A 135,465-nucleotide genomic window follows, 5' to 3' on the forward strand; every position below is an offset into this window, starting at 1 on the left:
ATATGATTATCATTTTATGTGTCATCCACTACCACTATCTTTTTTTCCCCCAAAAAAATGTTTCATTGTTCAGATGACATAGAAAGCCACTTTGGGGTCAACCTTTTGGGTTGAAGCTTTAGTATTTGAGTCTTGGGGGTCGACCTTTTGGGGTAGCTTTAGTATTTGAGTGAGGGAAAGAAAGATATGGAAAGCATTATTCAAGAAGATTTTAATGCCATTTTTGTTAGTGGGGATAGGTAAGAAGCATGACCAACTAACAACCTTCTCCACCTCATCCACTTCCTATATACATTGGTATTGAACCCACTATACATGGATCCATGAACTTGCCCTCCATTTCTTCATCAACTTCACCTAATATGCAGGGACCATGTTATACTCTGTCTCGAGATAATTGTCTCTAAATTTTTTATTAATATATAGATAAATACTTTAATTTAGACCTCTTAATTTTAATTTCTTTTGATTTTTCTTTCTATTTTTCTATCGTTAATTACATTTTTCTTTCTTGAACTGGTATATGTTCCTGCTAATACAAGACCCTAAATCTGAAAGGCAATGCCTGTAGTTTATTCGTTTTATGGAACCCTCAAATCCGAGGATTTTCCTTCCCTCATTTCTACGATAGCTTTGATAATTCGTATATTTATACCGTACTCGTATATTGTTTTCAAGAATCCTAGAGCTAGTTCATGCATTGCTCCTAGAGACAAGCAAAGGGATTAGTCAGAAGGGGGTCAAAGAAGAAAGATTTTGATTGGGAAAGAGAAACAAAAGTGGCTTTAGAAGAGGTTTAATAAGCTCTTAACTATGTTCACATTGCCCCCCATCCCCCTGTTTTAGGCATGGCCTGGCCCATTTCAAGCTGTCCTCCTCCATGATATTGCACCCCCACCTTTTTTTTGTTCACTGCATTTTCCCCATTTTCTCTTTTTATTTCTCATTATACAGAATTAAACATGGCAATAAAATAAAGCAATTAGAAATCTTTATATACCAAATAATTTATCTTTATATTTTATGTGTCATTATACTTTGAGTTTAGGGTTTTTTCCCACATGTATTAGCCAAATCATTATGGTTTCATCGCATCTAATCTTTATTGTTTCATGGGACATATCCTCTGAAATGTTGGTGCCCCAAAGGATTAGGACATTCGGATTTCATACCGAAAAATAGGATTTTTATAGCAACCTGTTCCAAGCTAGTATTTGTTATCTTTTTGGTTTTATATGCCATGGATGATCCACAATATAAATGAAACTCACCAATAATGATTAATTTAATTTTTCTTAATGAATGTTCCTAACACCCTCTAATACACAAAACTTAGCATAGACATTTTGAGAACATAATATCAGATCTGTTGAGGGGTTTTCTAACTGTCCAATGAACAATATATAGTGAATATATATATGTATAAATGTATGTAACGTAAACATTTTCAATTTTGCATATAAATGGTTGTACTTTGGGTTCTAAAGAAATTAGGTATAGGTATGAACGAACAAGTGGAGAAGGAATTCCATCATTAAGAGTCGAAGACACACAACATGTCTTGCTTTTATGTTTCACCCGTTGTTTCTTCTAAATATGTCAAAGGTTATATGTCTATGCAAGGTGTGGGGTTTTCAAGTCTCAAAGACTAAAATAGTATTTTATCCATACACAAAAGAAATGCCAAATCAAGAACGAAATGGCAAATCAAGAACGAAAGGGCGTGGAAATATTAATATCCGATGTTTAAAATCGTCTTATTTTACTAGCATGTCAGTTAAAGTGGTAAGCAGCTTGATATCATTCAAACAGATTTGGAGTTCGAGTATTTTATGTACGCAGAAAATATCAGCTTGGAGACTCACCTGCCAAAATAAATATATTTAATTGAACCGAACGATGCAGCTGATTGAATTGATGGGAGAAAATACTGAAAGTCATACTAATTTGATTTTCCTTAATCTTGTTTATTTTAATAAAATGGGACAATTGGATGCATGAAAACTATTGTTCCTATCATTTTGTTCGTTTGTCGGGATTTCTTGAACAATTAACCAATGTCTAAAATGTAAGTGAAGTCTGTTCTGAAAGGAACTGATTATGATTGCTCGACCTAAGCACTTACATTTGTTAAGTTTAATGCCCAAAAGCCCATTTTTCTTTCTCTTTTTAACTACTTATACCTTTATATGAGTATTAGAAACTTTAAATCTAAGGGTAAACTACTAGTATAATACTCCTTTTATTTTATTTTGATCATCTACCTTTTTTTATAAAAAAAACAATACTTAACATTCTGTTTTGGTTTAATTTTAGTTATCAACCGTTAAAAAATTAACAGACCTACTGATGTAGCACTTTTAAAAAAATTCCAATGATAACGGGAAATTAATTTATGATGACACGTCAGTATTACAATTAATTTTTAAACGGCGGATGAACAAAATAAAATCAAAATTAAACATTAGATATGATTTTAAAAAATAGTTAGATGGTTAAAACATAATAAAAATGATAATTGAGATATTAAACGTGTAATTTACCCTAAATTTTAATTTGACACTTTAAATAGATTCAATCACAAAAAATAATTTAACGAGGTCCATTTTTCAAAAAAAAAACTAGAATTAAAATGAAGTACATTTGTGCATAACTTCATCTTCAAATAACTCATCAAGTGGCTTAAATGTATAAAGGTTTTGGGTTTAAACAGTTACGTCTGTAGGGTATATGTACTTTATCAATCAATAAAAAAAATTAAACAAATACTATCTTATAATCAACCAGAATATTAAAAAGAAAAAAAACCTTAATCTCCGAAATTACAAGAAGTCAATTTCGCTCAAAATCATATTTGTAATTAACTAATTCATTGTAAATATAGAGAATTTCATTGTAATCATCATATGTAGAAATTAAGTCAAAGAGGACCATGTTGATGATGATGAGTTAAGCAAGATGCCCCTCCAACATTTCCTTCTCTCATCAATCTTTCCAACTGATCTTTTGCCCCCTGTGCTTTTTTCCTCTGCAAATTCCCATTCATTTCAACCAAACAATGTGACATTAAAATTTGCATATAAAGAAAGTACTATATCTATTTACAAGTGTAAATGAGACGGACTTAAACGAATAAAACAGTATTCCTGGTTGTTTATTTATTTATAAAATTATTCGTGTTCGGTTTATTTGGTATTAGTGAACATGTTTGTTTATTACTAGGGAACTAACAATATATTTTTATCTTTTTATTTGCGAGCTAAAGAAAAATGGTAAAATTACACTATTAATCCTTGATTTTTTAGGTTTCACAGTTTGAACTTCAAAATTTATTCTATGTTCAATTTAGATCCTACCATCATCAATATTTAAAATGTAAAAAAAGAAAAAGAAAAGGAGAATCGGGTAAACAAGCTTATAAACGAGTTGATAACGAGCTTTCAAACGAGTTCACTAAAATAATGTCTCTATTCATATTCGTCCGTTTATTAAATGAACATAAAAGTTTTGTTCATCCTAGTTTATTTAGTTTAATAAACGAGCGCTATACGAACGATTCACGAACAATTCATCGAACATTTTGTTCATTTACACCCTATATATACTTTCTAACTATACCTGCAATCTTTCCATGGCATCCGAGTCTGAGTTGAAGTCATAGTAAGTGCTTGCCGCTGTTAGCTTCATTGAAAGAAACTGTAAAATTTTCAATAACAGTCACATTCATGCATGCTTGCATCATACATAGGAAACAGGTGAATGGGTAATTGTTCTTTCAACTGACCTCAACTTGGTTCTGCAAGGACTGCACATAACTGATTATCTCATCTAACATGACTGCCATACCCATGGTCTGCAAATAATCAAACACATGGGAAAATTTCTATGTGATTTTTTGGGGGCTAATTTTAACGAATTTATACAATGATTTACCTTGTAGCATCCTGGGACAATATCTTGCAAGCATCTTAGTCTCTCATTGATTTTCCCTCTTCTAACCTGATTGATGAAAACAAAAGAAAACATCATTTTCAATTGGTTAGAATGGTTGAATCAATCAAAGTTCAATTTTTTTTTTTTTTTTTGAAAAATGCAGATATTTCCATTTTCTTTCTCGAGAAAATTTACCCTTTCTGCCAAACTATGGCTGTCAGTAGCTTCACCTCTTCTGGCCCTGACATGAACCACATCTTTTGGTTTATTTTCTTCCTTTTCATTGTTTTTTGCTCTTTTCCCTCTCCCAGAATTCTTCATAATAACAAAACCCAGATCGAAAATGAAGTAAAAATTGAAAAACAAAATGGGAAAAATATATGGAATATAAACATATATATTTACATTTCTTCTATCGGTCCAACTTTCTAAAGGTTGTGGATATGATGAATTCCCAGAACTACTTTCTGACACATCCAATGGTTTTCTCTTGTTGCTTTCATGGAATTCGTTTTTAGCAGCGACAATGGGTGCTGGCTGAGAAACTGGGAATGCTGCAGTTAAACCCTGATTGATATCATGGAAAAAACCAGGCGGATTTTCTCTGCAGTGAATTTCAGCACCTTGGTTGCCGAAGAAGCTTTCATTGGAGAAGGGGAAGAAGGTTTGGAGATTCAAGGCAGCTGAATTGTCTATGACACCTTGGTTTAGCACACCACAGAGTGATGACTCCATGGCTGTAGGATCAATATCCAAGAAAGAAAATGGTTGTTTAAAATTCTGCAAATCTGATGTGAAGTCAGCCATATAGAATTATGGGAGTCTTTTTTTCTTCTTCTTCTCTTTCCAAATGGGTGTTTGGATGATGAGAAAATGTGACTTTGTGTATATTTATAGTGGGACGATCAATATATCGTTGTTCGACATGCATGTAAAAAAAATCTTCTTTTCTTGAACTCTTTCAAGTTTTTCTGGTAAATTATTAATGAATTATATAGAAATAAGGGTAAACTATACAAATGGTATCCTGATTAAATGATGTTGTTTTTTTGAGTTCACAAGTATTAAAAAATATAAAATAGTTCCTGATCATAAGCCATTATTTTGTCGAGTCCCTTGACTATTAAAATTTACAAAATGATATCAACTACTCATATATTTCAAATTTGACTTTTTCATTAAAAAATTAACTATCTATGAGTTGTACGTCAACCTACTAGCTGGGATAAAATCATATTTAATGTTGTTTATCGACACTGTCGTTGCTTTCAAGCAATGACTCGATGACGTAATATTTCAAGCATTAGCTCGATGAGATAATATAAATGAAGAGTTCATCCATAAAATGCATCTCAAATAATTATGGGATCAGATTTTATAATATCACAGTCAACAAGTTAACGTCCAGCTCAAACGACCAACATTTTTTATTGAAAAATGATGAGTTTGAAACGTATGAATAGTTGAGTGACCATTTTGTAACTTTTAATAGTTGATAGACTTAAAAAATAGTGTCCTATAGTCAGGGGACCATTTCTGTACTTTACCCAATTTTTAAAAGTTATAAAATAATTATTAAATATCTTAAATTATTATAAAATTATCATTGAGACTGTATAATAAGTGTTAAAATACGATAATTTAATATATATTTTTATAACACTGCAACTGTATAATAAGTGTTAAAATATGGTAATTTAATATATAATTTTATAACAGTTGGATAAACTTTGAAGATTATTTTGTAATAGTTTAATGAATACAATGATAATTTGTAGTTTTTGAAATTTTAGTGAGTAAAGTAATCATTTGAAATTAGTCTAACGACCTGAAGTGTAATTTACTCTTTACTAAAGAATGAAACTGAGTGGGCGCGTGGCGGGGAAGTTTGTCTACTGTCTATTACTCTTAGGCTGGGTCCCATGTCTCAGGAGAGATACCCAATAATAAAATGGGTCCATGAATAAGTTTTTGGCCCACTTTAATTTTTTGGATTTTTCACTTAATTGCTTTAATAAAAAAATAATAGTACATTGAATTTTAATTAGTTTGTTATAATTTTTGTCACAATATTTTTTTAAAAAATAAAATCGAGTTTGGTTAAATGTTTAATATCCTCTCTTTTTTTAAAAAAAAAATATAGCGTTAGAGACAAAAATTAATTTAATTTATTGATATAATTATTTTTTAAAGTGAAATCAAATTTTAGCATCTCTAATTTCTTCATGTATCATTATCTCAATATTGCTATCACATACAAAATAACATATAATTTAATGGAATTTTCTTTTTATTTCCGTGTAACGGAATATGATATTTGGTCCATATAGAGTGGTTGATTTATATTAATTTATTCTTTGTTATAATTATTAAATATTGTGGGGGGCTTATCATCAGCACCACAAACAATGCTATCATTGCTTCAATAAGTGAATTTGGACATAAAATGGGTGCATCATAAGTATTTTCTTTAGTGGCTACAAAGATGTGAATCTTTGATCAACTATACATTGCAACCATCCAAGTATTCCTAACATCTACTTTTTCAATTATTTTAATTAAAAAATTCAATAAATCTCAATTTGAGGATGCACTCATCACTTGGAAATGCCCATCATTTCCTATGTACCATGTTAAATATATATTTTCATAAGTTGGGTGTTCCTTTGTTTGATATATCTTACATGATTGATCCAGGTATAGATAGCTTATAAGGGGATAGAGTCAGGATTTTAGTTTAAGGGAGGCAAAGTATAATTAATAATAGAAATGGTGGACAAAATCAAAATAAATCAAAATTTAAAGGCCTAGATAGGTAATTATCCTTATATTTTTTAATGGTAAAAAAAGGTTGGGGGGAGTGGCCCCCCAAAAGCATACATGACTTCTTCCCTGAGCTTATATTAACAATAATATAATTTTACAATTATTTTAGCTTTTAATTTACATTTTTAGAAAGAATAAATATAAATTTTATTATTTTAGAAGGTTAAAATGTAATTTGATTATGGAATAACTTAAAATTCATTACTTGTAAAGAGATTAATTCATAATTTTGTCAAATTAGAGGGTCATGACTCTTACCAAACCCTAGATTCACCTATCGTGTTGGGTCAATTGTTTAGGTACTCCATGTATTTTAATGCATTCGAGGAAATTGTTTGCATTAAATCAGTGATCTCAATGATAACGGAAATGTCACTCAACGAACTATTCCAATAGTAGCAAAATTTATTTAGTCAAGTTATGTGTATGGAAAGTGTTCAACTGGAACATGAAAACGTGACTGAATTTGTCCTAGTTACTCTTCGGGACAGAGTGGAAGAAGGGAAGAGATTCTCGAACGAGGAAAATGACCCAATGAATTCGAAAGAATTGAACGAGGAGCCGTATGAGGTGAAAATCTCATGTACGGTTCTGTAGAGTGGCAGTAAGGGTGACTTATCTGTCAATTTTTCCACTATCACCCCCAAAAAACCAAACTCTGCCTTACGTAAAGTTGCCAGAGTACGATTAACCTCTGGGTTTGAAATCACTGCTTATATACCTGGTATTGGCCATAATTTACAAGAACATTATGTAGTCTTAGTAAGAGGGGGAAGGGTTAAGGATTTACCCGGTGTGAGATATCACATTGTTCGAGGAACCCTAGATGTTGTCGGAGTAAAGGATCGTCAACAAGGGTGTTCTAGTAAACATTCTACAACTATTGTATAAAATTCTTAACTCAATAAATTGACTGACTAAATTAGTTGTCAACTATTGTATAGAATTCTTAACTCGTAAATAAATATAGATAAATTTGTGTAGTATTCGAATTGAAGTAAAAGAAAAATAAAAACAAATTAACTCAATGCATGAGAGATGTGTGTTTGGTAAGTGGGCAAAAGCATTCAAGTTTAATTTCTACTAAGGGCATAAATTGCTAGGCTTCCTTAACAAACCAAGATATAGTGGTATGATTTTATAGACTATAGCCTACAAAAATAGGTGTTGAAAGATTTCATTTTGTGAAAATGAAGCCCTTTGCCCAAATTTGGATATAGTTTGAAATATTGGTAGGTAGTAGGATTTGGTGCCTATTCAATAAAGGATTTCCCGTTACATATTGAATTTTAGGCACCATTTGGTCCCTGGAAAAGGGTTTGTCTTGACTTGGGAAGAAGATGATTAATTTTAGTACCAATTCATTGGGAATTGGAAGTATAAGTACACGTTTGTTTCAAGTTACGAGGTACATTAACCTTTAGAATCTTCGCACTATTGTTTAGTAGAAAATAGAAAGGAGAGAGAGAGGGGTAAATTACTTTTACCATCACAGGTAATTGTTTTTAAATAATTGTTCTATTAAGGGTTAAAATATGTAAATTGTGAATAGTATAAATTAGCATCCTTATAATGTATCTCTATGGTTCTTTATTTGGATTAGTTGATAAATAGATTAAATATCAATAATTTTTTAATATAAGTAATTAGTTTTATTAAAAAAGAGAAAATATATAGATTTATAATAAAAATTTACAACCATAATTGTAAATTAAACAAATGATAAGGATATTTTTGGGTAAACTATGCCAATAATCCACTTTATTTTCAGTCTCATCGATTATGGTTATTGATTTTTTAATTAGATGCATTTGATCACTTACGTTATCGATTCATTCGATTTAAGTACCTTCGCCGTTAATTCTCTTCAACCCTTGACATAAGTATTACATGGCAAGGAAAATATTTAAAAAAAATCCACGTCCCACTTCAATTCTTCTTCTATTTCTTCTTTCTTCTTCTGTATCTTTTTCTTCTTCTAATTTCTTCTTCTTCATCTTTTTCTTCTTACATTCTCTTTCAAGTAAATCCTGCTCCCTAAAATCCCGGTGGCGCCGGTGTTAGGCGTCGCCAACAACCATCGGCCACCACCCTCCACGTGCTCTTCTTCTTCTTCTTCTTCTTCTTCTTCACCACATTAAACCACACATGACCAGTGAAGTGTTGGCCATTGCTTCAACTCTTCCTTTATCTACCAATGCTGGCAGATCTTGTTCGGCCACTCAAGAATTGACTGCCAAACAGTTGGAAAATCTGCTGCCACAATGTAATTCTGGTATTTGTTGCTTGAAGAAAACTAAACACGTAATGTTTTCTGAAACTCACTTAGAGTAAACTTTGCATGAATTTGATTCCTTGATGGTTTGAGTTGTAAACCCGAACCAAAAAACATAGATGCTTTAAAGGGTCTTGACACCCTTGCCAACCTAGCTATCTTGGGAGAGGGTGATGCTCTCCCTGCTTCAACTCAGGTCACCGCAAAGCACCCCCGGCATAGACTTGGGTGCTCATGTATCGTATGCATTCAACCCCCAAGTGGGAAAGGCCCCAAACACAAGCAAACATGCTTGAAAAGTTTGTGAAATAGTGAAGAGACGATTCCGCACCCTCATGCTGCGACGTTAGAAGAAACAGTCACGGAAAGAAGCTGAAACCACTGGCAAGCAGCAGTAAACTTCGTTGGCTGATAAATTAGGGGATGGTGACCCTCCACCTTGCACAAATACAGTAATACTATGCCATGGACTCCATTATTTTGATTTTTGAAGAAGAAGAGGACACCCACATGCCAACTCGCCACGTGGTTTTTTTATTTTATTATTTTTTAATTGTCTACTCATACTTCTGTTAATGGGTTAACGGAATCTAACGGCTGAAGCACCTAAACTGGGGGGACCGATAATGTAAGGGACCAAGGGCGCTTAATTAAAAAACCAGTGACCAAAGTCGGTCAGACCGAAAACAAAGAGGACTATTGGTATAGTTTACTCGATATTTTTCTATAACTACTAACACAAGAAACTAGTCACTTAAGATCATACAAGGACTATATAAGAAAAAAATTAAAAACTTAACCAAAATAACTCGAATGAAACATAGATATGAAAATATCTTATTGCATCAATAAATAAATGAACCATAAAAAGGGATCAAGCTACTGAAAGATAACCGACAAAACACAAATCAGAGTCGAGTGACGTGAGAAAACTATCGACGAATGTAAATCACTTATCCAAATATAATCCGAGAGTCCAAAATATGGAAGATTAATATAGTAATAAATAAATAATATATTGATCAATAGTGGTAATGTCAAATCCAATTTAAAAAAAATAAATGAAAATAAAGGTCATACGATCGAAATGTGTCATATAGATAAAGAAAAATGTGCTAGCAGAATATATCATAAAAACAGATTTATTAAAAAAAAATTAAAGATATGATACAAGAAAATAAAGAAATAAAACAAGAAATATTGATATCAACGACAAACATTAAGGCTGATATTACCCCTTATCAGCCAAATCTGAAGAAAAGTTAAATGGTATTTTGGTTTAAAAAATTAAATAATAAATTTCAGATAGCAATAGTTAAAAAATGATTATATAAAATATAGGGTAAAATATTGAATTTATATAATACATTTATTACTGTAGTTTGGAAAAAAATCACTTATTCCTTTTTAGTTTAAAAAATCACATAAAACTAAAAACGGAATAAAAATAAAACATTGAAATTATACATAAATATTAATAAAATCTAACAAAATGTAAAAATATTCATTACTAAAATATTTTTTCAAGATATATTCACATTCAATCTACCAAAATAGAATAGAGTGACGTTTGGTTCGCTTGAATGTTTATGATAGAATTGAAATCTGTGAAGGAATTGGAATCTGTCAGGAATTGGAATCCAATTACATATTCTGTTTGGTTCGCAGACATGTCAGATGAATTTGATTTCAGTAATGTAAAATGACAGAATTGCCCTTCTTATTTTTTTGCTTTATTTTAGTTTGTTTTACAACTTACATGTAATAATATATTATAAAAAATTAAAAAATATTAAATTTTCATTTTATTGATTAATTATTCATTTCAATAAATTATAAAAATCATGCTAATAAACATCATAAATTAAAATCATCGCAATCAAAATATGTTAATAAGTTACCAAAAGATAGAGCAATATTTCGATACATTCTAACCGGAGTATGTTAATTAGTTACAAAAAAATATACCAAAAACTATTTTTATTCAATATATGAATTAGAAACCCCACCTGACACGACACAAAATAATAAAAAATAATATCACACTTAAAAAAACTGACCCGAGTCGAACAAAATAAAGTTTCACCCGACCCAAAATAATAAAAAAATATTTTTATTCAATAAAAACAATGACTTAATTGAAAAAAAAATATATTGAGGGGTATTATTGTAATTGTTCCTAAATATATAAGGTAAAATTATATATATTTTCGGGTCGGGTATTTTTCACCCTAAACCCGAACTCGACCCGACCTGAATATCACACTTAAAAAAAACGACCCGACCCGACCAAAATAAAGTTTCACCCGACCCGACCCGAATATATGAATTAGAAACCTGACCCGACCCGAAATAATAAAAAAATATTTTTATTCAATATATGAATAAATTACCAAAAGATTGATGAGGGTAGTATGATCAAATTTCAATTCCATCCAAGAAGGGAATTGAATTCCATCCATTCTTGGATGGAATTGAATTCTATCCATTTTTTGATGGAATTCACTTTCCCCTCATTTGATGGAAAGTTGAAGCCATGAGAGATTCCAATTCCCTTTGAAAACTTGAATCAAATATGTGAAAGTGGTGGAATTGAATTCTAATTTCCCCAATTCTAAGGGATTTCATCCAACCAAACGCCTAAAAGAGTAAGAATGAGAGTCATTAATATCTAAATATAAAATGATAGATCTGAATTTTATTGTTTTCATAAACTAAATACATATAACAAATAATTTCTTCTTCTGCTCTGTTCTATTTAAATTGTCTTCATTGATTTTTTAGTTAAATTTATTCAACTTCGGCTTATTATTATTTAAAATTTATTATTTACAAAAATATTAAAAAATATATTTTTAAAAAAATTCAATCAAATTTTGATATATATTTTAATAAAATTTATATTTTTAAAATATTTAAAATAATTATTGTCAAAATTTAAAAATTTAAAATTTAAAAAGTTAATAAAGATAAATTCAAAAGGACGGAGGTAGTATTAATTTTTTAAAATAAAATTTTGTTCGTATGCTATTGAAATGTTCAAATTGTACTAATTACGTAATATATTATTTAACAATGCTTTTTTCTAATAGAATTGTTTAACAATGTTGAAATTATAAAATTTTTAATCAATAAATAAATGACATCAATTTTAAATGAGATGTTCATCTCTGTTGTATTTAATAGTGTGGTCGCTTGATTCATAGAATATAAAATTATATTTAAGAACAAGATTACTATAATGTAACATTAATTAATATACTATGTGAATAATTTTTTTACAGAAAGTCGTTAATTTTATTTAAAATGAAAAATATTCAGAATTATAATAAAGATTACAAGTATGACCGTAAACATAAACTAAATTATAATAAGACATTTTTTTATAACCATTGACACAAAAATTAGCCACCTAGACCACACAAGAACCAAAAAAGAAAGATTAAAAAAATCTAACTAATGCTCGAACAAAATAAAGATACGAATAAATCTGACTGCATCGGAAAACAAACTACAAAAAGGGGTGAAGCTACTGAAGACCGCCGACAAATCGTAAATCAGAGTCAAGTGACGTGAGAAAACTATCAACGAACACAAAATGCGTATCCAAATCAATCCGAGGGTCCAAAGTAGGGAATATCAACATGATAATAAATAAACGCCATCTTGATCAGTTGTGACGATGTCAAATCCAATATTGAGAAAAAAAAGATAAACGAAAACAACGGCAAAAAAATCATAGGCTACCAAAAGACAGAGATAAAAATGTCTTAAAGGCAGAGATAAACGTGCCATAAAGGCACAGAACATGTTAAAAAGACATAAATATTCTTATTAAAAACCTAAAAAAAAGACAACTGACATGCGGCAACCAACATCAAAACCGATGCTGCCACCGGTTAAACAAAATAAAAAAAAGTTGGATTGATCAATAAAATTGTCACAAATTGTAAAGAATAAAAAAAAGAAAGAGAGAGGAGGATGAATAAAACGGTTAGGGTTTGTTAAAATAACTAAAATAAGAAGGTTTATATTATTATGAATATTATATTATCTTGTTTGATTTATTTGATAAGAATGTAAGTGTCCTTACAGTTTTAATATACATTTTCGGTAATATTAATATTTTTTTAATATTTTCAATAAAATATTACCTAAAACATTACCCAAATTATTATTTCTGGTAAAACGTTATCTAATACATTATTTTTTCTACTGAAAATGTTAATATTAGGTGTTACCTAAAATAATGTATTAGGTAATATTAACATAATCAATAAAAAATATATTAGGTAACGTTTTACCAGAAATAACAATTTGGGTAATGTTTTAAGTAACGCTTTTCCGCAAATGTTAAAAAAATATTAATATATTCGATAGCATTTTTTCTTAACAGTATATTAAGACTGTCGTACCTTAGTCATCCCCACATAGAGCCTCCTTTCAACTCTCCTGTGCTTCTTTAAGGTAAAGCTTTTCTTTTTTCCTGTGAATTTTTATTGTTCCTATTAAGGTTTCTCCCACATCTAAAAATGAGTGGTAGGGCTGTTACATTTTTCTATTACTGTTGTCTGTTTGTTTGCTGAGAAAAAAATGTAGTAAAGGAGAAAAGGAATGCTGTTATGATCTGATTTATACATTTTACATCAACAATTTCATTTCATTACTGGACTCTCGATCAAACAATGAGTTTTATGTTTCGTCCATCTTAGCCAGCTGTTGTATGATTCTTTTTCTCTCATTTTGTATTTCTTTCGTTTTGCTGTGAAATGTTGTAAAGATTTAAAAACTATTGAAATTATTTTTGCGATGTTTTGGTGTTAATTAGTGCTATAAACTACTAAAAATCAATTCAATCGATTAAACTTCCGTGTGTTTTACAAGGAATATAGTGAAGTAGTACCAATGGCCGTTGGTTGTTGAGTAGGATGTTGACTTTTATTTATTTATTTTCCCTGCTAAAATGCTTTCAATTTAAGAGCAATTTCTTATTTGTTTTTGTATGATATAGACTTTATTGAGAACTTTACGAAATAGTAAACATGTTATTCAATTTTGCATCCGGTGCATGATTTTAGTCATAAATTGAACCATGGTATGAAAAGCTGGATCATAGTTTCATTAAGTGTTTAAGTGAAAAGTACTTGGGAATTTAAATGCCAACTTCAATCCTATTTCTAATTATGATATATTGTTTGAAATTTCCCATTCACAATGAAGATCTTGAAGATGTATACCGCAAGGAAGAAGATCCTCAAGGATAAGGATGTTGTTGAACCAACAGAGTTTGAGGAATCAGTTGCACAGGTTTTAATATTTTCTAATGCTTGTTGCACTTCAAAAGTTTACTGAAATGGTGCAATCATGAGTGCGATTTAATTTTGGATGCATATTTGTAACAGGCATTCTTTGATTTGGGGAATACCAGCCAGGATCTGAAAAGTGACCTCAATGATCTCTACATTAATTCAGCAATGCAAGTATTGCTTTATCAAGATTCATAGATTGTAAAGTGACGTGCGTATTTCTTCTTCAAATGGATGGTTTAATCTTTTCATGTGCAGCCAAATCGATGTATCTGGGGGCCGGAAAGCTGTTGTTTTCCATGTCCCCTACCGGTTGAGGAAAGCTTTTCGCAAGGTTCATGTTAAGCTCGAGGGAACTTGAAAAGAAGTTCAGTGGCAAGGTGAGAAATTCTCCTTCAAAGCTCTCTTTGAATGAAATATGGGTTAGGTCTACTTACAATTCATTTTAAGTACATCATCGTTTAGTATTTATTTGCATGCTTTGTATAAGATGCTATTGTCGGTTGAATTGTTCTTTCCAGACTTATACATTGCAGTTTCCCTAGAAACAAGAGAATGTGGATCATGTTTTTATGTCATAAATTGCAATGTCTTCGTTTCTGGTTTACCTATTTAACTTGGTTTGTGTATATGCGATAGGATGTTATTCTTATTGCCACCCGGAGGATATTGAGGCCTCCAAAGAAAGGTTCTGCTGTTCAGAGGCCTCGCAGCCGCACATTGACTGCCGTACATGAGGCAATGCTTGAGGATATTGTTTTGCCTGCTGAGATTGTCGGGAAATGCTTGAGGATTTTTTTTTGAAAGATGGTACTTTGTATTACAAACGATTACAAAGCAAACCACCTCGAGAACCTCATTAAAAAAAAAACCCTAATCCTAAATGAGGAAAAAGAGTGTGCCTTGAGGTGGTAGAGGTGGTAAGATTCAATAACCACAAAGCTGAACAACACACATATCCAAACCCAGCCCTACTACAAACCCTTCCAAGAAATTCGACACAAACAAACTACTAAAAAGAACTTAGAACTAAAACGTGATCGGACACTGACTGCATATCCAAAGTAACGATCCAACACCTCAAACACAACATCAAACAATGGAACATCGTGCATCACCCCCTTCAACAGCCCACAAAAGTAGTGATAATAAGAACAAAAAAGACAACATAGACTAAGCTGAAACAAACACTGGGATATATCCGAACAGCAGCAGAAAACTGATGCACCAACCCACTATAACATATCATTCTTCAGTCTTCAATCGGGCCCATCAAACGCAACACCTATGGACATAAATTTGAATCTTCAATTATTAAAATTTTCTCACATTGCTTGTACGAAACCACTGAAGTTTGAGAGGGAACAGAGTTGAAGTTTCCTATAGAGTGGGCATGTTGCGGCAGCAAAAGAGGAACAAAACCTGCATACTGTCCTTCAGATTGCAAATCAATAGAAAAAGCAAAAATGCTATACCCCGCTGTCCAAGCACCATCCACAAGCAGACAAAAGTTCGATTCCCCATCCAGTTACCCATACCTCCACGAGAAGAGACCCACATCTAATAAACCAGCTGCAATATGAACCATGAGGATAACCACATGCACCAAAAACTGCTGCCCACGTTCCACTAACAATAATAATTTTCTGACTTAATCGCCTTGAAACTACACCTCCCCCATACCAAAATTCTCGGAACCAGTATCTGCTGCAAATGCCTCTACGAATCCATAAGCTACCACCATAACAACAGCGACTGCAAACCACACTCCGCGACCACGGATCCAACAATGACAGTACAAAACTCTCAATGATGCTGATCTTGAAACACCGCCTTTCGAAGCAGAGAATACATCACCCTCTGCCTCACCCACACAAAACAATGTCGCCGCATCATTTTCTATCACCAACCTACTAGAAAAGATCTCCCTCGCAGAAATACCTCGATCGACCGCACCCCTTCTATAAGCTAGACACAATTGTTGCCATCACCAAACAATAGCACACGAACAAACTCAGCAGAACACCAAGACAAGAGACAAGATAACACTCACCAATGCACATACCACTGGTCCACCACCACCAACCAATCAAAAAATGGAGAATAGAAAAAACCCCAGAAAACGGCTTGTCAACTGATAAAACTCAAGCCACAGAACACCAGAAAAACAATAGAAACAATCTACTAAAAACCTAATACTAAAATACTAATAAACAAAACTACTCTAGCTCCACTTTAAACCACTAAACCTCAAAATACAAGACCAAAGCCAAAAACCCTCCACAACCCCTAGCAGACACTCACCAAACTCAGTCAAATCTTGGGACACTAGATCCTAGAGCTCAACACTCGCAGAATCAATAACCTTGACGAAAACGACCCTAGAGCCTACTCGACTTCTCTTCATAGAACAGAACATACATAGAACCTCACCATCGACCCACAATCTGCCAATAGCCAACCCAAAGAAAATAGTTTGGGATAAAATCCCCAAACAACGAAGCAGATAATGAAAAAATACCTTAAACACTCTCACACGAACTTTAAATTGCAATCGAACAAGAGACTGGTTCACTATGACATTTGCACAAACAGCTTGCAAGCAGTGTTAACAATCCTAAGCTGACTCTCGAAACTGGCTAGAAACCCACATAGAACCAAAGCTTTGAAACAAAAAACATAAGCAAACCAAATCTCAAACTTGAACACGCAATCACTAGGAACAGGAATAAACTCACGCTAGAGGAGAAAGAACCAATCTCACCAAGCAAGAAGCGGACACCCAAAACAGTCGAGAAGCAAACTAGGGGATGGAAGCCAAAATGAACTCTAATCCTCGAAAACAGCAAAGCTTGTCCGATCAAACCCTTGTTCAAAAATCACAACAAAGAAAACAATGATACTGTGTTGGGCTTTGGAGATCTTGAGAGAATCGGTCGCAGGAGAGCATGAAACAACAAGGACTGAGGTGATGGAGGCGACAACCACCTCGCAAAAGAGGCAGCCACCGCCTCCTTAGATGAAGATTTTACTTTCGGTTTTGGGGGAGGGGAAACGAATGTGCAACTGTGGATAACCCAATCCTATCCCACTCAACGGAAATTACTTTGTGTTTCTTTTCTTTTTTAAATTTGCTTGAGGATTTAGTTTGATTGAAGTTTAAACTCAAATTCAATTTAAACTTAAATTTAATTTAAGCTCAAATTCAAATTTTAATTTGAATGCTAACGACGTACAAGCCTTATATTATATATTTTTTTTAAAAATAATTTACTTTTAAATTTTAATATATCTTTTTCTAGTTGTTTGTGAATTTTTTGAGTGGAATATTATATAGTTAGTTCGTTAAGAACTAGAGTTGAGTTTAAACTTGACTAGAGTCTATTTAATTTCAGTATTAATCAAATTTTGATTGAATCAAACTCGAATAATTCGTAATTTGTCATGTAACATTTGCAGCCCTAATAACAACAACCAGGCCAAAAGCTAGAGAGAGAAGTGGCAGCAAAGAAAACCCTAAAACAAACTCAGCATCAACCTGGATAAAGCATGACGGCAAGCAAGAAGACCATATAAACGACCTGTAACAACAAAAACACAAAACCAAAATAATATATATGCAAACAAAAACCCATGCATGGCATATTCAGGTGCCATGTAACCACTGCATGCAATGGGAGGGTTTACTCACGTTATTCTTTCTTAGCTAACAACAAAATTAGAACAGATAAAACTTGAAAGAAAATTAGCCTAATAAACTTAAAGATGCAATTACATTTATATAAGAATATGACTGAAAAATGAGCAAATAAACTACTCACTTAGTGCCAGAAATCCTAAATGTATTTACATGAGTGTCATTCACGGGAAAGAGGCTTGCCAAGCCAAAATCAGAGATTTTGGGGATCCAACAGTATTACTGGTTTTGATGTCTATACGGATGATCCTTTCATTCGCCTCTTCATGAAGATATAGAAGACCTCTTGCAATGCCCGAAATAATCTTGAATCGTGTTGCCCAATCCAAAGAAGTAAACTTGCTCTTATCTGAGACTTTTAATTGCAATAATAAGTCTTAATTTACCAAACAAATGATGAGACTTAGAGTTCATGAGTTTATCTAGCAAAAGAAGTGAATGCCACGTATAAAAGGGTTCTTACCAAAGAGAAAGTAATCAAGGCTTTTATTTGGCAAATACTCATAAACATCTTCTCAGATCATTCGGCACAGCACCCCAACAACATCGCTAAGTTCTTGTTCTGGGTTTTCAGTAAAAGTTTCTGTTGAATAATCGGGTAAAGAAAACGAAAATAACACAAGAATTTTAACGAGGTTCAACAATGTGCTTACGTCCTCGGTGCCTTAGGCGGCGCTAGATTTTTCATTCAAATATATCATAGGTTTTGGTTACATCTCCTTTATAATAAATAAACTCTGCTACATATTTTCAAAAATAACCCTGTACCGTATTGCGGGGTCTATGCACCCCCAACCCACATAATCGTAACCCCCACTACGAGTCTTTCTTTGTAAGGACAGATGATGTTCGCTCTACTCCATCCTCTATCCTCTTTACCGATATATTTATGAGTCATACCTAACAAATATCCACCTTGGCAAATATCCCGCCCCATGGGAAACATTCAATGTGGGTTGGGTTACCTTACTTCTTTAATAACTCGAAACACTCAACAAGTCCAAGCAATGCATGAACTTGTCTGTCGTAACTGGCTTGGTGAACATATCAACGGATTTCTCAACAGTATGTACCTTCTAAAACAAAATCTCTCCAGATACAACCAACTCTCTGATCTTGTGAAACCTTACATTAGCACGATATACCTGATTCTTAGCCAAGTGAATAGTACTTTGATTGTCACAAAGCAACTGAACTCCATCTTGCTGAACACCCAAACACTTCACTAAATCAGTAAGCCATAAAGCTTCTTTTGCAGCTTCAGTCGCTGCCATGTATTCAACTTCAGTTGTAGATAATGCCACAACAGATTGAATAGTAGACTTCCAACAAATAGGCCCTCCACCCAGAGTAAAGACATACCCTGTCATAGATCTTCTATTATCCAAATCACCCGTATAGTCTGAATCCACATATCCTACAACCAAAGGATTATCCCGCTGACTACCAAAAACAATTCCACGTCCCACAATACCCTTTAAGTACCTAAAGATCCACTTGACTGCTTCCCAATGTTGCTTACCAGGTTTAGACATGTACTTACAAACTTGACTAACATCATGAGCTAAATCAGGACGAGTACATACCATTGCATACATCAAGCAACCAACAACATTAAAATACAGAACATTTGCCATATCTTCAGCTTTCTTATCTTTCTTAGGGCACTGTTCTGATGAAAGCTTATAGTGATTCACCAATGGAGTGCTCACTGATTTTGAGCTGCTCATCGCAAACCTTTCTAACATTTTCTCAACATAACCCCGTTGAGATAGCCACAGTTTCCTTGAGTCTCTGTCCCTGTAAATTTCCATTCCAAGAATTTTCTTTGCAGAGCCTAAATCTTTCATATCAAATTCCTGACTCAATAAAGTTTTTAAACCGATAACATCATTCATGTTCTTCGCAACAATTAACATATCATCAACATACAATAACAGAAAAATAAAGAACCATCATCAAGGCTCTTAACATAGACACAACAGTCATACTCACATCGCTTGTAGCCAATCTTGATCATATATGAGTCAAACCATTTGTATCATTGTATCGGAGACTGTTTCAACCCGTACAAAGATTTCTTTAATCTGCAAACTAAATGCTCGTTTTCAGGTTGAGTGAAACCTTCAGGCTGCTGCATGTAGATCTGCTCCTCTAAATCACCATGCAAAAAAGTAGTTTTAACATCCATCTGCTCTAAATGCAAATCCCAACTAGCCACCAATGCAAGTACTGCTCAGATTGAAGTGTGCCTGACCACAGGAGAAAAAAATTTAATCATAATCAACTATTTTCTGCTGTGAAAAACCCTTTGCTACCAAATGAGCCTTGAACTTCTCATATTTTTTTCTGTTACTGTTGGTTTCTTCTTATACACCCATTTACAACCAATAGGGTTTTTACCCTCAGGAAGGAGAACTAACTCCCATGTACGATTGTGATTCAAAGACTCCATCTCCTCAACTATGATAGCCATCCACTTGTCGTTTTCCTGACTAGTAACAGCACCATGAAAAGTAATTGGATCATCACTGCTAACAGTAAGTGTAAAATAGACCAAGTCTTCAAAACTCAATATGTTCGGAGGCTTTATATTCGTCCGTCTCACCCTGTCTCTAGTGAGACTATAATCCTACAAATCAACCGTAGCGGAACCACCAGCATTCGGTTGAGAAGTTTCTGTTTTCTCAACTGGAAACTGCTCGAAATCCACCACAGTTGTGTCTTTCTGCTGCTGCAACATGGGTTGTTTATCAAAAACAACATCTCCACTGATCATAATTTTCTTCGCAAATGGGTCCTAGAACTTGAATCCTTTGACATCTGTCTTGTAACCTATAAAATGCACTCCTTCGATTTTGCATCAAGTTTGGATCTCTCATCAGCAGGTACATGCACATATGCAAGACAACTAAAAATCCATAAGTGATCAAAAGTAACATCATGACCAGTCCATACCTCTTCTGTAACTTTCCCAACCAATGATGCCCTTGGCGATCTATTGATAAGATAACATGACATGTTAACAGCCTTAGCCCAGAAGTGTTTGGGAAGCCCCGCATTCAACGTCAAACATCTGGCTCTTTCATTCAACGACCTGTTCATCCGTTCCGCAACACCATTCTGTTGTGGTGTCTTGCGCACTGTAAAATGCCTCTTAATTCCATGCTCCTTACAGAAGTTTAGAAATTGTGAATCTGTGTACTCCGTTCCATTGTCATACCGCAAACACTTGATTTTTCATCCTGTTTGGTTTTCTACCTCAGCTTTCCACCGCTTAAACTTCTCAAAAATGTCAGACTTCTATTTCAAAAAATACACCCAAACTTTCCGTGGAAAAATGTAAATAAAAGTAACATAATATCTAGATCCACCCAAAGACGATATCGTGGAAGGCCCCCATACATCATAATGCACATAATCAAGAATTCCTTCAGTTGTGTGTTTCCCAGTTTTGAAACAAACTTTAATCTGTTTACCAAGAACACAATACTTGCACAAATCGAGCTTACAACTTTTAATACCAAGCGACAAATTTCTTTTATGTAATTCATCCATACCATGTTCACTAAGATGAGCTAGACGCATATGCCACAATTTGGTAGTATCATCACTGGACTCAACATAATGAACTCCACCTACAACGGTACTCCCTAACAATCTGTAAATATTCCCTGCAATCATCTTTCCTTTCATCACAGTCAAATCTCATTTAACAATCCAAATGGTTTCCCTATCCTCATCAGCCTTAGGGATAAAACCATTCTTGTGCAAAGTGCCCAAAGAAATCAAATTCTTCTTCAAATCTGAGATGTGTCGAACACCACACAACGTCCAAACAGAATCATCATACATCTTAATTCTGACATCACCAATACCAACAATATTGTAACATCGATCATCACCCATATAAACAGAACTAGAATTAACCGACCTGTATGTCGAAAACCATTACCTATTTGGCGAGATACGATAAGAACATCCAGAATCAAGAATCCAAGCATCCGTCAATTGAGTCGTTGAAATAGAGAGCATATCACCCTCACTGCAATTAGAATTGTCATCCTCTACCACATTCACATACTTGGATGAGTCATCACGCTTCTCATCAGTCTGTTTTTTCAGCTTCGGACATTCTTGCTTCATATGTTCCGCCTCCTTGCACTTGTAACAGTGAAGCCGGCTTTGTAGGTCGCAAAGCCTTTAGGATTCCTTGCTGCGCCAACAGATCCTTCACCCTTGTTTGCCATAATCCGAAGTTACCATGACCATCGAATTTAGCTCCTGACATCTGATACCAATTGTTGAATAATCGGGTAAAGAAAACGAAAAGAACACAAGAATTTTAACGAGGTTCAGCAATGTGCTTACGTCATCGGTGCCCTAGGAGGCGCTAGATTTTTCATTCAAATATATCATAGGTTTTGGTTACATCTCCTTTATAATAAATAAACATTGATACATATTTACAAAATAACCTATTACCGTACTGCGGGGGCGCAACCCACATAATCATAACCCCCCACTATGAGACTTTCTTTATAAGGACAGATGAATGTTCGCTGCGTTCGCTTCTCTACGCTCCACTCCATCCTCTATCCTCTTTACCGGTATATTTATGAGTCATACCTAACAGTTTCACCTCATTAATGTTTCAGTCCATGTCTCGAATCCAATGCAAGTTTCTTGACAGCTATTTCTTGACCATCTGGCATCAAACCCTAGAAGATATAAGCTGAAATGAGAATAATTCACAACAGTTTCCAATCATTAACATTCCCTCTCAACCCCAAGCAAAAAAAGTAAGATGGCACAGATAATAAACAAATATAAAAACTAGATCTCTTTGACTGAAGGCATCATAAGGATGAAGCCATAAAGGAAGGGCTAACTAAAGTTAATCTCTTTAATTATATTGTCTCTTGAAGATATAGGGGACATTGTTGGATCGATGACAGTTCAAGTCTTCAAGAGAGTAAACATGTGAGGTAATGGGAAACCAAAAAAAGAGGCATTGTAGTATAGAGCTTCCCACACACAACATAACATTCCATCAATGAATCCGCATAAAGTTGCTCACAAAAGCAACGAGGGATCACTAAATAAAAATGAGTAAGCAACAATAGATGGATGCAGTAATACATTCAAGATTAAATTCTTCATTGGATTGCAAAAACACGATTTGCTCTAATTTAGTTTCATTCTATTCTAGACCATAAGCTCAAGCTCCCACTTAATAGACGCTGCATAAAGATTGTTGGTAATGCAAAGAATCCCAAAGTAAGTAGGAACCGTTCGGCTTGATATATCCAGTTCGGTTGGTGTGTATATATTTTAGACACAGTTCTAACAGTAGTATATTTTCGACCTCGATTCCATCTTTCTGAGAAGAACATTATCAACTGATTTTCACTTCGATATTCGGGTGTACGAATAAAGGAGTGTGTTAACCTTGGGGGCGACATCTATTTCAACGATTATACCCATCAAGACAGATTTACTTCTAAAGCAGTGATTTATACCACAACACAATTAAGCTCCGTTTTAATTTGTTTCTCTTTACTTTTATAGTTAATGTTACTATTTGTTTTGCAGTAATTTTATTTTTCCATCAAAGATCACATGGTTATGATTAGGGCCAAATTCCAATCTTCACAGTCATGGAAACAAATAATTGACTGCTCATTGTACATTGGAATGTCATATAAGTGGCAGAAGCCTAAGAAATTTTCCAGTACGAGAGCATTTAGTTGGGTAGGTAACTCACGAGGTATTGTTTGAGTTTTACCCTGCGCGATAGCTATGACCAGATGCTCCTTAAAAGCTCTCTTACACTATCAAAAACTTTGTTACATAAAGAGATACTAGGGCTACATCTTTGATCTTTCTCAACAAACAAATGCTCAAATCCCAGATTCAGAAAAAAAGATAGAAACAACCTTTGTGATTATAGTAATTCTAGCCACCAACTCAATGCAAGTTTGTGCACTAAACTTTTTATAATTAATGATCCCTTGGCATATGCTGGGCAGCCTATAGACATTGGGATCATCAAATGCTTTTGATTCAGTATTACAACAATATTACTTTAGAACAATAAACCAAACATAACCACCAAGCCAAGTAAAATTGGGGCTAGGGGACATCATTTGCAGTATAACTTAAGTCGAGAAGGGTTATCTGCCAACCAAAGACCTTCGAGTTCGACTACGCTCAGCTCCAAGGCATATTATTTGCAGTACAACTTAAGTCTAGAGGGGTTGTCTGCCAACAGAATACCTTCGAGTTCGATTACACTCAGCTCAGAGGCAAACCAAGTTTAGTTCAAGGCAAAAAGGGCTATATGTCAAAAAATTGTCAAGTTCAATTCCAATCAGCTCGATGACACTTCAATCACACTACTGTCCGGCTGCAATCGAGGTTTTCAAGTCGAGAAGAAGATCTGGGTTAACCATGCCTTACTGACAAGAAACTGTTTTCCGGCATCATAGCTTAAGTCGAGAAAAGCTATTTGTCAACGAAGACATTTCTGAGTTCGATTCCGTTCAACTCAAAGGCCTATTAGCCATATGGTGGAGTCAAGGAACCATTTTCAAGTCAAATGTTTGAACCAAGGTCTTTAAACCGAGAAGAAGACCGACGTTGACTACAATTTGGCAATGAGATCCAAATTATGAATTGCGGCTTCAATTCCATTTCGAGATGGACCTGACTTCGCAACTAAGGATCCATCCACAACTCAATTCAACAGAGAGTTAATTGAAATATCAGAATCAATTTTCAACTCCACCGAACGAAATTTGTGTCCATTTGTCTTTGTCCTATTTTTCGTTCCACGAAAAAGGACAAAGAGGGGTAGCTGTAGACACCAAATTTCATCTCATTATAATATTTAATATAAAGCATATTATATATATTATGTGTTATATTATTTATTTATTATTTCATTACATGTTTCAGGTCCAATAAAGGACCATTACGAGACCAAAATATCAAACGGCCCAATGGTGCTCCATTGCCCAGCAAGTGGCCCAACAAGACAAGTGAACCAGAAACCCTAACGCCCCACGCCTCTCCTCGTTTTTCCTGGCAACATGCATCGTGAGTGTGTGGGTCTCTAACCCCGAATCATCCGACGCAAGGACCTCGCGAGCATCACCAACAAACCCTCGTCAACAACTAAATCCCGATGATCTCGGGATTTAGTGGAAACAAACTCTTCCGGTGAAGCTTATAAATACCTGCAAAATGAAGAACAAAAGGAGGGGACGGACAGTACAGTAAACCAAGGGGGGATCCCGATTACTCTGGTTTTTCAGGGGAAAATTAGCAATAAAAATATAGAGAATTTTCACACGAAATACATACTGAAATTTGAGAGAAATACGAAAGGAAATATACGATTTATACACAAAATATACAGAAAAATCAGGGAAAACCATACGAAAAGGAAGGGAAACCAGAGAGATTTATCAAGGGTGTTCGAGCGCCTCGTCGGAGCTTTCTTTCATCGTCAGGGTCGGTTTGGTTCTGTCGGGGTTGGGTTTCTGTCCGGTTCAGGAGAGGCTTTGGTCTCGATTAAAGGGAGCTTGGCGTTGGAGTCTCAACAGTGAGAAGGCAAATAATTTACATTGAGAAGAAAACAGAGGAATGAGCTTAGAGAAGAGTGGCCGTAGAAGGTGAGGTTGTGTAAAAATATTAATTTGTTTTTAAAAGCATAATAATGCTTGCCACCAAAGCACCACTGTTTGGCATTTAGTGGATCTCTCTCTCTCTTTCACGTGAAGCCTTCAATGTATCAGGAATATGTGCATTTTTAGTTAGGGGTTAATTATCGTTTAAGTCCTCCATGTTCTTGTTTGTTTCATTTATTTATTTATTATTTTATTATTTATTTTTCTTTCTCACTTTTTATTTCGTTTTTTATTTCTTCTTTAACGTGTTTTGTATTTTTTTTTACTTTATTATTTTATAAAAAAATTATTTGATTATTTGATTATTATTATTTTTCTTTTGCTAACTTTATTTATCTTTATTTATCTATTTTCTTTAATTTTATTATTATTATACTAACATTTTTTCCTTTCTGTTTTTTATTTATTGTTATTTTATTTATTTCATCTAACATATTTTTCAGTAGTAATTCCAATCGATCAAAAGTAAGTAACTCGAATCAGATCTTTGAATTTTAATTTAAATTTTTAACTTTTCGCATTTAAAGACAACCGACAAATTAATTGGTACCGAAAGGACAGTTCAAGGGTGCTAATCCTTCCTTGACCGTAACCGACTCCCGAGCCCGACATATTTCTGGTGAAACGAAGATCAGGTAAGATGGTGTCCGACCCACCTAAATTCGTTTTAAAGTGGTCGGTGGCGACTCCAACCCACTCATTTCAAGTCGAAGCCCAAGTTTGGGCCCAACCGAAAGACGGTCGCGACACAACCAACTCTCTGATCTTGTGAAACCTTACATTAGCACGATATACCTGATTCTTAGCCAAGTGAATAGTACTTTGATTGTCACAAAGCAACTGAACTCCACCTTGCTGAACACCCAAACCCTTCACTAAACCAATAAGCCATAAAGCTTCTTTTGCAGCTTCAGTCAATGCCATGTATTCAACTTCAGTTGTAGATAATGCCACAACAGATTGAATAGTAGACTTCCAACAAATAGGCCCTCCACCCAGAGTAAAGACATACCTTGTCATAGATCTTCTATTATCCAAATCACTCGCATAGTCTAAATCTACATATCCTACAACTAAAGGATTATCCCGCTGACTACCAAAAATAATTCTATGTCCCACAATACCCTTTAAGTACCTAAAGATCCACTTGACTGTTTCCCAATGTTGCTTACCAGGTTTAGACATATACTTACAAACTTGACTAACATCATGAGCTAAATCAAGACGAGTACATACCATTGCATACATCAAGCAACCAACAACATTAAAATACATAACATTTGCCATATCTTCAGCTTTCTTATCTGTCTTAGGGCACTGTTCTGATGAAAGCTTATAGTGATTCACCAATAGAGTGCTCACTGGTTTTGCGTTGCTCATCGCAAACCTTTCTAGCATTTTCTCAACATAACCCCGTTGAGATAGCCACAGTTTCCTTGAGTCTCTGTCCATGAAAAGTTCCATTCCAAAAATTTTCTTTGCAGCGCCTAAATCTTTCATATCAAATTCCTGAATCAATAAAGTTTTTAAACCGATAACATCATTCATGTTCTTCGTAACAATTAACATATCATCAACATACAGTAACAAAAAAAATAAAAGAACCATCATCAAGGCTCTTAACATAGACACAACAGTCATACTCACATCGCTTGTAGTCAATCTTGATCATATATGAGTCAAACCATTTGTACCATTGTATCGGAGACTGTTTCAACTCGTACAAAGATTTCTTCAATCTACAAACTAAATGCTCTTTTTCAGGTTGAGTGAAACCTTCAGGCTACTGCATGTAGACCTGCTCTTGTAAATCACCATACAAAAAAGCAGTTTTAACATCCATCTGCTCTAAATACAAATCCCAACTAGCCACCAATGCAATTACTGCTCGGATTGAAGTGTGCCTGACCACAGGAGAAAAAAAATTTCATCATAATCAACTCTTTTCTGCTGTGAAAAACCCTTTTCTACCAAACGAGCCTTGAACTTCTCCTCTCTTTTTTTTTTTCTGTTACTGCTGGTTTCTTCTTATACACCCATTTACAACCAATAGGCTTTTTACCCTCAGGAAGGAGAACTAACTCCCATGTACGATTGTGATTCAAAGACTCCATCTCCTCAACTATGGTAGCCATCCACTTGTCGTTTTCCTGACTAGTAACAACACCATGAAAAGTAATTGGATCATCACTGCTAACAGTAAGTGTAAAATAGACCAAGTCTTCAAAACTCAATATGTTCGGAGGCTTTATATTTGTCCGTCTCACCCTGTCTCTGGTGAGACTATAATCCTACAAATCAACCGTAACGGAACCACCAGCAGTCAGTTGAGAAGTTTTTGTTTTCTCAACTGGAAACTGCTCGAAATCCACTACTGTCGTGTCTTTCTTCTGCTGCAACATGGATTGTTCATCAAAAAAAAACATCTCCACTGATCATAATTTTCTTCGCAACTGGATCCTAGAACTTGAATCCTTTGACATCTGTCTTGTAACCTATAAAAATGCACTCCTTCGATTTTGCATCAAGTTTGGATCTCTCATCAGCAGGTATATGCACATAAGCAAGACAACCAAAAATCTGTAAGTGATCAAAAGTAACATCATGACCAGTCCATACCTCTTCTGTAACTTTCCCAGCCAATGATTCCCTTGGCGATCTATTGATAAGATAACATGTCATGTTAACAGCCTTAGCCCAGAAGTGTTTGGGAAGCCCCGCATTTAACGTCAAACATCTGGCTCTTTCATTCAACGACCTGTTCATCCGTTCCGCAACACCATTCTGTTGTGGTGTCTTGCACACTGTAAAATGCCTCTTAATCCCATGCTCCTTACAGAAGTTTAGAAATTGTGAATCTGTGTACTCCGTTCCATTGTCAGACCGCAAACACTTGATTTTTGGTCCTGTTTGGTTTTCTATCTCAGTTTTCCACCGCTTGAACTTCTCAAAAACGTCATACTTATGTTTCAAAAAATGCACCCAAACTTTCCGTGAAAAATCGTAAATAAAAGTAACATAATAACTAGTTCCACCCAAAGACGATATCGTGGAAGGCCCCCATACATCATAATGCACATAATCAAGAATTCCTTCAGTTGTGTGCTTCCCAGTTTTGAAACAAACTTTAGTCTGTTTACCAAGAACATAATACTTGCAAAAATAGAACTTACAACTTTTAATACCAAGCGACAGATTTCTTTTATGTAATTCATCCATACCACGTTCACTAAGATGAGCAAGACGCATATGCCACAATTTGGTAGTATCATCACTGGACTCAACATAATGAACTCCACCTACAACGGTACTCCCTAACAATCTGTAAATATTCCCTGCAATCATCTTTCCTATTATCACAGTCAAATCTCATTTAACAATCCGAATGGTTTCCCTATCCTCATCAGCCTTAGGGATAAAACCATTTTTGTGCAAAGTGCCCAAAGAAATCAAATTCTTCTTCAAATCTGAGATGTGTCGAACACCACACAACGTCCAAACAGAATCATCATACATCTTAATTCTGACATCACCAATACCAACAATATTGTAAAATCGATCATCACATAAATAAACAGAACCAGAATTAACCGACATGTATGTCGAAAACCATTACCAATTTGGCGAGATACGATAAGAACATCCAGAATCAAGAATCCAAGCATCCGTCAATTGAGTCGTTGAAATAGAGATCATATCACCCTCACTGCAATCAGAATTGTCATCCTCGACCACATTCACATACTTGGATGAGTCATCACGCTTCTCATCAGTTTGTTTTTTCAGCTTCGGACAGTCTTGCTTCATATGTTCCGCCTCCTTGCACTTGTAACAGTGAAGCCGACTTTGTAGGTCGCAAAGCCTTCAGGATTCCTTGCTGCGCCAACAGATCCTTCACCCTTGTTTGCCATAATCTGAAGTTACCATGACCATCAAATTTCGTAACTTCGAATTTAGCTCCTGACATCTGATACCAATTGTTGAATAATCGGGTAAAGAAAATGAAAAGAACACAAGAATTTTAACGAGGTTCAACAATGTGCTTACGTCCTCGGTGCCCTAGGAGGCGCTAGATTTTTCATTCGAATATATCATAGGTTTTGGTTACATCTCCTTTATAATAAATAAACTCTGATACATATTTACAAAAATAACCTATTACCGTATTGTGGGGGCGCAACCCACATAATCATAACCCCCACTACGAGACTGTCTTTATAAGGACAGATGATGTTCGCTGCGTTCGCTTCGCTGCGTTCGCTTCGCTACGCTCCGATCCATCCTCTATCCTCTTTACCGATATATTTATGAGTCATACCTAACAGTTTCACCTCATTAATGTTTCAGTCCCTGTCTCGAATCCAATGCAAGTTTCTTGACAGCTATTTCTTGACCATCTGGCATCAAACCCTGGAAAATATAAGCTGAAATGAGAATAATTCACAACAGTTTCCAATCATTAACATTCCCTCTCAACCCCAAGCAAAAAAAGTAAGATGGCACAGATAATAAACAAATATAAAAACTAGATCTCTTTGACTGAAGGCATCATAAGGATGAAGCCATAAAGGAAGGGCTAACTAAAGTTAATCTCTTTAATTATATTGTCTCTTGAAGATTTAGGGGACATTGTTGGATCGATGACAGTTCAAGTCTTCAAGAGAGTAAACAGGTAAGGTAATGGGAAACCAAATACAGAGGCATTGTAGTATAGAGCTTCCCACACACAACATAACATTCCGTCAATGAATCCGCATAAAGTTGCTCACAAAAGCAACGAGGGATCACTAAATAAAAATGAGTAAGCAATAATAGATGGATGCAGTAATACATTCAAGATTAAATTCTTCATTGGATTGCAAAAACACGATTTGCTCTAATTTAGTTTCATTCTATTCTAGACCATAAGCTCAAGCTCCCACTTAATAGACGCTGCATAAAGATTGTTGGTAATGCAAAGAATCCCAAAGTAAGTAGGAACCGTTCGGCTTGATATATCCAGTTCGGTTGGTGTGTATTTATTTTAGACACAGTTCTAACAGTAGTATATTTTCGACCTCGATTCCATCTTTCTGAGAAGAACAATATCAACTGATTTTCACTTCGATATTCGGGTGTACGAATAAAGGAGTGTGTTAACCTTGGGGCGACATCTATTTCAACGATTATACCCATCAAGACAGATTTACTTCTAAAGCAGTAATTTATACCACAACACAATTAAGCTCCGTTTTAATTTGTTTCTCTTTACTTTTATAGTTAATGTTACTATTTGTTTTGCAGTAATTTTATTTTTCCATCAAAGATCACATGGTTATGATTAGGGCCAAATTCCAATCTTCGCAGTCATGGAAACAAATAATTGACTGCTCATTGTACATTGGAATGTCATATAAGTGGAAGAAGCCTAAGAAATTTTCCAGTATGAGAGCATTTAGTTGGGTAGGTATTGTCTGAGTTTTACCCTGCGCGATAGCTATGACCAGATGCTCCTTAAAAGCTCTATTACACTATCAATAACTTTGTTACATAAAGAGATACTAGGGCTACATCTTTGATCTTTCTCAACAAACAAATGCTCAAATCCCAGATTCAGAAAAAAAGATAGAAACAGCCTTTGTGATTATAGTAATTCTAGCCACCAACTCAATGCAAATTTGTGCGCTAAACTTTTTATAATTAATGATCCCTTGGCATATGCTGGGCAGCCTATAGACATTGGGATCATCAAATGCTTTTGATTCAGTATTACAACAATATTACTTTAGAACAATAAACCAAACATAACCACCAAGCCAAGTAAAATTGGGGCTAGGGGAATCAATCTAGGGGTGGAGGGAAGTTTAGCACAAACCTAACCACTAAGCCAAGTCCAAACATTGGTTTAAGCTAGACAACACCCTGTATAAAATTGTATCTTTGTGTATAAATATTTAACTTAAATTAATAATATTTTATATATCTTTAAAAGTATATTTTATTTTCATCTTAACTTATTAAATATATTTTATTATTAACTTAATTTGAGATTGTTTTATTATTTTTTTAATTTAAAAATATATATTATTATTATTAGCTTAAATATATATTTTATTCTTATTTTAATTTAAACAAATATTTTATTCTTATTTTAATTTGAAAATATTTTATTTTTATTTTAAATTTTAAAATATATTTTATTTTATCTTAATTTACAAATATTTTAAAATTTTTAATTTTTTAAAATATTTTAAAATTTTACCCATAAATAAATAACAATGACCAAATATGTAATTATACCAAATATTTTAACTGCCACATCAACTTTTTCGTTAAATATTGAAGGCAAATGACTTTATTGAAGGCTAAAAAATAATTGAATGATTTGATTGAAAAAATTTCAAAAATGGTTGTCAAAATGAAAAGGGACCATAGTTAGGTGGTACTGGTATAGGGTATATTTTAAATAATTTATCTTTACATTTTTAACTAATTTATAATTATACGTTGAGCTTCTAGAATTTTAAAATTTTATAAATTAAATTAATGGTGTTCATCGTTAGTGGTGCTCATCGAGCGTTGTAGAATCTTTCTAAAAATAATATCTATTTGCCATTTATTTCATTCACCATAAAAATAATAGTAAATGTTATATATTGAAATTATGATTAATCATGGTAAAATGTATTTATTTAATATTGTTTTTCCATTGTATTTTACTATTAGATAATCTTATAAATTTATTTATTTTGTATTTTGATAGTTTTAATTTTTTACATTTCATTTTAGTTTTTGAAATAACAATAATAAGAAAATTACCCGATTTTCTAATAAGTTTTTATTCTGACGAACCTCATTTAAGACCTGACAACACAGCAACTAAATAGGGATACATTCTAATACTGCCAATGCAGCTTCCTTCTATTCTTCATGCTTTGTTGTTATTTTCTTCACTTTAGGGTACCTTAATCAATTTTACTTGAGATGCAAGTTATCAATTGTCTTTCATTTGCACTATTGCCCTGTCAGTGGTCACTAATATCATAGGCAAATTTAATATATAGCATTATCTTGAGTACCCTTAAATTTTAAACTTATGGTAATTGACCTTTTTTCGAGACATATATATATATATATATATAACTTTTTTTCTTTTTATTTCAGGTGGTGGTTCTAACTTGAATAGAAAGCTGCTCATCGGTACTATAATCCCCTGAGGATTTCCTCAAAGAAAAGCTTTCTATTATGCTTTCTATTATGCTTTAGAAGAAACATCTCGTGCATTACTACAGCTACATTTCTCAGGAAAGTCACAAACAAAGATCAAGATCTTGAGGATTTCCTCAGAAACAATGGAATCCTAACTCCTAAAAGATACAGTTATTCACAGGTGAAGAAGATGACGGATTCATTCTAAGAAAAGCTGCGAAAAGGAGGTTATGGAAGTGTTTGCAAAGGGAAGTTACCCGACAACCATCTTGTTGCCGTCAAAGTGCTCAGTACTTCCAAAGGAAACGGCCAAGAGTTCATCAATGAAGTTGCTAGCATCAGTCGAACGCAGGGATTTAAATAGCGTTCGCGGCCGCGCCGCGTTTATCGCAGTTGCGGACATAACAGATGTCATCGCAATCATTACGGATGTCGCGGTCGTGAATTTTCTTAAAGTTCTCACTACTTATCCTAAACCATAATAATTATAATTTTAAAGAGTCATTTTAATGATTTTTAGCATGTTTTCTAAACGAAAATAACATATATAAACATTATAAATACATTATTATTTAAAAGAAATAAGACTATAAACATAGGAAAAACTCAAAAAAATAAAATAGATAAAAATAAATTACCCGTTATTATTCACTTACCAAAATCAACATATTATAACTTAAAACTTATAAAATTAAAAATAACCCATTATTTATTTTAATAAAACCTATAACATAAGTAAAAAAATATCAAATCCAAAAAATAATTAACTTATTAGGTCTGTTTTGGTCCAAACCCAAAACATTAAAAGTAAAAAATTAATTAACTTGTTATTGGGCCTATTTTGGTCCAAACCTAAAACATTAAAAGTAAAAAATAATTATTTAAAACATAAAATATAACTAAAAAATTATTAAATCCCTTCTTCTTCTTCTGTATCGTGCATGAGAGAGAGGGGAGACAGAAACGCAGAGCAAATATTGTGAAAACTAGAGATTTTTTTGGGTTAAAATCCGTCCATTTCCTTCTTTATTTTTTTCATGTTTTAAAATTTTCTTTGCATGCTAACTTGATTCCTACCAAAAATACCCAAAAAACCTTACTTTGCTGCTGCATGTTACACCAAAAGAAAAGCAAGAAGAAAGATAAAATAATCAGCTACTTCTCCTCAAAGTGAGACTTTTTTCTAATTTTGAGTTTGGACAATGAAATTTGAGAGAAAATCTGAACTTTTATTTTGAGTTTGGTGTTGACTTGGTGTAATGGAAAATAACGGGAATAACAGGTCGTTACAACCGCGATCGGTCGTCACCCGTTAAATAGCGGCCGTTATCGGCAGTTATTGTTGTGATTCATGCGTCACATCGTTTCTTTGAGCAAAATCAGTTTCGGATGGCGGCTCTACCGTGAAATAGCGACCGCAATAGCATTTTTGTTCCGCTATTTGAAACACTGGTCGAACGTAATCGCGTTAATATCGTCACCCTCTTAGGGTTTTGTTTGAAGGGTGGGAAAAGAGCGTTGATTTACGAGTTCATGTCGAATGGATCTCTAGAAAAATTCATCTACGGAATGATATCCGATGACGATGGTCGGGTCTTGACAGTGGAAGACTTGTATCAAATCACGATCGAAATAGCTCGGGGACTTGAATATCTACACCTCGGCTGCAACACTCGCATCCTGCATTTCGATATAAAGCCTCATAACATTCTTTTAGACCATGAATTTCATCTGAAGATCTCCGATTTCGGGCTTGCGAAACTATGTCGCGGGACATATACTGTCGTATCAATGATAGAAGCTAGGGGAACGATCGGTTACATTGCTCCGGAAGTGTTTTGTAGGAACATCGGAAGCATTTCTCATAAATCAGATGTGTATAGCTATGGGATGATGATTCTCGAGATGGCTAGAGGAAGAAAGAACCTTGATGTTGGGGTACATGAGAAGAGTGAGATATATTTTCCACATTGGATTCATCAGATTCTTGAGCAAGGCAATATTGAGCCGGAATTGCTTGGTCTTTTGAATGAAGAATAAATGGAGATTGCAAGGAAGATGATAATAGTTGGTTTGTGGTGCATACAAACTAATCCCAATGATAGGCCTTACATAAGTAAGGTCTAAGAAATGTTAGAAAGCAAAAAAGCCTTGCAAATTCCACCAAAGCCATAGTGAATCGAGTGGTGTTGGGTTACGATCATATCATCATTATGTTATTTTCTGTTGGAAGTGTAGGTGGGTACTCGATAATTTATATTGCTCGAACTATTATTGATACGAGGAAAAATACGTTTCAACAATGTTACCCCAATATTACAATACTACAACACTAGCTGCGGCTAGTTTACAAACATAACCTCACTATTCTATGCTTTGCTAAGCTTCACCCTCTCTCCAAAATAGCTTTGTTAAGCTATCTCTTATTTCAAATTTTCTAAGCTTTCATTCATTCTTATTTTTCATCACATTTTTTACTTGTATTTCATTCATATATTGCATATACTTATAAGATAATAAACCGATGTATAGTTGGTTCTACATCCTTCATGTCGCCTTGAATTTTCTTGTCGTGGTTTGTTTTTCCTTTTCATGTTTGCCTTGGTTTGTATACTTAATAGCTAAGCATGTTGCCTCCATTATTATCCAAGTGTGGCTGCCGACACTAATATAATTAATAATTAAACATGCACTTTACTACCGACGATATGCCCCGTTTTCATGCATATGTTAATAAGCATGATTGCTACCACCTTGCAATTTTAATAGCTTTACCACCTTTTGACTTTTCAAACTTTATTGTAGGTTCTACACAATTCTTTCCTTATCAAGTTTGCTTTCTAACATTTTCTAGTATTTCAATACAATGCAACTGGTTTGGGTATAGGGTATAAGGTCATTTAATATGAGTACTTGTACGTTCGTATACTCAATTGATGTGATCAACTGTCAATTAATATTTTTTCTAACATATCACGTAAACTTGTTTGAAATCATGTCAAAGGATCATAATTTTTCTATATCTGAGTATATTCTTTTGTGATCTCAACTGCGAAAGAGTTCTTCAGAGGTCATATTACAGAAATATGAATATGAATCATATTAAAAAATGGCAAGTGACCAAACCACATTATGTATATATTATGCCTACATGCACATATATATAAGATAATAATTATTGATTATCCTACATTTAAATGGTTGTTCCTTTTTCCCATATGTATGGGGTAAGGGGAGGTAAGATAGTAGGCTACCCCCAACACCAAGTTGAGAGTAGCTTCCGTAAGAGACCTAATATATATATATATATATATATATATATATGGAAATAACTACACTATATGCATAGGTTACGCACGCTTATATGTAAATGTGTATATATGTACAGAATTATCAATCAAGGTTAGAAGATGCGCCTAAATATGGAAGCAACGTATGGGGACCAAAATAAGAACATAGAAAAATTAGAAGTTCGAGATGGAAAGAAAGAAACTTTGATTCAGTGACTAAAATGCAAAACTACTCTAGATTTTGGGGGACTATAAGTGAATTAATCCCTAAATTTTAACTATATAAAACATTTTTTTGTTAGCGTTTATTTGAACCCTAATTTGAAAAAACCCTACCCCTTCTATATAATGGAGGCAACATGCTTAGCTATTAAGCATACAAACCAAGGCAAACATGAAAAGGAAAAACAAACTTGACATCCTCATGGTGACATTTGTCCACCATATTCTAGCTTTTCCTCTAAGTAAAGACACATCTCCATCCAGCTTCTCCACTTCAAAGCAGTGGAGACCATCTAACATGATTTTCAAATCATTTAGCGAAAGATCCGCCACAACCGGACCTTCTTCGACTTATCCCTTAAATTCAGGAGCTCATAATCCTCTCAACTCCTTTACTACATTTACTCTGGGAGTTGATAGAACATGAGGTTGGAAACGTATCAATACCGCATCTAACATTCTAAAGAACACATCTTGATCAACTACATGCACTCTAGAAGGTGTATGTTCTTCACCTTGCCTGGCCAGGACAGGTGAATTACTACTCTCAATGGACCGATTATCTCCCGCTTCACTTCGAGAATTATCATGTCTGGACATCTATTAAGAATAAACATATCATTCTATTAGCAAAACAACATACTCATTACTATACCAGATCAGAAATTTTCACATTTATGTTGGCAAGTACACATATAAAGACAGTCTAGACTATGGTTTATACCTAGAATCGGCTAAATCATAGCTCTGATACCATTAAATGTAACACCCCCAACTTGTACCTGACTCGGATACGAGTCCGAGATGTCACATTGACTTTGTAAAATAACATTCTTACAAAATAATAAAACATTAGACTTATATTAAGAAAATACAATAATATACTATTGAATTATGTTTCATTATAACAAATTTAAGGTAAAAAAAATTTATGAATTGTACTATACGGTATGAATACAATAATATTCTTACAGTACAATAAACAGTGTTACAGTGTACTAATGCATTGCTACAATGTACCGATGCACAAAAACATCGAATATAAATTGTGTATCGATGCACTGCTACAATGTACCGATGCACTGCTACAATAACTTCAGCTCAACTTATATAAAACTCATAAAAATTTAAGTTTTCTTTACTATAAAGTTACCATTTACATAAATACGTTTAAAACATTACCAAACTCAATCAGAGCATGCATACTTAATTTAACAACTTTGTTTACATGTCAATCTATTTATCACATAATAATACATACTATTTAAGTTTCTTCTGATCTGGTAGTTGTAGAAGTAATGATGTCCCAGCTGTCTAACCTTGCTTGTTTATCTTCTCTGATTCTACGTGTGAAACACTCACACGCTAAGTCATCGACTTAGTGAGGCATAATAATAATAACAATGAAATATAATAAGATAAAGTGTAATTAAATCATATATGTAATCCATGTGAGCTGCATAACAATGTATCTTACCAATAATCTTATCAAATTAACCATCATGAATTCGTATTAATAAGTTCACTAGCCCATGATACCATACTGAGAACCTGAGGTATGTGAGTACTGTGAGGTTGTGCACTATGCTATCACCACAGCTCATATAAATTGCACCGAGTGTCGCGTAGAATTGCACCGTAATGCCGTATAAAATTGTCCATAAGGACCACATAGAAATTCCTTAAGAATCATATACATATACCAAGGATCAAGTAGGTGTCTCAAAAGACCTCATACATGTTCCAAAGAATACATATATGTCCCGAAGGACCACGTAGAATTTTTCCGAAGGACCGCGTATACCCTCTACTCTTGGCATACCAACTATACCCATAGTTCTCATCTACATAACATGGGCTTTCACAATTCACATAGTTTATATCTCGTAGACATGTAAATTCTTACCTTTATCACATAGCTCGTGTAACTTTTCAAACATATTCACTTAGAACATTGTCACATAATGCATATAATATGAATTCATGTTATGTATCATAATATGGAATGTAATCATGTATCAAGATATTACATCTAGACTTATCACAAGTCTATAACTGAATATATTATTATATTCATGCTATGCATATGCACTCACCTATATTTCCCTGCATTAACCTCGATCAATCTTACTTGTCACTTGTTCCGAAATTCGTTTAGGCTCTGTATATACATAAATATAATTTTCAAGATGATTATCAAAAGCCTAAACCTTATATTTCGATGCTATTAACTTAAATTAATTTAATAAGCCAAATTCCTAATTTCCTTTAGGAGTGTACCGATGCACTGTGGGTGTATCGGTACTCAAATTAGGTTTGAAATTCCCATACATCGATACACCCCTTAATGTATCGATGCACATTCAAAATTGGTCATAGTGCATCGGTACCCATTCATAGTGTACCGATGCACCCTGCCCAGACTTTTTCACCCAAAAATTCATCAACTCTTCACTAAATTTCCTCATATAAAACTCTTTTCATATCACTAAACTCAACTAAAACCATTTTAACTAGCTTTTATCATTCTAACACTTTATTATCTCCCATATATCATTCAGATTCTTAAAACTAAGAATCTTACTAAATTTTTCATGTAATCCAAATTTATTTCTAACACTTATAACTTCTTATTCACACTTATGACAAGTCAAATTCAACTTCTAAATTCATTTATACATCCTTATTCAAATTATCACTTATCTACTTCTTAGCTTTAATCCTTCATAACTTACAAATCTTTGAGTTTCTATGACCTTTTTCATCTCCATTATGTTTCCTAAATCTTCCTTAATCAAAAGCATACTTTAATCTTAAGGATTAACCAAAAGAAATCCAACTTACCTTGGCTTGGGTGCTTCACGTTGGAGAAGAAGAAGATGAAGAAGAAATATCTGGAAACATTGTTTCCCAAAATATGCTCCACATGGGTATTAAAATACCCACTAATTATTATTTAATTATTTTCTTTATTTAATAACCCATTTTCCCTTTGACTCTTTCTTCATTTACTAAAATGTCCTATATAAAATATTTCAATTAATTCATTCATCTTTTTAATTTATCCAATCTGGTCACTAAATTTTTAAAATTTCACACTTTGGTCACTAAACCGGTATTGATGATGTTACATATACAATATGTAGTTTACTTTAAACAAAAAATATATATTCATATAACTTTGTTTTATTTTTGGTTAGGCTTCTCCCCCAATGATTGCTTACCACTCTTAGTTTTCTTTCCACCAGAGTTTAACACGTGTCACCCTTTGATTGGTGAAAATTAAATATATTAAATTAAAATAAATTAAATCCTTCAATCAAGTGATTACACGTGTCATGATATTTGGTATTAGTAACACATGTCATGATCTAATTCGAAGATTAAATTTATTTTTAATTTGATTAATTTAGGATCAAACTAAGATAATATATAAGTAACAGTGACCAAATGTGTAATTATACCAATTTTATTAACTGCCACATCAGCACTGTCGTTAAATGTTAACGACAAGTATCCTAATTGAATGCATTTAAATAGTTGGGTGGCCTGATTGACAAGAATTCAAAAATGGTGGTCAAAATGAAAATAAGCTATAATTGGGTGGTTTCTAGTATAATTTACCCTTATTTATATTTGGGTCAAACATGCTAAATGGGGTTATATTTTTCTGATAGAGTTGCTTTATGTGTCAATAAATATAGGATTAATTATATCTATTTAGTCACCTATCTATTACTTAATTTTTGTTTTGGTTAATAAATTATTAAATTTTTTAAAATTATATTTAACGTTATGTTTTAATCACATAATAAGAAGTTAACAGTGATGATGGTTTGTCATTTTATGGTAAATGTCATGTTTAGCATTGAAAATTAATTAAAAGGAATGTCATTCAAGCATCACTATTAGTTTTTTTATGACGGTTGATCAAAATATAATATTAGCTATGATTTTGAAACAAAATATTTGGGTAACCAAAACGTAAACTAAATAACAGACGAGTGATCAGATAAATAGTTTACCCATAAATTTATCATATTTTGAATTTTAGTAGTCAATTTTTTTAATTTAACATTATTATGTTAAATATATATATTAGTGTTCAAAATGTGGAGACATCATTCAAAGCTTCCGTAGAAGAGTCCAAGCGCTGATGTGAAGGTAAATTTTTTGTATAAAGTCAGCTGGTTGGTGAGAACTTGGTTGCAATAAACCTTCAAGAACCTTCTCTCTAGTGAAATGGTAGTAGTATATTACAGTATTTGTTGTCCTTTCATGGAAAATAGAGTTCTTGGAAATGTGTAAAGTACTTTGATTTTCACAATACGATGAAACTGGTTTGAGTTTTTGAACCAGCAATTCTTCTTAGAGTTTGATGAACCAGTTGACTTCTTGCGCGGATTGAACCAGCAATTTTATATAATCGAAAAAGGTTTAAGAACTAACGTTGATCTAGGAGGACGATATATTAAACCTTCAAAGATTATGAGCTTGAATTTTAATATTTGTAAATGAAACAAATTAAATTAAGAAAATCATTCTCGTAATAAATATTGCAAAACATGATTTAGAATAGTCAATTAATAGATGGTAGTTAAAAAAAATAAAAATAAAAGAAATAGGTTAAGGAAATCAGAATGAAGAGATGAAATTTCAAGTTGCGTCTTCTACCAACCATGGTGCAAGTCAAAAGTCATGAGCTGTTCCTGTCAGCTCTTCCTTTTGTCTTCCATGGAAATTTCTAAACAAGCTACGTAATCTTCATATTTATTTATTCAGTCAAATGGAACAGTCCAATTTATTTACATTTTAATCCTTGAAAGATTACATAATTTTCCAAAATTTTATATATCTTCCCCTCTCCTGTTCCACTCACAACTTCAAAAAATGCATCACCTCTCCACTTTCTTGTCAATCAGTTTACTGTTATTCGCCCAGCTCCCAATATCATACGCCCAAAATGCAACAGGTATTATGCAGTGTTATGAAAGTTTCCGTTGTGGAAACATATCGCACTTCGTGTGCAAATCCTTAGTGTGGATAGCTAAGGTAGTGGACGTAGACTTTGGTTGAGAAAGTCGAACCACTCTAAATCGTTGTGCAAATCTTTTAAATTTTCTGCAAAAGCTTCCACCGAAATTTTTATTGCCAATTCACCCCCTTCTTGGCCGATTCCGTCGATCGATTAACTCAACACTACCTAAGAACGTAATCGAAGTACGTAGTTTCTTAGGTCTTGCAAGCTATTATCATCACTTCGTAAAGGGCTTTTCGATGATAGTCGCCTCGATGATAAAGTTGTTTTAGAAAGGTGTACCATTTGTGTAGGGTGAGAAACAACAGTATAGTTTCGAGCAATTGAAGACCTTATTGACCTAAGCCGCAGTCTTAACCCAGTCTACGTCGGGAAAAGAGTTTATCATATATAGTGATGCTTCGTTAAACAGTTTGGAATGTGTTTCGATACAATATGGAAAGATAGTAGTGTATGCATCTCGTCAGCTCAAGCCTCACGAGCGGAATTACTCCACCCATGATTTAGACCTTGCAACAATTGTTTTAGCGTTCAAGATTTGGAGGCATTACTTGTTTGGGTAAAAATGGAATATCTTCACAGATCACAAAAGTTTAAAGTATTTGCTTACCCAGAATGAGTTAAACTTGAGGCAATGTAGGTGGGTGGAATTGCTTAAAGATTATGACTATGTTATCGATTATCACCTTGAAAAAGTGAACGTTGTGGCTGATGCGCTCAGCGGAAAGTCAATGTCAGAGATTAGAGCCTTGTTAGCACGCCTGAGTATATCCAGAGATGAAGGCTTATTAGCCGAACTTAAAGTAGAACCCGAGCTAGTGAGTGAAGTCAAGAAACTTCAAAGTTCTGATAGTCGTGTAAGAGCTCACATGGAGTAAGTCCACCGAGGTGAGGCCCCAGGGTTCGAAATGCGAGATAGTAACGTATTGTATTTTAGAGGTTAATTATGTGTGCATGATGTTAAGCAGTTGGGTAGAAATATCCTTCATGAAGCCCATTGTAGTCCATTTTCTGTCCATCTAGGTAGCAATAAGATGTAACAAGAGTTTCGACCGTTGTAATTTTGGCCAGGAATGAAAAGAGAGGTTTCTGAGTTTTTAGCAAAGTGATTGGTGTGCCAACATGTTAAGGTGGAACATCATGCTCCCTCAGGGTTACTCCAGCTGATTCAGATATCGTAGTGGAAATAGGATCAAGTAACTATGGATTTCGTGATGGGATTACCGATGATGAGACGTAAGCATGCTGATATGTGGGTGATAGTAGATTGGTTGACCAAGTATGCTCACTTTTTACCAGTTAGAATGGACTTTACCTTTGAGAGTCTAGCATAACTCTATATTCGCAAGATAGTGAGGTTGTATGGAGTCCTGACTTCAATTATCTCAGATAGAGACACTAGATTCACTTCTCAATTTTGGGAAGCTCTTCACAGTTCCCTAGGTACCAAGCTTCATTTCAGCACCACATTTCACCTTCAGATAGACGGTCAGTCAGAGCACGTTATTATTATGGATATGCTTAGGTGTATTATTATGCTTAGGTGTATTATTATGGATATGCTTAGGTGTATTATTATGGATCTTGAGGGTAGTTGGGAAGATCACCTACCATTGGTGGAGTTCGCGTATAACAACAGTTAACAGTCGAGCATACAGACGCTCTGTATGGACGCAAATGTAGAACTGCTCTTTGCTGGACTGAGGTTAGTGAATGGAAAATAGTGGGACCATATCTGATCCGAGATACTGAAGAAAATGCCAAGGTAATTCATAGCAGGCTTAGCGATGCTTCAAATAGTTAGAGATCATATGCAGATATGAAATAGAAGGAAATCGAGTTCAAAGTAGGAGACAAGGTATTCCTTAAGGTGTCCCCATGAAAGAAAATACTTTGGTTTGGACACAAAGAAAAATTAACTCCTCGTTTCATTAGTCCTTATGAGGTACTTGAGAGAGTAGGGTCGGTCACTTATCATTCATCCTTACCCCCAGAGCTAGATCGCATTCATAATGTGTTTCATGTGTCCATGCTTAGAAGATATCGTTCTGACCCATCTCATGTCTTATCCTTAGAGCAAGTTAAGTTAACCCCCGATATGTCTTATGAGGATGAACCGATTAGAATCCTAGCCAGAGAAGTGAAAGAGTTGAGAAACAATAAGATTCCTTTAGTAAAAGTACATTGGATAAATCACGGGGTCAAGGAAGCTACTTAGGAAACAGATGAATATATGAAGCTCTAGTACCCGCATATTTTCTATCTAGGTAAATTTCGAGGATAAAATTTCTTGTTATAAGGGGAGAATTGTAACACCTTGAAACTCAGGTTAGTAGTTTGGGTCAGCCCGAGACCCAAAGTTTGAGCTAAATTGACCTTACAGTATAATGGACCAAGTTTGTTGTTTTTGGGCTTGAATTAGAGCCCAAGAGTTTTTGGTTTGTTATGGGTGTTGTGTAAATTAGAAATTTGGGGACTAAAAGTGTAGTTTACCCATGGTTAATTTTGAAAGGTGAAAACCCTCCCATATATTATGTTTTTACGTTAACCACTCCCTCTTATCGTCTCACCAAATGCTCTTCTTCTTTATTCCATAATTTATTTCTTCCATCTTCCATTTCAAGTGAGAGTTCAAGCATTTCAAGTATAGTGTGGGGAAACTAAGGTGATAATGTCAATATTCATCCTCCAAGCTTTGTTTTAAGTTCTATTTCATTAGTTTTTATGCATATAACCAAAAATGGGTCTTGAGAGATTTGTGGGAATCCATGGATTCTAGTTAGGTTTTGAGTTATAGGGAGTTTTTTTAGATGTTATTCAACCCCTAGATGGATTAGTAATATATTTTCTCATTTTGTTTAGTGAATGAGATAGGAGAAAGCTTAAGAGCTAAAGGAAAAGAAAAGTTGAATCTTAAGTGGGTTGAGAAAGTTTCTAGCCATCCAAGGAGTCAGGTATTAGCTTTACAAGTCTTCTAAACTCTTAGTGAGTCACTAGAAGTTCAAGATAGTTTAAATTTTGAGTTGAGCATGATAAGCATTTTCATGGTAAAATTCTTGTTTTAGAGTTATAAATGTGTTTAAAGCCTCTATTATGACTCTTGTTGATCAAATAAAATTTTAAGCATGTTTGGGGACCTCACTAAGGTCTTTGGGATTGAAAAATATAGTTGTTCATACTTGTTTTATGACTTATGCATGTAGAGTATCGGTACTATAGGGATAATATCGATACTTGTTCTTTGTTTCTAGGTAAAATCGTGTTTTTTGGGTAGGAGCATCGAAACTCTTTTAAGAGTTTTGAAACTTTGGGTCATAGTTTCGAAACTCCCAGAAAATTTCGAAACTGGGCAGAACAAAATGTTTAAAAGTATCAATACTCTAGGGCTAGTATCGTTACTTTCAATATGTTTTGGGCAAAAATAACATTTTTTAAGAGAATTAGACTCGAGGTACCCCCACACGTCATTTTATCATCAAATAAGACTTCAAGTGAGAATATTAATGATATTAATTTTATACTTAGAAACAAGATCAACTAGGATGACATAAAAATAGTCTTGGATGATGCTCGGGAAACGATTAGGACACCCGAGTTCCTTAGAAAATACTAGCATTATCAAAAATATAGATTTAGTCCAGATATACCCTTAGGTAGTGTGCGAGGCACTTAAAGCTAACTAGCTTGGGTGCAAGGTCCGACACTCAAGGAGTGGGCTAGTCGAGGGGGTTGACCGATGCAGAGATTTCGGGCAACCAACCTTGGTAGACTAGAGGAGTGTGTGCACTCTGAGATACAAAACCCTGAGCCGCACCATGATGTCTACCATAGAGTAGAGAGTACAATATATGAGTATACTCACTATTACAATCATCAGTTAGCTTTAGCATGACATGGACACTTTAGTATGACTTAGTTGTTAGTGTGGCACTGAGTTAGTTAGCTCAACGTTTGGAATTTGTTTCCTTATGCAGGTTAGTCGAAGAGTAGTTCGAGGACTTTTTGATAACAGTGATTCAGGCCCATATAGTGCAAAGTACGTCTCGAGTGTCATAAATCAATATTGATAATGCCATGAATTATTTGTTAGTTCGTACATTGATAATCATTTATTAAATATTCAATTACATTTATTAGTTTAACGTGTTATATATAGAAACGTTATTATATTATTAGTTGGTGTAAGCGTATTATAATCTTTATTGTATCATAATTCTCAAAATTGGCGGTTCCGCATTGCACGTGATCACGTGTTCATGCGTGCGAAGGAAATACACGTTAGAGAATAAAGGTTTGTTTATTACCACCCATCCAAACAAATGTGAATTGTAGATGCCGAGTAGAGCTCGAGTAGTGTTGAGCTCGACTCGACTCGAAAACTCGCGAGCTTAAAATTTTTAAGCTCGGCTCGAACTAGAAATCTTGAACTGAAGCTCGTGAGCAGCTCGAAATGAAGAAAAAAATTCTTAAACTTAACTCGATTGAATCCTCAAACTCGAACTTGAACCTTAAATACATGAAAATCTTACTGTATTTTAAAAAAAATCAATACATAAATGTTAATATTATTAATAATTTATTTTTAAAAAAATAAAATCTTAATATATTATGTTTTCGAGCTTCTCACGAGCTTTTCGAGTCGAATATCAAGTAGCTCGTTTCGGCTCGTTAAGAACTCGAGTCGAGTCCATTCGATCCGAGTATTTATCGAGCCTTGATCGAGTCGATCTCGAGTATCTCGCGATCTATCTCATCTCATTTACAGCCATAGTAGATACATTGAATTCTCGTCAATACTCGCCTATTAAATTATAACTTAAAATCTAAGCGTGAGAATAAATAATCAGGAATTTTTAAATATAAAATAGTTGTTAACAATAAATATCAACTTTATATAATACCGTTCCTCACTGAACTTTATTTTCTCTCTTGGTTTGCTCACCGTATTTTTAATTTTTCAAATTTGTTTACTGAACTTTACAGATTGAATCGTTTTGCTCACTCTGTCGTTATCTCTCTAACGTTGTGATGACATGTCATTTTTATTATTATTATTATTATTTAATCATAAATTACATTGTTCCTCCCTGAACTTTACTCACTCTCCTATTTTGCTCACCCTACTATAAAATAAAAATATAAGGTGGTTGGATGTCATTGTCGACCACCGTTAACCGTCGTTGACGGTGGTTGTTCAGTCTCAAAATTCATATGTCGGTTCGTCTTGACCTCCTGAATCTGAATCTGGTGGTTGTTTCACCAGAAAGATGTCCCAAAATATGTGATTCTCTACTGAAATATTTTAGCTTCCTCACTATCAATCTCCAATTCGTGGACTTAGAAGCAAGTTCCGACAAAATGGAGGTTGGATTCAGACTCAAGGTGTCGAGACGAAGCAACCTATGAAATTTGGGACCAAACGACCACCATCTACAGCAGTCGGCGGTGGCCGGCGGTGGCATCTGGTGACCTTATGTTTTTATTTTATAGTTGGGTGAGCAAAATATGAGAGAGAGTAAAGTTCAGTGAGGAATGACGTAATTTAATGCTATATATGTTCAATTATTTATATTAAATAATAATAAAAAATGACAAATCATCACGCCATTAAAAAGTTAATGACATAGTAAGCAAAATGATTCAATATGTAAAATTCAGTGAGCAAATTAGAAAAATTGAAAGTACAGTGAGCAAAATAGGAGAGAGAGTAAAGTTTAGTGCTGAACAGTATAATTTACCTAATAGGTTTAGGAGCCAATTAATTGTTGGTCTAATGGACGAGACACTAAATTTCATAGATAAGGTCAAAAGATCGAATCTTGATGTTTGTGAATAGAGCAACCTATGTTTGGATGGTTGTCTCTATTATGGGCCTCTTCAAAACTTGATCTAAAACTATTACTTTTGTTCCGTTTTGTTACTCAAATTGTTACTTTTGTTCTGATAGTTGAAAGGATAAACTACACATATAGTACTTAAATTATTTCTTTTGTACCATTTTGATATAAAACTTGATTTTTTTTTCAAAATCATACCTAACATTTAGTTTAGGTTTCATTTCGGTACTCATGTCGTTAAAAACTTAACGGTTACGTTGACGTGTCACCATAAAATAATGACACATCAACAATTCTGTTAATTTTTTTACGGCGGGTAACCAATTAAAACCTAAACTAAATGTTAGGTATGATTTTGAAAAAGAAATAAAATTTGGGTACTAAAACAGAAAAACAATAACTTAGGTACTACATATGTAGTCTACCCAAAACGGTTTAATCTGAATGAAAGAGATGAAATTTCAACGTAACTTCCCCAGGCATTGCGTTTTCTACCAACCATGGAGCAAGTCAAAAGTCATCAGCTGTTCCTGTCAGATCTTCCTTTTGTCTTCCATGGAAATTTCTAAACAAGCTACGTAATCTTCATATTTATTTATTCGGTCAAATGGAACAGTCCAATTTATTTACATTTTAATCCTTGAAAGATTACATAATTTTCCAAAATTTTATATATCTTCCCCTCTCCTGTTCCACTCACAACTTCAAAAAATGCATCTCCTCTCCACTTTCTTGTCAATCAGTTTACTGTTCTTCGCCCAGCTCCCAATATCATACGCCCAAAATGCAACAGGTATTATGCAGTGTTGTGAAAGTTTCCGTTGTGGAAACATGTCGCGCTTCGTCTTCCCATTTTGGAAGGAGGGTAGCCCCGGAATCTGTCACAACGAAGGCTTTGAGTTGACCAAATGCGATGAGGAAGACGACGAGCCCGTCATAAGAATCGGTGCCGATGAATTCCGATTGATTTCCGTCGATCAACCCGGTTATAGAATGACAATCGCTAGAGACGATCTGTGGGAAGGAATTTGTCCTTCGCCTCGCATCCATAACATAACTCTGGGATACCCCTTTTCATTCCCTCCAACAAACCGAAACCTTACTTTCTTTTACGATTGCGACGAATCGGTAGTACCAAGCGATGGGGTTCGATTCCCGTGCACCCAAGGGTCAAATTCTTTCTATGCGGATGATTTAGTAGATAGGGGTTCTTATGAACGGTTTAGCCGCTCTTGTCACGGCGGAGTTATCCAAGTTCAGATTAATCGGACAAATTTTCAACAACTCAATAGAGAAGGGCCGGAAATTTTGGGATCTGGGAGATGGAGACTGGGATTTGACGTGGAGTATAATTTTCCCGAAATTTTCTGTGGGAAATGCAACAGCCACAAAGGTCTGTGCGATAACGTGAGTTCACCTCGATACCCAGTCTGCAAAAAGCCAGGTACGCACAATCTCTCAAAGCTCCATTCTACATTGTTCAACTCAAAAATGGTAGCCTGTCATCGGGTCAAACCACGTATCTTCTAACCACGCGTTGTTGTAGCTCTTTGTGGATAGATTACGAATATGAATAGTGCTAATCAATAGTATTATTTGTTTATATATTTTATTTCTTTTCATATTGTTTGGTTAAATTTTTAATCATTTATCGTATATTATATTTTTGTTATTCAGAAATTAACTTTAAGAAAAATATCCCTTTAATGTAATTAGTTTATTTTGAATAAGAAATAAGTATAATGATAATAGTTTAACTTCAAAAATAGTACCTTATTTTTTCGTGTTGCGAATGAACCAAAACTTAAAATAAGATTACCACAGTTGTCAACCTAAAATGTTACAAAAGAAAATATACAACCAAAAAAAATTGACATTTTAAGGTGTATCAACTAAAAATGTTATGTTTCTTTTATAACATTTTCGGTCGTATATTTTCCTAGCCTTAAATTAGGGTTGTCTTTCCTTAGACTCTTCTTTAGGGGTCATTGACATTCCACATTAATCCTAGGTCATGGTATAAATTATATACTTGTTATGCTAATTCTATGTCTAAGAATAAAGTATTAGCACTAACTAAGCTATCCTAATGGTCAAGGGAATAGTTGTTATTCTAAGAGATTTCAAGTTCGAACACCAAAGATTACAGGGTAAACATCTTAGATTAATAAAAAGAACAAATTATTAATTTGCAATGAGCCAAGAAATCCTAATTTCACTTTATAGTAGTATTTTTTTTACTTTATAGTAGTCTTAGAGATGAATGTGATGATTTGTTTGAATTGATCATAAATATAAAAATAAAAATAATAATGAGATTGAATATTGAAGTCGTGATTAAAATTAATAATAGAATATATATTTATATTGGTAAGGTGAATTGTGGTGAGATAAAAAATAATCATTAAAAAAATTTAATCAAAATTTGTATATGTAATTAAAATTTCTTATTAAAATCATATTTATATTAATTAATTAAATTATTATATTTTTATTATAAATATATATATATAAAACGAATTTGAATTTTACTAACATTTGTGGGATGAGGTCTTCTGTCTTATTCGTCCTCATTCGACCTCTTGGGCTTGTACTTCGGACCATTATAGGCCTGGCAGCACTAATACCATAAAAATAAGGCTTTATTGATAAATCAGGTCATACTACTTGTATGTATCATTCTAATTATTTTATTAGTTAATTAATTTAAATTAAATATTATAGATATTTATGATGGAGACAATTTTTCTAGTCTAGTTTATTTTATTTATAATGTCGAAATTTAAATTTTTAATCTTATTTTAAAATCTAATACTTTACCTCACTAAATCAACGAATATTTAATCATTTAAGCTGATTTATGTGGGCGTAAATCTGTAATTTTTTTTTATAAAAAAAGGTTTTTAAAGGAAAGTGCAGTTCAGCTTCTATTGAATAGTTAATTTAGGCACACAGAGGTTGGTGATAATAAAAAACAAAGATAAAGAATTCATGTGAAATTTTGAATTTGGACTTGGTCATGGACCAATTCTCTGTTGCAGGTGAATTAGCGTTTAGATTTAGACATTTGAAACTTAAGCCGCTATCATCTTCTACCAGTATCTTTCACCAGCCACCTGCCTTCCTTTCCCTTTCTCTCAATCCCATGGAAATTTCTACTCCCTACTTTTCTTTGAAACTATAGATATTACCTTGTAAAGGATACTGTTAAAAGCATGGATGATGTGGGAATTTAAGAAGTTATATTAAAATTTTTAAGGGGTGTGAAGTTATAAAATCTTAGGTGCTGTGAAATTAGATAATTAATAAAAATTACAACGAATTTAAAATTCTTAGAGGGTGCGACCGCATCCCAGCACTCCTTGGGTCCATCCTAGTTAGAAGTGATCCTTAGAAATAGCTGATTCATAAATACTTTCCATGGCCATTAATGGTATCAGTTTTTCTTCTTTTCACACCTAGCTTTCTTATGGCCAATAACAGAAAAGCTTTTGGTCTTAACATGACCAATCGTTTTGACGTTTAGTTCCATGGAGGGGCCACCTCAAAAACATTTCCTGGTGTTTCACCAGCAGCTTCCATTAATGTCCAGCTTTTGAATCCGTCAATTCCTCACAATTCACAAAGCAGCCTTGAATAATAACAAACATTTCCCCCTTAATTCTTCCCAATTTTCTTCTCTATAATCTTCAAGTTTCTTACTTAGGTTGACAAATCTGAAGAACCAATGCCTTAGACCCATCGTTTCCCACGTCGAGTGGAAATAGAGAGGCGTGGCTGATCCTTTCTTTCACTGTTCAACCACCAAGACATTTCTGTTTTTATATTAATTTCAACTTATTCCACACCATTTTGCAATGGGTAGGTACATTTCTTTTTTTCCATGTCAAATAAGATTTCACTTACATAAATTAGTTACGTATAAAAAAGATTTATACGTATGGATATAAATAAAATTTTAAGATGCGCGCAATTAATAAAATAAGTAATTACATTAAAAATTAAATTTTAAGATGAGTATTTGTTCATCCTCAAGTCTCAGTAGATGTCACTACTTTCACTTAATTATAAAGAGCAGTTTAATCTATTTTTAAAAAAAATATATTGTTATATTATTTTTATTATTGAACGAATTATATTTATCGCGATTGCATACGTAATAAATATATTTGTAGCGGGTTTCATGCATAGGTTGGCTTCCATTGAAGCAATTAAAAGGGTAGGAGCCACCGAATCATTTGAAAAAACAATAGTTTATTGGCCCATAGAGTTCACTTAAATGGATGCATGAGATCAGGCAAACCTACACCATTGATCTGAATGTAGTATAGTCAATCTAGGTAGGAAGTTGTACACTAAACAGCAATATCTTTGCCTTCACTTTAATAATTGTTTTGTTTTTGTTTTCCTTTTCGAAATCCGATCACACTTGATTCAAAAATTAAAAGCTCAAATACCATTTCTAGTTCATAATATCCCTTCTTGCTTTCTCCTCAAATGGATCCACAAAAGCTGATAAATTTTAGATCATTTCCCTATGTAATGATCATCTTCTTGATCACCTTAGCAATGGCACCCGGAACCATGTCCGCCGACTCACACTTCGAAGCTTGTATGCCTCGAAGCTGTGGTAACGGTCCCGATATAAGCTACCCTTTTTGGATTTTCAAAGAACAAGAATCGTTCTGCGGCTATCCGAACTTCGAGATCACCTGCAAAGAGAAAGATCCTATACTCAAAATTTCTGAGGAAACTTACATCATCAGAGATATATTTTACAACAACAATTCATTGCTTGTTGTCAATTCTGTTGTTCATGAGGATCATTGTCCGACTCCCTGGAAAAATGTTAGTCTCGATCGAACTCCGTTTAGCCTTAGTCCTGATAATGTCAATCTTTCCATTTTATACTACTGTGAGGGGCAACCGACGTACCATACATATCCAGTAAGTTGTGCTAGCAATACTTCATTCCATTCCTTCGCTGTTTTCCACAAAGAAGCTTTGGAGAATACTAATTACTCGATCGAGTCATGCCAAACTCTGATCGAATCCCCCGTGTACGTCAACGACGGTGTTAGTTTCGTTAGCTTATTACGAATGAATTATACCGACGTTTTGAAGTTGGGGTTCGTTTTGAACTGGATTGCACATAGTTGCAGCAACTGTAAGAGAAGTGGAGGCCGCTGCGGTTTCGGTAATACTGATGAATTCGTTTGCTTTTGCTCGGACGGACCTCATCCTAAGACCTGCAACGACGGTAACTGCATAGGGCATACATTCTAACTCTACCAATTCTTCCTTCCATGACTTCTTCATATTTTTTTTTTGTTATTTTTTTCATTTTAGCTTTCCTGAATCGGTTTTACTCGAGAGGCAAGTTATCAGTTATCTTTCATTTGCACTATTGTTTCGGCAGTTTCCATTCACTTCATAGGCAAGTTATCAATTGTCTTTCATTTGCAATATCGCCCTGGCAGTGGTCACTAATATCATAGGCAAGTTTAATATATAGCATTATCTTGAGTACTCTTAAATTTTAAACTGATGGTAATTGACCTTTTTTTCTTTTTATTTCAGGTGGTGGTTCTAACTTGAATAGAAAGCTGCTCATCGGTACTATAATCCCCTGATTCTACGCTGTTTCATTGTTAGAAACGTCATTCATTGCCTCATAGTACATATATATTTTTTAAACACTTCATACTTTCAAATGAAAATTTATGTATTTAACCGCTCAATTCTCAATTTTAGTTTCGTTTTGTTAATTAATTATTCTTTTTTTAAAAAAAATTATCTCCATCATTATATTTTACTTTTATTTTAATCGACCGCCATGAAAAGAAATTAAGAGAACTACTCGCGTACATTTTTATATGACAGGCATTGTTAGTGCAGCAAGTGGTCTACTGATCAGTGGTATCATCCTTGTATGTTTTAGAAGAAATATCTCGTGCATTACAACAGCTAAATTTCTGAGGAAATTCACAAACAAAGATCAAGATCTTGAGGCTTTCCTGAGAAACAATGGAACCCTGACTCCTAAAAGATACAGTTATTCAGAAGTGAAGAAGATGACGGGTTCATTCAAAGAAGAGCTCGGAAGAGGAGGTTATGGAAGTGTTTACAAAGGGAAGTTACCCGACAACCATCTTGTTGCCGTCAAAGTGCTCAATACCTCGAAAGGAAACGGCCAAGAGTTCATCAATGAAGTTGCTAGCATCAGTCGAACGTCTCACGTTAATATCGTCACCCTCTTAGGGTTTTGTTTGGAGGGTGGGAAAAGAGCGTTGATTTATGAGTTCATGTCGAATGGATCTCTAGAAAAATTCATCTACGGAATGACATCCGGCGACGATGGTCGGGTCTTGACAGTGGAAGAATTGTATCGAATCGCGATCGGAATTGCTCGGGGACTTGAATACTTGCACCTCGGCTGCAACACTCGCATCCTGCATTTCGACATAAAGCCTCATAACATTCTTTTAGACCATGAATTCCATCCGAAGATCTCCGATTTCGGGCTTGCGAAACTATGTCACGGGACGGATAGTGTCGTATCGATGATAGAAGCTAGGGGAACGATCGGTTACATTGCTCCCGAAGTGTTTTGTAGGAACATCGGAAGCGTTTCTCATAAATCGGATGTGTATAGCTATGGGATGATGATTCTTGAGATGGCTGGAGGAAGAAAGAACCTTGATGTTGGGGTACATGAGACGAGTGAGATATATTTTCCACATTGGATTCATCAGAATCTTGAGCAAGGCAATATTGAGCCGGAATTACTTGGTCTTTTGAATGAAGAAGAAACGGAAATTGCAAGGAAGATGATAATAGTTGGCTTGTGGTGCATACAAACTAATCCCAAGGATAGGCCTATTATAAGTAAGGTCAAAGAAATGTTAGAAAGCAAAGAAGCCTTGCAAATTCCACCAAAGCCATAGTGGATAGAGAGGTGTTGGGTTGCGATCATATCATCATTCTGTTATTTTCTAGTGTTTCAACACAATGCAACTGGTTTGGGTATAGGGTATAAAGTCATTTAATATGACTACTTGTACGTTCGTATACCCAATTGACGTGATCAATTGTCAATTAATATTTTTTCTAACATATCACGTAAACTTGTTAGGAATTATGTCAAGGATCATGATTTTTCTATATCTGAGAATATTCTTTTGTGATCTCAACTACGAAAGAGTTCTTCGGAGGTCATATTACAGAAATATGAATATGAATCATATTAAAAAATGGCAGGTGACCAAACCACATTATGTATATATTACGCATACATGCACATATATATATAAGATAATAATTATTGCATATCCTACATTTAATATATATATATATATGGAAATAACTACACTATATGCATAGGTTACGCAGGCATATATGTAAATGTGTATATGTGTACAGAATTATCAATCAAGGTTAGAAGATGCGCCTAAATATGGAAGCAACGTATGGGGACCAAAGTAAGAGCATAGAAAAATTACAAGCTCGATATGGAAAGAAAGAAACTTTGATTCAGCGACTAAAATGCAAAACTACTCTAGATTTCTGGGGACCATAAGTGAATTAATCCCTAAATTTCTACTATATAAACCACTTTTTTCGTTTGAGTCCATTTGAACCCTAATTTGAAAAAAAGCCCCACCCCTTCTATTTTTCTCTCAATCCTCTCTAACTCTCTCACCGGCGCCGCTCACAAAATTCATAGCAACCTAATGGCCCGTCGTAGATATGCATAATCTCTCGCTCCGACCACCACCGAAGGTGGCCGAAAAACTCAAACTTATCGCAAATAGAATCTAAATGCTTTCGTTTTCCTTTCTAAACTCATACCCGAGACCAAAACAACCAAACTAAACTCCTAAAGTCCCTAAATCTCAACAAAATCTTCGGTTTCAGATCTCCGACGACCACCAGGCGACGGTTGCTATCCGTCTTCAATCGAGACCTTCTCCGATGAACCCAGTTCCGACGAGGAACTCAACGGACTTTCTAAGGTAAACCACTAACTTTTCCTTACTCCATTTTCTTTAACTCAACCCCCCCCCAAACACACACAAAATGCAAAAAATGGAACACGAAATAAAAAACAAGTTAAAAAATACCTCAAACGATTTTATTGCTTCTTTGAAATTATGTGGATTGTTCTGTTTCTATTACTTTTGGATATGGAAAAATCCTATTTTCTTCTTTACATATTTTCCCGGATGGGGGTTATAACCACCTTTGATTTTTTTTTTTTACAAAAACCTAATTTTATACTTGCTCTTCTGACCTTCATAAGTTCCTACACACAGTGATTGGCGAGGTTTTTACGTGCAGACCTTCCACGCATGAGTCTCCTTGTTCGGGAAAGTGAGGCATTAAATGCCTCGGATTTGGCGAGATTTGGTTCGGTGGCTTCACCTTGATAGTGGCTTTGACGATTGGCGCGGCTGGAAGTGAGATGGACTTAGTCGGCGACGACTGGAATAAAGCTTGGCGGCGGCAGTAATTGTGATGATCTCTATGATGAGTGGTGGCTAACCCTAAAATTAGGGATAGAATTGGACACAAAAAGTTAAGGTCGTGGGCTTCGTTTATGTTAGAGGTAGCAAACGGGTTATTTGATTGGGTTCGGTTTGAGTTTTTTTATTTATATTTAATTCGAGTTAGGTATGTTTATTTTAGATTTTGATTTTATTTGGGTCTATTTTAAGTTTAGTCGGGTCAGGTAGATCTTTCATTTTAGATTTTGATTTATTTGGGTTTATAGTAAGTTGGGTCCACTTGGTGTATTAGGTAAAGTCAATATCAAATAGATTGATTTTTAGTCGATCAAGATTCTCAAGTCGGATCAATATTTAATCAATTATTTTTTATTTGGGTTAACATTGGATCTTTAATTCAATTCAAGTTACGTTGGATTAGGAATGGTAACAGGCGGGTTTTGTTTGCCCTGTCCCTGAACCTGAAATGAATCCTCAATCCGATTCTTGACGGGTTTTTTATCGGGGCGTTTTGTCGGGGATTTATTTTTGTCTCGTCCTTGAACCTGACCCGAAATATTATATCTGAATTCAAAAATATTATATATATAATTAATATAAAAAATGTAAAATATTATATATATAATCGGAGCGGGTTAGGGCGGAGATATCTTCTCCTGAACTCGAACTCGAAATTTTTTTTGAAAAAATTCCCGATACTCGACCTGACTCGATATTATTTTATCCGACCCGAATTTGATTAGGTTTCTCGTCGGGTTCGGGCCATTCTGTCATCCCTAGGTTGGATATAAATCAAATCAATTATATATTAAATTATTGATATATTTTTGTAAAAATGTCTTTTTTTTTAAATATTATCAGTCAATTTCATTCAAAAACAATTATTTTTTAAATTATAATTTAATTCAAGCTAACATTAAGATATGTTAGATTTTTATGATATTTTTTTATTGATATGGATTAAAAAATTTATGGTACGGTTTATTTGATTAAAAAATAAATTTTTTAATTATAAACTTTATTATCTATTAAAATTTTAAATTAATACTTAACGTTTAATTACAAATATAATATTTTTATTAAATTTAAAAGTAATAATAATATATTTTTTATGTTTGAATAAATATTATTCTAAGTATATTTATAAATGATATTATTTTATTATATCATCAATAATATTTTAATTTTAAATTAAAAATAAAAATATATATCTTTATATTGTAAAAATAACTACGATTCTCATATACAAAAGAATTAAAATAATTTGTAAATTAATTTAGAAGTTTCAGAAAGTTATTTTAGTAGTTACAAAGCAAAATATTATATCAATAAAGAATTACATCATATGTCTCAAAATTATGACTCATTTCAAATTAGTCGTTAAACTTTTAATTATCTCATTTTCATCCTTAAACTATGATTCTTATTCTAATGTAATCCTTAAACTTTTGAATATTTGAAATTTATCCCCAAACTATTAATCTCATTCTTAATTGATCCTTAAACTTTTAGATTTTCAATTTCATCCCCAAACTCCTCCAAATATGTAATCCATTTCAACCATAGTTTAACCTAATTTTTTTTCAAACATATAATAATATAATTTGCCTAATGATTTTATTAACATGAGATATGATTGGTATACACGAATAATTTATGATAAACTTGAAATATTCAAAAAGTCTGGAGACCAATTTAGGATAAAGATAATAGCTTGGGGATGAAAATAAAGTGTTTAAAAGTTTAAGGACTAATTTAAAATAGTAATAGTTTAATGATGAAATTGAAATGTTTAAGAGTTTAGGGATTAATTTGAAATGAGGGTCATAGACTGGGGACATATGATGCAATTAATTGATTAATAATTCATAATTTGATTTAAATAAATATAAAACCAATTTAGTAAGTTGTTTTAGTTTTTTTTATACATTTTAACACAATTATCAGGTTAAAATTGGGTCAATGTTCAATTCAGATCGGGTTTGAATAAATTAAATTTGGGTTATTTTCGGTTTGATTTGCTTTCGGTTCGGGTGGCTTTCGATTTGGCTAAAATTTGGGTCAGTTTCGATTCAGTTCGGGTTACTTTCTATCCAGATAAAATTCAGGACGATTTCGATTTGATTCAGTTTTCTAAGGTTTCGAGTCAAATTTAGATCATCATGTTTGAGTCTATTTCGGGTCTCGGTTCGGGTCAAGTTTACTAAGTCTACTTTGTGTATATAAATAAATACATTTAATAATTGTCGACACCGTTTTTCGCTCGGGTGGGGAGAAAAACCAGCGCGACTTAGGTTTTGTGAAATGTTGGGAGTCGCCACCAACTATTTTAAGTTGCAATTTGAACACCATAAAAATCAGATAATTTAATAAAATATTTTTATTTTTATCAAAAATACCAAATTTAGAGTCTGTAAAAACCAAAAAACATGTTCGGGAGTCGGTTACGCATGGGGAAGGGTTAGTACCCCACAGCGCCCAGAAATTAGTACCTAGTAGATTACTCTATATTTTAAAATTTGAAAATTTAGAGTTTAAAATTTTATTTAATTTAGAAATCACTATGGATGCAAAGTTAAAGAGGGTGCTCGCTTATTAAAACCAATAATATTCACTCCAGAGCATGAATATGGGAGATAGATTATTGTGCTCAATAATAGGACATTGCCTCAAAGTTTTAAAAAATAAAAGGTTTTGAAAAAGATGTCCATCTACTTCGAGAATTACTAACAGTCACCCTCTAAACATAATGTGAAGGAAACACCATTAACTCATTGGTAAATCAACATTGCCTTATGTTTGAAAAAGAAATGCAATCAATTAATAGGTTTAAGGACTAAATTTAAAAATTGAGGCTATAATATTAATTCTATTTGATTTTAACTGGTTATTAAATCAAATAATCAAGATGGTTACTTGATCATCAAAGCGAGGGTCAACTAGCAGAAAAAACTTCAAGGGCGAAATATAGTCCATGAGATGCCTTACCGAGAGTCATTGGAATGCTCATTGAATGGTCCTGTATGAAACATTTGTTAGGTATGAAAATCAAATGAAAACCATACGTAGCAGAGAGTTGATATAGAGAAAATTAATGGATGAACTAAGTTTTACACTTGCTAGATGTAAAGATGAGCATTCGATCGAGTCAAAAAAAAATTAAGTTATTTGAGTTGATGAGTCATATTTTATAACTTGGAGTTGACTTAAAATTTTTTCGAATCGAGTCAAGTTTATGAAATTTGAGTCGAGTCAATTTTTGACTTTTTGTTTAAATTTAATTGTAAACATTTATAATATTATAATATTTTTATTCCATTTTAAATGATTTTCTATAACCATATATACAATACAAATATATTTATTCATTTTTTTTATTTATGATATACATATATCATACAAAATTGAAGGTCTCGACTCCAACTTGAAAATCAATCCATTAATTACTAAAAATTTTGAGTTATTGATTTGAACTTGAAATTTTTTCAAGTCAAGTTGTATTCATGAAATTGTAACTCGAAATTAATTTGAGTCAAGTTTTTTCGTATTGAATCGAGTAAAAAATTAATTTTTCAAGTCGAGTTGAATTTTAATCGGCCTAACTAGATGTTGAACACGGAAACTTCTACCATCTTGTGTAGTAATGGAGAATAACATATTTAAGTTCACATTTAAGTTGTAGTTCCAAGTGAAGCATAAAAGCATCGTTCTGATGCCTTCTCAGTCCCTCGGATACATATCCGAATCAACAATATGCATCCGCATAAATATTTCTGATTTAAATAAAAAAAAATACCCGATGATATTTATTTATATCCGCACTAAATTCAGAACAGATAATAGTTTTTTTTAATTAATATCGCTATCCGTTTTATTAACATACTAATTTAGATAGGGTACTGCAAAAGTGAGGACAACCCTCTCAATTCAGTTTGCTTCATTCGCAAACGTCAGGGTTTAATCTTTGACATTGCTTAAGAGACATAGTACCTCATCCCACTAGACCAACCGGTTATTGATATAACATATAATAATTTAACATTCGAGCCTATAAATTATCTAAATTAAAAAAATTAAATTGAATATCAGTAAATCTCGGGATTAACATTCTTAATTAGACCAATGTCTCAAATTCTCAATAAATGAAATTTAGAAGTAACTTCTGAGTTATTTAAAGAAAATGATTAATACAAAAATAAGTGTTAAAATTTTACTTCAAAAAATGATTTGGTGTTTAAAGAAATTTTCGTTAAAAGTTAGTGTCTAACGTTTTCTCAGTTATAATTTTAGGTATCCATCATTATATTTGTTTATTTTTTTAATAATAAAAATATTATTTTTAATGAAAAAGAAAAAATTAAAAAAACTTAATTTATTTATAAAAAAAACCCCAAACTTTTAATGAAAAAAATAAAAAACTCTAAAAAACTAATATCTCTCATTTCAACTCCGTTGCCAACCGTCGACGCCCATTTTCGGCCACCATCGTCATCGTCGAACAATCACCCATTCGTCGTCGCCCACCCATTGATCAACCGTCACCCTTACCTTCACCCAAATCCCCTAAATCTCTAAAATCTCTAATATCCAAATCCCTATATCTTTAAAATCTCCAATATACAATCCCTAAACCTTTAAAATCTTAATCTCCACGATTAACGCTAGAGGAGCAACGACGAAGAGACGACAAGGATGAGTTTTGAGCGAAAGTGCAAGGTGTTTCGAATGATTTTGGCGGTGTGACTTATGGACGTAGGGATCGGTCGAAATCGACAAAAAATAGCGACGATGACTTAAAATCCGATGAACATTCGAACGCTTCTCCATGAAAAACGGTGACAAATTACAACGAAAGGTCAACGGAAGTTTGATCGGGGGTCAACACCAGTACTAATGAAGTTGGCGGTGACAGTCATGATCTAATGAAATGGGGAAAGGGGAAGGGGGTTAGAGAACGCGGGGTGATTTGGGTTTTTTTTAATAAAAAATATTTTTGATTTTTTTAATTTTGAAAATAAATTTTTAAAATTACCAGAGCTCTACACATGTCACTTAACGACCAAATTTAATAGCCGTTACGGTCCAGGTACCTAAAAGTTCTCCGATGAAAGCGTTAGACACTTAATTTTTACAAAAAATTCTTTAAGCACTAAAACATTTTTCGAAATAAAGTTCAAACACTTATTTTTATATTAAACCTATAGAAAAATAGAAAAGTCGGTGGGATGAGTTTTCATATGAATTCACTGTAACCATTCTTTTATCTTCATGGAAAATTCTAACAAAGCTATTTTTCTCCTCATTATTTTAAAAACTTTCTTATGAAATAAAAGTAATACAAGTCAACTTATTTCTTAAAAATCATTATCTCTTTATATAGACGGATTTTAGGCCAATCTTTTTAAGTATTTATAGTTGTTCTTTATCAAATTATAAATACAACTTATAATATATGCTTTTCTTTGATTTTGCAATTTATGTAGTACTTTGTTCGTTTCTCTTTCTGTTTTTGTGAGTTCCTGGTGTGTAGAGCGATCTTTGCTTTGTATTCCATTATGTGGTTGTGTACTCTTTTCTTCATATAGGTTTAGGGAGGTTTTTAATAAGATATACAACTTACTTAGGTTTAAGTATTATTAATAAATTACTTTAATGAATAAAAAAGAACTTAAGATATATACACTTTAATTTAACGACATTTTAACGCTTATGACACATGTAATATGATTGATCATTTGATTTTATGTTATATTTTATACTAATATTGTATATTTTACATGTATGATCACAGTTATAAATTTTAATCCATGATAGCCCTAAGAGCTATCACAAACGTACCAAATGCGAGGAGGGAGACAATGTACCTGTCATAAAAATCGGTGAGGCTGAATTTCAATTGTATATTATAGAATGACATGATGCACAAAGCTTGATATGGAGGGACTGATCGAGGGAGCAGCGGGTAAAGGTGGTCATTTGGACTAAATTTTTTAAATTCTTTTATATTTTTAAATTATTTTTTATTGTTTAAAATTTTATAATTGTGTGGCAATTAAAAAATTATAATTTTGCTCTCTTTAACGTCAAATACAACATCTATAAACAGAGACGGAGCCAGGATTCTAGTTCAAAAGGAGTAAAGTATAATCAACAATAAAAAATAGGGGACAAAGTATAATTCATAATAAAAGGGTGGGAAATAAAATAAATCAAAACTTGAAGGATTAAATTTGAACACCACCACACGTGATAAATTTGAACAACACTTATCTACGTCACTAAGATCTAATAATATAGATCTATTTTACATGTGATAAATTTGACAGTTTTGCATTGCACGTGATCACGCGTTCATTTGCATGAGTGAATGAGAATGAACTATCCAATAGAGAATAAAGATTTGTTTATTAGTGTCCAACAAGCTCGTCCATCTATAAGTTTCATATGTGATGCGTCGTATGGTCTCAAAATCTAGAGATCTTAAAATTTAAAAAAATCACGATTTTATTTCTAAGAACGTTTGGAGGATTACACCTTTTAAATAAAAATATCATAATTATAGAGTTGTTTTTTTGACATTGTCTTAGTTTCATATATTTGTAAATTTTTGTTTTATAAAAAATAATCATAATATGGTAATATTTTACAATTTCATCTTATTATAAAATATTTTATAATCTTATTTTAAAAACTAACACATGAAATGTTAATCTGTTCAAAACGAACCTAAAGTCCAATCAAATGTGCATTGGGCTAGACACATTGAATTCTCGTCAAAATTCACCTATTAAATTATAATTTATAAGTTTAAACGTGAGAATAAATAATCATGAATTTTAAATACAAATAATAAATAGTAAAAATTAACTATAAATATCTATTAAATTAATGTGTTTCCTCGCGATAATTGTGGCCTCTCGGGAAAATTGATGAATGCGTGTTTGAGGCATTTGCTAGTACTAGTACATTTGGGAATTTAATACAACTAGAAATTTTTTTGAACAATGGAAACTAAATTTTATTAATAGTGGAAGGAATCAAAATTACAACACATCAAAATATAGGAGTGGAGAGCGAATCACATAATCTGACAGTTTGTTTCGCTACACAATCTGATTACATCGGCTAACAACATTTTTCTAAAAGAGGAGATCTAACTAAACATAACCATCGACTATTCAATCAAAAAATAAATGTCGTGATGGTTTTTATGCGAGAACCAAAACAACCGCAAAGGTATTAAAAAACGTACCAACAACCATGAGGATCATGCCACAAGAACAGAAAAAACGTGTGCCATAAAAGCAGAGAAAAATCATCTCACAAATATAGAAAATCTTATTCAAAATTAAAAATACTCAAGCAAAAAAGATAAAAGACATAATATATATAAAAGAGAACTAATAATTACTGTCGACCGACAACCAACCATAAGATTAATGTCACATCCAGTTAAATAAAAATAAAAGAGAATACAATTAGATTTTTTTTTATTCAACATCATATCTTTCTTATTCTAATAGTTAGGAAATTTCAGTTACACCTATGAATAACAGCGGATCCAAATTTACAATTGTGCCTAAAAATACAAATATATTTTCACCCGCAAATTATTTAAATAGTATTATTCAAATATAAATTATGCATATTGTTATTCAAATTTAAATTAAATAATAGTATATAATGGATATTTAAATATATAATATTTTAATTTAAAATTTTGAATCACATGTCATATATTTAAATTTATACAAATCCCATGAATGATGAAGATTTAAATCTTTTTAAGAGTAAATATTTTTTAAAATAGTTTGGGACGATTACAAAGATAGATAAATTGTTTAATTTTTTTAATCATTTATAACACACGCACTTACAGATATAATCACTCTGATTTATGACCTCAAAAGAAAATAATACTCTATTTAATAATTAAGTCCACTTGATGAGTTCAAAATAAATAATTTCTTCTGATTTAAAATAATTCCAAAAGAAGATAGATTAACTCTTCCAATTGGCTTATACATCCAAGCTTTGGAAAATAAGATCAGAACATCAACAGACTTGCAATGACTTTGTAGATGGGTTCCAGGTGTTATTTGATAGACATGTCTTTTAGAGTTACGACCTATTGTCTCTTAGCTTTCCAACGGTTCTTTAATCGCATTAATCTGATATAAATAACTCGAGATACGTCCATTTTAGTGAAAACATCACATATAGAAATTCATATACGAGATTAATACGTGATTTTATAAATATTACAAATTTTTAATATTTTTATTGATTATGTGTAATATAATTTAAAATAGGATGATGCATTATCTTTTAGGATTATTATTTCATTAGGAATTAGAAATTAGGATAGAATCAAAAACATTATATTTAGTTTATTATTATTTTATTTAGTAGTTACTTAGATTCATGGAACTCCTCATCCTATATAAAGGAGGCTCCATTCACCATTGTAAATCAATTTTTTTTATTAATAATTTAACTAGTGTTCATTTTTACAAGTGTTGATCGTATTGTGCCTTTGAAGCATTCTTCATCATCAAGTTCTTTCAAGTTCTTCGTGAGAGATTTTCACTCTCCAATTTACCTTTTCATTGTGATTAGGAGGGCTAGTTAAAGTCGACTATTGAGTTTTCCTACTTAATTGCGATTAGGAATGTGTGTAGGACAACTATCCATCGACTATTATCGCCATCTTCATCATACAACATCATCCATGCCACCTTCTCCACCAAACTAGGGTTTGCGTTAACTATCATACTTATCGAGGGAAATTTTCAATTTTAGTTTTTACTAGATTCGTTTATCTTTTCACAATTCCTTTTACATATCTTTAATTTATAGTTTATTATCTTTCTAGCGAGTATTTGTTTGCTTGATTCTGTGTAAGGAATAATTTTGCCAAAAGATGTAATTTGATTAAGTTATTCTTATCTTATTACATTCGTTGTCTTCGTTTTATTTCATTATCTCTATCCTATCTTTATTGTCTTCATCTTACTTCTTTTGTCCAATTTTCTAGCAACCTAAACTCTCTTTAACCTCGGCGACATCATACAATCTCGTCCTTTTATTCTTTAATCGAGTGTAGAGTTTTATAGGTTTGACTCTTTAAAAAAGAGCAACTTTCATCACTCTGTTGTCATTCTCTGTAAGATATTATAAAAATAATAGTTTATCTCAAACTTTTATTTTTTTTATCAAATGACCCAAATGTAATAAAAATAACATTATTTTATTCTTATTAAAACATCAACATCAATTATTTCAGCATCTTTATCATGTTATATATATAAAGTTGATATCAATATTTTAGTAAGGATATATTAATTATTTTTTCTTTAAGAAAATTTATGTTTTGGCAAAAATAGACAAAATAATTTATATCAGCTCAAAGGTGTTGTACTGTTTTGTCACATTCGTGTTAATTTGAAAAAGAAAATTGAGGTTAAAAAAGAATGCAATAAAAACGTAAGGGTTATACTAACGATGGTCTAGTATGATGAGGCACTGGATTGGAAGGATCGTCTTTGCCTCTGCAATACCGATCTGAATTTATCGGTCAATAACAAAAAAATGATTCAATCAAAATCCTTGGATGATTTATGATTTATATGTTTAAAAAATCGTGATAACTTAAATTTAATCAAAATTTATTTTTATAATGTAAAAAAGTATTTATATTTAAAGCAATAAAAATAACTCAAACGTATTATATAAGAATTACTGTTTATTTTTATTTAATTAAAAAAATTTAAGAAAATTTTTAAAATTTTATTGCATAATATCAATAAATGATAAATTTAAAACTATTTTTGTTAAAGTAAAATTAAAAAAATAAAATCTAAATAAAAATAGAAAATGAAAATAAATAAAATTAATCAAACTGAATTTTCATAAATAGTTCAACTTTTTTAAAATTAAATTCAATAATAAAAATTTTAGAGAGAAAGAGAAAAATCAAATAAAATGAATTCTCTAAAACTGGCATAACATTAATGGAAAAAAATAAAAAATAAAAAAAGCCAAATCAACGTTGTTTTATTTTACATAAAAATGAAAAAAATAAAGAAAATAAGAATAATAATGAACTTTCATTAATTTGCTAGTAAATCATTAATATATATATAATTTTACACATATTTAGGACCGTTGGATGAGTGAAAATAGATGGTTCAAATTGACAAAAGAATACGTAAAGATATTCACTTGAAAAAATAACAAGAAGTCAATCTTAACTATCTATTTTCACTCATTAAGCAGTCTCAAATCTGAATAAAACTAAAAACTTTTACATTATACTAACCCATATGTATATTACCCATATATATTATGTGGTGAAGCACATATAGGGGCATGGGATGGGGTAGGAGAATTTTGTTAATTCCACTGTTATACTTACATTACATTGCCATAGGCACTGTCAAACAAACAAATAAGAATTTTCAAAAAGAAAAGAGAATCAGCTCAAAATTTTGAAGTAATCATTCAAGATATCCTATAGATATATGATAATATTTACACAAATCCCATTTACCATTCAATGTGCATATATATATATATATATGCCTGGAAATTTAGAAACTTGGTGTTGTGTTTGTAGTAGAACTGCCATTGCTAACCCATTTTATCATCACAGAATCTGGAGAACGAGGCATCGGTCCACTCTTCAACAGCCCACCTTCCTCCTCCGCCGTAAACATATCCATTTCTACGGCTTTTCCTTTCTTGTAATCCTCATTCTTTATCCCCATCAATGCCTCAACCACTTGTGCCATCGTCGGCCTCATGTCCTTCTCGTCTTGCAGGCACCAAAACGCCACCTCCGCCACTCCGGCTATAGCATTCCTAACCTTGTTGTTCGTTTCGAACCCGAGGGATGGATCCACCAGATCATGCAATGCTCCATTTTGGATCTTGTTGATCGCCATGTTCCACAAGTTGATCTCGTGGCGGTGCCTTGTGATGTCGACCGCTGGTTTCGATGATATTAGCTCAATTAGTACGACCCCGAAGCTGAATACGTCGCTCTTGCTAGTAAGCTGGTAGCACTGGTGGTATTCAGGGTCGACGTAACCGGGAGTCCCTTGTGGAGCGGTGGAAACATGTGTGACATCGGACGGAAAGAGTCGGGACAGTCCGAAATCCGCGACCTTGACATGAAAATCCTTGTCGAGGAGGATGTTGTTGGTTTTGACATCACGGTGGATGGTTTCAGAAGCATGGAGATACATCAATGCATCTGCAGTCTCTATGGCAATCTCCAACCGGATGTTCCAAGAGAGTGCCCCTGGTTTGGCAAGGTCACCATGAAGATGGTCTGCAACGGTGCCATTCGGTATATATTCGTATACGAGCAAGAGTTCCCGACTGTGCCTCGACGTACTTCCGTAAAGTGAGACGAGATTTTGATGGCGCAACCGAGTTAGGATCCCAACTTCGTTCATGAATTGCTCAACTCTCTTGTAGTTGTTTTCGTACAATCGTTTAACAGCAACAGCTCGACCGTCTCGAAGTTTGCCTAGTGAAGAAAGTCGGAAATGAAAATCGATAGACCTATCGACAAACCGATGATTCAAGAATATAGTGTTTCTTACCATAATATACAGTTCCAAAGCCTCCATCACCAAGTTCCCTATCGGAATCGAAATTGTTGGTAGCTTCTTCAAGTTCCTTATAAGTGAATACATGGACGCAAGCAAAGCTATCACCCTTCTCAGAATCGACTACCGAAGAGTGGTCCAAAGAGCTCTTGCTGGTAAGGAAATATGATTTGAAGATCCCTTTACCGCGGCGATGTCGTAGCCAGAAACAGAAGATGACGCACGTGATTAGTATTCCTCCGGCAGCGGCACCGAAACCTGCATATGTTACATCGAATCTTCATTTCAATTCCGTAAAAAAAATGCATGAAGCAACCGTCTAAGAATGAAACAGAGGAGGATCAGGGGATCATATTACCGATGAGCAGCTTTGTTTGCAAGCTAAAACCCTTACCTGAAATACAAAAATATATGAAGTTATATATATATATTAAACTTGCTATGAAGTGAATGGCAACTGCCGAAGCAATAGTGCAAATGAAAGATAACTGATAACTTGCCTCTCGAGTAAAACCGATTCAGGAAAGCTAAAATGAAAAAAATAACAAAAAAAAAATATGAAGAAGTCATGGAAGGAAGAATTGGTAGAGTTAGAATGTATGCCCTATGCAGTTACCGTCGTTGCAGGTCTTAGGATGAGGTCCGTCCGAGCAAAAGCAAACGAATTCATCAGTATTACCGAAACCGCAGCGGCCTCCACTTCTCTTACAGTTGCTGCAACTATGTGCAATCCAGTTCAAAACGAACCCCAACTTCAAAACGTCGGTATAATTCATTCGTAATAAGCTAACGAAACTAACACCGTCGTTGACGTACACGGGGGATTCGATCAGAGTTTGGCATGACTCGATCGAGTAATTAGTATTCTCCAAAGCTTCTTTGTGGAAAACAGCGAAGGAATGGAATGAAGTATTGCTAGCACAACTTACTGGATATGTATGGTACGTCGGTTGCCCCTCACAGTAGTATAAAATGGAAAGATTGACATTATCAGGACTAAGGCTAAACGGAGTTCGATCGAGACTAACATTTTTCCAGGGAGTCGGACAATGATCCTCATGAACAACAGAATTGACAACAAGCAATGAATTGTTGTTGTAAAATATATCTCTGATGATGTAAGTTTCCTCAGAAATTTTGAGTATAGGATCTTTCTCTTTGCAGGTGATCTCGAAGTTCGGATATCCGCAGAACGATTCTTGTTCTTTGAAAATCCAAAAAGGGTAGCTTATATCGGGACCGTTACCACAGCTTCGACGCATACAAGCTTCGAAGTGTGAGTCGGCGGACATGGTTCCGGGTGCCATTGCTAAGGTGATCAAGAAGATGATCATTACATAGGGAAATGATCTAAAATTTATCAGCTTTTGTGGATCCATTTGAGGAGAAAGCAAGAAGGGATAGCATGAACTAGAAATGGTATTTGAGCTTTTAATTTTTGAATCAAGTGTGATCGGATTTCGAAAAGGAAAACAAAAACAAAACAATTATTAAAGTGAAGGCAAAGATATTGCTGTTTAGTGTACAACTTCCTACCTAGATTGACTATACTACATTCAGATCAATGGTGTAGGTTTGCCTGATCTCATGCATCCATAAAAGTGAACTCTATGGGCCAATAAACTATTGTTTTTTCAAATGATTCGGTGGCTCCTACCCTTTTAATTGCTTCAATGGAAGCCAACCTATGCATGAAACCCGCTACAAATATATTTATTACGTATGCAATCGCGATAAATATAATTCGTTCAATAATAAAAATAATATAACAATATATTTTTTTTAAAAATAGATTAAACTGCTCTTTATAATTAAGTGAAAGTAGTGACATCTACTGAGACTTGAGGATGAACAAATACTCATCTTAAAATTTAATTTTTTAATGTAATTACTTATTTTATTAATTGCACGCATCTTAAAATTTTATTTATATCCACACGTATAAATTTTTTTTATACGTAACTAATTTATGTTTGTGGACATTTTTAAAAATATTTATGAAACCGTAAGTGAAATCTTATTTGACATGGAAAAAAAGAAATACCTACCCATTGCAAAATGGTGTGGAATAAGTTGAAATTAATATAAAAACAGAAATGTCTTGGTGGTTGAACAGTGAAAGAAAGGATCAGCCACGCCTCTCTATTTCCACTCGACGTGGGAACGATGGGTCTAAAGCATTGGTTCTTCAGATTTGTCAACCTAAGTAAGAAACTTGAAGATTATAGAGAAGAAAATTGGGAAGAATTAAGGGGGAAATGTTTGTTATTATTCAAGGCTGCTTTGTGAATTGTGAGGAATGACGGATTCAAAAGCTGGACATTAATGGAAGCTGCTGGTGAAACACCAGGAAATGTTTTTTGAGGTGGCCCCTCCATGGAACTAAACGTCAAACGATTGGTCATGTTAAGACCAAAAGCTTTTCTGTTATTGGCCATAAGAAAGCTAGGTGTGAAAAGAAGAAAAACTGATACCATTAATGGCCATGGAAAGTATTTATGAATCAGCTATTTCTAAGGATCACTTCTAACTAGGATGGACCCAAGAGTGCTGGGATGCGGTCGCACCCTCTAAGAATTTTAAATTCTTTGTAATTTTTATTAATTATCTAATTTCACAGCACCTAAGATTTTATAACTTCACACCCCTTAAAAATTTTAATATAACTTCTTAAATTCCCACATCATCCATGCTTTTAACAGTATCCTTTACAAGGTAATATCTATAGTTTCAAAGAAAAGTAGGGAGTAGAAATTTCCATGGGATTGAGAGAAAGGGAAAGGAAGGCAGGTGGCTGGTGAAAGATATGGTAGATGATAGCGGCTTAAGTTTCAAATGTCTAAATCTAAACGCTAATTCACCTGCAACAGAGAATTGGTCCATGACCAAGTCCAAATTCAAAATTTCACATGAATTCTTTATCTTTGTTTTTTATTATCACCAACCTCTGTGTGCCTAAATTAACTATTCAATAGAAGCTGAACTGCACTTTCCTTTAAAAACCTTTTTTTATAAAAAAAAATTACAGATTTACGCCCACATAAATCAGCTTAAATGATTAAATATTCGTTGATTTAGTGAGGTAAAGTATTAGATTTTAAAATAAGATTAAAAATTTAAATTTCGACATTATAAAATAAACTAGACTAGAAAAATTGTCTCCATCATAAATATCTAATATTTAATTTAAATTAATTAACTAATAAAATAATTAGAATGATACATACAAGTAGTATGACCTGATATATCAATAAAGCCTTATTTTTATGGTATTAGTGCTGCCAGGCCTATAATGGTCCGAAGTACAAGCCCAAGAGGTCGAATGAGGACGAATAAGACAGAAGACCTCATCCCACAAATGTTAGTAAAATTCAAATTCGTTTTTTATATATATATTTTATAATAAAATATAATAATTTAATTAATTAATATAAATATGATTTTAATAAGAAATTGTAATTACATATACAAATTTTGATTAAATTTTTTTAATGATTATTTTTTATCTCACCACAATTCACCTTACCAATATAAATATATATTCTATTATTAATTTTAATCACGACTTCAATATTCAATCTCATTATTATTTTTATTTTTATATTTATGATCAATTCAAACAAATCATCACATTCATCTCTAACTACTAAAGTAAAAAAAATAAACTATAAAGTGAAATTAGGATTTCTTGGCTCATTGCAAATTAATAATTTGTTCTTTTTATTAATCTAAGATGTTTACCCTGTAATCTTTGGTGCTCGAACTTGAAATCTCTTAGAATAACAACTATTCCCTTGACCATTAGGATAGCTTAGTTAGTGCTAATACTTTATTCTTAGACATAGAATTAGCATAACAAGTATATTATACCATGACCTAGGATTAATGTGGAATGTCAATGACCCCTAAGAAGAGTCTAAGGAAAGACAACCCTAATTTAAGGCTAGGAAAATATACGACCGAAAATGTTATAAAAGAAACATAACATTTTTAGTTGATACACCTTAAAATTCAATTTTTTTGGTTGTATATTTTCTTTTGTAACATTTTAGGTTGACAACTGTGGTAATCTTATTTTAAGTTTGGTTCATTCGCAACACGAAAAAATAAGGTACTATTTTTGAAGTTAAACTACTATCATTATACTTATTTCTTATTCAAAATAAACTAATTACATTAAAGGGATATTTTTCTTAAAGTTAATTTCTGAATAACAAAAATATAATATACGATAAATGATTAAAAATTTAACCAAACAATATGAAAAGAAATAAAATATATAAACAAATATACTATTGATTAGCACTATTCATATTCGTAATCTATCCACAAGAGCTACAACAACGCGTGGTTAGAAGATACGTGGTTTGACCCGATGACAGGCTACCATTTTGAGTTGAACAATGTAGAATGGAGCTTTGAGAGATTGTGCGTACCTGGCTTTTTGCAGACTGGGTATCGAGGTGAACTCACGTTATCGCACAGACCTTTGTGGCTGTTGCATTTCCCACAGAAAATTTCGGGAAAATTATACTCCACGTCAAATCCCAGTCTCCATCTCCCAGATCCCAAAATTTCCGGCCCTTCTCTATTGAGTTGTTGAAAATTTGTCCGATTAATCTGAACTTGGATAACTCCGCCGTGACAAGAGCGGCTAAACCGTTCATAAGAACCCCTATCTACTAAATCCGCATAGAAAGAATTTGACCCTTGGGTGCACGGGAATCGAACCCCATCGCTTGGTACTACCGATTCGTCGCAATCGTAAAAGAAAGTAAGGTTTCGGTTTGTTGGAGGGAATGAAAAGGGGTATCCCAGAGTTATGTTATGGATGCGAGGCGAAGGACAAATTCCTTCCCACAGATCGTCTCTAGCGATTGTCATTCTATAACCGGGTTGATCGACGGAAATCAATCGGAATTCATCGGCACCGATTCTTATGACGGGCTCGTCGTCTTCCTCATCGCATTTGGTCAACTCAAAGCCTTCGTTGTGACAGATTCCGGGGCTACCCTCCTTCCAAAATGGGAAGACGAAGCGCGACATGTTTCCACAACGGAAACTTTCATAACACTGCATACCTGTTGCATTTTGGGCGTATGATATTGGGAGCTGGGCGAAGAACAGTAAACTGATTGACAAGAAAGTGGAGAGGTGATGCATTTTTTGAAGTTGTGAGTGGAACAGGAGAGGGGAAGATATATAAAATTTTGGAAAATTATGTAATCTTTCAAGGATTAAAATGTAAATAAATGGACTGTTCCATTTGACCGAATAAATGAAGATTACGTAGCTTGTTTAGAAATTTCCATGGAAGACAAAAGGAAGATCTGACAGGAACAGCTGATGACTTTTGACTTGCTCCATGGTTGGTAGAAAACGCAATGCCTGGGGAAGTTACGTTGAAATTCATCTCTTCATTCAGATTAAAACCGTTTTGGGTAGACTACATATGTAGTACCTAAGTTATTGTTTTTCTGTTTTAGTACCCAAATTTTATTTCTTTTTCAAAATCATATAAATTTAGTTTAGGTTTTAATTGGTTACCCGCCGTAAAAAAATTAACAAATTGTTGATGTCATTATTTTATGGTGACACGTCAACGTACCGTTAAGTTTTTAACGACATGAGTACCGAAATGAAACCTAAACTAATGTTAGGTATGATTTTGAAAAAAAAAATCAAGTTTATATCAAAATGGTACAAAGAAATAATTTAGTACTATATGTGTAGTTTATCCTTTCAACTATCAGAACAAAAGTAACAATTTGAGTAACAAAACGGAACAAAAGTAATAGTTTTAGATCAAGTTTTGAAGAGGCCCATAATAGAGACAACCATCCAAACATAGGTTGCTCTATTCACAAACACAAGATTCGATCTTTTGACCTTATCTATGAAATTTAGTGTCTCGTCCATTAGACCAACAATTGGCTCCTAAACCTATTAGGTAAATTATACTGTTCAGCACTAAACTTTACTCTCTCTCCTATTTTGCTCACTGTACTTTCAATTTTTCTAATTTGCTCACTGAATTTACATATTGAATCATTTTGCTTACTATGTCATTAACTTTTTAATGGCGTGATGATTTGTCATTTTTTATTATTATTTAATATAAATAACTGAACATATAAAGCATAAATTACGTCATTCACTGAACTTTACTCTCTCTCATATTTGCTCACCCAACTATAAAATAAAAACATAAGGTCACCAGATGCCACCGCCGGCCACCGCCGACTGCTGTAGATGGTGGTCGTTTGGTCCCAAATTTCATAGGTTGCTTCGTCGACACCTTGAGTCTGAATCCAACCTCCATTTTGTCGGAACTTGCTTCTAAGTCCACGAATTGGAGATTGATAGTGAGGAAGCTAAATATTTCAGTAGAGAATCAATATTTTGGGACATCTTCTGGTGAACAACCACCAGATTCAGACTCAGGAGGTCAGACGAACCGACATATGAATTTTGAGACCTAAACTAAATGTTAGGTATGATTTTGAAAAAAAAAATCAAGTTTTATCAAAATGGTACAAAAGAAATAATTTAAGTACTATATGTGTAGTTTATCCTTTCAACTATCAGAACAAAAGTAACAATTTGAGTAACAAAACGGAACAAAAGTAATAGTTTTAGATCAAGTTTTGAAGAGGCCCATAATAGAGACAACCATCCAAACATAGGTTGCTCTATTCACAAACATCAAGATTCGATCTTTTGACCTTATCTATGAAATTTAGTGTCTCGTCCATTAGACCAACAATTAATTGGCTCCTAAACCTATTAGGTAAATTATACTGTTCAGCACTAAACTTTACTCTCTCTCCTATTTTGCTCACTGTACTTTCAATTTTTCTAATTTGCTCACTGAATTTTACATATTGAATCATTTTGCTTACTATGTCATTAACTTTTTAATGGCGTGATGATTTGTCATTTTTTATTATTATTTAATATAAATAATTGAACATATAAAGCATAAATTACGTCATTCCTCACTGAACTTTACTCTCTCTCATATTTTGCTCACCCAACTATAAAATAAAAACATAAGGTCACCAGATGCCACCGCCGGCCACCGCCGACTGCTGTAGATGGTGGTCGTTTGGTCCCAAATTTCATAGGTTGCTTCGTCTCGACACCTTGAGTCTGAATCCAACCTCCATTTTGTCGGAACTTGCTTCTAAGTCCACGAATTGGAGATTGATAGTGAGGAAGCTAAAATATTTCAGTAGAGAATCACATATTTTGGGACATCTTTCTGGTGAAACAACCACCAGATTCAGACTCAGGAGGTCAAGACGAACCGACATATGAATTTTGAGACTGAACAACCACCGTCAACGACGGTTAACGGTGGTCGACAATGACATCCAACCACCTTATATTTTTATTTTATAGTAGGGTGAGCAAAATAGGAGAGTGAGTAAAGTTCAGGGAGGAACAATGTAATTTATGATTAAATAATAATAATAATAAAAATGACATGTCATCACAATTTATGATTAAATAATAATAATAATAATAAAAATGACATGTCATCACAACGTTAGAGAGATAACGACAGAGTGAGCAAAACGATTCAATCTGTAAAGTTCAGTAAACAAATTTGAAAAATTAAAAATACGGTGAGCAAACCAAGAGAGAAATAAAGTTCAGTGAGGAACGGTATTATATAAGTTGATATTTATTGTTAACAACTATTTTATATTTAAAAATTCCTGATTATTTATTCTCACGCTTAGATTTTAAGTTATAATTTAATAGGCGAGTATTGACGAGAATTCAATGTATCTACTATGGCTGTAAATGAGATGAGATAGATCGCGAGATACTCGAGATCGACTCGATCAAGGCTCGATAAATACTCGGATCGAATGGACTCGACTCGAGTTCTTAACGAGCCGAAACGAGCTACTTGATATTCGACTCGAAAAGCTCGTGAGAAGCTCGAAAACATAATATATTAAGATTTTATTTTTTTAAAAATAAATTATTAATAATATTAACATTTATGTATTGATTTTTTTTAAAATACAGTAAGATTTTCATGTATTTAAGGTTCAAGTTCGAGTTTGAGGATTCAATCGAGTTAAGTTTAAGAATTTTTTTCTTCATTTCGAGCTGCTCACGAGCTTCAGTTCAAGATTTCTAGTTCGAGCCGAGCTTAAAAATTTTAAGCTCGCGAGTTTTCGAGTCGAGTCGAGCTCAACACTACTCGAGCTCTACTCGGCATCTACAATTCACATTTGTTTGGATGGGTGGTAATAAACAAACCTTTATTCTCTAACGTGTATTTCCTTCGCACGCATGAACACGTGATCACGTGCAATGCGGAACCGCCAATTGTACCACACGTAAATAAAATAAACCTGTGTCCTCTAATAGAAAGTAATTTCTTAAGAATTTAATTAGTTGGAATCATATTCCAAAATTTAGTGTATATATACACACACATCACTACTTTCATGAAAATTAAACATTGAATCGGAGGTTTGACCAAATTTTTAAACATAAATATATTCATTACGTAACAATTATTAATTAAGCTTTCTTTAGGGTTCTAGTCTTTCTACCCAATGAAATCTGTGATTTAATCACTTCATTACTTCTAATTTTATTATTTTACTATAAATTAGTTACGGACAAAATTAATACATTTTTATTGTAACATTAGAATTTAATTTTAAAAAACTAATGTAGTAACGTATAATATTTATCCGTATATTTAAATTTATTATTGGTGAATATAATCTCTAAAATTTTCTTTGTGATTAATTAGATTGTTAATGTTTTATTTAACGATATATATATATATATAGTTTAGGGTTTATATTTGGTAATCATGTCTATAACTTAGGGTTTGGAATTTAAGATTTATTGTTTAAAGTGTAAGGTCAAGTATTTAATTTTAAATTTTAAAGCTCACATAAATAGAGTTGTGTAAAGTTTACATAGTTTAAATACCAAATAATAATCCTTAAACAACTAGATAAAATGGAATAATCAATTTTAGTTGAATAATGACTACTACTCTTGATCGGTGACAAATACCATAATTTAGAGGAGAATTTGACCTAATACTTAAACCTTCAAAAGTTATAAAGGATCATGAAAGTTATTAAAATATTATAAAAATGGTCAATACAATGTTAAAATAAATGTAAAATTTTGGTAAATTTAATGAATATTGTATAATTCTTAAAACATAATGACCAAAGTGATTATTTGAACATAGTTTAATAACCTCGGAGTATTTTACCCTCTAAATTTTGCAAAGGCATTTGAGAATTTGACCTGATGACTTGGGCACTTTGGTAAACCCACATCTAAAAAAGACTAAGGGAATTTATCAGTTCACACTTTTCTTTTTCTTTTGTTTGAATATAAAACATATGTTTAGGGTGAAAAGATTATTCAATAAAAACCAACCTATGTACATGCATGACAAAGTCCTCTCGAAGGTTAACTTAACTTCCAAAAAATATTGAATATGTTAAATAATTAGTGTATTAGTTGCGATTATGATACAATAAAGATTATAATACGCTTACACCAACTAATAATATAATAACGTTTCTATATATAACACGTTAAACTAATAAATGTAATTGAATATTTAATAAATGATTATCAATGTACGAACTAACAAATAATTCATGGCATTATCAATATTGATTTATGACACTCGAGACGTACTTTGCACTATATGGGCCTGGATCACTGTTATCAAAAAGTCCTCGAACTACTCCTCGACTAACCTGCATAAGGAAACAAATTCCAAACGTTGAGCTAACTAACTCAGTGCCACACTAACAACTAAGTCATACTAAAGTGTTCATGTCATGCTCAAGCTAACTGATGATTGTAATAGTGAGTATACTCATATATTGTACTCTCTACTCTATGGTAGACATCATGGTGCGGCTGAGGGTTTGTATCTCAGAGTGCACACACTCCTCTAGTCTACCAAGGTTGGTTGCCCGAAATCTCTGCATCGGTCAACCCCCTCGACTAGCTCACTCCTTGAGTGTCGACCTTGCACCCAAGCTAGTTAGCTTTAAGTGCCTCGCACACTACCTAAGGGTATATCTGGACTAAATCTATATTTTTGATAATGCTAGTATTTTCTAAGGAACTCGGGTGTCCTAATCGTTTCCCGAGCATCATCCAAGACTATTTTTATGTCATCCTAGTTGATCTTGTTTCTAAGTATAAAATTAATATCATTAATATTCTCACTTGAAGTCTTATTTGATGATAAAATGACGTGTGGAGGTACCTCAAGTCTAATTCCCTTAAAAATGTTATTTTTGCCCAAAACATACTGAAAGTAACGATACTAGCCCTAGAGTATTGATACTTTTAAACATTTTGTTCTGCCCAGTTTCGAAATTTTCTGGGAGTTTCGAAACTATGACCCAAAGTTTCAAAACTCTTAAAAGAGTTTCGATGCTCCTACCCAAAAAACACGATTTTACCTAGAAACAAAGAACAAGTATCGATATTATCCCTATAGTACCGATACTCTACATGCATAAGTCATAAAAAAGTATGAACAACTATATATTTCAATCCCAAAGACCTTAGTGAGGTCCCCAAACATGTTTAAAATTTTATTTGATCAACAAGAGTCATAATAGAGGCTTTAAACACATTTATAACTCTAAAACAAGAATTTTACCATGAAAATGCTTATCATGCTCAACTCAAAATTTAAACTATCTTGAACTTCTAATGACTCACTAAGAGTTTAAAAGACTTGTAAAGCTAATACCTGACTCATTGGATGACTAGAAACTTTCTCAACCCACTTAAGATTCAACTTTTCTTTTCTTTTAGCTCTTAAGCTTTCTCCTATCTCATTCACTAAACAAAATGAGAAAATAGATTACTAATCCATCTAGGGGTTGAATAACATCTAAAAAAACTCCCTATAACTCAAAACCTAACTAGAATCCATGGATTCCCATAAATCTCTCAAGACCCATTTTTGGTTATATGCATAAAAACTAATGAAATAGAACTTAAAACAAAGCTTGGAGGATGAATATTGACATTTTCACCTTAGTTTCACCACACTATAGTTGAAATGCTTGAACTCTCACTTGAAATGGAAGAGGGAAGAAATAAATTATGGAATAAAGAAGAAGAGCATTTGGTGAGACGATAAGAGGGAGTGGTTAACGTAAAAACATAATATATGGGAGGGTTTTCACCTTTCAAAATTAACCATGGGTAAACTACACTTTTAGTCCCCAAATTTCTAATTTACACAACACCCATAACAAACCAAAAACTTGGGCTCTAATTCAAGCCCAAAAGTAACAAACTTGGTCCATTATACTGTAAGGTCCATTTAGCTCAAACTTTGGGTCTCGGGCTGACCCAAACTACTAACCTGAGTTTCAAGGTGTTACAATTCTCCCCTTATAACAAGAAATTTTATCCTCGAAATTTACCTAGATAGAAAATATGCGGATACTAGAGCTTCATATATTCCTCTGTTTCCTAAGTAGCTTCCTTGACCCCGTGATTTATCCAAAGTACTTTTACTAAAGGAATCTTATTGTTTCTCAACTCTTTCACTTCTCTGGCTAGGATTCTAATCGGTCCATCCTCATAAGACATGTCGGGGGTTAACTTAACTTGCTCTAAGGATAAGACATGAGATGGGTCAGAACGATATCTTCTAAGCATGGACACATGAAACACATTATGAATGCGCTCTAGCTCTGGGGGTAAGGATGAATGATAAGTGACCGACCCTACACTCTCAAGTACTCATAAGGACTAATGAAACGAGGAGTTAATTTTTCTTTGTGTCCAAACCGAAGTATTTTCTTTCATGGGGACACCTTAAAGAATACCTTGTCTCCTACTTTGAACTCGATTTCCTTGTGTTTCATATATGCATACGATCTTTACCTATTTGAAGCATCGCTAAGCCTGCTATGAATTACCTTGGCATTTTCTTCAGTATCTCGGATCAGATATGGTCCCACTATTTTCCCTTCACTAACCTCAGTCCAGCAAAGAGCAGTTCTACATTTGCATCCATACAGAGAGTCTGTATGCTCGACTGTTAACTGTTGTTATACGCGAACTCCATCAATGGTAGGTGATCTTCCCAACTACCCTCAAGATCTATAATAATACATCTAAGCATATCCTTAAGAATTTGAATAACGTGCTCTGACTGACCGTCTGTCTGAAGGTGAAATGTGGTGCTGAAATGAAGCTTGATACCTAGGGAACTGTGAAGAGCTTCCCAAAATTGAGAAGTCAATCTAGTGTCTCTATCTGAGATAATCGAAGTCAGGACTCCATACAACCTCACTATCTTGCGAATATAGAGTTGTGCTAGACTCTCAAAGGTAAAGTTCATTCTAACTAGTAAAAAGTGAGTAGACTTGGTCAACCAATCTACTATCACCCACATATCAGCATGCTTACGTCTCATCATCGGTAATCCCATCACGAAATCTATAGTTACTTGATCCTATTTCCACTACGGTATATGAATCAGCTGGAGTAACCCTGAGGGAGCATGATGTTCCACCTTAACATGTTGGCACACCAATCACTTTGCTAAAAACTCATAAACCTTTCTTTTCATTCCTGGCCAAAATTACAACGGTCGAAACTCTTGTTACATCTTATTGCTACCAAGATAGACAGAAAATGGACTACAATGGGCTTCATGAAGGATATTTCTATGCAACTGCTTAACATTATGCACACATAACTGACCTCTAAAATACAATACGTTACTATCTCGCATTTTGAACCCTGGGGCCTTGCCTTGGTGGACTTACTCCACGTGAGCTCTTACACTACTATCAGAACTTTGAAGTTTCTTGACTTCACTCACTAGCTTGGGTTCTACTTTAAGTTCAGCTAATAAGCCTTCATCTCTGGATATACTCAGGCGTGCTAACAAGGCTCTAATCTCTAACATTGACTTTCCGCTGAGCGCATCAGCCACAACGTTCACTTTTTCAAGGTGATAATCGATAACATAGTCATAATCTTTAAACTTTTGTGATCTGTGAAGATATTCCATTTTTACCCAAACAAGTAATGCCTCCAAATCTTGAACGCTAAAACAATTGTTGTAAGGTCTAAATCGTGGGTGGAGTAATTCCGCTCGTGAGGCTTGAGCTGACGAGATGCATACACTACTATCTTTCCATATTGTATCAAAACACATTCCAAACCGTTTAACGAAGCATCACTATATATGATAAACTCTTTTCCCGACGTAGACTGGGTTAAGACTGGGGCTTAGGTCAATAAGGTCTTCAATTGCTCGAAACTATACTGTTGTTTCTCACCCTACACAAATGGTACACCTTTCTAAAAACAACTTTATCATCGAGGCGGCTATCATCGAAAAGCCCTTTACGAAGTGATGATAATAGCTTGCAAGACCTAAGAAACTACGTACTTCGATTACGTTCTTGGGTAGCTCACACTCAAGAACTGCTTTAACTTTTTCAGGATCAAATCTGATGTCATTCTCTGTAATTGCATGCCCTAAAAATGAAACCTCGGATAACCAGAACTTGTACTTGCAAAACATGGCAAACAACTATCAGTCTCGAAGGTTCTAAAGAACTATGTGGATGTGTCGATCATGCTTATCCTCTGAACGAGAATACACCAAAATATATTTTATGAAAACCACAACAAACTGATCCAAGTACGAGTGAAAAATCGATTCATGAGATCCATGAATATCACCAGGGCGTTGGTGAGTCCAAAAGACATTACCAGGAACTCATAATAACCGTATCTTGTCCTAAATATCATTTTCGCTATGTCCGTTTCTTTAACCTTCAACTAGTAGTACCTAGATCTTAGGTCTATTTTAAAGAAGACACACACTCCCCTGAGGTGGTTAAAGAGGTCATTAATTATGGGTAAGGGAAAATAGTTATTGATGGTCAGTTTATTCAATTGTCGATAATTGATGCAAAACCTCATCAACCTGTCTTTCTTCTTAACGAAGAGAACTGACGCTCCCCATGGATAGATACTTGGAATGATGAAACCCTTTTCTAGCAACTCCAAAATTTGAACCTTTAACTCTTTTAGTTCATTATGTATCATACGATAGGGGAAATGAACAGCAGAGTGACCCTGACATTACCTCAATCTCTAACTCTAACTTTCGATCTGGTAGTAACCCTGGTAACTTCTCAGGAAAAAATCTGGAAAATCTCTGACAGTTTTGATGTCCTCAATTCGCGGAAATACTATCTTGAGTCAACTACATGAGCCAAAAAGGCTTCATAACCCTAATCAAGTATCATTTAAGCTTTAAGGGATGAAACAACCCTTACACCCATTGACTTTTTGCCAAACATCATAATCCTAGTCCCATCCTCTTTGTTGAGCTTAAGTCGTCGAATCTTACACCTCTAACTCGCATCGTGCTCTGACAGCCAATTCATACCCAAAATTAAATCAAACTCTCTGAATGGAAACTCCATAAGATTAGCTGAAAATATTTCACCTTGAATCTCAACATGGCATCTACGGTGAACCTTATCCATTATGACATATAATCCTAAAGAACTAGATACTCTAAACCTTATCACGAGGTTCTCAGTTGGATATTTCTCTCTTGAACTAGGTAATAATAAATATATGAATGGTTGGATCTTGGGTTGATTAATATAGTAAGTGGAAGATAAAACACTGTAAATGTGCCTGAAATTACATCAGTGGTGTTGCAATCCTCTTGGTTTCAGACTGCATACTGACGAGCAACAAATTTGGGCTCTACACTGGCTCCAGATTGGCCCGCACCCCTACTGATCTAGTCGGATGTTGAGCTACCACCCATATGGAAACCTCTACCCATTTGAACTGATGGGGTCGACCTCTACGTCTAACCTAGTATCACAACTGTAGCATCTGGGCACTCTCTGATAAAATAGTTTAAAAATCACATCTATAGTAACTTGGGGACCCCTGACGGTACACCCCTGCTTACCTCCGGCTGTAAACTGAACTGACTGACTGAGACTGTGCCTTTGATGAACCTCCTAAGTTCGCTACAGAGGTAGTGATGAAATGTCTCTTGCATTGACCAGATCTACCACCTCTTTTGCTCACATGATGAGTTGGTCTACTAGACTAGCTTTGTGAAGCTCTCCAAGAACTCTGAGAGTGTCGCACTCTCTTGGATGATTGTGATGGTCTAGATGACTCTACAGCTCCCCTGCCCTGCCCGGAAGTAGCACTTGCAACTGCAGTTCCTCTCCCCTAGCATCCTCTCTAAGGCCTTGGTTTGGCGAACCAACTCGGTAAAATATATAGGGGTATTGACGGATAGATGGGTGAGGATATCCTGACGGAGGCCCTTTATGAACTTCCTACATCGAAAGTGCTCTAAAGACACTAACTTTGGTGCTCACCGACTGAGTCAAAGGAAATCTACCTCGTACTCAAACACATAATGGTCTCCCTATGTCAACTGCAAAAAATGATCTCTAAGATCATCCATGTGAGCCTTACTTATATACTTATGGCGAAATTCTACTAAATATTACTCTCAAGTAGGTCTTTCAAGCTCCATGGACATCTCGACTATATCCCACAAATCTATTGTGTCACCATTCAACAAGGATGTGACACACTCGAGCATACACTCAGGAGTGAGGTGTAGCTGATGAAGGGTCCTCTAAGTCTCCCTCAACTACTGATCAAACACTATTGGGTCATCATCTCCTGATCTATGAAAGTCTGTGGTCCAATACCTTCTGAGTCTCTCGACAGGGGACTCTTGAGGTGCTACAAAAGGTGGGGCTACTGGAGTTATGGGTAAGGCTCTGGCTATATGCCTCAGTGTAGCAGTCATCTCTCTAAAGAAAGTTACCTCCTCAACTCTCGCATCCCCGGGCTCCTCAAAATTTGTCTCAAGAATAAAATCATCACCGATATCGTCCATGAGGGAAGATCTACTCTCATTTCTACACTCCTGACTCTGACCTGGACTCTCCTCTATAATAAACTCTGAAAATTTAAAAAATAAGAGGAGTTATTATCACTATTTCAAAAACAGAAGTATTTTTTTACATCATTAAAGACATGAATACTCATAAAATTTTATTAACTCTAACCTTCATGTCCTCAAAATATCTAAACATGATGCTCTGATACCACTAAATGTAACACCCTAAACTAGTAGACACACATTCGACTGATCAGAATGCTACACGGAACCACCGGAGTGGCTAACCAAAATTTTCTTTTAATTTTTTTCGTTTTAAAAATGACCATTTGTAACCACTCGTGCTAAAATAAATCAACCATAATTTAAATAAAATTGTTTACATTAGGAGCTCCCAAAATAATTTTTAAATCATATAGACCATAATTTAAAATGAGTTACGAATCATACAAAAATATACAAATCGAGGTTTATAATTATACATGCCCTCTAAAGATGAACTCGAGACATACTCTGCACTATCTGGGTCTAGATCACTACTGTCAAAATTCCTCATACTACTCCTCGACTAACCTACACAAGGAAACAAATTTCAAACACTGAGCTAACTAGCCCAGTGTCACATTAACAACTAAGCCATACTAAAAGTGTTCATGTCATGTTCAAGCAAACTGATAACTATAATAGTGAATATATTCGTATATTGAACTCTCTACTCTATGGTAGACATCAAGGTGCTACTGAGGGTTCTATATCTCAGAGCCCACACACCCCTCTAGTTTACCGAGGCTGGTTGCTTGGAATCTCTACATCAGTCAACCCCCACTGACTAGCCCACTACTTGAGTGTCGGACCTTGCACCTAAGCTAGTTAGCTTTAAGTGCCTAGCGCACTACCTAAGGTTATTTTTATGTCATCCTAATTGATCTTGTTTCTAAGTGTAATATTAATATCATTAATATTCTCACTTGTATTCTTATTTGATGATAAAATGAAGTGTTGGGGTACCTCGAGTCTAATTCCCTTAAAAACTTCCATTTTTTCCCAAAACAGACTAAAAATATCGATACTATCCCTAGAGTATTGATACTCCTACAAAAGTTTCGATACTTTATATAAGTACCGATACTTTTAAACATTCTGTTCTGCCCAGTTTTGAAACTTTTTGGGATTTTCGAAATTATGACCCAAAGTTTTGAAACTCTTGAAAGAGTTTCGAACTCCTACCCAGAAAACACGATTTTACCCAAAAACAAAGAATAAGTATTGACAGTATCCCTATAAAATCGACACTCTACCTACAGAAGTCATAAAACAAGTACAAAAAACTCTATTTTTCAATCTCAAAGACCTTAGTAAGGTCCCCAAACATGCTTAAAGTTTTATTTGATCAATAATGGTCATAATGGAGGCTTTAAACACATTTATAACTCTAAAATAACAATCTCACCATAAAAATGCTTATTATGCTCAACTCAAACATTTAAACTATATTGAACTTTTATTGACTCACTAAGAGTATAGAAGAGTTGTGTAACATCCTCAATACTGAGTTAGTAATTTAAGTGTAAGATTTTAAAATTTCAGTGACCAAAGTAAATAATTGAAAAGTTGAGAGATTTAATGGAAATATTTCTTGTAGGATGAATTAGCAAATAAGGAGAAGTTAAGAGGGCAAATGAGTCTTTTATCAAGAAAATAATTAAATATGGATATTGGGTTATTTTATAAACCCACATGGGGCTTATGTAGGAAACAAATGTTTCCAGATTTCTCTCATTTCTTCTTCCTTCTTCTTCCTTCATCTTCTTCTTCTCTCAAACGTCAAGACCCAAGCTTAAGGTAAGAATCTGAACCTTGGTTGTTTCTTTTTTTTTTGGTTTGGTAATGAAAGTTTGAATGTTATATAAGCTAAAAAGAAAGCCTAAATGGCATTAAAACAACAAGATAAATGTTTTAGAGATATATTTGAAAAATGGGTTTTTAGATGAAATTTTGATGTGGATGAGTTTTTGAAGTTTGAATAAGATTTTTGACTTGTCAAGGGGTTAATTAAGAAGTTATAAGTGTTAGAATTAATTTTGGATAACAAGGAAAATTGGGTATGATTCTTAGCTTTAAGAATTTGAATGAACTATGGGAGATTCTAAAGTGTTGAAATGATAGAAGTTAATTAAAATGGTTATAGTTAAGTTGGGTGGTATGAAAGGAACTTTGTATGAGAAAATTTAGTGAAGAGTTGATGATTTTCAGGTTTGAACAGTAAATTCTGGGTTTTTACAGATTATGCAGGGGGAACCGATTCCCTATGGGGAGGGTATCGATACCCCCTAAAGTAAAAGTGAATTTTGGTTCATTAAATTAGTTTAAGCTATTAGTATCAAGTTATAAGGTTTAGGCTTTTGATAATTGTCTCAAAAATTATGTTTATATAGATATCGAGCCTAAACAAGTTCAGGAACAAGTGACAAGTAATAATGATCGAAGGATTAGAAACGATTGATAAATAAATAAGTTCTAGAATTGGTTCAAATCCAGCAAGCCTAAGGTGAGTGCACATATTAGATAGAATTGTATGGAGATAAGACTTGCGATAAGTCTATCTCTTATAGTTGAATTCATGATTTCATATTCATATACATGCATTCATACATAGCTATTGAATACAGTGATTTCTTGCATAATTCGTTTATGCATTAATATGATATTATATGAAAGAATGCAATTGTCAGAGAATCAATCCAGGTATGTGAAATAATAAAAGTGATCATATGTGTACATGTGAAGTGAAATATGTGTTTATATGAAAAGTGATGAAAAAGATATGAAAATGAGAAATGTATTCATATTTAAGCCCATGTGATTTAATATGAGAACTGTAGGTATAATTGGCATGCCAAGAGTCGAGGGTTCTACGTGGTCCTTCGGGACATATATGTAATTCTGTGGAACATACATGTGGTACTTCGGTACACTTATTTGGTCTATTGTATTATGTATATGGTTCTTAAGGAGTGGTCATTCGGGAAATATATAGTGGTCTTTCGGGACATATATAGTGGTCCTTCGGGACATAATAGTCATTCGGGACAAATATTCAGTGCCCCTAGTGGGAATTTATTCGAGCTGTGGTGACAACATTCGTGCACAACCTCAATGTACTCATTTACCTCCTATTCTCAATAATGTACATGGGCAATACAAAGATAAAGTGAAGTGAAACTTGCATAGACGATAAATTTCATATATGCATCACATGATCATATATATTGTAGTATAATGGATACATGCAGATTATAATATTACGATTGAACGGTAAGAGTGCATGTTTCATGAATTCATTGTTATATATTTTATTATGCCTCATTATGTCTATGACTTAGCGTGTAAGTGATTTACACGTAGGTACCAAGAACCAAGAATAGCAGAAATAGAAGTGGCAAGAACAACAACACTGCTAGAAGATCAGATCATATCAGAATTAATTGATAAAGTATGTATTTTTAATTGTGTATCATATGTTGGCATGTAAGAAATGTTTTAGTATGAACGTTCTGATCGACTTTTCTAATGTTTTGAACGTATTTATGTAAATATAAATGTATAGTAATGAACGGTTAATTTTTACGAGTTTTATGTATGTTTTACGGAAGTACTGTAGCACTATTATAGCAGGGGAATCGGTACCCTGTAGTAGGGAATCGGTTCCCTGTTTGCAATCTGGAAAATTTAGCATTTTGGTACTGTAGCAGGTTACTGTTCACGGTACTGTTCATACCATATAATACTATTCATAAATATATTTTTGCCTCAAAATTTTATACCGAACATAATTTAATAATATATTATCGTATTTTCTTAAAATAAGTTCAAATGTTTTGATATTTTACAAGAATATCGTTTTAAAAAGTCAATGTGACATCTCAGACTCGTATTCGAGTCGGGCATGGGTTGGGGTGTTACAAGTTGTAAAGGTGTTACCTTGCTCCTTTGATGGATAGAAACTTTCTCAACTCACTCAAGATTCAATTTTTCTTTTCCTTTAGCTCTTGAGCTTTCTCTTATCTCATTCACTAAACAAAATGAGAAAATAGATTGCCAATCCATCTAGGGGTTGAATAACATCTAAACAGACTCCCTATGATCTATTTTTGGTTCTATGCATAAAGCAATCCATAGATTCCCATAAATCTCTCAAGACTCATTTTTGGTTCTATGCATAATAACTATGAAATGGAACTTAAAACAAAGCTTGAAGGATGAATATTGACATTCTCACCTTAGTTTCACCACACTAAACTTGAAATGTTTGAACTCTCACTTGGAATGAAAGAGGGAAGAAAGAAGAAGAGCATTTGGTGAGACGATTAGAGGAAGTGGTTCACGTAAAAACATAATATATGAGAGGGTTTTTAACTTTTAGAATTAACCATGGTTAAACTACACTTTTAGTCCTCCAAATTTCTAATTTACACAAGACCCATAACCAACCACCAAAACTCTTGGGCCCTAACTCAAGCCCAAAAACAATAAACTTGGTCCACTATACTTTAAGGTTCATTTAGCTCAAACTTTGGGTCTCGGGTTGACTCGAAGTACTAACCCGAGTTTCGGGGTGTTACGGAGGGCCTGATAATTTTTTTTTTTCAAATAAATATTTAATATATATATATATATATTAAAAATTTATTTATTTTCCCTTGGCCTCCATGATGTTCCGCCCTTGCTAATATAGTAAATTGATCTAATTGTGAATAATAAATTATGATAGTTATCTAATTTTATTCGTATCTTAAAAAGTTACATTCAATTTTCTAAGAAGAAAAAAAAAATTGTATTTTAATTTTGTTTGAACCTAAATTGAATTAAATCTGGTCTTACTATGTTATGTTTGGATTTTAAATCAATTTTATTAATAAATTTTAGATCAATTGAGATTTTTGATTTTATGTTACTTGGGTTGTTGGTTTGAATTAATTTGGATTGTATGTATTGCAGAAAATAATGAAAAAGACTTTTGATGTACAATACAACCTACGACCTTAATTTATTTTTAACCACTTTTCTGTCGAAAGAAAAGGTTTTTTTTTTAATTTTATATTTTCAGATTGCTTTGATTAGTATAATTTAGTATCTATTGACTTTCAGTTATATTAAATTATTTGATTTAAAAAAATGATTTTGAAGGAAAAATTATTGAATTTAATTTTAAAATTTTAATTATCAATCTTAAAAAAAAAATAGTTTTCTCTCATTAGTGTGTCACTATTTCTTTTTTTTTTCGTCTTTGTTGATCGGTAATCACACTAACTTTAATGTTAATTGCCGACCACCGATATTCTTTATTGCCTTTTTCTTCTCTATATCATATCTTATGTTTTTGGTTATTTGACTTTTTTCATTTATTTTTTTAAGAGTTGATTTGATATCGTCAAGACTGATTAATGTGACTTATCTGATATCTTGTTGATCTTCCCTGTTTTGGACTCTCAAATTGGATTTGGATACCCGATTTGCTTTCACGTATAACTTTTCACGTCGTTCGAGTCTGATTTGATGTTTATCGGTGGTCATTCAATAGCTTGATCCTCTTTTGTGGTTCGTTTGTCGATACAATCAAATTTGTTTGTATCTATCTTTGTTCAAGTTTCTTGGTTAGATTTAATCTTTCCTTGTATGATCCTTATGTGATCTTAAGTTGCTAGTTTTGTTTCAATGATTATAGAAAATTTTCCTAATTATGTACTTAATTTACGATTGTCACTGATAATTTTTATTGTAATTTGAGATATTTTTTATTTTAAATAAAATATTACTTCTACAAAAAAAATGATTGAATTTTATAAAATAAATTAAATAGAGCTATGAAATTCAAATAGTTCAACCATTCCTAATCGAAATGACGATTTGGAGCATCACATATATTTCATAAAATAACAACAGTACAGCAAAACAAGCAAAATACGGACCAAGTGTAGCAGCATCAAGAACATTAGTGATAAAAGCTGTTTTGCAAGATACGGAAGTAGGATCTTATGTCAGATAAAATGAACTATAATTTATAAAATTTCAGTGAAATAAAAATATATTATTAATTGAAAATATAAAAAAATATTTAAAATATAGTTTAATTTAAAATTTTTGGTGAGGCGACTACGCCACCCGCTCTCCTCCTATCTATCCCTAATAATCATCCAAAATCGATGTCAGAGAAAGAAGAGTAAATATCCCTCTTATCTGATTTACAACAATAACAACCACCCCGGGCATACTTTACAGCGCGCCATCCCATCTTGAAGGGTAACTTGGCAAAGCACCACACCATCGAGAGTGGCCCAAAAATACACAGAAAACAAGCACTGCAACCAAACTCTATTCCATTAAGCAAGGAGGACTCGTCGTCTTCGTGTGGTTATGTTTGCAATCAACATTGGATTTTATTACCTTTGCTTTACCTCTGGTCGGAAACCCGCTTCCCATTTCGCCGACGATGAGCGCATCCGATGCCGGGTTGCAGTTTCTAGAAAGGCGATCCGTGTAGTCTTAGACGATGAACTTCGAGTCTATCACCAAAGCAAAAGAGACAAGAGAGATTATAGATCGGAGACTCTCAGTGGCTCAGAGATTGGAACAAATGGTTAAGCAAATTAACCTCAATTTCAGCCTAGAGTGTAAGTGTCTTACATCTTTTGCTGTGGAAATTTAAATATAACTAATTCGACATGAAACAATTTATTATACAAGTCGGGTCAGAACCCAGTTAACCAATATTTTAACTAAATAAATCGTGCATCACGCTTTGAGAATCATTATTCTCCACTAAATCAAGAATATTGGAATCTTTTTCCCTTCAAATCATATACGTTGATGATGTAAGACGGTGACGAATGGTTTTCCATGTTGTTAGATATGTCTGGATTTTTTTTTTTTGCTGTCTAGCTCTAAGTTTTCATTGATTAATCTAAATCGACCCGGGTCTCACACCTAATTTTGGTGGGTGAATCTCTCAAAGAGATTTTCTACATACACAATGACTCGAACTTGAGACCTTATTTAAGCGATATCAAACTCTTTACCAATTGAACCAACCAGTTAGAAGATATATTTGGATTTCATTAGACGTGTTAAGGTCATAAGCTTGGTTTTGTGTTGGGTAAGTTTATTTTAAAAAAAAAATTAAATCATTTTTGAATTTAAGTATTTTGGATTATTAAATTAGACCTATGAACAAGTATACTCGATATTTAGCAGATAGGTTTATTGACCACAACCTTATATTATAAATTTTCTATTCTATTCCATCTGATCTTTGATTTTCAAAATTTATTTTCGTAAAATTAGTTTTATTCTTTAAAACTTATACGTTTATAGAGATCTTAAAAAAAAATCTTAAAATCGTGTATTTTTTTTCAATCTTAATTAATAGGTGATGATATCATTCTTTGTGCCGGTTTTTGTCGTTATTTCTTTTTATCTTTTACTTTTTATATCATATTTATATTTTTCTTTATATTTTAATTTTTAATAACTCTACTTTATGACATTTTTTTTATAAAAAGGCTACGGCTATGAGCTGTTGGCTGGCGTTTCATGACCACGATAAGATGGAGTCACAAAAATTCAACTCCAATTCACAAGGGAATTAGGGAAATTCTAGACACAGAATAAATACGATCAGAAAATTTCATGGTTATGCACCTACCAGGTAAGAGAATGTATCCTGTAATTAAAAACACGTTTACACAAAATACAATTATGGATGTTGTCAGCTGAGAAAGAAGAACGAAAAGGTATAGGCATAGCTACGCTTAAGGATCCTCTTCTGTTGCAAAACATCCCTCACTAACCCATCCTCTGTTGCATCATCTCTCACTAAAACCAAATACCCAATTTATAAACAAACAAATTTTCATCAACATAAAGTAGGGAGCATATCCAAACCAACCAGCCTGCAGAAAGCTATCACAATATCGATATTCAAATTATGATCTAACACCAATATTTTGTTGAAAATTCCACCGGAAAAAAATGTCAAAAATGGTTGGCTAATTGTTGAAAATTAGCAATGGTATAATTGTATATTTTAGTCATTGTAATTTAGGTATTTACAAATTAGTCTTTAAGCTTCAACTATAAATAGCCTAGCTAATTTAGTTTCAAAACCATCCGAAATCATTCTACCTTTCTCCCAATACTAGAAAATTTAGAGAGTTTCTTGAGAGTTGTTTTCTCATTTTTATCAAGAGAGAATTATCATTGTTTTCTCATTGGTAGATCGAGAGCGGTTTTTACCCTATTTTCTCATAGTGAAATTCTTCTACCGTTGCCCGTGGTTTTTACCCTATATTATTTAAGGGTTTTCCACGTAAATTTTGTGTCTCCTTTATCTTTATTTTTATTTTCTCAAATTATCAGTTGAGATTTTTTCTATCCGATAGTCGTCTTCCGTAACAATTAGTATCCGAGCCAGATTAGAGTGTGTAATATCTACTTATTGTCTTTGTGATTGCCACCAAAAGATGGATCATCCAACATAAGAAAGTAAGAAGTTATTACCCATTATTTGAAGGTTCCAGAGAACTATTCACGATAGTGAAATAGTGGGAGTTATCTGTAATAGAAGCTATGGCAACAAAATTTGATATTGAAAAATTCAATTGGAGAAATTTCTCATTTTGGAAATTGAAGATGAAGACCATCCTGAGGAAAGACGGTTGTCTAGCAGCTATCAGTGAAAGGCCGGTAGATTTCACAGATGACAACAAATGGATCAAAATGGACGGGAATGCTATGACAAACTTTTATCTAGCATTAGCAAATGAAGCATTGTCAAGCATCGAGGAGAATAAGACATCTAAGAGATATGTGATCATCTCACCAAACTGTATGAGGCCACATCGCTGCACAATAAAATTTTCCTTAAGAGAAAATTGTACACTCTTCGTATGCCATAATCTACTTCAGTGACAGAGCACTTAAATACACTGAACACTTTATTTTCTCAGCTTACATCCTTAAACTGTAAAATAGAAGAACAAGAACATGTTGAACTTCTACTTCAAAGTCTACCAGATTCGTATGATCAACTCATCATCAACTTGAAAAACAATAATGTCACTAGTCTAGTCTTCGATGACGTTGCAGCTACTATTCTACAAGAATAAAATCGGTGCAAGAACAAGGAAGATAAACAAGTAAATCTGCAACAAGCAGAAGCGTTGACAACGATGAGAGGGAGATCAACATAACGTGGCCAAAGAACAGTCACAAATATGGTAGATCAAAGTCGAGGAGCAAGAAGAATTTAAAGTGCTACAACTGTGGAAAATGAGTTTGAACAAGTAGATTCTTCTGAAGCAGAACCAGTACATGATGAACAAGAACCAGAGAGTTCTGAAGCTCCAACAACTCGTCAATCATATCGTGTGAGAAGACGTCCCAATTGGCACTCAGATTATATTATAGAAGGTAATATTGCATACTGCCTTTTAACAGAGGACGGTGAGCCATCAACATACCAGGAGGCAATAAACAGCTCAGATGTTTCACTGTGGATGATGGCGATGCAAGAAGAAATTGAAGCCCTTCATAAAAATAATACATGGGACATTGTATCACTACCACAAGGAATGAAGCCAATTGGTAACAAATGGGTCTTCAAAATCAAGCGAAATGGTGATGATCAAGTGGAGATGTATCGTGCAAGACTAGTGGTCAAAGGATATGCTCAAAAAGAAGGTATTGATTTCAATGAAATCTTTTCTCATGTGGTTTGACTAACAACAGTTCGAGTAGTTTTGGCAATGTGTGCTACATTGAACTTACATCTAGAGCAGCTAGATATTAAAACAGTTTTTCTTCATGGAAATCTTGAAGAAGATATTTACATGCTCTAGCCTGAAGGTTTTGAAGAAGACGAAAAAAAGAACTTGGTTTGCAGGTTGAACAAATCTATGTACGGTCTAAAGCAGGCACTGAGGTGTTGGAATAAGAGATTTGATTCCTTCATTATGTTCCTTGGATACAACAAACTTAATGCAGACCCTTGTGCTTATTTCAAGAGGTCTGGTGATAACGATTTTATTATATTGTTGTTGTATGTGGATGACATGTTGGTTGCAGGACCCAACAAAGATCATATTGAAGAATTGAAGGCACAACTGGCTAGGGAATTTGAAATGAAGGACTTGGGACCAGAAACAAGATTCTGGGGATGCAAATTCACTGAGACAGAAGTAATAGGAATATTTGGCTTTCACAAAAGAATTACTTGAAGAAGATCTTGTCACGATTCAGCATGCAAGATTGTAAGCCAATTTCTACCCCTCTTCCTATTAACTTCAAATTATCATCCAGTATGAGTCCTAGTAGTGAAGAAGAGAGGATGGAGATGTCTTGAGTACCGTATACATCAGCAGTGGAAAGTTTAATGTTCGCTATGATATGCACAAGACCAGACATTGCACAAGCAGTGGGAATGGTTAGTCGGTACATGGCGAATCCAGGCAAAGAGCATTGGAATACAGTAAAGAGGATCATGAGATACATTAAAAAGACCTCAAATATTGCATTATGTTACGGAGGATAAAACTTACAATCAATGGGTATGTAGATTCTGATTATTCAGGGGATTTGGATAAAAGCAAATCTACTACAGGATATGTGTTCAAAATTGCTGGTGGAGCTGTAAGTTGGGTTTCAAAATTACAGTCGGTTGTGGCTACATCCACAACAGAGGCAGAATATGTAGCAGCTACACAAGCCAGTAAATAAGCAATTTGGTTGAAGATGTTATTGGAGGAGCTTGGGCACAATCAAGAGTATGTCTCTCTATTTTATGATAGTCAAAGCGCCTTGCATTTAGCAAGGAATCCAACATTTCATTCAAGGACAAAACACATACGATTTCAGTACCATTTCATTCGTGAAAAGGTGGAAGAAGGGATGGTAGATATGCAGAAGATTCATACCAAAGACAACATAGAAGATTTCATAACGAAGGCGATCAATGCCGATAAATTTACTTGGTGTCGATCCTCTTGTGGCCTGTCAGAGACGTAAGCAACATGAAGGTACAAGGTAGAAAGAATGGTGTGAAGATATGATTGTTCCAATCAAATCTTCAAGTGGGAGATTGTTGAAAATCCACCGAAAGGTAGAATTAATCCACCGGAAAAAAATGTCAAAAATGGTTGGCTAATTGTTGAAAATTAGCAATAGTATAATTGTATATTTTAGTCATTATAATTTAGAGTATTTACAAATTAGTCCTTAAGCTTCAACTATAAATACTCTAGCTCATTTAGTTTCAAAACCATCACAAATCATTCTAGCTTTCTCCCAATACTAGAAAATTTAGAGAGTTTCTTGAGAGTTATTTTCTCTTTTTTATCAAGAGAGAATTATCATTGTTTTCTCCTTGGTAGATCGAGAGAGGTTGTAATTCCTAATTTCTCATAGTAAAATTCTTCTACCGTTGCCCGTGGTTTTTACCCTATATTATTTAAGGGTTTTTCACGTAAATTTTGTGTCTTCTTTATCTTTATTTTTATTTTCTCAAATTATCAGTTGCGATTTTGCTCTATCCGATAGTCGTATTCCGCAACATATTCAAAATCAAAACCTATTCTACTCTGTCCACAACATGGATATTCAAATCGAAGTTAAACATTATTTAAAAATTAATCTCTCAAATTGGGACTACAGTGATATGGCTTCATACTCCAAATTTCATGTTCAATTTGTCTTATATTCTCAAGTGTCAGTGTCGGGTATAAATATAAAAGCCGGAAGCTGCATGAACGCCATGCAGCAATTATGTTCCCCAGCTGCTTTATCCTTGCAAATCTGTAGCAATTCATCATTTCATTTACACAACTCAAAGCTGAAATTCTTGCAAGCTCAGAGTTTTTTTTATTAACTATAAAACGGGCGATGAAAGAGAACGGTTAACTTCAGTTATCACGTATAACCCTTTCCAAATCAGTCAAACGACTTCTCTAAACCCTGTTTTACCCACTTTTCCCAGACGATTTACCCAAGGATGTGAAGTTCAATCTGCCAATCACAAAGGAAATGGCAAGGCTCAAATGTGATATAGCAAACAACTGAGAATCGTAGATCTTCTAAACGAAGTCATTGCAATTTACCTTATCAGTGGCTTCCTCTGGACCACAGGGGCGACCAGGATTGATGGCATTGCAGTAAGTTCTGCAGGCTGCAAGTGAAAATTACCAATAGTCAGAATATTATCAATCCTTTGTAAGAACAAAAATCAAAATCTGATCTTGTGTATGATATATGGGTACAAAGCCTCGTGAAAGCTTGGTTTTGGTTGAACCAGTTTACTCACAAGGTCATCACTTATAATTGCATATTTTAAATAACTAGTCAACTCATTGTTCCAAACAGTGATCAAAGGAAGCTTTGTATAGCACCCTTAAGATAATCTTCAATGCAGCCGTTCTTACTAGATGACATCCAACAAGTACGAGGTTCGAACCCCCAACATCTACAACTATACACTATCTTCAGGCTGTGATTGTATTAGTGCCCCAAAAAATATGGTTATACATAGTAGTTGAGATATTAGAGCCTCCTCATTCCCAAAAAGGCTTTATAATCACAAAGAGAGTGAAGAAATTTTTGTTTTCAGCTTTTCAGACACAGTAGTAAACTTGACAGTAACCAAGGAGCAGATCAAGAAAATATAAGCAAGGGAATCATATTCGGGATATCTAGCAATGTAGATAGAGTTGATAGAAATTAGTAAAAATCGAGAAGGGAAGCAGGAAGAACCTCTAACTTTTCTATACCGCCACTAGCATGTAAATTAATGAAAGGACCAGCTCGATCGCTTGATACTACTAGTGTTGCTCCTGCTGAATCTGACACTGAAGACTGCAGAGGCCATTATTAGTATTCCCCACAGAGACTATCGAGTTCCTAAATTCTAAATCATCTTCAAGCTCTTCAGGTTCCTCCAAAGCTTGGTGGGAGACATATGGACCAGACATTATTTGTTCAATGGCCAAGTTCTCTGCCTCTTTAGTGCTTGCTGCATAGGCAGTCGCATGCAAACCCTTATGTGGAGTATATCTAAGAGATCCATCAACCTCACTGTTATGGGAAGAAAGTTGTTCTGAACTTAGATTTTTTGAGCCATTCGTCATATTGTTCTCAGCATTTCCCTTTGTTTGTTCAACCAATCCTGTTGCATCTAGATACTCACACTTTGTGGAACAAGAACTCATAAGTCAGCAGGACTACCAACCTGAATTCCCGGATTAGAAGAAGGCACAGCAGTAACATATTTACCGTTTTTCTCTTCTTTCCATCAAACTGCCCATCTGCAACTCCTTTAATTTCACCCAACTTGTCTGATCCAGCATGGAGAGAAACTTTTGCATCCGATAACCTCCTACTATCCCAGGTCGCTTTAGATGGACAGGAAGGACGGACACCACCAGGAAATACAAAGCTAGGTATGTGTCATCATATGTACATCCCCGAAAAACTACTTGGGCTAGGAATTGGAGGAATCCTGTTCCACCTAGTTCACAATCCAAAGTTCCGAACATAAGCCATTAAAAGAAAGACTTAAATTTGTTTAAATAGTGGGTAATACTAAATTATGCAAACAAGGGGTCCAAATCCCAATCCTATTTTCCCAACAAAACTTTGAAGTCCATCACAAATTGAGGTCTTAACATTCACTAAGAAGTTGATTATCTTCCACCTACATGAAATAATTCAACAACAATCATGAGTGCTCAGAAAATATATCTCAAAGAAAGACGCAACAAGATTATGAATCCACCTAGAAACCGCTTTGAAATTCAAAAAACTTTTAACAGTAGGTCCCAAACCCCCCAGTCGGCTCTAATGGAAAGTAATTATTGCTATGATGTAAACCAAGTTCTTACAAATGCATCACGGCATTTGGCATTGCCTTTTTCAAATCAACTGCTTAAAAGTTAATGTAAGTGGACACGTTCGTAAGTAAAATATAACATCAAGCCTTTTTTCCTGACATAAGATCAGTATCTTGACTTCCCCTCATGTTCTTATCTCTGTTCGCACTCTCTCCTCTTTCCACCCTTCTGCAACAACATTTCTCTTATTACAGCTTGGTATCAAGATGCATAACTCACTCTCCAATACAGTCCCCAAACTCAAAGCCTCAACATCTTTCCACTTGAAACAAACATCACCATCTTTTCTCTCCTCAGACTCTCCCTTACCACCTTATTCATGCCAAAAAAAAGAAAAGCTTACACATAACATCTTGAAGATGTATGCAAGTTTTTTGTTTGCTTTTGGGGTTTGCTGAGGAGGAAAACAGAATAAAATAAGTTGCCAAGAAGAGATTTGACATGAACCATACCATCATACCTCACAAATTTCACCACCCCTCTGAATTCATCTGTCATGGTTCTCAAAGTACTTGAGGACACATTGTAACTAGAATTCATGGAAGGATAAGCAGAAGTAATTATTGGCATCAAATGTTATCTATCTTTTGGGTATTTTCTGGGATCCCAAACTTGAAGACCAAGAGATCTTTCGTCGATTGGACAAAGCAAGACTGGGTTTGGCCAACGCCACTTTTTGTTTTAAACACGTTATGCATGGAGTATGTTTAAAAACGTTTTCTACATGACCTATTAATCTAAGAAATAATCTGAAATATATATGTTATTTCCTATACTAATTTCGGTTTTGGTGATATTTGGATAAAAGGCCCATTTCATGTGTAAAAATTCTCTAGTTAAAGAAAGGGTTAAAATCCAAAAGCCCTAAGCAAGGGCCAAGGCTTTCGTTCTCGATTTTCCACCCAGAAAATTCTCCCTTTTCTATCTATATATTCCCTCTCGGTTCTCCTAGGGTTTTTCTCTTCTGATCCACCCTATCATTTCCAATCATCCGCTTCCATCGAAAAAGAAAAAAAACCCAGAAATGGCGGCCGTAACTGCATCCCAGCCGCGCTCTTCCAAGACGGAGTCCTACGTGGACAACAAGCGCAAAGAAGACATCCGCCAAGCCAACATCAAAGCAGCCCGATCCGTGGCTGACGCCGTCCGAACCAGCTTAGGACCCAAAGGAATGGACAAAATGATCTCAACCGCCAACGGCGAAGTCATTATTACCAACGACGGCGCCACAATCTTAAACAAGATGGAAGTCCTACAACCCGCAGCTAAAATGCTTGTCGAACTCTCTAAATCTCAGGACGCCGCCGCCGGTGACGGTACCACTACAGTCGTCGTCATAGCCGGCGCCCTCCTTAAGCAGTGTCTCACTCTTCTCTCCCATGGTATTCACCCCACTGTTATATCCGATTCCCTCCACAAGGCTTCGTCTAAGGCCGTCGACGTTCTAACTGCCATGGCCGTTCCCCTCGAGCTCTCCGACCGCGAATCGTTAATCAAATCCGCCAGTACTTCGTTGAACAGTAAGGTTGTTAGCCAATACTCAACTCTTCTGGCTCCCCTTGCGGTTGATTCTGTTCTCTCAGTCGTTGATCCAGCAAAACCGGATATGGTTGATTTAAGGGACATCAAGATTGTGAAAAAGCATGGGGGAACAGTGGACGATACGCAGTTGGTTAAAGGGTTGGTTTTCGATAAGAAAGCGAGCCATGCAGCTGGAGGGCCGACCAGAATGGAGAACGCCAAAATTGCGGTAATCCAGTTTCAGATTTCCCCTCCTAAAACTGATATTGAACAGAGTATTGTAGTTTCTGATTATACTCAAATGGATAGGATATTGAAAGAGGAAAGGAATTATATTTTGGGTATGATTAAGAAGATTAAGGCCACTGGCTGTAATGTTTTGTTGATTCAAAAGAGTATTTTGAGGGATGCAGTCACTGATTTGTCGTTGCATTATCTGGCTAAAGCAAAGATTATGGTTATTAAGGACGTTGAGAGGGATGATATTGAGTTTATTACCAAGACTTTGAACTGCTTGCCTATTGCTAATATTGAGCATTTTCGAGCCGAGAAGTTGGGGCATGCGGAACTTGTTGAGGAGGTTTCACTTGGGGATGCAAAGATTGTTAAGGTTACCGGGATTAAAGATATGGGAAGAACTACTACTGTTTTGGTTAGGGGTTCGAATCAGTTGGTTCTTGACGAGGCTGAGAGGAGTTTACATGATGCTTTATGTGTGGTAAGGTGTTTAGTGAGTAAGAGGTTTCTGATTGCAGGTGGTGGTGCCCCGGAGATCGAGTTGTCGAGGCAGCTTGGTGCTTGGTCTAAGGTGTTGCATGGGATGGAGGGGTATTGTGTGAGATCTTTTGCCGAGGCGCTTGAAGTTATTCCTTACACGTTGGCTGAGAATGCTGGGTTGAACCCTATTGCTATCGTGACTGAGCTGAGGAATCGGCATGCTCAAGGGGAGATCAATGCTGGGATCAATGTGAGGAAGGGACAGATCACTAACATCTTGGAGGAGAATGTCGTGCAACCACTGCTTGTAAGCACAAGTGCGATTACACTGGCAACAGAGTGTGTGAGGATGATCTTGAAGATTGATGATATTGTTAATGTCAGGTAGGTTTCTGCATCGGATGGTGAAATGCGTTCATGTGATCCTAGTATGACTATGTTTCAAGTTTCTTTATTGGCTATCTACTCCCAAATATTTGCCCTGCTTTGAAGATTGATGATATTTGTTTATTTCAGGCAGTTTTCTGCATTGGACTATAAAATGTGTTCTTTGTATTATCTGATTTAGTGCTTTTGTTTCCTTATAGTATTAGTACCGACTATGTTTTAACTTTTGGTTGGGCTATATACACTACCTCGAATGTGCTTGCTTTTAACAATGGTATTTTTTTTCGCCTTTTTCCTTTAGCTTTGTTTGTTAACTCTTCATCTATTTTTTTTATAACCACCGGTATTTGATTTATTAATCGACTAATCCAGACGGGTAATGTAGAGACGAGAGTGACCTTCCATACCCAGCATGCGCTGTTTGCAAACATCATCATTTAAATTCATGACCTTGCTTAAGAAATTTAGTGTCTCATCCCACTAGACCAACTGGTTGTTGGTCTACTGTTCGTCTATTTGATTGGATTGCGTACCTTGAATGAGATTGTTATCCATTTGACTTCGTTGCTTGCAACATGTTTTTATTAGTTACAATGAATTGTTCTATTTGGAAGTAGAACATAGCAAATCTGGATAGTTTAGAGGGAAACTTTTGGAACTAGAATCCACTCTGATACGTGCTTCAATTATGTGCAGTGATTAGAGTGTAAATACAAGGGTGATATTGGGTTATAACATGCAAAGTTCCTAGTGCAAAAGTAAAGCTTGGTTGTCGTAGTTTTAATGGTTAATGTGATATGCATTCTCTCTTTTCCTCTTCTATCTTTTTCAACCTTCCTTCCCCACATTTCCCTTCTTAATCCATGATTCTCTAGTGTAAATATTTTGGTTCACTTCACTCTCATGCAGGAACTTTATTTCCATAGTTGAAACACGCGTATGAAAGATTGACCTAATGCATAGTGAAGTATATTTGATTAATTCACTTCTTTCTTTCTTGTTCTGGAAATGCTATGATGGTTTACTTCAAATAGTAATAATATTTTCTTAATGAAAGGCTAAAGAAATGAACAATAAAAAGGAAACGGGACGGTATCAATGGTAGGAAATCATTGATCTTTGCAGTTCAATATATGATAATTATCTTCTTTTTATTTGTCATATGGCAATTTTGAGATGGTGATGTAGTACAACTTACATATAAATTTTAATGAAAAAATAATAAAATCTTGACCTAATTTAGTGATTAGATGTTAGAATCTAGTACAAGAGTTCTTGGGTTCAAATCCCTTTTTTAGTTCTCAAGCAACATAAAATTTCTTTGGTGACTATTGGTGTAGTTCACCCGTAAAATTATGACAAAAATGATGTTAATTTATTGAAGTCATAGTTTTAAGGTTGTCCTGGTTAAATACAAAAAGGTTTTATTTCAAAACAAGTTTTTTTTTTAAAAAGGAGTTTTTCATTGTTTTTTTCTTTCAAGTATGATATTTAATTAAATGGATCATTTAATCGACATTAACTAGATTGACGTGATATTTAACTATCATAGTGACCCTCATGTTTAGATCGAAATTTGTAAAGAAAACGAAAAGGACAGTGAAAGAAAGGAAAAAGATTATATATTTTTTGTTTGAATAATTATAATTATTAAAAGGAAAAACTAAAATATTTAATCTTTTTCTTTCTTGTGTGTGAATATTTTCTCATATGTTACAGTTAATTTCAATCATTTATTTTTACTCATTCAACAGTTTTAAAATTGTATAAAATTAAAATAATTTTATTTTCATTTCTAGATTTGATATATATATATATTATTATTATTAAAAAGAATATTTATATAAATTCGAATCGTAATCAATTTTTTATTGAAAATAATTACATAAATTTTGATTATTTTATAAATTTTGCATATTTCCATTTCTATTTTTGAAAATTTTAACCAATCCTATTTTCCCTTTTTTGTTTTTAAGAAAATAAATTTACATAGTGTAAATTACATTTAAACGTTACTAAACTTCTAAGGTGTTTGTAATTTGGTTTTAGGTACTAAAACGGATTATAGTTTAGATACTAAACATGTAATTTATCCAACTAAAAAAAGGTAAACTATCAACGTGAGGAGAATTGGTGCAAGTAATTGGGTGTGAATAACTTTGACCTATATATGTCTGCGTTTTGAATGTTTAATGGTCGTAAAAAAAGGGTTAGGTGAGTATCAGCCACAACAGCGTAATATAAATAATCTCACTTAGAATCGCAAATGATTTTGAAACTTCGAAAACCAAGTTTTCTGGCATTTCCCAAACAAACATGATTCATTCGTGATTTGAGAAGCACCAGAATCTCTTGAGAAAAATCCCATTCCAATGGAACAACAATCTCAAACCAACCGAAACCCCAAAACCCAACCCATCCCGCCTTACATGAAAGCCATTTCCGGATCATTCGGCGGTGTAATGGAAGCCTGCTGTCTACAGCCCATCGATGTGATCAAGACGAGGCTGCAGTTAGACCGGACGGGCAATTACAAGGGAATCGTTCACTGCGGAGCCACCGTGTATCGAGCCGAAGGGGTTCAGGCTCTTTGGAAAGGTTTGACGCCCTTCGCCACTCACTTGACGCTCAAGTACGCCTTGCGGATGGGTTCGAACGCGGTGTTTCAGAGCGCGTTTAAGGACTCGGTCACCGGTTCGTTGAGTAACCACGGGAGGGTTTTGGCTGGTTTCGGTGCTGGGGTTTTGGAAGCCCTTGCGGTCGTCACTCCTTTTGAGGTTAGTTGTTTCGGATTCATAATTGATAATCTGATCAGTGGATTTTACGTTAATTCGAATATACCTTAGAAAATATGGTCATGTTCCTGCCAAATGCATGTGTATCGACGCTTAATCTAAGTCCGAGTAACATAATATATAAAATGATGGATCGGGAGCGAGTGGTGGTCCTGAAAATTTTAAATTCTATATAATTGAGATTGTCATCGATCATTCGTTTTTGTTCACAACAATTTTATAAGTTTACTCATCCTACAATTTTATAATTTCGCTCATCTTACAATTTTACAATTTATGTTAAAAAACTTTGAAATAATTAAGCATGACTGCACTAGTTGTGTTCGAGTGATAAAATGGGAAATATTTTCATATATCTCTGGAATACAATGGCAATGATTAAATCTGCTTTATGACTGTGAAGGTGGTGAAAATTAGACTACAACAACAGAAAGGATTAAGTCCAGAGCTTTTAAAGTACAAAGGTCCCATACATTGCGCTCGAACAATCATCCACGAAGAGGGCATCTTCGGGCTCTGGGCCGGAGCCGCCCCAACCGTCATGCGTAACGGAATGAACCAAGCAGCAATGTTTACAGCCAAGAACGCTTTCGATGTGATATTGTGGAAGAAACATGAAGGTGATCAGAGAATCCTCCAACCATGGCAGTCCATGGTATCAGGGTTCCTCGCAGGTACAGCCGGTCCGGTATGTACCAGTCCCTTTGATGTCGTCAAAACCAGGTTAATGGCTCAGAATCGAGACGGAGGCAAGTCGAAATATAAGGGTATGATCCATGCTATCCGGACCATATACGCGGAGGAAGGGGTTTGCGCATTGTGGAAAGGATTTGTGCCTCGGCTCATGCGGATACCACCTGGCCAAGCCATAATGTGGGCTGTTGCAGACCAAATAACTGGTCTTTACGAGAAAATATACCTCTATAGTAGTGCTGCATTATAAGCTTGCATCTTACCAAAATTTGCCCATGGATTTCAACACAATTGCAGGTATGAAAAAGTTCCATTTTTTATCACTTGAACCCTAAATAGCATGCCATGTTGGACTTGTACTACTTTCTTTATTCATAGTACAGTGGTGGGGGAGAATTAAAAAAAATGCATTAGCTCTATATAATGTCATTTTTAGTATGATTGCTATTGGGGCCTGGCAAGAAATTAATTTTAAATTTAGTAGACCAAATTCGTTTCTTGACTCATTTCATAACAATATATTTAGAAATATTAGTTAAATAAATATAATATTTTTTTATTGAAAATATAAAATACATGTCTCTCAATTGTCATTATTTGAATTGTTATAATTTAAAAAGTAATAACAAATTATCGTGACTTTTAATTGATAAATGAAAATGTAACCTCAATAAGAAAGTGAAATCCTTATATAATATTTAAATATAAATAATAATACATTATTAGTGGGATGAAATAGATATAATATTACACTTACGTATGTCTTATTACTCATAATAGGTCTAGTTTTTGCCTTCATCCTTAGTCCATTGCCCGCAAAACATGTATTTATCTTCATCCAATTGAATGCGATACGAAACCTAGTATACTGACATCCCTAATTAATTTTTTTAGTTACTAACTATTTAAGATTCAAATCCTAGTTACACCAACTAACTTATCTTAGTAGTTAAAGGAATTATTATTGTTCGAGTTTTGACCCGACCCGATCGTGTCTGTGGACTTTTTAAAAAAATTTGGGTTCGTCGAGTTCATATTTTTTAAATGTGATGTTCGGGTGGAGTCGAGTTCATGTTTAGGATGAAAAATACCCGACCCCCAAAAAAATATAATTTTACCTATATATTTAGAGATAATTACAATAATATCTCTCTATATATTTATTTTTTTCAATTAAATCCTTATTTTTATTGAAGAAAAAAATAATATTTTTTATTATTTCAAGTCGATCTGATCGACCCAAACCCGACCCATGCCTATCCCTAGTTGTTCCTAGAGGTCACCAGTTCAACCAACAATTACAACAGAGTGATTGAGTTTTCATTGTTAAATGGTTGCCAACATTAAAAGAACATATACTTCTTTATATTGCCTTAACTTAATAAAAAAAATCAAAATAAAAAAGTTTTCATTAATTATACCAATAAAAAAACTAACTTTTGAGGTGAAATTACGTAAATTAATTGTCCCCAATCTAGTTCCTTTCTTTTGTGTTCTATATAATCTCCTTCTCTAGTTCTACCTGAATCTGATGCAGTATCTCTAAATAAAAAAAATAAAAATAAAAAGTGTATACTAGAGTATGAGATTTTTTATATACAAAATTTTATATAAATTAAATTTAATAAATAATAAAATTTTATATAAATTAAATTTAATAAATAATTAAATTTTATATTATATAATGATAAATTCAAACAAAAACCACAACGGACGGTAAAATCTAAAAAACAAAATAAAATTAATTAACGTGGTCTAATAGTTTCAGGGTCGTCTCAGATATTTTCGGGACCTTGAACAAAATTGAAAAAAATAAGTTTTTTATAGAACGAAAGTATATTCTATTACTTTGAACAATTAATTCAATATTACATTAATAAATCTTAGAAAATGATTAAATTAGGGGCCTAAATTATATATATATAAAAAAGAGAGATTTAAAAAATTTAGGGAACTCAATTATAAAGGTAAAAAGTGAGATTGAAAAATTTTAGGGGCATCAATTATAAAGATAGAAAGTGAGATTAAAAAAATTAGAAACCTCAATTATAAATGTAAAAAGTGAGACTGAAAAAATTAGGAACCTCAATTATAAAGGTAAAAAATGAGATTACAAAAATTAAGAGTTTTAATTATAAAAAAATAAAAGACTTAATTATAAAGATAAAAAGTAGAATTGAAAATTTTGGGGCCTGAGCTGTCATTTAGACTATTACCCTTAATAATCGACATTGAATAATTTGTCTCGAGTCAAATTTAACTAAAATTAATATTCACGTTTAAATCATTAATATTTTTGTGTTTTGCTTTTATCTTTAGAAAAAAAAATTATTTTCAGATTTTTGAAAATTAAAAAATATATTTGATTAATATAAATGAAAGCTTAAATTCCAAAATAAAAATAATGAAAATATATTTGGAATCTAATTTTTTCAAAATAGAGATGAATAATAGTTATTAAATAATTAAAATATAATTATTAAAAAAATTATTACATAAGTTATGCAAAACAATAAAATTGATGAGAAATTTCATAACACAAAATCTATTTAATTTTTTTATCAACTAAATCAAACCTCAAGACACATGACAGTTCACAAAGTTTACATGATAATCTACAATATTGATGTGACAGTTCATTATGTTATTGTGATAGTGCACAATTGATTATGACGTGGTAAATGAGTTTAATTGATTTTTTACTAAGTTTGAGGGCCTAATTAATATTTTAGAAAGTTTGAGCACTTATTTAAATTTTTTATAAAAAAATTAAGGTATTATTTAAATTTAAAATATAAAATATACAGTTATTAAGATATTTAATACATTAAATATAAAAATGCTAAAAAACTAAATTATTAAAAAAATTAATTTAAGAACCACATTGAATGTAAAAAAACTTTAAGGATCATATTGATTTTTTTAAAAGTTTGAGGATTTTAGGTACCATTAAGTCAAAAAATTATTGTTAGAAGGATTTGAAGTTAAGTTAAATTCTAAATTTCGTATTTTTATATTTTTCAAATTTCAAAATAATTTTAATGAAAATACTGATAACATCTTTTTTATATTTTCATATTGTTACTCATTTTTATTTTCATTTTCTAGAAATCATTTTCTAATTTTACCACCAAACATGTTTTCTTCAATATTTTTCTATTTTTTAAGAAAATAAAATGAAACCTATATTTTTTTTGAACCAAACGGACCCTAATATTGTCAATACTCTAAGCAATGTTTCTCCAATTTGATTTATAATAAAAAAAAACTACAATAAACGGTTGATGTTATTCAACTGCAGCATAACATAATACATTCACTCAAAGAGAAATGTAAAAAAAAAAAAAATAGAATTAGAATTACCCTTCAATTCGGAAGTTAACACTATGCAATACCCTAAGACATGAACTTAAAACCCTCATGGCCCATAGCCTCCTATCACTCTTCACTCACAACAACTCATAACTACAAAGTCAAAATTCTTCATCAAAATGTTTTAAGGACTAAATTCTTCATCAAAATCTCTAACTGTAACTGTTTCTTGATACAGTCGACATTAATGAATAGGAAGCCGAGTATGTATATAAAGAATATGAAAAGGGGACCTGCCCTGAGTGGTTAACAGAAGGTTACATATAGGTAGCTCATAAATATTTAGCCCACTTGAACACCTCATCACAAGAGTCTTGGATCGATACAAATGCGTATATATTTCTTTAATCATTGTGTTGGAATTCAAGGTCGAGTTTCCTCTTCAGATGAGACCTGTCAGCATTGAAAAACAATGACGAACAAATCAAGTCTGTATTTTTCTTACACCTAATTCATAACAAATCCAGATATCTTGACATATGTAATACCATTTTGGATTTCATTACCTATATCTACTATCCTACGAGGACTAATGCTCTTTTACCGAGCTTCATTACTTATATCTATCCTAGCAGTAATTACTAATTAGTAAATGAGGGAGGAAAATCAACATGCAGCTTGAGATTCTTCAAAATTTACAGCATGGAAAGAGTGATTTGCTACCCATCTTCCAGACTTGTTTAAGAACACGATGAAGAATTTTGAATCGAAATGATAATCTTAAATGAAGACCTGATAAGTGATAACACTAGAGCCCTGATATAATTTCTTTAACAAATTCGGACAGGTCATGATATAGAATGTCTAAGCTTACTCCAAAAGCAATTTCATTTAAAATTAATGATACAAGGTTCAAAAATTATTTCAAGTTAAACTGCAATTGGTTGCACATTTGAATAACCACATGAGCTTGCGGAAATTATGAAGGACCAAAAACCATTATGAAAAAAACACAAAATAGTTATCATCTTACCTGTTAATTGTCGGTCTACTCAGAGGTTTTGACCCAAAGATTGAAAAATCTACAGACATTGGAACCTGTTCATTCTTTCCTGAATGGTCACCAGCTACCGCTCTAATTCCACCAACATGCTCATCAATCTTCTCCAGTTGGTTGGAATCACGATCTGGCATTACTCTCCTTGATTTTCGTGGTGGAGAAAGCACAGTGGGACCATCCTGGAGATTAACATCTGACGGACGTGATTTAGGAGTAGGCCTAGAGTGCTTAGCCGGATCCGTAGGTAGTGGTGCAGATGAAAAGTACCTGAACAAAACACACACATGAGACCCAAGATCCAAATGTTCATTTTAGTTTTAATTAAAAGCTTCCAAATACCTGTGCTCTAATGCTTGCTGAGTTGCAATTCTAGCTTTTGGGTCATATGTAAACATTTTTGATAACAGATCTAAAGCGTCATCACTGGCCATCGGAAACAATGAACGTAAAGGTGGTGCAGGAACATATTGGTATTCTACATAATCAGGCAGGTATACCATATCTGGCCACTGAGAGGGTGTCAGCGTCCCAAAGGCTGCAAAGATCTTTCCTAACTGATCGATGTCACTTGTACCCTATTTAAATGTTAAACATCGAACCAAAGAAAATAAGAAAATATACCAGGAGTGGAACTTCAAATTGACAACACAGTACATAACGGAAAGAAGGGAAACTGAAATGACCAAACACATATGAGCTTGTTAAAACCTACGTTACGCAGATTCAAAGGTGAGTTTTGTATATGGGTATTTGTTCAATACGTGCAAGCTCAACTTTTCCATACATTGGGATGATCACACCCCAATAGCCGTAACTAATGTGTTGGACACAGGTAGTACAAAAAAATGAAAGTCTTAAGTAACAAAGGTCAAATGACTACCTAAATATCTTCTTCGCATATTACAATGACAATAAGTTCAACTAAACTGGAAAATAGTCAGCACAGTGATAATCCATAGTAACACCAAACTGCAAATCAAACATTGCTCATAACATAATCTGATGAAAAATTCTTGACTAACACATTACATGGCAAAGGGGAAGCAGAAAGTAGGGTTGATAAAGAAACTGATAAAATGAAAAACCATTTCAAACCACATGGTAAAAGAAGAAAGGTGAAAAATGAGATACAATCATCACATACCGTCATTTAAGTTTTAAAAAAAAATATAGTTCAGCAGAAATATAAAGTACGTAATCTATAACTTGATATTATGCAATTATCAAACCAATATAAGTCTAACACTGAAGAACTTTGACCATATTCTAGGTTCACCTGCAGAAATGGTCGTCGGAGGAGAAGTTCAGCAAATATACAGGCAGCAGCCCAAACATCCACACCAGCACCATATTGCTTGGTACCAAAAAGTAACTCAGGAGCTCTGTACCATCGAGCAAAGACCTATTTATAGTTCCATGGACTTAAAAGTAAGTTAAATCCAAAAGGATGGATAAATTTACAGCTTCCAATTGAAAGGTAAGAAAAAAACAAATCAGAAGAAAATTATCCAGAACCAACTGCAAAACCAATAACTTCTCAAAGAGAGGAAAATAGCCATGCAAATAAATCAAAATGGCAGGTTTCTAAATAAAAAATTATGCAATACCAAGAAAAGAATAAAAAAAATAGATAGACATCGAATTTTGTTGATCCTATTGGTGTCTCTCCATAAAATCAACTACATTGACAGTTTTGCTTCAAGATACTATGAGAATGAAAGTAAAAGCTGATGACACAACAAAATAATGGATATAACACAGGATATCAATGATATTTACTACAATCCAACATGCATGTTTTATGCACACAACCTAGTTCCTGCATAACAATCAAGCCAAAAATTTAGAAAGCAAGAAGTTGAAACTGAAATCAAGCACAAATATAAACCCAGTTAAACTTATCCCACAGAAACATAGAGATTGCATAAAACAAGGGAGTTGTGGTTATGAGTATTATCTCTGAAAGGTTAGGAAGTTAGCACTGCCACCAAGTTCTCTTATTCCTAGCAGAAAATACTGATTCATGATACAACAAATTTATAAAATTATGGGGACCGGGAGCAAAAAGATGTTATTCAAAGCACCAATTAGTCGGTGTACTGATAAAAATGAAAACACCACTTAGCAGCTATAAGCTTACCTGGTGAGTAAACCTGCGATCTGGGCTGCCAAATATGCGTGCTAAACCGAAATCTGCAAGTTTAAGCTGTCCATTGGATCCTATTAGCAAATTATTAGGTTTCATATCCCTGTAAAGCAAAATATCATGTAAAGCAATTTAGAAGCCACAACCACACAAAACTAGGCTAAGGGCAAACTGAAACAAGACCTATGTAAAACCCATTTCTTGTGGCAAAAAGCAAGCCCTTTTAAAGTCATCTGAATGTAGGATTTGATGTCAGCAGGTGAGAGGAATATATTTCGATCTCGAATAACAGCTTCAAGGTCGGTCTCCATAAACTCAAACACAAGATGCAAATTACCCTTGTGCGGAAATGCATCTGTTAACTCGATTATATTTGGATCTTTAAGCTCCTTAAGAAGTTTAATTTCTCTGAGTGCAGTAAAATTCACCCCTTCCTTCTGCTTCCCAAGCCGAATTTTCTTAATGGCGACTATCTGTCCTGTCTGCAGTAGACGAAACAAGCAAAAAAATTGCACTTACAACAGCTGAAAAATTAATTTAGTTTTATACATAAACAGAAGTACTTAGCAATTTGGTTGAATTTGATTTCGTTTTCTCTCTCTTTCCTTTTTTTTAACTTTAATTTTTGGCGCAGAAGCAAAATAGCAAAATCCCCATCTAAAGTAAGCCTATAATCACTCAGTTAAGTGACAAAATTTCTATTAACAAAAAATTGATAGCAAAAAAACTGAATTATTTTATCCTCGCAATTTATCTAAGAGAGAAAAAGAAGAATTATGAATTGCATTTATACTATCAAAAACCTAATTGTTCTATTTTCGAACTCGGTTTCAAAAAAGAATATAAAGTAAGAAAGATAGTTAGGGCTACCTTGGTATCAATGGCTTTGTAGACAACGCCATAAGTACCTTCACCAAGAACCTCGCGCTTCAAGTACCTATCCGCCACTTTCTTCGACGGATACGTTTCTGTCATTTTCCCCCTTTCCTCTTATTTGTGTATTCTTTAATCTATCAGAATTTTCACAACGCATTACTCTTATTCTTCTCCATTTTTCCCGTTTCAGACCTTAAAACCAGATTCCAAACCCAAAAGAAGAGAAGAAGGAATAAAAGGTGAGTAGCTTTCTTCGAACTCCCAGCTCTGGATGAGAAAAGATCAGAAATATGGGAAATCAGGCAAAGTAAGAGAGATCGGTAAACAGACGAATTTTGAAGCAAATATCAATTTGATTGAAAATTACAAAAAAAATATTTAATCTAAAAGGAAACATAATCCTGGATGAAGCTACTATCATGAAGAAGAAAAAGAGCGGTAAGCAAGAAGAGAGTACTAAATACACATATAGGGAAGCACTCTTAGACCAGTCTACTTTGTTTGGATTCAAACGCACCCACGTTGCGGCACGTTTAGCATCAAATTGTGTGCAATCGCACTGCGCCTGGCATATGAATACCCACGGTGAAAAGTTTTTTTTTCTCTACCGAGTCAAAAAACTCAAGCAATATTTGCAGCTTATTTATCCTTTTTGTCGATTGTTTTTCTTTTGTAGTTTTAGATTTTTTTAATTAGTTTTAGAAATAGTAAATAACTTTATATTGAGATTTGATTAATTAATTATATAAAATAAACAGTTATAAATTGATAAAAAACGAAGGCAAAATCATATATAGGGCAAAGTAGTAAGTAACTGAATATTTGAAAATTAATACAGGGCAAAGTAGTAGATATTACTTGAACAATAAATGGTTTTTTCCCAATGAACTTCCAAATATTTGATCAATTTAATAATTATTTTATAATATTTAAAAGTTGGGTAAATTAAAAATTTGGTAACTATTCTCTCTCCTATTTCAATCACTGTACTTTTAATCTTTTCAATTTTCTCACTGAACTTAATACAATAGGTTTTTTATCACTCGACCGTTAAATAGTTAACGACGTTAAACTGAGCAATTATATAGATGCAAAACGATGTCGTTTCAGTGAAAATTTGTTTTTTAAAACGACATCTTTTTTAACGTCGTTAACTATTTAACGGTGGATTACCAGAATATGAGAGAAGGTAAAGTTCAGTGACAAAAAAACTCAATGTATTAAGTTCAATGAAGAAATTGAAAACTTTTAAAGTTCGATGATCAAAATAGGAGAGAGAGTAAAGTTCAATGATGAAATTTTTAATTTACCCTTAAAAGTTTGTTAGTTAAAAATATTATTTTAGCATAGTTTAATGACCTCTAATATATTTTATCCTTAAATATATAACTAATTTACATATAAAATAACATGCTATTTTTTCAAGCAAATAAAATTTTAAATTTTAAGATATCAAATAAATTAAAATGTTATATATATAATTAAAAATATTTCAAGTCTTGAATTATGTAAATATACAATGATAATATATTATGAGTTATGATTCATTCACATAGTGTAAAACTCTTTTAGTTTTATACAGAGTTAAGATCTTTGAATGAGTAAAATAGATGATTGAGATTAACTCATTGTTTTTTCAAGTGCATATCTTCTTATCTCCTACTGTTAATCTCGATCATATATTTTCATTCATCAAGTGATCCTAATTCTTTTAAATGTATCTAAAGATTATTATATAATCTCATTTCAACATTTATCATTATGATTAAATTTAAACACATAGTTTATAGTTGATTTTTATTTTATCATCACAAACAGTCAATCTCTTAACTACAATATTTAATTTCATTATAATGATGCTTTAAATCTTATTAGAATTAAATAGAAAAATCCTAGTTTTCTCTCATTGGTGTGCCTCTCATCTCTTTTCTTTTTCGTCTTTAATTAGCGACGACAGCAAATTTAATATTAGTTGCCGACCACTAGTATTCTTTATTGTCTTTTTCTTATCTATATAATGTCTTTATTTTCTTTTATTTTTTTATTTTAAAAAAGTTTGCCTATGTTGCACGTTTTTATCTATATTTATGGCACGTTTTCTTATGATTTTTGGTATTTTTTCGGTTCTTTGGCCGTTTTTTAATTTATATTTTTTATAAGGGTTGATTTGACATCGCCACGACTGAATAAGATAATACTTATATGATATCTTGTTAATCTTTCCTGCTTTGGAACCTTAGATTGAATTTGGATACTCGATTTACGTTCGTGGATAGCTTTCCGCATCTTCCGAGTCTAATTTACGGTTTGTCAGTGGCCATTCAATAGATTGATCCCTTTTTGTGGTTCATTTGTCGATGCGATCAGATATGTTTGTATCTATTTTTGTTCGAGTTTCTTGATTAGATTTAATAATTCCTTGTATGTGCTTAATTTTCCAAAATATGTGCTTAATTTAATATTGTGGCTATAAATCTTTAGTGTAATTTAGAATATTTCATATTTTGAACAAAATTAGTCACTTCTATCAAAAACAAATCTTATTAGAGTTAAATTTATTGTGTCACATCTTAATTTAGGGGCTAATTCTTTCTAAAATTAATTTTGGAGATTAAATTGAAGTTTTAATTAAATTCGGGAACCAAAGTGAATTTTTAATTAAATTTGGATCAAATTCAGAAAGTAACAAAAATTAGAGTACCTATAACATGATTTTACTATTTTCTAATAATGTTGGTTTAAAACCCCAAACCTGGAAGTTACATCTTTTAGAAACTCAAATTCTCTTCATCTCTCATATTTCATTTTTCAAAAAAAATTAGTCAAGAAACTTTAAACGATGTTTCATTGTCGACTGTAGCTTTATTTAGTGCACTGCCATACCATTGGAATCCTTATGTCGTCCTGAGTCCACCGATGTCCGCTTATTAGCCGTTGTTGCTAGCGTGTGGAGTGGTGAGGAAGAACAAGTTTTTGACAAGTTGATATCGAGCTCTTACTCATTCATGATTGTGAACTGAGCTTAGTAAGTGTCTCAAAACCCCTTAAAATGAATTATAGAATTTTTCTGTAAATTTTTTACCCCAAACACCACCGCACACGCCCTTACGCGTCGCTGCTGCGGCGTAAGACTTTTCCACCGCCTGATGGGCCTTCTAGAAACGGGTCAACCAGACCTACTGACCCGTCCTACCCGACCCGCCTAACCGTCCGACCCATTTCTCATCGACCCAAAACTCTTTCAACCCCAATTTTCTTTGGCCAGACTGGCCCATCTGAATTGAACCGAACTGGTCTAATCGAATTGAACCGATCCAACCGAGCTAAGTCGAGCTTAGTCGAATTGAGCCGCCATTGCCCGTTGATCGCTTCCATTGACTGTTGACAGGCATTAACTTTGATCGTTGATCGGTGTTAACTTTTTCTAAAAACCATCTCTTAACTTTTTACAATGTTTTAAGTCCGATTTTGTAGTCTATTTCTCTAAATTAAAACCCGAAAGCCCTGAAATAAGGTTGTTAACCCTAAAATACTTAGTATTTTTAGTATTTCTATATGATTATTTGGGCATTGAATATATAATTGATTTGAGAATATATTTTTATGAAGGTATTCGAGTTTTCTCTAATCGAGGGTCGACTAGTTTTGACGCTTCTCGTCCAACAGATTCGTATAATCCATGTTCTTTGAGAGCTACTCGTAGGTTTCTGTAAATTGTTTAAGTAAAGTTTATTATTTATTGTATTAGGATTTTGATATAATTTTTCCGATTCGTATTATCTAGCACTATCGTTGATTGTTTTCGCAACGGTCATTCGGGTGGCCCTGGATTCGCTCTTTGACTTGGAATCGTGATGGAGTCGCTAGTGATCATTTTGAATGAGATAGATCGGACACCTTAATTTTTTCCATTTACCGGATCTACGCCGTACAAGAGATGTGTCAGATTCGGAAGTCATTTACGATTGAGAAATGATGAACACCCTCGAATCGCCTTTTTGGCACCAATTGATTACCAAGTTTGTTGTAAAAAGGAAAAATAAATTTAAATTCCAATTTAATTAGTGATCCATTAAAAAATAAATATAATTCTATTTGAATCCAAAAAAAGTGAACGTTAGTATTCCAAGTAATGTTATAAATAATGTAATGTATAAAAATAAGATATAAATAATAAAAAAATCTGACCAACTTCGAAGTCCCACAATATTTGAAGGACTATTGGGATAGTTATCCCCAAAATCCTAATTCACGTGAACTTAGTTTTATTTCACTGATACAATGGCCAAAATGATGGCTTTTCATTCATTTGCACTCTCTCCCGAAATTAAATTGCTTCTTTGTTCTATCAAAAATATAATAGAGCCTCGTTTTTTACGTTCGACACTTGTCGCCGGTCATGGCTGTCGGCTGACCGATGACCACCGTCAATAGTCTCCAATAGACACTAAGATTCATGGTAAAGCTTGTTTTGACCTTCTCGTCTTTGATCTGAGTTAGTTTTTCCAAAAAGCTATCGAATTGCAATAAAATCAACAAAAAACGTTCAACCTTCCCTTCTCTGATATGTCCCCATCCATCGTTGGATCGTTTTGATTTTGAGATATGTTGTTCATCGTCTTTTTCTTTGCCGTTTCACTACTTAGATCTGTCGACAGAGTTTTCAAAAGCCTTTTTCACCCCCGGTCGAATGGGTAAGAACTCTTCTCCTATCTTTTCTCGTCGACGCTTCACTCATTCTTTCTCCTTTTTTTTTATATGTTACTCATGGATGTAAGTTTCATATAACATGAGAAATTAAAAAAATAAAATAAAAGGAAGTATTTGTTGAAAACATTTTTGATATTTCGATATAACAAATTAAGTTAAATGAATTTTAAGATTTTACAAATGATTTTACAATTTTATATTCGATTCAATTAACCGAATATCAAATTATTACTCCAAGTTTTTCAAGATCAATTTTAATCCTTACTAAATGTGTAAAATTGTGATTTGTACTTAAACTATTTTTGAAACAATTTTCACAAAGTATTTTGAACCAAAATCAAGCCTTAAAACAATTATTCAAGGTGATGCACCGATGCATCAAACCATGCATCGATGCACCTATGATTTAATTGAACATCGAATGCATTTCATGCACCGATGCACTATCCATGCATCGATGCACTCGGAATATTTTCAAACATTGAATGCATTTGATGCATCGATGCAAAAGCAATGCATTGATGCACCAGGCTATTTTTCAAACATCGAATGCATTTTATGCATCGATGCATCCTTAGTGCACCGATGCACTAAGTGTCCCAACGGTCAAAATATTTGAATTTTACACTGATGCACCGATGCATCCTTGATCATGCATCGATGCATGAGACGCTCCACCTAGAAAAATTAATTGTTTTCACACTTAAACGGCTCTATTGACTCCACTAATCATCACCAACGTTCAGAAGTGATTCAAGGTGTATTTAAACAAGTTCTGAAGCCCTTGATCAACAAGAAATCATAGAGAATCAAAGAGAAAGCATCAAACCTCAAGTTTGAGCATTTCAAGCCTATTTTTCATCCAATATTCATTTGCTTTCAAGAACACTTTTGTACTCAATTGTATTTATCTTTGAGTGTTCTTTTCTTTGTTCTAGAATTGTGCAAACATCTTACCTTGTGAGGTTTTCTTGTAAGTTTGCAAATTTGTAATCTTCTCTTTGGGAAAAAGAGTGTTCTCAAGAGTTGGGGTATACTCTTGAGGGATTTTGTAGGGTTATCTCTTTGGCCTCAAAAGAAAGAACAAATTAGTGAATTTGTTGGAAAATCCTTAGTGTGGATAGCTAAGGTAGTGGACGTAGACTTTGTTTGAGAAAGTCGAACCACTGTAAATCGCTGTGCAATTACTTTCAATTTTCTGCAAAAGCTTCCACGAAATTTTTAATTGCCAATTCACCCCCTCTTGGCCGATTCCGTCGATCGATTAACTCAACAGTATTTTTCAAGAATTGTTTTTTATTGATAATAGGTTGAAATACAATGGATTTCCTCCATTTCCCCCCACTCTTTCGAACTCTCCCCCTTTTATACATACAAATCTTCCATTTTTCTTTCAATATAAGAGATTCGAGAATATCTTTTAATTACAATCAATCCCACAAATTTTTTATCTGTGAATTTGTTGTTTGATAAAGATTTATTTCCTCTTAGAATATATCATTGTTAGGTGCATTATCGACGCGTGGAGGGCCAAATGTAGAGCGTGTCATGCACGTGCATTCAAGCTATAAACCATTGTCTAAGGCTGATGGCTACTGCTAAGTAAAGCCTTTAGGGTGCGTTTGGTTCACGAGCTACTGCTAAGATAGAGCCCTTTGATGTAGACAAAAAGGGGGAGAAAATTTAAGATGTGTTATAGTAAGGGGGAGTAAGTTTTTCAAAATCGATTTCAAAAATAATTTCTTAAACAAATCTTAAAATTACTCAAATGTTTTGTTATATCAAAAAGGGGGAGATTGTTGAAATTTTTTTTGATATTTCGATATAACAAATTAAGTTAAATGAATTTTAAGATTTTACAAATGATTTTATAATTTTATATTCGATTCAATTAACCGAATATCAAATTATTACTCCTTACAAGATCAATTTTAATCCTTACTAAATGTGTAAAATTGTGATTTGTACTTAAACTATTTTTGAAACAATTTTCACAAAGTATTTTGAACCAAAATCAAGCCTTAAAACAATTATTCAAGGTGATGCACCGATGCATCAAACCATGCATCGATGCACCTATGATTTAATTGAACATCGAATGCATTTCATGCACCGATGCACTATCCATGCATCGATGCACTCAGAATATTTTCAAACATTGAATGCATTTGATGCATCGATGCACAAGCAATGCATCGATGCACCAGGCTATTTTTCAAACATCGAATGCATTTTATGCATCGATGCATCCTTAGTGCACCGATGCACTAAGTGTCCCAACGGTCAAAATATTTGAATTTTACACTGATGCACCGATGCATCCTTGATCATGCATCGATGCATGAGACGCTCCACCTAGAAAAATTAATTGTTTTCACACTTAAACGGCTCTATTGACTCCACTAATCATCACCAACGTTCAGAAATGATTCAAGGTGTATTTAAACAAGTTCTGAAGCCCTTGATCAACAAGAAATCATAGAGAATCAAAGAGAAAGCATCAAACCTCAAGTTTGAGCATTTCAAGCCTATTTTTCATCCAATATTCATTTGCTTTCAAGAACACTTTTGTACTCAATTGTATTTATCTTTGAGTGTTCTTTTCTTTGTTCTAGAATTGTGCAAACATCTTACCTTGTGAGGTTTTCTTGTAAGTTTGCAAATTTGTAATCTTCTCTTTGGGAAAAAGAGTGTTCTCAAGAGTTGGGGTATACTCTTGAGGGATTTTGTAAGGTTATCTCTTTGGCCTCAAAAGAAAGAACAAATTAGTGAATTTGTTGGAAAATCCTTAGTGTGGATAGCTAAGGTAGTGGACGTAGACTTTGTTTGAGAAAGTCGAACCACTGTAAATCGCTGTGCAATTACTTTCAATTTTCTGCAAAAGTTTCCACGAAATTTTTAATTGCCAATTCACCCCCTCTTGGCTGATTCCATCGATCGATTAACTCAACAATTGGTATCAGAGCCTCACTCATTTGAAGGTTTAATCGCCTCTTGAGTCGATTCGGGAAGAGTTACATCGATTACAAAGTCATCAATGGCCTCCACTTCAAATTACGACTCCGGTCTCGATTCGATGCCCGTCAACAAGCCTCCTTTCTTCAATGGGGCTAATTATGCCTATTGGAAGAATAGAATGATGTACTTCATTCAAGCAAGTGACATGGGAGCATGGAATGCCGTAGAAGAAGGATACATCAAGCCTCTCACTCATCCAAGGTTGTGGAGTGAAGGAGACACAAGAATGTTACAGCTCAACTCCAAAGCCATCCATATTATTTTTTGTGCTCTTGGACCAGATGAATACGAAGAGTTTCATCGTGTACAACGCCAAAGAAATATGGGACAAGCTTCAAGTCACACATGAAGGTACAGATGAGGTAAAGAAATCAAAAATTAGTATTCTAACGCATAGCTATGAAAATTTCAGGATGAAACCAAATGAAGACATCAAAGCTATGACGGATAGATTTTCAACGATTGTCAATGGTCTTAAATCGTATGGAGAGATCATCTCAAATGAAAAGCTTGTGAGGAAGTTAGTCTACTCCCTCCCAAAATCATGGCAATCAAAGAAGACGACAATCATCGAGTCTAAGGACCTATCATCCTTAACTCTTGAAGAACTTATCGGTTCACTTCTCACTCATGAGATGATGCTTGAAGATGAGGTGGACCTTGATAAAGTTGAAGAGACACCAAAGGAGAAGGAGAAGAAGAAAAACATTGGAGTTTCTCTCAAATCCACAAAAGATGAGAGTAATTCTAATAATGATGATGATGACGAGGAAATGCATTATTTGCCAAACGGTTCAGAAAAATGATGAGATCTTATCGAGGAAGAAAATTCAAACGAAACGAAGGCCTCAAAAATAAACCAAAAGAGAAGGACCCAATCATTTGCTACGAATGCAAAAAGCCATGGCATGTTAAATATGATTGCCCACAATTGAAGAAAAAGGGTCAATCAAAGAATAAGCGCAAGGCTCATGTGGCTACATGGAGCGATGAAGAAAGTTTCGATGAAGAGGAACAAGAAGTAGCAAACTTGTGCTTGATGGCATTCGGGGAAGATTCTAAGGTAACCTCTAACTCATCCAATTTTGATGATTTATCTTATGATGAGTTATTTGAGGAGTACAATGGGTTGGCTTCGGATTATGAGAAATTATTTTTAAAATATAAAAACGATGTTTCAAAATTGAAAAATGAAAACAAACTCATATCCAAAACCAACAACGATCTTGAAAGTAAAATCAAAGATTTGCAAATCAAACTAGAAGAGTTTGAAAAGAAAAATTTAGATTTGCAAAATTTACTTTCAAAGATCAATGATGATCATCAAAAGAAAATTGATGATCTTAAAACTTCTTTTGATAAAGTTGGAACAAAACATTTTGAAAAAGGTGGAAATTCAAAATCCAACTTTGTAGAAAAAGTTTTAGAAACTACAATCATAGAGGTCCCCAAAGAACCTCTAATGGAAAAATCGTTAGAAGTATGTGGGTTCCTAAAGAACTCATTACTACTAAAGATAAAAATATCCTACACAAATGGATACCTAAGGGGACTAGGATTTTGGAAACTAATGAATATGGACCCAAAAGAATTTATGAAACCAAAAATCAAAAATTAATCTATGTTTGTAGGGAAAAGAGCATTGCTACAAGGCACGGGAAACAAATTCAAACTCATGGTACCTTGATAGTGGATGCTCGAGACACATGACCGGAGACAAAAGCCGGTTCATTGAGCTTAACGCCAAAAATAGAGGAGAAGTGACTTTTGGAGACAATTCAAAAGGTCACATTGAAGGTATTGGTACAATAGGTAATACCTCTTCCATACAAATTAAGAATGTTTTATATGTGAATGGATTAAAGCATAATTTATTGAGTATTAGTCAATTATGCGATAAAGGATTCAATGTCTTATTTGAAATTAATAGTTGTAAAGTCATTGACATTGCATCTAATCGGATTATGCTTGTTGGTCATAGAATAGGGAACATTTACATGGTGCATTTAGATTCTATTGATATGACTAATTTATGCCTAGTTGCTAAGGATGAGCATGATAGTTGGTTATGGCATAGGAGACTAGGACATGCTAGTATGAGTGTTTTGCAACGGTTAATTCAAGGAGACTTAGTAAGAGGGTTTCCTAAGCTTAAATTTGATAATGATAAAATCTGTGATGCTTGTGCTAAAGGAAAACAAAAACGAGTTTCTTTTAAATCTATTAATGATGTATCAACTAGTAGAGTATTACAATTGATCCATTTAGATCTTTTTGGGCCAACTAGAACTACTAGCTTGGGAGGAAAACAATATGCATTTGTCTTGGTAGATGACTATTCTAGATACACTTGGGTTCTATTCTTAAGTACTAAAGATGAAGCATTAGAAAATTTCATCACATTTTCAAAAATAATCCAAAATGAAAAAGGTTACTCTATCACTAGTGTTAGAAGTGATCATGGAACTGAATTTGAAAATCTTGGATTTATTGAATTTTGTAATTCTAATGGTATTAGTCATAATTTTTCAGCACCTAGAACCCCTCAACAAAATGGAGTTGTTGAGAGGAAAAATCGAACTTTAGAAGAAATGGCTAGAACCATGCTTTGTGAAAATAATTTGCCAAAATTTTTTGGGCGGAAGCCACAAACACCGCTTGTTATGTTGTAAATCGAGTAATGATTAGGCCAATTTTAAAGAAAACTCCATACGAAATTTTCAAAAATAAAAAGCCTAACATTAGTTATTTTCATCCTTTTGGATGTATATGTTTTGTTTTAAACAACGGTAAAGAAAACCTTGGCAAATTTGATGCTAAAAGTGATGAAGGAATTTTTCTGGGTTATTCCTTAAATTCTAAAGCCTATCGTGTATTTAATAAAAGAACTTTAGTTGTAGAAGAGTCTATACATGTTGTTTTCGATGATAATCCCCTTCCGAGGAAGGATTCTTGTGTGAATGATGATGTAGGTGTTATAAATACAAATGACGTTAGACATGAAGTTGGAGAATCATCATCAAAGGAAGAAACAAAGGATGAGGAAACTCATGATCCCCTCGAGAATCCAACCATTGAAGAAAGGGAAGTATCTTTTCCAAGAGAGTACAACTATGTCAAGGATGGTGAAATTATAGGTGATCCATCAAAAGAGGTAACTACTCGATCTTCTCTTAGAAATATCTGTAATTATGTTGCATTTATCTCATGCATAGAGCCTGAGAACATCAAAGAAGCATTAAAAGATGAACATTGGATTATGGCTATGCAAGAAGAATTAAATCAATTTGAGAGAAGTAAAGTATGGACATTAGTTGAAAGGCCTAGTAATAAATCTATTGTAGGTACTAGATGGGTTTTTAGAAATAAACTTGATGAAAGTGGTAATATAGTAAGGAACAAGGCTAGACTTGTTGCTCAAGGCTATACTCAAGAAGAAGGCATAGACTATGATGAAACATACGCTCCCGTAGCTAGGATGGAAGCAATTAGAATGTTATTAGCATTTGCATGTTTCAATGAATTTAAATTATATCAAATAGATGTTAAAAGTGCATTTTTAAATGGTTTTATAAAAGAAGAAGTGTATGTGGAACAACCTCCAGGTTTTGAAGATTCAAAATTTCCAGATCATGTTCTTAAATTGACAAAAGCTCTTTATGGTTTAAAACAAGCTCCTAGAGCTTGGTATGAAAGATTGTCAAATTTTTTAATTGAAAAAGGTTTTTCAAAAGGAAAGGTTGACACTACATTGTTTTTAAAGCATAAAGGTAAAGATTTATTAGTAGTTCAAATTTATGTTGATGATATAATATTTGGTTCTACTAATGATGTTCTTTGCCAAGAATTTTCTAAGCTAATGCAAAGTGAGTTTGAGATGAGCATGATGGGGGAGCTCTCATTTTCTTGGGACTCCAAATCAAGCAAAGAAAAGATGGCATCTTCATTAATCAAGCTAAGTACGTCAAAGATATGCTCAAGAAGTTTGGACTGGAAAATGGGAAATCTCATGACACTCCAATGAGCTCTTCTACAAAGCTTGACTTAGATGAAGGAGGTAAATGTGTGGATGTTAAATTATATAAATCCATGATTGGCTCATTGCTTTATCTAACCGCAAGTAGACCGGATATTATGTTTAGTGTTTGCTTGTGTGCTAGGTTTCAATCATGTCCTAAGGAATCACATTTACTAGCTGTTAAGAGAATCTTTAGATACCTTAAGGACACTCCTAGTTTAGGACTTTGGTATCCTAGAGACTCTAGCTTTAGCTTGCATGCCTTTTCTGATGCGGATTATGGAGGATGCAAATTAGATAGGAAAAGCACCTCCGGTACTTGCCAATTCCTTGGAAATATGATGATTTCTTGGTTTTCAAAGAAACAAAATTGTGTTGCATTATCTACCACTGAAGTGGAATACATTTCAGCCGGTAGTTGTTGTGCACAAGTTTTATGGATGAAACAACAACTTTTTGATTATGGAATTGAAGTAGGTACCATTCCTATCAAGTGTGACAATACTAGTGCTATTTGTCTCACTAAAAATCCCATCCAACACTCTAGAACTAAGCACATTGATATAAGACATCACTTCATTAGAGACCATGTCACTAAGGAAGATGTAGTTCTAGAATATGTTGATACTTTGCATCAATTAGCGGATATCTTTACAAAACCCTTAGACAAGGAAAGGTTTTGGCACTTTTAATAACCTATCTTCACTTAGTGTTTAAAATAATTTAGCACTTTTAATAAATACTGAAAAATGCTTATAATAATAATTTTTGATTGCATTCTTGCTATTAGTTAGGGGGAGTTTATGATTCTTAGTGAAAATTAATTTTATGTTCAAATAATGTTTAAAGATTAATTTAATTGATTGAACATAATTAATTTTTGATATATGAGTTGCCAACACCACTAGAGCCTATTTATTTAGCATTTTAAGTGTTTAAAACGGATTTTTGACATTTTTGTGCTTCATGCACCGATGCATCACCATGATGCACCGATGCATAATACCATGCACCGATGCATCCGTCGGGTTTTAGGTTTTAAAGGCTTCATCTTGTTTATTTGTCAAAACCTAAACTCTAAACTTCTCACGGTCGTTCGTCCCCCTCTCACCCTAAATCTCCATCTTGCTCAAAACCTTCGGGAAATCATCGGATTCTTCAAGCTTTTCATCCTACAAACATGCTACAATCATTAAACCGCGCATAACATCTCTACATTCCACTCAATCCGAATTTTTCAAGGTATTTTTACAAAAACTCTATTTTATTAATTATTGAACTTAGGACTAGTTTAGACTAGTTCTAGTTTGAAATAATTATCGGGCATTGGTTATATGATGATTCTAAACTAATTTCTACAACGAATTTCATCAAAGCACATAATTTTTCAAAATTATTTTGAAATTTTGAATTTAAAAAAAAAATTCGAAAATTAATGATATTTTTGATTTAATTGTGTTGTTTTCATGAAAACTATACATATTATGATATTATTTTAAAATAGTTTTCAAAACTTTGCCCATTAGGATCATGTTAGAGAACCTTGAATTATTGAGGACTCATTTGAGTTTTGGGATTAATTTTTGTGCATACATGTGTTTTTAAATTGCAGGTGATATTTCTTTTCCGATTTCCCTAACCATGTCTAATCCCAAACGCCCTAGGTCATCCTCGAGTCGGTCTCACCAAAACCGTCCTCCCGCTCCTAAACCTCAAAATCCATCCAATATTCCTTCATCCCTCATTAGTACTTGTTTTAACATGCCTGAAAACCGTAGGGATGAATTGTACTCTAGGTATATGAACTCCTTCCAATCTTATCGTATTAGGGAAGAGCGTATTCCTTCTCTACAAGCTATGATAAAACTTGAATTTAATACCTCTCAATTCTTCGCCGATGGAAGTTTGATAAACTCTTTTCTCTTCAACCCATCGTCTTTCACCAACTTGTCCGCATCTTTTATTCCAATGCGGTTTGTATTCAGAACACAACTCAGTGCGGTACTATAGCGATTAGATCCTATCTTTTAGGACAATATATCACTATTACTTCTGAATCTATGCATATCATTTTGGTTTAGATGATGAGGGTTTATTTAATGAGAAAGAAGATGTGGAATATCCATATCTCCCTAATGCTAGTGTCAGTACCTTTAGGTCTCACCACGATCGATTTCTTCACTTAATGATCTCTTGGTGGTTTAGACCATCCGCAGGTCGGTACTCCACACTACGTACTACAGACTTATGGTGGATGCACTGTATAAAGAACAAAAAGAAAATCAATTTTCCACATATTGTCTTTAGCGCGCTTGTTGATATCATAAACATCATTCCCTCAAAGCATGTAGAAACCCTACCTTATGGTTGTCTACTAAGCAATTTGTTTATCAAACTCGGCCTAGATGTCTCCCTTGACAATCCTATCCCGCTCCAAAACCAAATCAATATCACATCCTTAAAGAAATCGGATTGGAAATTGGATGAGAACATCGGACTATGGTCTTTTCGACCCGGTAAGCAAACCCCGGGAGCTAGTTCTTCACGAGCTGCTCCTAGTTCTTCTCGTGCTCCTCCTCCTCCTCCAGCTCCTGACGCTGATGATGATCCAGAGCTTCAAAGGCTTATGAGAGATATTGACGAGGAAGTACCAGCTCGGCAAGATGATCAAACGCCACCTTATTTCTGATCTTTTCTAGAGTCGTTTGATCTACGTTTTGCCTCCATTGAGTCTACGATTTCTGAGTTTCAGAGGGAGATGCGTGATCGTATGGATGCTCTGACTCTTGAAGTTCGAGCTCATTATCCTCCTCCTCCCGATCCTCTGATGGAGTAGACTTACTTGCCATGCTTTCTTGTTCTTAAAACTTGGATTTTCTTAGTTGTTGGATGTTTATGTTTGTTTGGATATTTGGATGTTTGAATGATTGAACTTATATATATATATATTTGGTTTGACATTTCTGTTTATTAATTTTTGCATCATTAGAAATTTATGACCAATTATGCCATTTCACTTTTTATTATGAATATTGTTTATGAAAACTAATGGCTAATCTCTCTTTTGATTGTGATCTTAGCAGCCTATTATTAATAAATCAATTGGCTAATGTTTTTCAAAATTCTTGTTTAAAACGTTTTTATAGAGTCTTTTTTATATTTAACAAAAAGGGGGAGAAAATTTAAGATGTGTTATAGTAAGGGGGAGTAAGTTTTTCAAAATCGATTTCAAAAATAATTTCTTAAACAAATCTTAAAATTACTCAAATGTTTTGTTATATCAAAAAGGGGGAGATTGTTGAAAACATTTTTGATATTTCGATATAACAAATTAAGTTAAATGAATTTTAAGATTTTACAAATGATTTTACAATTTTATATTCGATTCAATTAACCGAATATCAAATTATTACTCCAAGTTTTTCAAGATCAATTTTAATCCTTACTAAATGTGTAAAATTGTGATTTGTACTTAAACTATTTTTGAAACAATTTTCACAAAGTATTTTGAACCAAAATCAAGCCTTAAAACAATTATTCAAGGTGATGCACCGATGCATCAAACCATGCATCGATGCACCTATGATTTAATTGAACATCGAATGCATTTCATGCACCGATGCACTATCCATGCATCGATGCACTCGGAATATTTTCAAACATTGAATGCATTTGATGCATCGATGCACAAGCAATGCATCGATGCACCAGGCTATTTTTCAAACATCGAATGCATTTTATGCATCGATGCATCCTTAGTGCACCGATGCACTAAGTGTCCCAACGGTCAAAATATTTGAATTTTACACTGATGCACCGATGCATCCTTGATCATGCATCGATGCATGAGACGCTCCACCTAGAAAAATTAATTGTTTTCACACTTAAACGGCTCTATTGACTCCACTAATCATCACCAACGTTCAGAAGTGATTCAAGGTGTATTTAAACAAGTTCTGAAGCCCTTGATCAACAAGAAATCATAGAGAATCAAAGAGAAAGCATCAAACCTCAAGTTTGAGCATTTCAAGCCTATTTTTCATCCAATATTCATTTGCTTTCAAGAACACTTTTGTACTCAATTGTATTTATCTTTGAGTGTTCTTTTCTTTGTTCTAGAATTGTGCAAACATCTTACCTTGTGAGGTTTTCTTGTAAGTTTGCAAATTTGTAATCTTCTCTTTGGGAAAAAGAGTGTTCTCAAGAGTTGGGGTATACTCTTGAGGGATTTTGTAGGGTTATCTCTTTGGCCTCAAAAGAAAGAACAAATTAGTGAATTTGTTGGAAAATCCTTAGTGTGGATAGCTAAGGTAGTGGACGTAGACTTTGTTTGAGAAAGTCGAACCACTGTAAATCGCTGTGCAATTACTTTCAATTTTCTGCAAAAGCTTCCACGAAATTTTTAATTGCCAATTCACCCCCCTCTTGGCCGATTCCGTCGATCGATTAACTCAACAGTATTTTTCAAGAATTGTTTTTATTGATAATAGGTTGAAATACAATGGATTTCCTCCATTTCCCCCCACTCTTTCGAACTCTCCCCCTTTTATACATACAAATCTTCCATTTTTCTTTCAATATAAGAGATTCGAGAATATCTTTTAATTACAATCAATCCCACAAATTTTTTATCTGTGAATTTGTTGTTTGATGAAGATTTATTTCCTCTTAGAATATATCATTGTTAGGTGCATTATCGACGCGTGGAGGGCCAAATGTAGAGCGTGTCATGCACGTGCATTCAAGCTATAAACCATTGTCTAAGGCTGATGGCTACTGCTAAGATAAAGCCTTTAGGGTGCGTTTGGTTCACGAGCTACTGCTAAGATAGAGCCCTTTGATGGTACGTTTGATTCACGGAATGTAAGATTACCAGAGATAATAAGATTACCGGAATGTAACATTACCTAACACATTACTAGAAATGTTGCATTGTTGTGTTTGATTCGTTTAGCATAAATGTACGATTACAGTGTTTGGTTAAAGGAATAAAAGATTATTGGAATGTATTTTTTACCAAATTGTCCTTATTATATATTTGTTTTTTAACAAGTTGAATTCTACTATAATTTTACTATAATTAATTTTTATATATATTTTAAACATTTTAAATTCATAAAATTTATATAATTTTTTTATAAAATTGAAAAGATAAATAGGTTTAATGAAAGGGTAAAACTTTATTTTAACCCCTGAACTTCATATAAAATTCTAATTATGGATTTTTTGTAAATCTAAAATAGTTTAAGGATATATTTGTAATTTAACATTCGTAGAATTTTTTTTATTCAATGACAGAAGAATGATATTTTTGAAAAAATAATTAAGGGCATTTTAGTCTAAAACACCGGGAATGTAACAATACCTAAGGGAAGGGGAAATTACATTCCCGGTAATAAGCCCCTAAAATACCACTGTTGGGAATAACTTATTACCGGGGTTGGGAATCTTTGCAATCCAAACGGGGGAATCACATTTCATTCCCCCCGGTAATCTCACATAACATGATCTAAATGCCCCCTTAGGGTTTTTTCCCTTAACCTTACTTTGTTGACATATCGGGTCATTGGGCCCCCTTGTAATGGACTTGTTTTGTAGATTGGACCTGCGATAATAAAAGAACATTTATTTAATATAATAATAGCCAAAGAATTCAAAATTAATAAATATAATAGTATAAATAAATATTAATCAAATGATAATAATAATAATAATATAAATAATAATAGTGGAATAGAAATAATAGATAATAATAGATAATAATAATAATAAATAGTAGATAATATAGAATAATACTATAGAATAATAATATAAATAACAATATATAATAATATGGACTAATTTAATTCCAGACGAAAATGAGTGTCTACAATTGCCCATCTTTGTCTATTATCGTGTAACGACAATAAGACAAAGTTAAAAAGACATAAATTTTCGTTCGGTTCTTCAAGAAAATGGATTCTGAAACTGAGCTTGCTCTTCTGATGTCGAGACGTTATGCTTTTCTTCAAGAATCAGGTTTGAAATCTGTAAATGATCATCTTTTAAGTTGGATATCCTCCATCGTGGGGTAGAAATTTGACTTTAAGAATCGATTATGAATGTTCTTATGGGTCAAGTATTTTCGTAAAGTTGGAATTTGAAGGTTTCAGCCGAGACTAGTTCCTCATTGCTAGACTGCAACTAATTTGGTCCTCAAACTCGATATCCTCTGTCACAGAGTTAAAATTGTCTTCAAGAATTTTGGCTGGATGATAATTCCTTGTTGTTATCATGTGATCGTTATGCTCTGAACTTAAACACTTTGGTTAACAGATAACTCTTCTCAACTTAAGCTATGTTGTGGGCAACCCTTTATCGTGAGTTGGTCTTGGACTGTAAAGTAATTCCTTGTTGCTAAATCACAGTCAATTTTGGGCTTTCTTATGAACTTAAAGGCCTTGGTTTAAATTTTGACCAGAAAGTGGTTCCTCGTTGCCACTATACATTCAATACACTCTTGAGTTAAGTAGAATCAAATTTGAAAGCTTTGGTCGACAAATAGATCTTCTCAACTTAAGTTATGTCCAAATCATAGTTGATTTGGGGTTTTCTTATAGACTTAAGGACCTCAGTTTAAATTTTTTTACCAAAAAGTGGTTCTTTGTTGCTACTACGAGGTTAGTACGATTCCGAGCTGAGTGGAATCAAACTTAAAAGTTTTGGTCGATAGATAAATCTTTTCGCCTTAAGCTATGTCGAAATCTGACAGATAAGTGTTTCTTTTTTGTCAAATCGCAGTCAACCTAGGTATTCTTATTGGCTTAAAGACCTCGATTTAAAATTTGGTCGAAAGGTAGTTCCTCGCTGCTACCATGTGGTCAATGCACTCTCGAGCTAAGTAAAAAAATTGGTTAGTAGATAATTCTTATCGCCTTAAGTTATGTCAAAATTTGAATGGGAAGTGGTTCCTTATTTCCAAATCGCAATCAACCTAGGTCTTTTTCTCGGTTTAAAGACCTCGGTTTGAATTTTGATTGAAAGGTAGTTTCTCGTTGTTACCATGCATTCGATGCGTCCTCCAGCTGAGTGGAATCAAACTCGAAAAGCTTTGGTCGACAGATAGCTCTTCTCGCCTTAAGCTATGTCGAAATTTGAATGAAAAGTGGTTTCTTGTTGCCAAATCATAGTTAGCTGGGGTCTTCTTCTTGGTTTAAAGACCTCAATTTGAATTTTGATCGGAAGGTAGTTCCTCGCTGATACCATGCGGTCGATGCACTCTTGAGTTGAGTGGGATCGAACTTGAAAGCTTTGGTCGATATATAGCTCTTGTCACCTTAAGCTATGTCGAAATTTGATTGAAAAATGGTTTCTTATTGCCAAATCACAGTAAAACTATCTCTTCTTCTTAGCTTAAAGACCCCGTTTTGAATTTTGACTGAAAGATAGTTCCTCGCTGCTATCATGCGGTCGATGAACTCTCGAGCTGAGTGGAATTGAACTCGAAAGCTTTGGTTGACAGATAGCTCTTCTCGATTTAAGCTATGTTATGGACGATTCCTTCGATTGAATGATTCTTTAGATATCTCCCCTTCGCGGGTTTAAGCCAAACAAGATGACTCTCATTCACGGTTTAATCCAGTCTTGATTCTTTGGGTGACTCTCCTTCATGGGAAAACTAGTTGAGACGACTCACCTTCACGGTTTAAGTAGGTATTGATTCCTTCAATGACTCCCCTTCACTGGAAAGCCAAATGAGATGACTCTCATTCACGGTTTAAGTAGGTTTTGATTCTTTTTGGATGACTCCTCTTCGCGAGTCTAAGTCAAATGAGACGACTCCCCTTTACGGGTCTAAGCCGATTTTGGTTATTTGGATGACTCCCCTTCACGGGTCTAAGTCAATTGAGACGACTTCTTGGATGACTCTCCTTCACGGGAAAACTATGTGAGACATTCTTTTAAATGACTCCCCTTTGCGAGAAAGTCAAGTGAGACAACTTCTTGGATGACTCCCCTCTATGGGAAAGCCATGTGAGATATTCTGTTAGTCGGATATCCTCTATCTTGGGGTTGAAATTTGGCTTGAAAACTTCAACTGTAAATTAACTTCTCATCGTTGAGTTAAGCTAGATCGTAGTTAACTTGGGGGTCTTCTTCTAGGCTCGAAGATCTATGTCGAAAAACAACGCTCTGTTGTTAAGTTGGACTATGTTGTGAATGGATCCTTCATCACAAGTAAGTCAATCATGGGTGCTTTTAGTGTAATATCCTTTGTCGTGATGTTGAAATTAACTCGAACAATCTATAAAATTGTGTATGTATATGTATATATGATGTCATGAATGTAATGTCTTAAGGTATGCCTAAAATGTGAATGTATCATTTTGGCATTTTCATTTCGAAAAGAAGTCTTGATCCTCTCCTACTTTCAAAATTTCAGGTGTCTTGTAAATGGCGTCAATAATTGCAATTCTCAAAGTCATGATTTTTTCGTGAATCAAAGAGTTTATTTGAGTAGTGTGTCTTTGCCAATACTCATCTTTTACGAAACATAAGGATCATCGAGATAGAACTCGAGCCATTCCCACAGGTCTCGTATCAAAACCCATTTTAGCCTCTGAAATGCTTGCACACAATGATCTATTTTCAAATTGAATAAGCTACTCATACTTAATTCCAATGCAAGATGTGAAGCAAATTAGGCCTTAAAAGAGAATGGGTTCTTTTATAAGTAAAGGGAATTTTTGACTAGTAAATGACGAACATTTGAAAGAAAAACGAATATGAGAAAATTAGGTGCCCCAAATATCAATATATGGATTCCTTTGAACTGATACATCGTAGGATGTCCTAAGTGTAGCTTCTGTCGAAAGAATGTTAAAAATTATGGAACACATGAAAGGTGTGAAATTTTTTTTAAATTGTCCATCCTTGTGAGATTTTGGATACCGTAGCTGAATCTCAAACTCATTCAACTTTAATCTAATGTCTTTAATGATAACATTGTCTTGATTCAATACGTTTGCTGTGTGCGAATCCTGACTTATTACTCAAGCCGCCCTTTGCGGGTTTTCAACTTGAGACCTCCTTTGATTTCAAGATACCCTTTATTGGTTTTCATCTTGAACCCTCCTTTATTGTTTTTTTTTTCATTTTTCCAAATCATGCATTAAAGTTTTAGAAAAAGTTTGGAAATAAAATATTAACCTTGATGTGCGGGGTGAAGTCCGGAGATAGTCTCTTTTAATCAAAGATTCATGTATGATTAAAAAGGACTTTTAGGCATGTAACGTAGGCTAGGGCTCATGGTTATAAAATAAAAGAACATAAAGGCTCAAACATGCGTTTAAGGGTGATTTAACCAATGATTAATGCATTCATTCATTCTCTGTTTAAATATGCTTCATCATTTTTTTCTTTTCCCTTTTTTGATCCTTCTAGACAGCCCACTTATGGGTTTTCACCCTAGAGGTCATTCTTTTGACAATCTGGATTTTAAATTAGCTTCATTTAATCGATATCTTGGTTAAATATTGCTTTATTTGTAGGAACCTTTGCATGTTCCCCTTTTGTATTCTTCACTTTTTGATTTGATTCCTCAATTTTTTTAGTGCAAGTTACATCTTTTATTACTTTGATCTTGATTGAAATCTTCAAACCTATTATATCAGGTCAACCTTGCGATGTTTTACTTTATTTGATTGAAATGTCTTTACTTAGGTAAACATATCTCATGTCGTCTTGCCCCCCAATATGGGAAGTAATCCTTGCTTAGGTAAGCATATATATTTTTTGTTTTTCCTTTTCGTGAAAGAGATAGGGAAACAAGGTCGTTCATCATTTCATACATAAAGAACCTTGTGAAAGAGATATCCTCAGGAGATAGATGTTTATAATTAATCTTTTATTGAAAACATTTTGATGTTTCGATATAACAAATGAATTTTAAGATTTTGCAAATGATTTTCTAAGTATATTCGATATAATTATTCGAATATCAAAATATTACTCTAAGTCTTTCAAAGTTCATTTTAATCCTTACTAAAGTGTAAAATTGTGTTTTATACTTAAACTATTTTAAAACAATTTTACAAAGTATTTTGAGCCTTAATCGAGCCAAAAATATTTTCTTTTTAAAGGGTTTCAAGAAAAATCAGATTGTCCAGGGGGTACAGATTTCCCCCAGGGGGTACAGATTCCCCCCTGTCTAATGGTTGAAAACAGATTGCACTTAGGGAACCGATTCCCCATGAGGGGGTACCGATTCCCCCCACGCTCCAAGTTATTTTATTAATTGTTTCTAATCTCCAAACGACTCTAAAACATCCCTAACGGCTATATACGACTTCAAACACATTACAAGCTATAAATACAACCTAAGGACACTTAAAGAAGAAAGATAACAACTATCTAAGCAAACAAACACAAGAGAAGAGTTTTTCATTCTTATTTCATATTTATCTTGTAAATATTTTGTTCTTGTGAGCTCAATCTTGTAAACACCTACCTTATAGAGGTTTTCTTGTTTACATCTTTTATCCTTTTGTAAAGGGGAAAGGTTCTAGCTTATCCTATGTAAAAGCTAGGGAAAAGGTTCTAGTTTAGCCCGGAAAAACTAGGGAGTTGTAAGGTTACTCTTTGTCCTTAAAAAAAGAACAAATTAGTGAATTTGTTGGAAAATCCTTGGTGAGGAGCTAAGGTAGTGGATGTAGACTTTGGTTGAGAAAGTCGAACCACTATAAATCGATGTTCAATTCTTTATCTTTCAATCTCCTTACTCCCTAAACACAAAACCATTCGACCCCTCTTTGCAAATCGTTCCAGTTGTAGATTCGATCTTCCGAAAATCCTAACAATTGGCATCAAATCCTAACTCGTTAAGAAGGTTTAACCATCTTGAGATGATCCTCGAAGAAGCTCTACCAATTCCCGACGCAACCGACAAAGAAATGACTTTTTCCTCCGGTGCTTATTATCTTGAAGAATATCCTATTATGGATTCACAACCGGTCAACAAGCCACCCTTCTTCAATGGAGTAAATTATGCACATTGGAAGAATAATATGATGTACTTCATTCAATCATACAATCATGGACGGTTACTCCTCTCCACCCGACAAGTACAATGATTGGAGTAGAGAAGAGCAGAAAAATTTTCAGCTTAATTCTAAGGCTATACATATTCTATTTTGTTCTTTAGGCCCAAATGAATATGGAAGAGTCTCATCTTGTTCCAGTGCCAAAGAGATTTGGGATAAGCTCCAAGTTACTCATGAAGGAACGACGAAGTGAGGGAATCAAAGAAAATTCTTCTAACCATAGCTACGAGAACTTCAAGATGAAACCCGATGAAGACATCAAAGCTATGACGGATAAATTTTCCGTGATTGTTAACGGTCTCAAGGGATATGGAGAAGTAATCCAAAATGAGAAGCTTGTGAGGAAGATGATTTACTCTCTTCCAAAGGAGTGGCAATCAAAGAAGACGACCATTATCGAAGCAAGAAACCTAAAGTCTCTCACTCTCGACGAGCTAATTGGTTCCCTTCTCACTCATGAGATGATGGTGAAAGAAGATGAAGAAAGTGAAGAGAAGAAAAACAAGAAGAAGAAGAAGAAGAAGAATGAGGATGTAGGCATCAATGAAAGCTATCAAGATTCAAGTGATGAGGTGGATAAAGACGATGATGAACAAAAAGAATAGATGGTCAAGATCTTGAAGGAACTCAAGAGATTCATGATTTCCAAGGAAGTGAAACATGAATCAACCAAGAAGAAGAGTCCCCCGGTATCTTCGATTGTCAAATAAATGGGCATGTCATGTATTAATGTCCTCTTCTAAAGAAAAGGGGGAAAATGCATTTGTTGCATCTTGGAGTGATGAAGATGATTCCAATGATGAAGATGAAGTAGTCAACATATGCCTCATGACCACTCAAGAAGAATTCGAGGTATCTTCTAACTCAAATGAATTTAATTCATTTACTTTTGATGAGTTACAAGATGCTTATAATAGGTTGTATTTGGGATTTGAGACCATGAATTCCAAATATACGAAATTAATTTCAAAACTCAAAAATAAAGATAATTTGATTTTGAAAGCAAAAGTTGATTTTGAAAATCAAAATGAAATTTTGAAAAATAATTTAGAGCTTTCAAAAATCAAAATAAATGATTTAGAAAAAGAAAATTTTGAGTTAGGTGTTAAGTTTGAAAGCTTAATAAAAGAAAAAGAATTAATTTCTAAAAACAACCTATTATGTTTAAATATGGAAAAATGCTCACATTGCCATTATCATGGTCATATGGAACATACTTGTCCTTTGAAGAAAGGAAAACGTTTTAAAATTAGGCAAGTATGGGTTCCAAAATGAACAAGGGGCATTGTAACTAACGTTCAAGGATCCAAAGCAATTTGGATACCAAAATCTACTTAAATGTCTCTGTAGGTGTGTGGAAGCAATGTGATGAAATGATGATATTCAAGATGCTCTAGACACATGAAAAAGGAATGAGTACCTCTAAGCTTAATACTTTTAATTTTGGATTATTTGGTTGCTCATTTGATTTTAAGCATGCATGAGTTTTGGTTTTAAATGATTATGCATCATTGTTTTAATCATGTATTTGAAAAGATGATTATGATGAACATTTTAAAGTTGTAATGATTTTTTCAGAATTTTTAGTTCATCATAATAAAATTTTGGTCAAAATTGGTTTTAAATGAAAATGATATCTCTCTAATAATTGATATCAAAATTTTTCAAATGCATAACATTTTTAGAAAACTTTATGCATATGATCTTAAATTCAACAATTGGTATTGCATAAAGTATTTTAGTCTTGGATATATTGAATTTCATATGCTACTAACATGTTTGTTATTCTTTGTTGAAAT

At 33.8% G+C, this 135,465-nt stretch overlaps 7 protein-coding genes, 2 long non-coding RNA genes and 3 pseudogenes across 9 annotated transcripts; 7 read left to right on the forward strand and 5 right to left on the reverse strand.

Annotated features, from left to right (window-relative positions):
• Nucleotides 1-2,898: 2,898 nt before the first annotated feature.
• LOC120135035 (transcription factor BEE 3-like) lies at nt 2,899-4,793 on the reverse strand. Its single transcript, XM_039151405.1, has 6 exons — nt 4,339-4,793; nt 4,129-4,248; nt 3,934-3,999; nt 3,785-3,853; nt 3,619-3,696; nt 2,899-3,028 (listed from the first exon to the last, which is right to left on the reverse strand). The coding sequence occupies exons 1-6, from the start codon at nt 4,738-4,740 to the stop codon at nt 2,921-2,923; spliced, it is 843 nt and encodes a 280-aa protein (XP_039007336.1). The 5' UTR covers nt 4,741-4,793; the 3' UTR covers nt 2,899-2,920.
• An 8,706-nt stretch (nt 4,794-13,499) lies between these two features.
• LOC120135184 lies at nt 13,500-15,144 on the forward strand (annotated as a pseudogene).
• Nucleotides 15,145-30,371: 15,227 nt separating this feature from the next.
• On the forward strand, nt 30,372-35,094 carry LOC120135185 (annotated as a pseudogene).
• Nucleotides 35,095-51,761: 16,667 nt separating this feature from the next.
• On the forward strand, nt 51,762-54,335 carry LOC120135187 (LEAF RUST 10 DISEASE-RESISTANCE LOCUS RECEPTOR-LIKE PROTEIN KINASE-like 2.7). Its single transcript, XM_039151504.1, has 3 exons — nt 51,762-52,586; nt 52,865-52,922; nt 53,190-54,335. The coding sequence occupies exons 1-3, from the start codon at nt 51,804-51,806 to the stop codon at nt 54,251-54,253; spliced, it is 1,905 nt and encodes a 634-aa protein (XP_039007435.1). The 5' UTR covers nt 51,762-51,803; the 3' UTR covers nt 54,254-54,335.
• A 623-nt stretch (nt 54,336-54,958) lies between these two features.
• Nucleotides 54,959-56,140, forward strand: LOC120135084. The gene is made up of 2 exons (XR_005517224.1): nt 54,959-55,321; nt 55,622-56,140. It is a non-coding gene; the product is annotated as an uncharacterized LOC120135084 (long non-coding RNA).
• A 10,182-nt stretch (nt 56,141-66,322) lies between these two features.
• Nucleotides 66,323-72,594, reverse strand: LOC120135188 (LEAF RUST 10 DISEASE-RESISTANCE LOCUS RECEPTOR-LIKE PROTEIN KINASE-like 1.2). The gene is made up of 5 exons (XM_039151505.1): nt 71,868-72,594; nt 67,790-67,825; nt 67,426-67,689; nt 66,397-67,349; nt 66,323-66,361 (listed from the first exon to the last, which is right to left on the reverse strand). Exons 1-4 carry the CDS (start codon nt 72,592-72,594, stop codon nt 66,406-66,408), a joined length of 1,971 nt encoding a protein of 656 aa, XP_039007436.1. The 3' UTR covers nt 66,323-66,361; nt 66,397-66,405.
• On the reverse strand, nt 67,880-68,854 carry LOC120135079 (LEAF RUST 10 DISEASE-RESISTANCE LOCUS RECEPTOR-LIKE PROTEIN KINASE-like 1.2). Its single transcript, XM_039151438.1, has one exon. It carries the CDS (start codon nt 68,808-68,810, stop codon nt 68,022-68,024), a length of 789 nt encoding a protein of 262 aa, XP_039007369.1. The 5' UTR covers nt 68,811-68,854; the 3' UTR covers nt 67,880-68,021.
• Nucleotides 72,595-74,534: 1,940 nt separating the features above from the next.
• On the forward strand, nt 74,535-81,104 carry LOC120135080. The gene is made up of 3 exons (XR_005517223.1): nt 74,535-74,603; nt 78,752-78,758; nt 81,094-81,104. It is a non-coding gene; the product is annotated as an uncharacterized LOC120135080 (long non-coding RNA).
• Nucleotides 81,105-95,329: 14,225 nt separating this feature from the next.
• LOC120135189 lies at nt 95,330-96,886 on the reverse strand (annotated as a pseudogene).
• A 1,387-nt stretch (nt 96,887-98,273) lies between these two features.
• On the forward strand, nt 98,274-100,158 carry LOC120135191 (T-complex protein 1 subunit delta). Its single transcript, XM_039151507.1, has 2 exons — nt 98,274-99,958; nt 100,091-100,158. The coding sequence occupies exon 1, from the start codon at nt 98,357-98,359 to the stop codon at nt 99,956-99,958; it is 1,602 nt and encodes a 533-aa protein (XP_039007438.1). The 5' UTR covers nt 98,274-98,356; the 3' UTR covers nt 100,091-100,158.
• A 2,213-nt stretch (nt 100,159-102,371) lies between these two features.
• On the forward strand, nt 102,372-103,695 carry LOC120135190 (mitochondrial succinate-fumarate transporter 1-like). The gene is made up of 2 exons (XM_039151506.1): nt 102,372-102,734; nt 103,156-103,695. Exons 1-2 carry the CDS (start codon nt 102,387-102,389, stop codon nt 103,693-103,695), a joined length of 888 nt encoding a protein of 295 aa, XP_039007437.1. The 5' UTR covers nt 102,372-102,386.
• A 3,328-nt stretch (nt 103,696-107,023) lies between these two features.
• LOC120135063 (cyclin-dependent kinase D-3-like) lies at nt 107,024-111,168 on the reverse strand. Its single transcript, XM_039151426.1, has 7 exons — nt 110,834-111,168; nt 110,147-110,445; nt 109,958-110,066; nt 109,094-109,219; nt 108,157-108,392; nt 107,791-108,084; nt 107,024-107,219 (listed from the first exon to the last, which is right to left on the reverse strand). The coding sequence occupies exons 1-7, from the start codon at nt 110,936-110,938 to the stop codon at nt 107,162-107,164; spliced, it is 1,227 nt and encodes a 408-aa protein (XP_039007357.1). The 5' UTR covers nt 110,939-111,168; the 3' UTR covers nt 107,024-107,161.
• Between the last annotated feature and the right edge of the window lie 24,297 nt (nt 111,169-135,465).

Source organism: Hibiscus syriacus, unplaced genomic scaffold (genome assembly GCF_006381635.1).
Source record: "Hibiscus syriacus cultivar Baekdansim isolate YM2019G1 unplaced genomic scaffold, ASM638163v2 tig00110602_pilon, whole genome shotgun sequence".
NCBI lineage: Eukaryota > Viridiplantae > Streptophyta > Magnoliopsida > Malvales > Malvaceae > Hibiscus > Hibiscus syriacus.

Bases quoted from the DNA above. Each gene is read 5' to 3' on its own strand.
- LOC120135063 (XM_039151426.1), bottom strand. From the start codon at position 110,938: ATGACAGAAACGTATCCGTCGAAGAAAGTGGCGGATAGGTACTTGAAG. The intron at 110,067-110,146 runs GTCTTGTTTCAG...TTTGCTTTACAG, and splicing joins AAGAAATGGGTTTTACATAG to GGATATGAAACCTAATAATT. The intron at 107,220-107,790 runs GTAAGATGATAA...ATTGTTTTTCAA, and splicing joins AGTAGACCGACAATTAACAG to TGCTGACAGGTCTCATCTGA.
- LOC120135188 (XM_039151505.1), bottom strand. From the start codon at position 72,594: ATGCATCACCTCTCCACTTTCTTGTCAATCAGTTTACTGTTCTTCGCC. The intron at 67,690-67,789 runs GTAATATGATCC...TAACATATGCAG, and splicing joins GCAAACAAAGCTGCTCATCG to GTTTCGGTGCCGCTGCCGGA. The intron at 67,350-67,425 runs GTAAGAAACACT...TTTCTTCACTAG, and splicing joins CTTTGGAACTGTATATTATG to GCAAACTTCGAGACGGTCGA.
- LOC120135191 (XM_039151507.1), top strand. From the start codon at position 98,357: ATGGCGGCCGTAACTGCATCCCAGCCGCGCTCTTCCAAGACGGAGTCC.
- LOC120135035 (XM_039151405.1), bottom strand. From the start codon at position 4,740: ATGGCTGACTTCACATCAGATTTGCAGAATTTTAAACAACCATTTTCT. The intron at 4,249-4,338 runs GTAAATATATAT...GTTATTATGAAG, and splicing joins GTTGGACCGATAGAAGAAAT to AATTCTGGGAGAGGGAAAAG. The intron at 3,697-3,784 runs GTCAGTTGAAAG...AAAATTTTACAG, and splicing joins CCTTGCAGAACCAAGTTGAG to TTTCTTTCAATGAAGCTAAC.
- LOC120135190 (XM_039151506.1), top strand. From the start codon at position 102,387: ATGAAAGCCATTTCCGGATCATTCGGCGGTGTAATGGAAGCCTGCTGT. The intron at 102,735-103,155 runs GTTAGTTGTTTC...ATGACTGTGAAG, and splicing joins CGGTCGTCACTCCTTTTGAG to GTGGTGAAAATTAGACTACA.
- LOC120135079 (XM_039151438.1), bottom strand. From the start codon at position 68,810: ATGGATCCACAAAAGCTGATAAATTTTAGATCATTTCCCTATGTAATG.
- LOC120135187 (XM_039151504.1), top strand. From the start codon at position 51,804: ATGGATCCACAAAAGCTGATAAATTTTAGATCATTTCCCTATGTAATG. The intron at 52,587-52,864 runs TTCTAACTCTAC...GATGGTAATTGA, and splicing joins GTAACTGCATAGGGCATACA to CCTTTTTTTCTTTTTATTTC. The intron at 52,923-53,189 runs GTACTATAATCC...TTTATATGACAG, and splicing joins GAATAGAAAGCTGCTCATCG to GCATTGTTAGTGCAGCAAGT.